At 51.9% G+C, this 114,874-nt stretch overlaps 6 protein-coding genes and 1 long non-coding RNA gene across 20 annotated transcripts; 4 read left to right on the plus strand and 3 right to left on the minus strand.

Annotated features, from left to right (window-relative positions):
* The first annotated feature begins 627 nt into the window (after positions 1 to 627).
* Positions 628 to 8,990, plus strand: LOC308185873. Its single transcript, XR_013943797.1, has 2 exons — positions 628 to 3,837; positions 3,897 to 8,990. It is a non-coding gene; the product is annotated as an uncharacterized lncRNA (long non-coding RNA).
* On the minus strand, positions 7,492 to 35,343 carry POLD3 (DNA polymerase delta 3, accessory subunit). Its single transcript, XM_080574382.1, has 12 exons — positions 35,150 to 35,343; positions 33,783 to 33,838; positions 32,357 to 32,459; positions 29,775 to 29,814; positions 28,022 to 28,154; positions 25,001 to 25,265; positions 23,598 to 23,670; positions 21,016 to 21,178; positions 19,581 to 19,693; positions 13,954 to 14,054; positions 13,135 to 13,216; positions 7,492 to 9,540 (listed from the first exon to the last, which is right to left on the minus strand). The coding sequence occupies exons 1-12, from the start codon at positions 35,207 to 35,209 to the stop codon at positions 9,335 to 9,337; spliced, it is 1,395 nt and encodes a 464-aa protein (XP_080430508.1). The 5' UTR covers positions 35,210 to 35,343; the 3' UTR covers positions 7,492 to 9,334.
* A 1,421-nt stretch (positions 35,344 to 36,764) lies between these two features.
* LOC308185841 (uncharacterized protein) lies at positions 36,765 to 51,604 on the minus strand. Of its 13 annotated transcripts, none has more exons than XM_080574464.1 (6): positions 51,474 to 51,604; positions 47,988 to 48,086; positions 46,517 to 46,711; positions 41,554 to 41,626; positions 39,193 to 39,292; positions 36,765 to 38,066 (listed from the first exon to the last, which is right to left on the minus strand). In XM_080574464.1, exons 2-6 carry the CDS (start codon positions 48,075 to 48,077, stop codon positions 38,051 to 38,053), a joined length of 474 nt encoding a protein of 157 aa, XP_080430590.1. In that variant the 5' UTR covers positions 48,078 to 48,086; positions 51,474 to 51,604; the 3' UTR covers positions 36,765 to 38,050. The 13 variants fall into 13 exon arrangements, 2 of the variants coding, with proteins under 2 accessions (XP_080430590.1, XP_080430589.1); XM_080574463.1 differs by having other exon boundaries at positions 39,187 to 39,292; XR_013943780.1 differs by lacking the exons at positions 36,765 to 38,066; positions 39,193 to 39,292 and adding an exon at positions 39,309 to 40,655 and having other exon boundaries at positions 47,133 to 48,086.
* On the plus strand, positions 51,115 to 54,655 carry LIPT2 (lipoyl(octanoyl) transferase 2). Its single transcript, XM_080574427.1, has 2 exons — positions 51,115 to 51,670; positions 53,930 to 54,655. Exons 1-2 carry the CDS (start codon positions 51,193 to 51,195, stop codon positions 54,160 to 54,162), a joined length of 711 nt encoding a protein of 236 aa, XP_080430553.1. The 5' UTR covers positions 51,115 to 51,192; the 3' UTR covers positions 54,163 to 54,655.
* Positions 54,656 to 54,801: 146 nt separating this feature from the next.
* On the plus strand, positions 54,802 to 57,564 carry KCNE3 (potassium voltage-gated channel subfamily E regulatory subunit 3). 2 transcript variants are annotated; one of them, XM_080574444.1, is made up of 2 exons: positions 54,802 to 55,787; positions 56,782 to 57,564. In XM_080574444.1, the coding sequence occupies exons 1-2, from the start codon at positions 55,496 to 55,498 to the stop codon at positions 57,165 to 57,167; spliced, it is 678 nt and encodes a 225-aa protein (XP_080430570.1). In that variant the 5' UTR covers positions 54,802 to 55,495; the 3' UTR covers positions 57,168 to 57,564. The 2 variants fall into 2 exon arrangements, with proteins under 2 accessions (XP_080430570.1, XP_080430571.1); XM_080574445.1 differs by having other exon boundaries at positions 56,870 to 57,564.
* Positions 57,565 to 65,210: 7,646 nt separating this feature from the next.
* Positions 65,211 to 102,398, plus strand: PGM2L1 (phosphoglucomutase 2 like 1). The gene is made up of 14 exons (XM_080574374.1): positions 65,211 to 65,490; positions 76,172 to 76,339; positions 83,960 to 84,066; positions 86,236 to 86,320; positions 87,214 to 87,297; positions 88,875 to 89,068; positions 90,038 to 90,227; positions 90,441 to 90,538; positions 91,327 to 91,507; positions 93,519 to 93,612; positions 94,691 to 94,820; positions 95,355 to 95,544; positions 95,640 to 95,773; positions 97,862 to 102,398. Exons 1-14 carry the CDS (start codon positions 65,392 to 65,394, stop codon positions 97,962 to 97,964), a joined length of 1,857 nt encoding a protein of 618 aa, XP_080430500.1. The 5' UTR covers positions 65,211 to 65,391; the 3' UTR covers positions 97,965 to 102,398.
* On the minus strand, positions 102,020 to 109,399 carry TPBGL (trophoblast glycoprotein like). Its single transcript, XM_080574400.1, has one exon. It carries the CDS (start codon positions 109,247 to 109,249, stop codon positions 108,179 to 108,181), a length of 1,071 nt encoding a protein of 356 aa, XP_080430526.1. The 5' UTR covers positions 109,250 to 109,399; the 3' UTR covers positions 102,020 to 108,178.
* Between the last annotated feature and the right edge of the window lie 5,475 nt (positions 109,400 to 114,874).

A 114,874-nucleotide genomic window follows, 5' to 3' on the forward strand; every position in this document is an offset into this window, starting at 1 on the left:
TCACGGCTTGCCCCGTGTCCCTTGGTCTTGTCACCAGGCGGGGGACGAGTTGGTGCCGTTCGTGCAGGGAGCCTGGCTGATGCCCGCAGGGGCACTCGTGGGCAGGAGGGCCGTGGTGGATGGCCACTAAGGCCGGGCAGGGACGTGCCTTGTCCTTTTTAGTGACCATTTAGCAACAGGGACGTGTCCTCTGCTTGGTGGCACAAGCCCAGAGACACCCCACCTTCTCCAGCCACCAGCGCGGAGCAAGCAGTGGAACCTGCATCCTCCTCCATCCCGAGGTGCTCACTACTATCCTACCCTACCCAACACGCCGGGGGACATCCAGTGCTCATGGGGACGTGGGTTTTGTCCAGGACGCTTGCTAATTTTTTTGTCCTTGCCTTGGCTGTCACATTCTCCCCCTCCCTGTGACGCCACAGCAGCAGAGACTCCCATGCAATGTGAGCCTGCGGGTATTAATGTGGCTCCCACCGGGATCAGCCTGGAGGATCCCAAGGATACAAGGAGGGGAGGGGGTTAGGGACCTCCCGCCAACCAAATTTATTCCTGATGTCCTTAATGGCAGCCCCATGTTCAACACGAGCGGACACGGTGAGTGCTGATAAAGTGCTGGGGAGATGCGGCCCCTTGGGTGTGCGCACAGCCACGTCGAAAGGGATGAGTACCAAAAAGTGATTCTTATAAGAATTGTCTCATTATTTGAATTTTATTATTTAAAATGGATGGGGGGGGGATGGCTGCCTGAGCAGCAGGCTTTGTGGTGGTGGGCGAGCAGGACTCAGCAGGAGCAGAGATGGAGGATGAAGGTCAGGAGGAGGAAGAGGATGAGGATGATGATGAAGAGGATGAGGACGTGAATGCGAATAAGGACGAGGAGGAGGAGATCAGGTCTGCTCTTGGCTAAAGGGGCCAAAGTCCTCAACACCCCAGCTTTAGGGTGCTCAGGACTTTGGTGAAGCGGGTGCCGTGGCAGATGTGTGGCACAGCACCGTGCCGGGGACCATCAGCATCCGACTGCGTGCCCCTCGGGGCTGTGCCCTGTGCAGCCCCCAGCACCGCAGGCACAACCCCCAAAAAAACCCACGACGTGAACGGGATGTCAGGAAAATGTAATTCCCCGGGGATGGGATGTGGGGCTGGGGGGAACCGATGGGAACCAGACCCAGATGACCCCAAAACACCTGTGCCACGGGGCTCAGCACACGAAGCAGTGGGGACAGGATGGGCAGAGGGGGCCAGGGACCCACCGTGCCTCAGTTTCCCCACTTGGCAACACATGGGGGGGGCTCCAGTGTCGCATCAAAGGGGAGCAAACCGTGGGACACCGGTCCCCATGAGCATCCTTGTCACTGTCACAACACGATGGTCCATCAGCAGCCAGCCCCATCCCTGAGCACCCCCCGAAGCCCCCCCAGAGCCCCCCCAAAGCCACCTCTTGCCGTGGGGGCCGCGGTGGCCCCCGTGCCGAGGTCCTGCCCCCGCTCGCGGCATGGCCGGTAGCCGGGAACCTGCACCGGGACCAGAAGCCCGTTTCATACAGCCAGGGAATATAATAAAATTAAACCTCATTAAGCACTTAGAGAAGGAGTTGCATTGAGGGGGTTGGGGCGGGGGCCAGGGCAGCCGGGGGGGAGCCGTGCAGCTCAATACTGGGCCATTTAGAAGGGAGAATTTAATAACCGGGGGGGGGGGAAGAGAGGGGGGGTTGCGCGGTGGTTTTTATGGCAATAGATTTATTCCACCTGGGCTAAGAAATACATTCCACATCTGCCGAGCCGTGTAACCAGACTCTAATTAAAATCGTATGCCAGCGAGGGCCCGGCTGTAAAACACAAAGCTGGCTTTTAGAGCCGCTGGGAACCGCGGCTCGCGCCCAGCCCCGGGCTCGGGGCCAGGCGGCCGCAGGGCGGCGGAGGGAGGTGGCCCTCGGTGGCCCTCGGTGGCCCTTGGTGGCCGTCAGGACCAGGATAGGGGTGGGCGGCCCCACTGTCACCTCTGCGGCCACTCGGTTCCCCTGAGCAAGGCAGGAGGGGTGCAAGTGCCCGGGGGGGGGTCTCGGTGACGTGGGGGTGTGCGGGGACCCCCAGGTGGCATCAGGGTGGGTGTCGTGAGCACGGGGACAGGGCGGTGTCCGTGTCTTGGGACCACTGGGGACACGGTGACGTGCACGGGGCTGTAGTGACCATAGGGACGAGGTGGCCGCCGTGCATATGTAGTGACCACGGGGACAAAGCGATGTCCCTGCGAGCGCAGGGACCCTGGGGTAGGGCGGTGCCCATGGGTCTGTGGTGACCCTGGGGACAAGGTGACACCTGCGTCTGTGCAGGGACCCCGGGATGGGACGACGTTCTTCTGTGCATAGCGGCCACGGGGACAGGGTGACATCCATGCATCCGTGGTGACCGTGGGATGGGGTGACATCCACGCGCCAGTGACACGGGGACAGGGTCCCTTGATCCCTTGATGCCTTGACCCCTTGATCCTTCTGGTCCCTTCCAACTCAAGATATTCCAGGGTGATATCTCCTTGCGCGCGGGGACCGAGGGGACAAGGTGTGCACATGGCGCTGGGGACACCCACGTGCTCGCAGTGACCATGGGGTGGGCGATGTCCGTGCACGAGCAGTGCCGCGGGGACGGGTGACACCCACCTGCGTGCGGTGGCAGCAGGGATGGCGCGATGTCCCCGTGCCTCCGCAGCGACAGCAGGGAGAGGGCGACATCCACACGGGGACAGGCCGACGGCCACACGTGGACGGGGCGATGGCCACGGGCACGCAGCGACAGCGGGGACACCACTGTAGGGCTGGGGACGCATCGATGGGTGGCGATCTGTCCCCTGAGCCTCCTGCTCCCCCCGACCACGGCGATCCCCAAAACCAAGGAAAAGAAGGAAAAAGGTGTTTTTTTGGGACGAGCCAAGCGGGCAGTAAGGCGGACCTTTGGCCTGCGTTTGAGTGGCACTTTAACGGGGCCGGCGCTGAAAGGCTGCCCTGTGCGCGCCGTATCGGGACACCCGCGCCGCGATTTTACAGTCCCGCGAAGTCAAGGCTAATATTTGCCGAACAAACAGAGGTTCTGTCTCGGGTTTAATAGGCTGGTCCTCCAGACAGCGGCAGAAAGTGCCAGTTCTGAGGGAGAAACTAATGAGACCTTCGAAATAGTTTGTACGGGAGCAGAGAAAAAAAAAATAAAAAATAAAAAAATAACCACCCCAAACGCACTTGATGCCAAGGAAAATACACTTACCTAGTAAAGTATGAGTAATAAGTGGCACTTTTTACAGCGTGAAGATATAACTTTTCATGAAAATACCAAATAAGGCTCCGTGCGAAAGGTGGACGGCCCTTTTATTGATTTTGTTCCCTCTGATTTTTTTTTTTCCCTTCGCCAGCCTGAGCGCCCGTTTTGCGGGAGCCTGTTTACGGGGCCGGGCTCCCACCGCCCCCGGCAGCGCCCAGCCCGGGCTCCTCATCTCGCCGTGAGACGAAATGAGAAGGGAATGGAAAAACAGGAGCCGCCGTTCCGCGAGACTTTCTATTTTTAAAAGGTTAAAAATATCTATTTTCAGACACCAGCCCCAGGAAGCGCTGGGGTGAAGCGACGCGGCGGGACGCGAGGAGTAAACAGGCGCCGGGACGTGCCGGGCGGCGCAGGAGCACGGCTCCGAGGGGGCTCGTGGGGACGGGGACGTCGTGGGCCACCGAGTCCACGGCCATGGCCACCGGGAGATGTGGGGTTGTGGGGCTCAGCACCAGCAGGGAGGCTCAGCGCCAATGGGGAGGCTCAGCCCTAACGGGGACGTGCAGCCCCAAGGGGGATGCTCAGCGCTGAAGTGGGATGCTCAGCATCCGAGTGGGATGCTCAGCACCCAAGGGGGTGCTCAGCACCCAGGGAGGATGCTCAGCACCAAGGAAGCACGCTCAGCACCGCCAAGGGTTGCTCAACCCTGCCGGGGGTGCTCAATGACATGGGAGACGCTCAGCCCCAAGGGGTCCCGGGTGCTCGGCACTGAGGTAGGGGGGTGCTCAGCACCCAGGAGGATGCTCAGCACCAAGGGCACAGTCTGAGCCCCTCAGGGGGTCGCTCGGCACCCAGGCAGAGTGGCTTCTCCCTCCCAGCATCACGGCTCGGTGGGCAGGATGGGATGCTCAGCCATCGGCACCCAGCAAGGTGGGGGGGGGCAGAGGAGCTGTGTGGGTGCCCTGGGTGCTTCTCCGTGGGCGCAGAGGGCAAAAAAGCGAAATGCAGCAATAAACTGAGCTTTCCCCATCGTGCCGCGGGCTCGCCACGGCTGCTCAGGCCGTGCACAGGACCCAAAAGGGAAGCGGTGCCATGGCAGGGGGATGCGGTACCCAGCACGGCACGGGGACACTGAAAAACTGCCTCCAAAATCCCACAGATCCTTTTTCTCCTCCTATTCTGCAGCTTGGCCTCCCCACGCACCCCACCCGACCACTTTTAGGGTCCTGGCGCTGCTCGCCCTGCTGGTGGCCGTGCCCTCGTGCTCACCCCTCGGTCCTTGGTCGCATTCACTGCTCCCTTCCCTTGCAGCCCCGCAGACACCCCGCAGGGCAGAGCCCGCCTTGCAGAACGCCTGGCGGGGGCTTCAGCCCCATTGCTGGGCTTGGCACCGCGGCCAGCTCAGCCTTCAGATTTCTGGGGGCTGCACGGGGCCTCTCGGGGTCTCTGGTCCAACCCCACGGGCTAGCTTCGATGTGAGATCCAGCCCCAAGTCAGAGCTGCGGCTCAGGGCTCTCGTGGGTTGCTTTTGGATATCCCCAAGGATATCCGAAGAGCTCCCCGGCCTCTTTGGGGTGCTCTTGGCCAAGTGACCCACAGCAAAAGGGCAACGGGGAGGTTACCAAACACCACAGCACAGCGCTGGCACCTCGCTCGAACATCCCACCCCGACCCAAAGCAGGTCTCCGGCTCGGACCCACCGGAACGGCTCCATCCCAAGCATCTCCTCGCAGGATGGGTGGACTCGGACAGCTCCCCAGCAAGACCAAGGGCAAGGCAGGGCTTTGTGAGCAGCTTTCCGCTCCTCCCGGCTGCGCCAATGACCCAGGAGGGAAAAAAGAATATAACTGAAAGGCCTTTTGGTAGGTTGGTGCCAGGGTGGCCTCGGCCGACTGGTCCATGGGGAAGCCCGGAGTGGGGGCTTCCATTGCTGACCCTCTCCTCTGAGGCTGCAAATAGGAAACCTCTTAAATCAAGTTGTGAATCGAGGCATCGAGCTCCTGGTAGTTTAGGGGATGAAAATGTCAAATAAGAGCACCAAGAAACCCTGGAAGAAGAGGTGCTGAAACTCAGCATCTCCAAAACTCTGCATCTCGGGCATCCGGATGGCACGAGCCCAGGCAGAACCACCCGCAGCCTTACTTAAATATTCAAGGAGAGGGGACAGGTGGTGGCATCCACCCCAACGACCTGTCTGGAGGGACTTCGCAGGAGGCAGAATGGCGAAGCCCCCACGGGATGGCAAGGAGAGGTGCTGTGGTACCCACAGGGACACCTCGCACCCGCGCTGCGTTTAACCACCCAGCTTTCAACGCTTTTTAAAAGACCCTACTCGAAGTGGGGGCAGGAGGAAGACAGAACCGCAGGCCCACGGCCTGGCTGCGGCTGGGGGCACCACGGGTGAGCTGCTCCCACCCTGCTCCAGCAGGGTGACCCCGAGCAGGGGGCCCAGCCCCACGTCCCGGCGGCTGCCGGAGACCCCGCGGAGGAGCCCCCAGCCCCTCTCCGGGCAGCCTGTGCCAGGGCTCCGGCACCCGCCCGGCACAGCAGCGCTGCCTGGGGCCCAGAGGGCACCTCCCGGCCTCCAGGCTGGGCCCGGGGCCTCTGCTCCTGGCCCTGGGCACACTCCACAGGACGCACGGACACCCCGACAGCCTCCCCCAAACTTCCATGGGGGCGCACAAACAAACACCTCTGGAGCAGACCCCACCATTCGGGGCACCCCACGCCCAGCGCAGCGCCCCGGCCTGGTGCCGCCGCCATCCCCACGGAGCCGCGGGAGGAAGGGACCTTCCACCGGGCAAGGAGCTGACGCACGGCCCGGCGCCGGCAAGCGCCCGCTCTCCCCTCGGCCTCGCCGAGCCGTTTTTTGCTTCCTTTTAAGGCCCTGCTGCTCCATGCACCCCGCTCAGAGCCGCGGCCGTGCTGGCATGGGGCTGGAAGAGCAAAACAACTCCGTGGCACGGCCGGCAGCGGCCCCGCAGGGCTGCTCGCCTTTGCCCCGACGTTTACTTGACTGGGTTAGCGGGCAGCAGCGAGCCCTCAGCTCCGTCTCTTTTCCCTTCATCGTGCAGTTTGTTTAACCAGATAAAGGCCGGCCAGGTCCGGGGTATTTTTCCGAGCAGGCTCTGCCTTCGCTTTGCAGCGTGGGAAGCGGATTTACAGCTCCCCTCGTAAAGGACGGGGATTTTTCAGCCCTAGAAGCAGCGTTTCCAGGCAGGGCACGCGGGGATCTGCTGGGTCAGAGGCACCTTGGCCAAGAGGAGCCTGGGGTATCGGTGGTTTTGCACCTGAGCATTGGATGGTGCAAATTCTTCAGCTTTTCTCCACCCTTGTAAAACAAGGATGAAGCTCTCTCCACTCCCAAAGATCTTCCAGCTAAAAAACAGTCTAAAATTTGCTATTTAGGAAAGAAAATAACATTAACAGACATCCTCTCCCCTTGCCTCTGTTAGGGCTTTGTCCTCCTGAGGGTGCAGGAGCGGTTGGAGGGGAGTATGCAGGGCGAGAGGAGAGGAAATATCTGCAACACCTCCCTATGTGCAGGGAGGGGCTTTGGACCCTGAGCAGCATCGGTATCTCGCCTTGATCTGACTGCAAAGCATCCTGATTAGATAAAACCCATGCAGGAGGGAAGGTACGGGGCTGAGATCAGCCAGATCCCTGCACCCCCGCAGCGGGAATCTTCTCCCTTTAACCAGCAGCGCGTGGACCCAGTCCTGCTCCTCATTTCTGGATCCCACGCAGCACCTGGGGATGCTCCAGCCTCTCCGAGGGGGCATCCAGGGACCCGAGGCCCCTCGGGGGCTGGCAGGCCACGAAGTGCAGGAAGGGGAGCATTAGATCATGATTTTGGAAGTCTGAAGTTCGCCTATGTCCTGCTGCAGACATTAAGTCATTTTCCTGAGGAAGCTGCGTGTGACGTTGCTCTGGTTATACGGGGAGCTGGGGCGGAGTGACGAGCTCCAGCAAGCGGCCCACGGCTCCGCTCTCCCACGCCAGGTGAGGTGCCAGCACGCTGGGACACCACGTCCTTGCAAAAGTCATTAAGAGAAGGAGGACTGGCACCCGAGGAGACATTCAAGCGGTCCGAATTCAATGCAAAGCCTCGGTAGTTGGAGGTGTTTGCCACCTAGGTGACCTAACGCGGTCACTTCAACACTTCCATCCTTGGGTTTGATGGAAGAACCCTTTACCCGCTTCAGCGCAGTGAAATTCTTCCGCGTAGTCAAGCGTCAGAGCAACCTTTGGAAAGCAGGATGTAGCACGTCTTTTAATCAGTAAAAAAAAAAAAAAGACAAATCTGTATTTAATACATTTGGTTACTTATCATTCCCTTTCGAAACACACTCCCACTTCTACCAAGAAAAACCAACACGCTACAGCGCTACAGTTTGGACCAGGCGGTGGTCTTCAGAGAAGTGAAAATAAAGCCCTTCATTACCTTTCCACCACGGCTCTCTGCTGCCCGCGTCACTGAAACACACCTTGAGAACATCAAACCTTTTCCAGCGTGTGCAGCAGGCTCTGGCTGAGGATGGCTGTGGGTGCTGCTGCTAATTCTGCCTGCCCTCCCACATCCTCCCGTTATTTCTCCTGGGAGCTTCCACTTCAAAGCCCGGAGTTACTTGACCTCTTAGCCTGAATGACTGTGTCCATACAATTAGTTGGCCCTTTTACTGCCCACAGGTCACAATGCTTGCAGCTGGGCACCTGAAGACATTCCTTCCTTGCTTCACACTCTTCAGACTTGCTCTACCTTTGTGCCAACCACGAACGCTCTAAATACCACTATGTATGCACATCTCAACACATACGTTGCTCTAACACCACCCAGAAGTGACCACCGGTGACAGCAGTTGCCCACATGAAAGCCCTCACCAGGCCAAGCTTCAGAAGTGCTGAGCATCCCTCCTCTGGAAAAAAAAAAGGGCCTTTTATAAGATAGTCTATAAAATTCAGCACCAAAAAAGCAGAAGGCATCCAAAACGAGAAGTTATTTCTGACCAACAGGACTGCAGTGCTTTATTCACCTCCAATAAATAACTTTTTTTTTTTTTTCTCAGAACCATTTGCTGCAACGCTTCCTCCAGCAGGCAGCTGACTGGATGTCCTAGAAAACAACTCTTGGGGTGTCTGGTTTATGCCTGTTAAAAACAAGCAAAAAAAAACCTGCAGCATGAAACCAAATGAAAAAGCTGTGTGTGGTTCTTCACGGACAAGGACACCTGACTGGGGTTATCGGAAGAGCCCTCTGAACACCGTCCCCTTTGACTCGTTAACTTTCAAGGTTAAAGAGACAGTTGCTTTCCCAATAACAGCAAAGCCTTCCCCCAGTTACACTGGAGCCAATTGTGTGGGAAGCCTAAGATGTTTTTGCAGAGACAGAGCACCAACAGTGCCCTCGTCTATAATTAGGCATCTGAGCAATTTACAGAGGATACGTTCAAGGAAGAAAAGAGTAAGAGAATTTTATATGCGCTGCTTTGTCCAAAAACAGATTATGAAAGGCAGAGCAAGAACTATTTTACCGGTCTTAGGGGGAAAATTAAATTCATTTCATTCAGTTCAAGCTGAAGCAGATGTTCAATATTTGTGTGTGTGTGCCTGAAGACCTGCGACATTGCAGCTTCTAACCAACATGAAGATTTAGATCGATCTGGAGAGCCGGGAGTGTAAAAACAGGGCAAAAAAAAAAAAAAAAGATTCCAGAACTTGACTCCTCATTTAGCCAATCTACCACTCGTGGAACAGGCCTTCAGCACTGAGCTGGTAAAAAGCCCTGTTAAAAAATAAAATTTCATGGAAGTCGGTGAAGAGTCTTTCAGGAGTTCATTCTAGATTTTACATCTAGCTGGTGATTTTCATACAGCTTAGTAAAGAGGACTGAATTATTGCAGTAACAGATAAAACTTTTTTTTTTTTTCAATACAAAATCTAGTCCAGAGGGCTTACTTACACAGTAAGCAAGATATCTTACTTAACATGAGATTGCATGTTGTTCTCCTCCAGTGCAGCAGCTTTCAGTAAGCCACTCAGAAAAGAGCACCACTCCCAAGCTGCCAAAGGGACCAGGGAAAAGACCCAGTTCATTTCTTCTGAAAAAATCCCATGATGGAGACCTGCTTGTTGGCTCTGCCGGCGGTGGCTGCCCCTTTCTTCGCGTTCTTCCTTTCTTCCTTTGGTTCTTTCTTCATCGGCAGCGCAGGCTGTTTGGGCGCAGCTGGTGGCTTGGTCTTGGCGAAGTCGTCCTCGCTATCTGTACAGGATTCGCTCTCGTAAACCTTCTCAGTCACTGATTAAAAGAGAAGAAGAACAGATGGCGATGGTTAAGGCTGCGTATTGAAGAGCAGCGACCTCCTCCTTGCTGCTCTCCCACTGCATTTCTAGGAACAAGAGTTCTGGGTTCGAGGAGTACACGCCAGGTACAAGAGCCAAGCCCAACGCTCGAGGTTACGCGCTAGATCCAGATGACTGGACTGGTTTTCTGTACATTGAGTCAGACCGCATCCCTTCTTTCTTAAGCATAAGAGAGGCTAACGACCTGGGAGTGTTAACATCATCCCGGCTCTTTCAAAATGGCTCAGTGTCCTTACAGATGGTCATTCACGGGCTGTACGTGCGCCTTACACAGCAGCAGCCCAAGGCTCTGCAATGGGAAGAGCTCGAGAGGACAATTCCTGTTCCGAATCTACTCACGTGTTGCCCTCTTCTAGAAACAAGGGCTGACTGTGCTGAAAAAACACGGCTAAAACAGGTCCCTACCAGGGACTGGCCTGCAGCAAAAAAACAATCTGACTTCCCACAGGTTGACAAGCAGCTATCCAAGAGTGATGAACCTGAACGAAATCAAAACCCTTGGTTTGGCATCAGAGGACGGGACGTCTACGTTACAATCAAAACCCATCATTCTGACTCGGTCTGATTTCGGCAGGAGCCCAAGCAATCAGACAGATTGTCCGGATTTTAGGGCAAGGCAACCCAGAGGAGATCTCGTCCTCCCTCACCAGCACTGCGCGCAGATGGTTGGGGAAAAATAAAGCCAACAAGGTGCACCTCTGAGACGAGAAACGGAGCACAACGCTCAGGAGGCAGCTCCTTTCTACGCAGGAGGGCAACATAAGAAATCCCTTAAAAATAAAACCAAACTCATCACCAAAATCAAGGATCATTAATGAATGGGACCGCTGGCTCATTACTGTCAGGGTCCCACAACGGAAAGCTAAGAGACAGAAACCAGCACTCGCTGAACCGAAACTGGAGTCGGCTCCACTGATGAAAGCCATTATTAGATACTAGTAAACGTTGTATCAGCCTTCCCAGCAGTGCTCTGGTATTCTTCTAGTAAACCATTCTTCTTTAGCAACTGTACTCTTTTAAACACATGTCTGAACTTCTCTTCTTCTGGGAAATTAGCTTTCGGTTGTATTAATGCGTCAAATCACGTACGGTTTTCTACGTAATCGGACGGGAAAGAGGAATGGTATGAAATCCTGCTCCTCGGTGTCAGTGGATGCTCGAACTGGGACTATAAATCTAAGCTAAAGCTTCCCTCCAGAGGCAACTGGCTTTTCAGGGAGCAGTTTTAACAGACTGCTGGCCGGTTATTGAGCTTTAAAAAGTTATCGCGTTGTCACCCTGGTGGTAACCGTTGGTAACACGAGGCGTGTGCTTAATCCCCTCCAATTACAAAATAACACAGATTAACTTTCTTTTACTGAGATTGCGACTGAACTTAAAAATTCTGTATCTGCGGCAGCCACAGGCATACAAATGTAAAACAAATTTGCCTACAACGCAGCAGATGAATTTACTCCAGAATAGAAGTCCACGTGGACTTCAGCCTTTAGAAGGTGCAAGGTGGAAATGCTTTAGCTTAAACCTCACTAATTCCCCTCCGCAACAGACTAAGGAGATGCACTCACTTGTATCCCTGCTGATGCATGGCGACGTGCCTTATGTTAAACTCCACGGATACTTTAATTGCTCAATTTCCCTCGGGGCTAATCCCTAAATTAGTTTTGCTTTCTGACACCAATTTCTTACTATTGCAGCTATTGTGAAAACGATCACTTAAAGTCGTGGAGAAATATGAAGTACAGCCTAATCCTAATGTTTAACATTTAATTTACAGTCAAGAGCTCTGTAACCTAGCCCTTGTTTAAAATAAAAAGCACAGCAGGGAGAGGAAAAAAAAATGTATTTCCAAGAAGAACAACAATTTATATTAGCCTGGGAGATTTGCAAGCTATCTAGCCTTCAGATGATTAGGTTTGTGCACGGAAAGGGTGTGTAGAAGAGGGGAGAAACTGGACAATAACCAGACAGCAATTTCTGCCCAACAGACCACTAAGAGGTAAGTTTTCAGTCCGGAAAGCGGCATCTCCTCCCTGCCCAGTCCCCCAGCAGCCCAGCTCCATCCCTCTCACCTTCCCAGGGGTGTCTCCCGGAGGCACAACAGGGGCTTGCGTTTCCCCTTTCAAAAAAATGGGAGTGGATACGAACTGTAAAACCAAAGGTCTGGTGTTCACAAGAGGCTGCTAAATCTCTGGGGGTGGCGGAAGAGAGGGGCAATCCTCCCAAGCTGGGACGTTTGGAGAAGGCTGAGCAGAAAGAAAAGCGCTCTGCTGGAAGCTGAGCCCAGGCCGGTCATTACTGTGAGCTCTGGACGTAGACCTTGTTAAACCCGAGTCCTCTGCTGGTGCTTTGTTGTTCCGGTTTCCTTCCAAGCGTTTTAACGGTTCTAGCAGGGGTGGGAGTGCAAGACACTCGTAACGCAAGCAGCCAGGCCAGGCGGTAACTTTGTGCAGGTTCAGTGCTTTGACAAAAACCCAGTACTTGAGATTTCGGTTACTAGCACAGTGGCTTGCTGAGCGCTAGCTTTGTTTCTTTAAAGAAAATGCATGAAACTAAGAGGAAACTTAAGATACACCTATACAGATAGGTGCAGACAGGCTGGCTCACGCAGCTCCAGATCTGGACCAAGCAGGCTGCATCTCTCTACATTTGTGCACAAGAAACCTGCACAACGGCAACAGATCTTCCAGAACTGGCTGAACTCCCTTGACATTTACTCGGATCATGAAGGCTGGAGAATGTTAAGCATCTCACACAGTTTAGCTGACAACAGTGCTGCAAAAAACACGTTTCATCCTCCTAAATTTTTAAAACCTTTAAAAAGAAGGGGAAAAAAAAAAGATTCTGAACTCCTACAGCTCTACTTCAGTGTCGGGATAGAGAGGAGGAAAGGAGCACGGTGGTGTTACACAGCTTTCTCCAGGTCACACGGGAAAGCAGTGTCCGGTCAGGCTGGAATTTGAAGCCTCTGGCTCTTGGTACTCTTAAGAACTCTCTTCCCTTCAGAGAGCAGAACCATCCTTATCACAAACAGAAACCCTCTTCTAGGATTTAAACCCCAGCTTGTTCCTTGTTTATCTGGGATACTTGAAATTTATATTAACATATTATCAAGCTGTGTTGCACAAGCTTTGTATTTATCCTCAAAAGATAAGTGGAAAAAAAAACCCCACACACTTATCCCAGATAGAATTTATCCCAAAATTTAGACTTCTCTCTGCATCATTTTTAAAAGCTTTTATCTTTGGAAAGGAGAGCAAATGAAGGAGGTGCTCACGCTGGCAGGAGGGAAAGGAGAACTGAAGGAAAAATCTGTGAATAATCAAAAAAGAATAAGGATTCAGCCACAGCTTCATAAACCCCTACCCAGGCCTTCACCAAAACGGTGACTTACTGAAACCGGGATCATGAGGTAGAAGGAAAAAGTGATGCTGTGAACCTCCTCCTCAGCCTGGGAGAGGCTGACCTGCAAAACCCTTCAACACAACTGCAATAAAAATTAGTCCCACTGATGTATATGAGACGGTCTTACCCATGCAGCCTTCTTCTTCATCAACAAACATTTTGGATTTCAGCACGCGCTTCCGTTTCCTCTTCTTCCCTCCAGCTGAAACCTGAAGGGCATTGCAGTACCGTGAGAAATCAAGAGTTAAAGTCCCGTGCACAGACCCAGGTCATAAAAGCGTCAACCCCGAGGGTCTCTCTAACCAAGCTGAGCATGATTTGTAAATTCTGTCCCTTCTCTGGGTATTCCAGTCTACGTTTTGTGAATGCCACAGTTCCCCTCATCCTACCAGGACAAATTTTAGGGAGGCAGAACAACTTAAATCAGATAGCAATCTTTCCTGTCTGCCAGCACAGGGGGCACATTCCTCTTCTGGGCCATGTGTCGTTTTGAAATGCGTTTACTTATGTGAGGAGGTGGCACTGGGGTTGTTTCATCATTCCTCTGAATAATGAGGAAATAACAAGGTGTGCGAGGTATCAGAACACGTGCTGTGACGAACAGCTGCTCTTCCAGTAACGCTACGTGTAACTTTTCAGCTCAGAGGTTGACTTCTTGCCAACCGCAGCCCACCACCCTTACGCAGCAGCTTCTCTGTGATACAAGGTTGAACGCTGAGGTTCTCTGGTTTCATTTCTGGCCCTGTCTTGACTTCTGAGACCAAGATTTGAAAGGAAGGGGGGTTCAAACGTGAGCAACAATTCATAGAACCATTAGCAGGGTAAAAAGAGAAGAAAACTGAGCTATGTCAGCAGAAAAACTAACCTCTATTTAAAGTTCTGTTCCAGAAAATAAACGAAATCACGAACATGACAGATTCTTTCAAGCTGGATAACGTGCTCTTACCTCACTGGACGCAGGCTCCAACTCAGTCTTCAGAGCAGGTGCCGGAGGTGGTGGAGATGGAGCTTTCTCTTCCTCAGGTGCGGGAGACAGTGGGACATTGGCTAAGAAGGACAGAGGAACATCTTGATAGCACACCAGTCCAACATCCCCCTCTGGCTACCACTGCCTCAGATCATCTATCTAACTCCGAGTAGCTGCTTGCAACCTGTATTTAGCTCGAGGTTTACAACTTGTAACTTAAGATTTGTTGAATTCAGGTCAGGACGGTGAGTTCCAAGCCTCCAGCCAGGCAGCTCACCCGGCACAGCGGCGCTTCGTGCTGCGGTTCCTACAGAAAGGATGGCGGAGGGTGGGATGGGATGGGAGAAGGGTGTTTTTGGAAAGCCATGATCGGTCCACTAAGAGAAATGTGAAAAACAGGCACAGAAATTGGAATATTTTAACCATGTATTTCACTAATTCATTAAAAATAGGGACCATTGCTTGTTTAGAAATTAGAAGAGTTTGGGTTAAGACTATGTATTCCCAAATCCCTGGATGACCTTAGTCTCTCCACCTCTCTGCCACTGGGAGAGCAGAGCCATTGCTTCACAAGCAGCGCTACAAATCCCAAATGATCGATGCTAGTAGCTTGAAACTCCCTTTGCTTCTTAATTCTTAATTCTTGATCCAAGAACGAAGTGCGATACTACCCACCCTAAAAGATTTTAAGGGACACCCCAGCCCCCCATTTGAGGAAAAAATAAAAAAACAACAAAAATGAAAAACCACAACCAAACCACCCCCAAAAAAGAAGCCCATTTTCTCATCAGCAGCCATCATCTATGTTCCTTTTCATGCTGCAGATTGATGCAGTGACCGAGACCCTGGCATCCTTCCAACACCCAAACTGACCACAACGGTCGAGGCCCCCTTCACAGGTCCGTACGGAGCAAAGCCAGCTCTGGAAGCTCTCGGGGCAGTGTCAGCAGGGCCTTGGTGAGCCTAGCAGGGTGTAAGAAAGCTGGGGTCGCTCTTCCACGGGGCTGGCAGGGGGACGGAGCTGTGACAGCGAAGCAAACTCGGTGCAGGGCACGGAGGGCGAAGGAGCAGCGCCTTGCACCACGCGGCGGGCACCACGACTGATTTAAGTGATTTTAACAAATCCTCTCCGAAGCCAAGCGCGAAATACTGCCGTGCAGGCCCTCGGCCGTGGGGGAGAGCTAGGAATGCGGGGGAAGAAACTCCTCATCTGACCTATTGCTTAACAATAACAACGCTGCTGCTGGACGGGAGGACAGAGTGCCTGCTTGGCTTCTCCTCCCGCCCTGCTGGCTGTAGCCCCGCATTCACGCTGTCGTCGTAACACGAATTCTGGATCTGTAGCTGTCCCAGCCGATTAGGTCAGTGTTAAAGAGTTATGACTGTGCCAGGCGTGCGGCCAACTGACCTTCATAGGTTAAGAAGGGCTCAAGTGAAACAGTGGTTGGCTGCCAAGGCTAAATAATAAATTACATTCTTCAAACAAGGACTCAGCCTCCTAACTACTTCAGTAAGCGAGGCACAGAAATGCAAACAGAGTGGGATAACATGACTCGGTATTTCACCTTGCTGCGGAGAGCTGGCTCTGGCAGCTCCGCAAAGATAAAACTAAACAAGGGATCTGCTCGAAGGTGCGAACCGCTGGGGCAGCCCGCGAGCGCAGCTGAGGAGCTGTGAGGGAACTCAAAATGCTCAATATTTATCCCAGTCTCACAGCAACTGCAGGCTGAAGCGCCCCGAGACTGCGCAGCACCGGACCCGCTTCGCAGACTACCCAAGCCGGTCACAAACTATTTTTAAGAGCGTACGCTAAGAGGGCTGAAAACCAGGCTGGGAAAAATCCTGCCAGCTCTGCCACGCTCGAGCAGAGCCTCCTGCTAAGGGACCTTCCGTGGGTCAACTCGCCTGTTCTTGCTTGGGGGAAATTTGGTTTTTTGTTCGTTAGTTTGGTTTTTTTTTAGCCTCCTTAGAATGAGTTGCCCCAGCTTTGGCAGGCAGACGGCACCTTCTTCCCACGGCAGCGTGTTTCAGACCGCCATCGAGCTGCGTCTCTATTACTTTATTATCCTCCCCTAGCCAGCACAGCCCTCTGACATGTGATAACTCCTGAGTCAACCCCGAGCTGCTGCCCACAGTTTACTCAACAGCAACAGCTGCGTGAAATGGATACAAGTTGGGCAATTGGATGTACCAAAGATGTAAATCCCGGCTTTGTTTGGTTTGCTCTGACCCTGCCTGGAAAAACTGTGAGAAGCTTTAGTGCTTCTGCCGCAGCTCGCCGAAACTGATAGAGTTTGTAGGTCACAGTGCCACTGAAATCACCCTCCAAAGTGGCCGTAAAACGCTTGTCAACACTACGAAAGTCTGCTTGTGTTGGTATAGCTGGAGCTGCCAAAACCTCCTGTCCTCTGTGGACACACTTGTGTAGTTTATTCTGGCACTGGGAGTAAAACAACCTGCAGTGACTAAGGCACCCTCAAACCAATATAACTTTTTAATGAAAAAAAATCATTTAAATGGAGATGATTGTGCCTTGTGGCCTCTCTCTATTTTCACCTCGGTACAATGCGCTGACACCCGGGTAAGAAGAGCTTACCTGGGGCTAATTTCAGCACATTAATTGCGGGCTAAGATAGAACGACTCAAAAGACTTGCCCTGACATCAGAGAGCTGTGCACCGGTCGCGCAGACCCAGCTTCAAACCCACAAAGTGTCCCTGCGACCAGAGGAGGTCGGCCGGCTCGGCGTGTCAGTGGAGGCGGCAGCTCGGCTCTTAGCCTCTGGTAACTGCCCCGGGGGTTTGGCTGCCCATCTCGCACATTTAAAACTCACCTCTCGATTGTCTGTGGGTGAATTCTGCGGGTGCTGGGTGAACCGTGCCCCGACTGGCAGCGGTTTCCAAAGGCCGTGCAGCACACGGTGCCTTCCACCCCGCAGGGATGGAGCGTGGAACATTGTCCCTCCATTTCGCTCACTGGTGCTGCTGATTTAAACTGCCCCTGCTCTCTGGAGAAACCTCTTTCCAATCCTTCCAAGGGTAAAAGCTCTCAAAGTCCAGCTGCTCTACATTTTTTAAAACTCGTTTTACCCAGCTTACATCTTGACTCTTGATTAGAGGATGTAACATCGCCTACATTATCGATTTGGCTTCAATCTGAGCATTTCAAAGAATCCCGGTCTATCTTCTTTCGTCCAGATGGATTTAGGAGGGCAAGCAACAGAACCGAAGCACTGAACGCAGCCCTAATCAGGGTGGTTTAGATAGTCATTAGCTTAAAAAGAAAGATGGAAACTCTCATTTCTATTCTTTCCCTTTTGAAAGGGGGAACGGTACAAAGCTGATCTGTGTAATATACAAATTCGCAGACACAAACTATAATTTGCATAAATTTACAATTCTAACGTGTAACGCAAAGCCATCTCTTGACATAATGGAAAGAACAAAGAGGACTGTGACGCAGGAGGAGCAAGAGCAGTGACAAGAAAATCCTCCAAATGGAAAGCCAAATTTTCTGCATTCATCTCCAATAGGTTATAAACGAGTAAAACAAGAACCAACCCTCCCCACGGGGTGGGTAGGGAAGCCTTCTTGCACTGTTTTTAATGACTAAAGCTACAGAGAGCGAGGTTAATAAGGTAAGCGGGCCCCCAGCCTGGCCAGATCCCTGGTTTCTATTTGCAAAACCAGTTAACTCACGTCTGAAAGCATAAATGAACCGAAGGAGAATGACTAAGAGCGTTTGGTGCATGCACTGAGGCTAGGAGTAGGCACTAAGATTCTCTGGACCACACCGTGAAATAAATGAAAACACGAGGCATTGACTAGTCGGCGTATGCTAACGTAACACAGGTATTCAACGAGAGACCGGAGAGCTCAAATACTCAACACCAAAGGTGGGTGTGCAGCAAGCAGGAGTTTGGAGGACTCTAGAGAAGGTGCTCCTCTCTTTACGAGGGCTTTATGGCCCTGCCCACAGCCCCACGACACTACAGGAGCTCCAACAGAACGAGAGCAGGAAAACAGACTGGGGGGTCGCCCCTCAGCTCGCTGCGTGTTCAGGGCACCGCTGGGGTTCCCCAGCTCGTGGCAGCAAAAAGAAAGCCAAAGCAACAAGCTCTCACCCTTCAAATAACAGCCTGCCCGCTCGTCCCTACCGCGTGCCTGGAACAAAGGCTTCGTTGCTGCCTGCTCGCTAGCAGGGAACTGATGAGCTGAGAGATTCCAGCGCGGCACGGAGCAGCGCTTCAAGTGGCTACGCGGGCTGATTCCAATCTTCCCTCTTCACAGCAAAACAACGCAGCTCGTCAGTAGGCTGGGCGATGAGTAAACGGAAAGGCCAGATAATAGCTTACAAACGGTTAAAGAAATAAATAGCAGAGAGCGTGGGCATATGTATTTTTTATGGCTAAACAGGGAGCCGCGCACAGGAATGTGATGAAATTAAGACCGATGGTGAAGAACGGCTTCCTGAGAGATTTATCATTCTGTGGAATAGTTCGAGTAGAAGCGATGGATGCCTGATGACACAGATCACTTGAAATTATGCCGGGCAAGAGAGAAACCACGAAAATAGGCCTAAGGTGGCATGGAGACTGCTACGACACCCAACAGTATTCGCATCCCTAATTCGTATTACAGATTCTCCCTGATTTGTATTACAGATTCTCTTCATCTCATGGTTATTTCTCTTGGGCTAGCCATATTTCTCTTGGGCTAGCAAACAGCTTCAGTTCTCCTGTTGGAGTCCCATCTCTTTACTACTGCAACCTATAAGCTGTTTCACCTTTTTTGCTGAAGCTCTCTATACCGTACCGGTGGTTTCAATTATTTGTCCATAATGATCTCCAAATTCTTTTCCCGACCAGCTCGTTGGATGACTGCTCCATTTCGCACGTATTCCCTAGCTCGGCTCCCAACTTATTTTCCAGTTATCTATATTGAACGGCATTTGTCACCTCAATTATCCAAATTCTTCGCAATCTGGCTCTGCTGTTCCTCATTATAAGCCCAAATTTTGCGACGTTCTGGGCACCCTGCTCCTATCACAGCCAACAGCCACTGAGGAGACGCGGAGTCGCATCGGATACGGCTCAACTGCTTGCCTCCAGTTTCTCTATTATCTCTCTTTTTTTTTTTTTTGGAAGTCTTGCTTCCAATGCTGTCGTCTTCCAAGCCATTTCTATAAACAGACAGAATAAAGATACTAAAAATGACCCCGAGAGCGAGAGAGCGAGGAGGTCACTTTGTAAGTGTTTACTCACTAAATAAACTGGTTACGAACAGTCCCACAACTCTGGAAGGCGTAACATCGTTCACAAGAGACTCAAGAACCTCCTTTGCACACGTCAGGGTGACTGGCAGCACACTTGGTGAGGAGACGGCCAGATCTGAGCTAAGCTAAAACAAAGACTGAATGACTGAGGCATCTCAATGGTATGCTGAAGTGCATGCAGCACAAGAAAAACAGAAAACTCGAGCTGCAGCCATTTGCACGGTCTTTAGTGCTCTGAACTCTTCCCTCGGCCACTGACCAGCAGCCTCGGATAGCAACGTTATCGAAATCAGGCCCCTGACCTACGTGTCTGGTTGTTTACACATCTTTTACCTTCCTCATCACTGCTGTCAGACTCAAGTTGTTTGATTCGCTTCCTCTTCTTCTTTTGATTTTCGGGTTCTCTTTCCTCCTCGTTATCTGACTTGTCCAACCTCTTCGTTTTACTGCCACAAAGAAACGAAGTAAAAAAAAAAAAAAAGGGAATGAAAACATGCTACCCCTCGTGTGTGTGTGTGAAAATGTTGCACGCATTTATACAAGTATGTTCCTGATAGAAGTACTGCTAGCAAGGCAATCAAACACCTCCATACCTCTCAGAAACACGTGAGCATCACGTAAGCTGAAGCGTGCTTACCTATACAATCAGACATAGGTGCAAGAGCATTTTCAAGCCTCTCAACCTTACCCCATATCCAGTTCTCCAGAACAAGGAGGACTTCTTTAGCCCCTCTGCAGTTCAGTTTCTGCCCAGCACCTCACCTAGCTTGGCCACAGCAACCTGGCAAGAGCACATTCCTGATCTTGTCTCTCTAGCTCAGGCTCCCAGACACCAGTGTCCCCAACAGCATCGCTCAGAAGCTCTTTTGACAGACTGCTCGCCACTGACTGCCTATGAGGTAGTGTCTCAGAATCCTGGAGCCATTTTTAAAGACTACTGGAAAAATAAAATAGCTTCTTTCTTTTTACTGCTGGCGAGACGCGTCAGACTAACAAGCCTGGAGGCTAAAGGCCCACGTATCCTCACGGAGCTGGTACAGCCCAAGCGGCCTTCCCACCACCCCGCTGCCAACACGCAGTTTCCAGGCCCCTTGCTTTTTGAGTAAGACTATCAATAAGCACTAACTGCGACGGTGGGCTGGGCGGTGCGCTTACCTATTCGGTTAAAAACGGATCGAGACCACCAATTAATTACTCACAGGCCACCAGAGAGCCATCAGAGTGTAATGATTTTTTGTCCCTGTCAGTTTGGGTTGGATTAAACACAAAAGGGCTGAACTTAAAAATTTACTTGGAGTTTCAGCCCAAAGTAAACCCAGCGGCATTGAAAGCAGCAGCACATTAGCTATGGAAATCAACAAGCAGAACTTTGTGTGCTGGGAGCTGTGTACATATAAGCTTGGGAATATACTACCTTCCCTGCAGCACAGGTGCTCCTGCCAGCCCCCCCAGATTGCCTGTGGGGTCCACGCTAAGCCTGCTCGCAGCACGAGGCTGTCTCACGAAACGCCGCCCCCCTCGCACCGAGGAGCACCTGGACCGTGTCCCTCCCCATTTGGGGTGGCACAAATGGCCCTGAGGCACCTACGGCACTACGTGGAAAAGAAGTATTGAGAAAGAATTCTAAGAAAGATAATTTTAGGCACATTTAGTGCAATTTAGTAGCTGAGAACAGGAAGTAAGCCAACATCGTATGACTAGCCAGCTTCATGCAGGCCATCAACAAACAGGTTAAGAGCTTACAGGGACCCCGAACAGTCTGACCCACCTTTTCTTGTCCTTTTGTTGAGTTTTAGCAGGCTCTGTTTTCCTCCCAGGTTTCTCTACTACAGCGTTAGGGGATGACTCTGGTTCTGCTACAGGAACTGAAGTCTTGACTACTTCTTTTTCCTCCTTTGGCTGCTCAGGCACAGAGTTTACTTTGAGTTTATCTGTGAATAAACCATTAAAAAAGAGAACACTGGGCATTCGGTATGAATGACAACTTATAAAGGAGTTGGTGAAACAAAGCAATGCACACCAAGAACACCGACAACGCTGCAGATGATGCGTAAAAGCATTAAGGGATCTGCATTGACCAAGGTATGTCATATATGAAAAAAGGGCACGTTTAAATTTCCAGCTGATTTACTGGTTTGCTTCCGTTGTCCCTGATGGCACAGCCCGAACGCGCCACGAGCCAGGTGTGCTGCAGCAGCTCATAAATTCTGCGAAGAAGGCTAAGAGGCGATGGCAGAAGCCTGCCTGGTCTCCAGGACCTAAGGCACCACACACCACTATCGTGAGCCCACCTTCTACACGTCCCCCTTGGCATACCACCACATCCACCTTTATCGTCAGTTGACCCCTTCCAAATCGGAGTTTTAATCAAGCATGAAAAAGTCCAGAAACGGAAGAATCGGGACTGACGAAAAGCAACGAGAGCTGCTTGCAGCCTCCGTAAGATTAGAGCCCACAATCAGTATTTTTAGTAACGTAGCAGCTCGTCTCTTCCCCAGCTCCAACCTCACCACGAGCCAGCCTCTGTTGCCTACACAGCACCACATGCAAGGACAACTCTGCTGCAAAAGCCTGAATCTAGTAGCAGAAAAGAGACAGCAGGGAGGAGTGGTCAACAAATAATAGATTTATCAACCTGACAGTCTATGCTGTTAGCACAGGCACGTGCACAGGAAGAGACAATTTAAAAAAACTGCATCATCCCAAGCATCAGATGCCTGGGTGAAGCATTTATCAGCGAGACCAACTACACTGTCAACAGGAACAGAGGCTGCCGAGAGGGCTACGAGACTTCTGAGAGGGCTACGAGACTTCTGAGAGGGCTACGAGACTTCTGAGAGGGCTACGAGACTTCATGCCAACACCTTTCTGACACTGCCTGGCAAACAGGCTGGCTGCTTCACCGAGCGAGGGAAAACAGCTCATAAAGAAGAATTTGAATGACAGCTATCATATTTATGATCAATAGCGTAGAGCTGAAGGACCCAATTACCGTTAAACTCAGGACTTTCTGGCAGCGGTGAAATCTTTGAAGCCAGGAGAGACGTATCAACACGTAGGGAATAAATCTTCCTCCTGGAATCACCCTGTATTTTCTATACGCATAATCGTTTCCAGTTCTGCTCAATTTGCTCCCTCCCTGCGGTCACCCCACAAGTTTCAGCTCCCTGACAGGGCTCAGCGGAGGACCCAGCCCCACGGGAAGTCACGGGAAAACATCCAAAGTTTTCTTTTGTTGCCACTGCATTATCTTTACCAGGCAATTTCAATTTCCTGGGTTTTTGGAATATGAACTTCGGTCAAGGGCTCTTCTCAGATTCCCAGATCTTAAGAATTTAACGGAGCTAATTGCAGCGGCTGCCCTTAGACTTGAATCCTGCGCTGAGAGCATCCTCAGTGAGAGTGGTCTCAGCAAAGCGGGAACTCGAAGATGTCCAACAGTGCTGCTCACCGTGTGTTCTCTGACAACTGTATCCCGCAGACTTGACCAGTTGGTTCACACAGAGTGACTTTTGCTGTTTGCTCTCACCTGGTAACTCTTGGAATTCTCCAGTGTTCTTTCCAAGAGCATCTTTGAATAATTTCCATCGTGTATTCAAAAGATTCCGCATCTTTTCCTTAGACTTGGACAATTTCGGTTGGAAGTGGCCTCCAGAGGCCATCTAGTCCAAGCCCTGCGCTGAGTGGAAGCCCACCCCTCACTTTTCTGTGCTGATTACGAGCTCTTCAATGTGCAGTAAAGGAATTAACCCTAAATCTAACTATAGACTCCTCAGTGGTTTGTGATGAAAAGCAAGCATCATTAACATGCTCTGCGTAACAGGTCTTGGCAAACGCTTTACCAATAGCTAATCTTCCAGCCAAAAGTACTCACTTTAAATCAGATTTCTTCTGCACTAAAAATCCTTCCTGGGTTAGTCTGCACAAACACGTCATTTTAATTGATCTCCACCCAGCAAGCTTGTTGTCTGAAAAATTCCACTCACAACTTTTCTCTAATTTTTGCCTTAAGAGCTGCATACAAAAAAAAAAAGAAATTAACCCCTCTGAGTTCAAACAAATGACCTTAAGAAAAGAAGGGATATAAAGGAAATCCAGCAAGCCTCATGTCTTGAAGTTTGGGGGGAACAGAGGGGAAAGAGTTCTAGTCCTTCGTCTCTGTTTATGCCTCCCCATCACAGCTGCATAGCAAGACACCCGATATCACTGATTATTTTTAATTGTTACTTAGTGGAAAAAAAAAATGATTTTCAATGTCCCTCAGGACTTTTTTTTTTTTTTTAAACTACAGAGGACTGGTCCCTGACCACAATGGTTTCTGAAAACTGATGCGCGTTATAAAGCACTTACTCATGGCAGCTTTTCCAAAGAAGTTGTTCATGATGTTGCCCTTTGCCGGCGGTTTGCTGCTTACTGCAGACACCTGGAAGCAAACAGAGGTGTAACCACAGGAATTATTCATGAAACAGAGCCCTCGAAACGCACAGCACTGCTTCTGGACAAACAAAATAAATACGTATAATTAGCTGACTAGTCGGTGTCTTGGATTTCAACATCTGCTTAGGAGAACTTGAAAATGCTAGATAATACGTGGATTGAAAGTTTGAGAGCAAGTTAGTTACCACCCCTTAAGCTAGGCCTTCAAATCTAACCTAGGTCACATTCCCATGTGATGGCTGACAGTGTTACTGAAATAAGTGGTTGGGATTTGGGTCAGTTCCCAGTAAAGAACTGTTCTTTTTACAAAGTATCAGTGCCTCAATTCACAGTAACCGACAGGGGAAAGAACACAGATTGGCCAAACCATGAAGACTTTATCCAGCTACTCTGGCACACACGCTGTTCTGCTGAGCAGTTTGCAAAAAAAAATAAAATAAAATAAAATATCACTGCTCTATTCCATTACTATAGCCACCACCAAAATGAAAAATCACACACAAAAAAGAAAGCCTGAAAGCTTGGCCTCTTAATCCCGTTTATTTTCACGCAAAAAAAAGGCAACCAGACGCTAAACTTTCCAAAGCATTCAGACCAGCACGTTTCGTCAGTTCTCAATTCACTATAAAAATCAGAAAAACGAACCAAAACGTACTCAATTGTTATAAAAAAAAAGCTAAACTGTATACAGAGAACATTACCACTTTAATACCCGTTTACTGGCCAATCTGCTTCAAAAACACTTGTACTGATTAAAATTAAAACACAGCCCTATGCTGGAAAAAAACAGCAGCTGAGAAGATAAACATTTTAGTCTTGCACAGGTCAGGCTCTGAAACCTCCCTCGCAGACCAAGTTTAAACACCTTGATACTTTTAAGACCTGGACTTCTCACATCTCACTTATTGCTCAAAACAAATCCTTTTAAGCACAATAGGGAGCGCGAGATCCTCCACTGCTGTATATATTGGCGTAAGTGAAGACAATGGAACAATTGTCTCAATGATGCAGCTATGCTGGTTTACACTAGCTGGAGATCTGGCTCAAGGAGGAACGTCAAAGTGTCAAAGCCACGGCAAATACACTTCTGCGGGGAGGTCGAGAGCGTGGCACAACGCACTCCCCTCCGATGACGGAAGGCACGACCGTACTATACGGTTAAATGCTTACAAGAGCGCTGCCTGAGCGCTCCCAGGGGACAGCAAGTCCAGCGCTAGAGGCGCTGGATGAGGCCGCGCTACGGCTGGTTGAGGTTAGCGAGGCTGAATAAGCACAAAGCCAGAGGCTGTTAACCCAAAGGGTCTGAGGTAACTTACGCCTGGGGCCTCCTTAGCCTCTGCTTTGGTTTCTTTACTCGTGTCCTGGGGCTTGGAAGCGGCTTTGGCTGCAAACAGCCCCATGATGCCCTTGGGCTGCTGCGAGGTCTGCTTGGTGGCCGAGGGACCGTGGCCGTTGACCGCGGGCACGCTGGCAGCACCCGCGTCACTCGGCGGCTGCGAACCCGCCTGCGCCGACGTTTGCGCTTGAGGAACTTCGGCGGGCGTCCGGGGGACGGCGGCAGCGCAGCGAATGGCGCTAAACCTGTGCGACGGAGTGAGAAATTTAATTAGCCTTTTGACCCCTTAGTTTTCACCTCGGCTTCCTCCGCAGCAGCGCCGCGCTTTTCTGGTTCTGCGTTCTCCTGTTATGGGAAAAAAAAAAAAAAAAAGAGCAATTTGATTTGCGCACGGGACGAGAAAGAGAGGCTGGCATGGAGCGAAAGCGATGGAGACCTCGACTGAAAAGATCAGCTGAACCTGTCAGCAAGAGCCAGGGCATTCAAATGCAAAACAAGCTGTTGGATTTCATGGAGGGGGGGAGCCCATCTCCACACCCAGGGTGGGGATGGAGAGAACTGCATTTTATTCCTAAACTGGTTACGCTCTCCAAAGCTTACAGCGTAAATAGTGCTGCTGTCTGCTGATCTGAAACATTTACAGCTTTCAGATGCTTTGACAGGGTCCGCTCTTGCTGCAGCAAGCGGCTGCGACCTCACCAGCCAGGTAAGTCAACCACAACTGCGACTGAACTACTCGCAGGGCTCAGCAGACATCCACGACATTCAGCGACTTAACTATATAAAGGCATTTTCACGGAGTCACTGGTAGGCAGAGACGCATCTCAGCTTGCAGCAGTCTGAAACGTGATTGTTTGGGAATACCGAGATACAAGAACTAAACGATGTGCTCACAGTTACGAGACAATTCACTGAGAGTCAGGAATAGCTGTACCCAAAAATAACTGAATTCTGCTCCCCACTGTGCGAATCACAGGCAAGGCTTTCCAGATTTCCCACAGAAATGCCACAAAAGAGCACAGACTCACGCCTTCCACGCCGGCGGATTGCATGGCGTAATTTTTATTTGCGTAAGAAATAAATCGGCTTTCTGCCAATTAATCGCCGTGCCTCGGCATTAGCAGCTCACACGCAGCCTACTTGTACGCGGGTCAGAAACCGAAACGGATCAGCAAACAACACCTCTACAGCACTTCTGGGCTGCGGCAGCAATCCCTCAACATCCCAGCCTTTAATGGAAGGAGAGGAGACGCTGAAGGGAAATATTCCTACTTTCCTTTCTACTTTCAGCCTGTTCTCAACACGGTCAGCGCGGCACTCTAGATGGCCCTCGCTCCTACTCCAAACACACTCGTGAGCAACACCAGCAACTCCTCAGAGTACAACTAACGCTTTATTGTCAACGCCTACAGTGACGGTGCAGTGAGCACACACGTAAACCTTCCGCATCCCAAGCCTCTGGGAAGTCACCTTGCCCTGCTGCTGCTGCGCGACTACGGCTTACGGGCTCGATCCAAAATTCGCTAAATAATCGCTGAAAAAACAAGCAGTGTTTGGACCGTGCTCCGCAAGCAAGGAGCCGCTTCCGCTTGGAAAGCTGACGTTAGTGACACGCATTAAAGCCCGCTGTTTATGTGAGTATCTCTCGCCACCTCCTCCGCCTTCACAGCAGAAGAGGTCCCATACAGACATAGAAGAGAATGAAGATCCTTGCCCCGGAGCTTAGGAGATATATGGACTGAGAGGGAAACAGAAGAAGCCAGGAGGTTCCCTTTGCTGTAAACACGCACATCGGCAGACCTCTGTCTTGCGCAGGTACTGCGGGGATCTCGTCCCAGCTGCAAGGGGCGACTCACGTAGCTACCAAGTCCAAGGGAGAGGGAGCGTGGTCAGTTTGAATTTAGTTCAGCCAGGCCACAAACGAAGAAGCTGCCTTCTTCTCAGTTCGCTTGGGAAACGCCGCTCCAAATCCAGCCAGAGAATTAAACGTAGGCTTCGGAAAGAGATTTCAGAATTGTCTAAACCTTCTGGGTGTACGAATCTGGAAGGCAGGCTCCCTCCCCTGAGGCATGAGTATCACCACGCAGGGGTGCCTTAGCACAAAGAGCAAAGAAACTACAGCCAAAGAAACAGCATACATCCTCCCTGAAGCTGGGCTTTCTAGCACTTACCGCGGGATTGACATTCACGTTTGAAATACAGCTTCGAGAACATTATTTTCCCAACCACTCTCTTGTGAAGGCAGCTACGTTTCTACTCTTCTATCCTACACTCTTTCTGTGACACGGCATTCAGGCACCCCGCTTCTAAACCAGGTCGGTCACAGCACCGTACGTACTGAGTACATCAAGACGAAGCCGGCAGGGTGGAAACACACACAAATGAAAAGCCCCAGCAGCCAGGAACCACTCAGGAGGTGAATGTATGTCCTCTGGAGACTGAAGTCCCTCTGAATTCTAAGCAACCTTTCTCTATTTCAACCGCGAAGGACACTTGTGCTGCTTGCTCTGTTTACACTCCAGGCTTACGGAGAGTGGGTTTCTGAAAGTCATCTTTTAGAGGTGGAAGAGACCAGTGGATGAAGGCGCAGTCTCACAAAACAGAAGGCAAGCTCAGGTTAGTGCTTGCCTGAACGCGTCGCTCCTGTCTCTGTATGTCTGTTTCGATTTACTCCCCCTGTGTGACAGAGAACTGGATAAAAACGATCGTGATTCAGTGCGGCCTGGAGATAAGAAAAATATTTCTAGCCATCAGACAAGAAAAGTACTGGAACACTGCTGGAGTAACAGAGCAAGTGAACCGACCGTAAGCTGGAGATAGCTCAGTTTATAAAACAACGATACAATTTATCGTCTAGGGACGGGTCTGGCATGACTTCTTCTAGCTTTCTAAAAATTCAGGCATGTCTCGTAACCGCTGACTTCTGCCGAAGCGCACCGCGTAACAACATCTCAATCTCCAATCACGTAGCGTACAAAGAAAAAAGCAAGACATAACTCACTTGCTGCAGTTGTGCAGGTTTGTTTTGACAATGTCATAGTCGGTGTTGTAGAGCGGCCCGCTGTCTTTGAGCAAGGCTTTCTGGATGCTGTAAACGTGCACGCTTGCAATCGTGGCGAGCTTAGACTTCATTGCTGAGTGGAGAAAAAGAAGAAAAGTCCTGTTAGCACAGCCTTTAGAGAATCAGGGGGCAACTTTAAGTATCGTGCTCTGCCTCCGACGGCAGAAACACCGACAGACAGTCAGTCCCCGTGACGGCAAGGACCTGCAAATTAAAATCTGTAATTGTACCTTCCTCTAATGATCACTAACTGAGAATTCAAGGTAACAGACTCCACGAGCCTGTCGAATGTGTTTTCTACTGTACACATGTGGTTTTTACACAACCGAATTGAGATGATCTCTCAGTGTTTACCTTCAAAACATCCAGTGTCTGGGATTCAGATATCATATACGATTACCCAAGGCTGAGGAAGAATATAGATAGCGATACCTCAACCCTGCTGCAACTGTTCCCTGCCACTGAAGCAGCACCTGCTGTTAGGACTGGTGTTGCAGTGTTTTCTTTCATAAGCTGCTGAAATCAATGTTTTATCTCCTCTATGCTGTTTAGGCTGCAATCCCCTTGAGACAAGAGCTGTTCTCTTCTTCGAAGCTGTTCTTTAGGAACTCTCTGTTCACTGCTCATATCGCTCTTTCCACACGGCCCTGGTTTGAGACAGGGCTTCTAGGCGCTGCAAAAACACACCCGGTAATCGTTTCTTGGGGCCATTCCTAGACTATGCAGCCCTGCTCCCATCACAAACCTCAGCCTCTTCCAAATCTAAGTCATACCCCTGGCCTGTCTTCTAATACAAAAAACCACAACAACCCTTTCCTCCACGGCAAAGCAGAACTTCACACAGCACGCGTAATTCAACGAGCACGACGGGCGGTAGTTGCACTGCTTGACAATCTACTGCCCTGGTGAAGACAACTCAGCTAGAAACCCGCTTCAGGTTTCAAAAAGGAAAATACCACAGGTCTTTCAAAGTCAGTTCATTAATATCGATATTAAAGGTCACAAACGCCACACTACGTTCTCAAATGCCAAAGATGTTACTTGGAAGCGATGAGGAGCCTGCAGATGCGTTTCAGTTGCTACAGGTCGGATCTCATTAGCAGGACCAGACGTGGAAAAAGACAGTAAAGCGACTGAAAAAATACATGGGGACCAGTTTGGGACGCAGCATCACAGTGGTGGGTTTTGATGTTGTTTGCTGCTGGTTTTGTTTTGATTTTTTTGCATACTTTTTCCTGTGAAAACAAATACCTCAGGCAAAAGCGGGAATATTCTCAGGGGATATTAAACTAACATCGAGACCTTGCATTCAATCAATGATAAGAATCATCTCCTTCAGTGTCCTTAGAAGCCTGAGGGCTCCCACTTGGTCTAAAACGCTGTGAGACACTGCTGTGCACTGCTCATTTACTGCTGCCGTGAAGGAGGAGCCGCCTGTCAGCGGCAGGGAGGTGGAAAAGAATCCCTGTCGAGTAAAATGTGCAACCCAGAAATCAGACCCAAATCACAAGTCTGTAAAGTTACGCAGCTGTTGGCTCAGACACTCAAAATTCTGAGAAAAAGCTAGTACAAAAAGTACACACCTGGACCCGACCGCTTGACGAAGCATTTATGTGCAGATGGCAAGTTCTGAGCTTTACTCACTTCGCTGTTCTTTCAAAGAAAAAAAGCACAAGTTTCACGATCTGCTTACCTTCCAGTTTATCCTCTCTCACTACTGCGACCTTGTGGCACTGTAAAAAAAAAAAAAAGAATAAATTGCAATCTTAAAACTTGAAAAGATCTGTTGTAAGACTGGTATTTTCAGTTATCTATTGAATGAGAAAGCCTGCGGACTGTAGGTGCAGCTTCACAGAGCTCCGCCAGCGCCTTTAAACCACCCTCAGCCGTTAGTTTTCCCAGCTGTATCCTCCTGCTTTCCTAGGGCACTGTTTCACAGATAAGCAGAAACGCTCGGTCCTCCGTTCCTGACACCAGGAGATGAGATATGGACGAAACGAGAACAAAACAATTGTGCAGCAAAGCCGAGAAAAGCAAAGGAACGCAGCTGAAGACCAGCTGCTGGAAAGCTGATGCAGTAGCCACATATATTAAGATTGCCTGTAAACTTTAACATAGCGTTATCTAGCACAGGCAGGGCACCAGAGAAGCAGGATGCGATGAAAAAGATAAGCGTTAATTTAACAGCCAGAAACGAACGCTTCCAGAAGCGTGCTCTACAGCCTGTGCTTTTTCCAGTCTTCAAGGACTACACCTGCTCTCTGACATTCGACAGGCTGCAGTTCGTACAGAGAGCATCCAAACAGACAGGCTCGACAAAAATCCATCCATTAATTGTGTGCGTAACTGCTACCAGGCTATCCAGCAGAAGAACGAGAGACAAGAAAACGTAGGCGACCTGAAAAAGTAAAGAAAGATCAGCAGCCTTGGTCCCCCACCGAGGCTGTATAAAGTGGCAAGCACACAGCGTGCAGTGCTCAAGACACGAGGAGAACTCTCTGTGAGGGATTTCTAGTCCCTTCTCCTGACAGGGAGCTCTTGTAGCTGAATGCACAGCCTTGTGGCTACCCCTGCTGACAGCAGACAGCAGTGCAGGGGGACCAGCAGGCACAGGGCTGGATCTGAAGCACTCTCATCCGTTTCCTCCCAGTAACCGACTTGTGCCAGACGTTACCCATCTGCTGCTCCAATGCCTGCACGTCTGCTGGAAGTATTTCCCAGATTTTCCAGCTCTGGATAAGCCTCAGGCACCCAGTCCGGGGAGCACTGAACTCCTTCCGCCGTGTCACTGCTGACCTTTGAATTGTTTTTCTCTGCCCCTACAACCTACTGCTGGAGGTCGTCTTTATTAGAAGTCGCTGGGACTGTAGGGTTCAAAGCCAAGATATTTAAAGATGAGGTGGGGAAAAAGAAAAAAAGTGACCTTGAAGCATTTACCTTAGTAAACTTTTCTTGTTTTAAAAATACTGCTAAGACTGAGTACAAAAAAATAAAAATAAAAAAACAGTATCCTCCGTATCCTATGTCAGAATTCACTTATTGCTATTATTAAGTTTGCCCTAAGGTGTTTAAAACTGTGTGTTTACGAACTTCTCGCTAATTCTAGTGAGCCAGGAGCTGCTACCTCGTTATTTCCAAAAGAAACCAGGGGAAAAAACCTGTTAAACTCAGGTTGTAGGTTGGCCACCACTGATACAGCTCTAAAAAAAATAAAATTCATTGTACAGAGTTTACACAATGAATAATTACCTTCATTTTCAGGCAAATTTGGAGATGCACGGAGTATCCTATGCCTGTGAATCAGTTATTTAGAAGAACTGAAAAGGGTGGTGGCTGTTTCTCTCCCCAGTCTGCTGACAAAAGCCAGGGCACCCTGAGATGTACTAATCCTAAATGAAGACTACGGATCGCATTGTAAAAGATGTTTGGATATCTAGAGGTATGAACAGACACCTGGTGGAATGCTGAAGGCACTTAGTGTTCAGCTTATTAAACTCTTAGGAGAGCAAAGGGGAACAGGCAACCAATTCACTCATTTTCTTAAAAATAAAACCCTCCTGAGGTACCTACCTGAAATTATAAATGACATTTTGGCAAATCTGACAAGCAGTAACAAGAAACAATAAATACATTGACTACAAGTAGTTAATGTATTTATTTGCTTTGCTTAGCAAGTCAGATTATTTTTAAATACAAAATGTGGTTTCTCTTGTACACCACGATAAATAGTTACCTTATTTAACAGGACAACCTTTAACCGAATTCCAAGCTCTCTCCAAACACTACATAGCTCACTTCTACTCCATGGCAGATCCTGGAAAATGGATTAGCTGATCTCACAAGGGCCCCTCCAGACAATTTTCTAAAATCTGTTATCCGGTCGTAACAATAGGATAGAGAGATAGGAGTCCTAAGATTGATAAAGTCTTAATTTGATAAATTAAATTGATAAAATTCTTGATAAATCCATTCTTAAATTGATAAATTCTTAAGATTCTTCAGATCGGTCAATCTTAAGATTTAAATTAGTTAAAACAAAACCCTGGTTCAGCACTGCATTACCAAATCACGACCGACTGATCTTTCCTTCCCATCGTTTGTGTGTTGGGACGGAGACGGTGCCTCCGTTTGTACAGGCCCAGAAGACCCAGCACGTGGTGTCTGTTACTGGAAAACCAGAGCGAGTTCAGCTTCTGACCCAAAGATTACAAAAGGTTAGAAAACAAGGCAAGAGCAAACAGCTCTTAAGACACCTTCGAGAAATAAAGCACTCACAACGTGGCCGTTCTGGATGAGGTTTCCTGCTACTAAGTAGGTGACGTGAAGCTGAGCTCCCGAGTTCTCCTTTCGTTTCCTCTCCACATAATCGTACAGCATCCTGCACAAAAGAAACCAGTGTTAATCACCTAGAAAGGAAAGAGCTCATCACCGCCCCGTCTGCGAGGCTTACGTAAAAAGAGCAGAGCTAATCTGACACAGAAACGTTTTACACGAACACGGTTATTTTAACCGGGATTGAATTAACCTTATTGGGGCACCTTCCTCCCCTGCCACCCTGAAGAATCTCACGGTCCAACAGCAACGTTAACCAAAGGCGAAACGAATTCGAGCTGTCAAAGCTTTAACAGATGGTTGCAGGTCGTCTCAAATCCCCCGGGCAGCTTGTTCTGAAGTTTCCCCTTGAGAAATGCAGTTACAACCCAGCATTAGGAAACGCCCGACAGGAGGTGATCCTTGAATATTAACCAGGTTTCTTGGGCCCTCTGTCCTCCAGGGCTTTGTCTTGTGGTACTCTACCAAGCAGATCCCTGAGGAAGCCAAAGTCTTCTCTCCCAAAGCCCAGGGTAGTGAGCTCGCTGTGCTGTCACCTCGTTGCCCTCAGGATCCTAAAAGGCTCCATGTCATGGTCGCTGCAGCCCAGACTGCCCTTGGGTTTCACATTCCCCACCAGCCCCTACTTGGTGGTGAGAATGAGCATCTCTCCTCGTTGGATCCTCTAACCTTTGGAGTTGTCATCAGCGCATTCCTGGAACCTCCTGGATTGCCTGCGCCCTGCTGGGCTGTCCCTCCAACAGACATTGGGGTGGTTGAAGCCTCCTAATGAGGACCAGAGCTTGTGAACATGAGGCTGTCCATATCTGTCTGTAGAGGGCCTTGTCCCTGCTCAAAACAAAGCCCTGGAGGACAGAGGGCCCAAGAAATCACCTAAGTTGTTCAACACACACACACTGAGGAAAGAGACCAAACAATCTTCCAGCGCATTAGACGCCCAAGCTGATGTTCAAGCAGTTAGGATGAAACAGTTGAAGCTACACCACAAACGTTCCCTTAGGTCCCAGCTCTGGGTGGGGACAAGGAGAAAAAGTATTTATATTACGGGACCTGACGTGCTCACGCAACCTTCAGATCCTTAACTCTGCTTAGCCCTACCTGGCTGCGTAGAAACAACCCCAGAATCCTTGAGAGCTCGTACTTTGTTTTATGGAGTATTTTAAAAGGTTACAGTAATTTCTACTCCTCAAAATATACCCAAAGTTACACATTTAAGCAAAATTTGGAGAAGCAAACAATATTCTGAGGGTACAGCTGATTCCCCATCCTCCAGAGAGATCATTTTCATACGTTAACCACAGACATGAAAACAGTAATGAGCAAGGCTCTGACACAAAAGCAAAGGCTTGCAGGATGCACCAATACCTACTGTTTAGCCTGGTTGACATGAACTCCCAGAGTATAGCTCAGCCATTTGTACGTCACCTGGAAAAGAAAAAAAAGAAGAAAAAAACTTTAAGGAAACCTCACTCTTTTGACTGTTAAACCTCACATCCTCCCGAGGGTAAGTCGAACCCTTTAGGACCCCCCCTCCCCAGGAAACCCACCACAAAAACGTGTCAGAAGTGAGAGCACGTGGACACCCACCCTCCTTCTGTGCTACACTGAATAGATCTAACCCCCGAGACCTGAATAAACTTCCGACTCAAAAAGCTGTGTTTTTATGAATATATTTTAATAGGCGTGTTTCTGTGAATACCTTTTTGAAATGCCACTGCACAAACGAAGCCATTCAGTGCTCAGCTCCACGACAGAGACGAAAATGAAACAGCGCAACACCTGGCCAGGAGAAGCACTCGCCGTTCTCCCAAACCACCGAGGACTTCCCACATTTCCCCGTCACCCTCTCCTGTCACAAGGGACCGGGGATCTCTGGCTGCGCCCCGAGTCCAAGAGCACCACGCGCCAACCCTCCGGAGCCAGCAGCTCTACTGACTGGCTGCAGCGTTCGAACAGGGCACATCCTCATACCTCCTTCTCCTCCCACTCTGCCTTTTTAAAATCTAACCTCAGGCTAGGGCCTCTCCTGCCTCAGGCACGATAGTTAATGAAGTTGTTGTCAGCCTAGCGGTTTATGGAAATAAGTTATAATGTCAGAAGCAGCTCGTGTTAGTACAACTACTTTGACAGCCGCAAGGATGCACCACCTTTACTGGATCGGTTTCCAGGCTAAATTTTTATTTTGAAAGAAAACCAGACACACGTGGTCACTGTGTTTCTGAACCTTCCTAAAAGTAACAAGGGTTCAAGATGCTACAGGTGATAAATAATAACTGCTTTTAGGCTGACCCAGCAGTAGCTGAAATGGTGGGCAGGACCGCCTCAATCCCTTCCTGGTTTCAGGCACTTCTGAGTTTTATTTTTTGAGGTAAAATATCACTGTCACCACAGCGATTTTTGTTTGTTTGTTGAGGAAAAGTAGCTTATGGAGGATAAGGAGTCTGCGTAGAGCTGCTTTTCCTGTGATATGAATAATACCGCCACTGATTCCCTTCAGAGACACTAAACTATTATAGGGGGTTGAAAAATCCTGACATAAAAAGCATTTTTGGTCCCGTGGGAGTGGAAATCAGCACTGACGGCAACCTGTGGAGCTGGGACCCGTGGAAAAACTCCGTCACCACCAACTCCACCAGGCGATATCCAGCTCGTGGAGCTGAAACAGCTCCGGCTGGGGAGCGCGGCCGGGGCTGGCAGGGCGAGGAGGGCCCCCCCGCCGTACACATCGGGACTCACCACGCGGTTCTGGTCGGTGACGAACTCGTCGATGTTCTCCAGGTACAGCTCGTCCTCCATGGCGGCCGGATGGGGGCCGGGCCCCGCGCCCTTCCCGCGCACCTCAGCGCCGAGGCCGCCGGGCCGCCGCCATGGCAACGCGACGGGAGCCGCGCGGGGACACAAACGTGGAGCCGGGCGCGGAGGCGCCGGGAGGGGCTTGGGGCCGTCCCGCCCCGGCGGGTCCCCGCCTCCCGTTCTGATGGTCCCGCGTCCTGTTATGAAGTCACCCCCGTGTCCCGCTCACGTCCCCACAGCCTTGTGCTGTCCCCTCGCATGTCCCCCTGCAGTCCCCTCACGTCCCAGCTGCCTTGTGCCATCCCCCCAGTGTCCCCTTATGGCCCCGTGGCCTTGCACTGTCCCCCGACAGATCCCCACAGTATTCCCTCACATCCCCACAGCCTTGTACTGTCCCCTCACACATCCCCACTGTGTCCCCTCACATTCTCACAGCCTTGTACTGTCCCCTCACACATCCCCATTGTGTCACCTCACGTCCCCACAGCCTTACACTCTCCCCTCACATGTCCCCATGGTGTCCCCTCACATCCCAGCTGCCTTGTGCTGGCCCCTCACATGTCCCTGCTGTGTCCCCTCACGTCCCCACAACCTTGTACTGTCCCCTCACACATCCCCACTGTGTCCCCTCACATTCTCACAGCCTTGTAGTGTCCCCTCAGGCATCCCCATTGTGTCACCTCACGTCCCCACAGCCTTGCACTGTCCCCTCGCACACCCCCACCGTGTCCCCTCACATCCCCACTGTCCCCTCACATGTCCCCACTGCGTCCCGTCACGTCCCAGCTGCCTTGTGCCACCACCACAGTGTCCCCTTATGGCCCTGTGGCCTTGCACTGTCCCCCGACAGATCCCAACAGTATTCCCTCACATCCCCACAGCCTTGCACTGCCCCCTCACATGTCCCCATGGTGTCCCCTTACATCCCAGCTGCCTCGTGTTGTCCCCTCACGCATCCCCACCGAGTCCCCTCACATCCCTACAGCCTTGCACTGTCCCCTGACATATCCCCATGGTGTCTCCCCCCACCCCCACAGACTCAGACTGTCCCCTCACACATCAAAGAATCAGAGAATCCCAGAATCATTAGGGTTGTTAAAGCCCTCCAGGATCACCTGGTCCAACCACCCCCCTACCACCAATGTCCCCCACCAAACCATGTCCCCAAGCACCACGTCCAACGTCTCCTTGAACACCCCCAGGGACAGGGACTCCACCACCTCCCTGGGCAACCCGTCCCAACGCCTGACCGCTCTTGCTGAGCAGAAATGTCTCCTCATTTCCAACCCGAACCTCCCCTGGCGCATCCATCCCCATGACGTCCCCTCATGTCCCCGCAGCCTCACTCTGTCCCCTCACATGTCCCCTCACGTCCCCATGGTGTCCCCTCCTGTCCCCACAGCCTCATGCTCTCCCCTCATGCATCCCCACCATGTCCCCTCGTGTCCCTGCAGCTTTCCTGTCACCCCTCTCCTTGTCACCCAGCAGTCCCGTCCCCACCCCTGCTCTCGGTCAGGTAGGAGACACCCGGGGCAGGGAAAAATGAACCACAAACTTGTTGGAAATTACCAATTTTCCTTTTTTTTTATCAGCCCTGCCTGGGGCCTGCCTGATCCTTGCTGGAATGCCAGAGGGGAACCAAGCGTTGGAGTCCTACCGCTCCCTGGCCCAGGGAAATGTCAGCGCTGAAGGGCAGGGTGAGGCGTTACTTGATGGAGATGCCTCGTGTTGGCGGTTTAAAACTCTTCTTCATCCAGGATAAACCCTCCCCAAGTTTCCACTGGGAAATTTTCTTCTAGCTTTGCGTTGACGTCCAGCACTTCTCATAACACGTGCTAAACATTCCTCTGTGGTTTCTTCTATTTTGTTTTGCAATAAATACCAAATGCAGGAAGACAAGGTGTCCCATCCCGCTGCATTTACACCCCTTTTGTAATACACCTTCACAGGAAGCTAAGGACTTTATCGATACATCGATTCCAGTTTCCAAAGGCTTCTCCATAGCTGATGCAGTTAATTTAAAAACTCATAAAGTCTACAAGGTGGTTTTGAGTTTTTTTTTTCTTTCAATGTGGATTATACTAAATTTTATTTGCTATGTTTCTTATTTGCCTGTCCTGGCTGGGTTATAGCGTGGCCCCACACGTGGATTAGCTGGGTCAGGGAGACTGCTGCTGCAAAGAAAAGGGATATCTGGCTTCTCCCACCCTCCCTGCATCCTATCTGCCTGAATCCCCCTGTCTTTGGTGCCCTTATCAGCCCATTTCAGCTTCCTGAACTGCTTCTTTTCTATATACCATCTACTTAGGTCAGTAAACTGTTACCTGTAAATTGAGTCTATGATTTAATAAGCTATAATGCTTCAAATCACCCTGAACCAACTCCATAGACCTTTTGCTGGGAAAATAAAACCATCCTGGCTGGGACGCACAGAGTCACGACCTGCAAGCTCTGACCCTGCATGCAGGTGGCTTGCTTTCCTTTGTTGTACTGACAGTTAAAAGCAAGACAAAAGAAAGAACTTCTCAGCATCTAACAGTGCTACGACACCTGCTTCTGTGCGAGAGAAGCGATGCATGTTTCCTTCTGCTCCTAGCATTTTCAGGTGGGCCACAGCGCTGAGCTGAAAAATGTGTTTTTAGGGCCAGTGATGGAGGGATCACTGAACTATCACCTTTATGAGCACCGGGTCCTTTTCTGATTTATATTTTGTCTCCAGGGATACTGGCTTCAGAAAACTGAGAGGTCCCAGTGGAGTGCCATGTCTCACAGGACTGAACCATGCAGCAGGAGAATCTCAAATTAAATTTGGGTGTGTGAGATCCGTAACTCGAATGCATTCATTTATTGGTACTGAGAGCTGTAACAGAGAAGAAGAGAGATAGACTTGGCTGCTTTGGAAGGAAAGATTGCAAAATTAGCCTTAACACTCGAGGAATAATCTTCCTTTGGGTGCCCAGGGTGGTGACACCAGCCCTAATATTAATGATGTTGCAAAGTATACATTTAATCAGCAAGAGCTGAGCAAGGACCTTTAACTCCCTGATGTCAGGCATTTTATTTCTTATTTTTAAAAGGAGCAGGAGAAAGGTCAAAATCATTACCCACAAATTGCTCTTTGTTATGGAAAGGCAATGATTTTTTGCAGATTCTGGGACTCGATGAATATTTGTGTCAGTAGTATGAGAGGTCTCCAGGTCTGCCCAAAGCTGGTAAAGAGGCATTTTGCAATTTCATCTTGTGAATCAAATCACTGTGCAAAACGTTCCTATCCAATGGTGCTTGAAACACAGCAGCTGATCAACAATGAAATTAAAACTACAACCTGAAACCAAAGTATGGAACAGTTGAATTTTAATGTCCTTTTACATTTTTCTTAAAGAAAAAAAATAATGAAGATGTGACAGAGCCACTGAAACTCCCAGAGCAGCACTGCAGAGATGGATGCAAGGAGACTTGGAGTAAGCAATGAGATTTCCCTGGGGATGCACATCAGGTCAGTACTGGAAGCAGGAGAAAGACCAAAGTGTGCTGATCTCATTTGTGACTTTATGCCCTGGATGCCACGATTCTCCTACAAACATTGCAGTCAGCAGGGGAGATCAAACAGCCTCGTACTTTAAAGGCAGCCTGCATCACAGCTGCATGCTTGTTGTTCTCATAATCCAGCTGAGCTTACCAAAGACATGAAACCCGGCTTCTTGTTTGTGATCTTGTTGTACTTGGCCCTGGCAAATATTGCCCCTTTTCAGGCTGCACATAGTAGACCCAGAGTGTAAACCAGGGACATGTCCCTAATATCACTGTAGACAGCAGCAATCTCAATTGTAAACTAATTAGGTACCCTCTCGGCCCTGGTGTTTTGGGGAGTCCCAGTTTATCCTCTGAGCATCTGGGTGCTGTTTTTTGTTCGTTTGTTTTATCTTTGTGAAATATCCAGAAGAGCAAAGCTTGAAAGAAACGCAGCAGTGGGCACTCACGCAAACCTTGCACCGCGCTCCTTGGGTCCCAGCAAATTCTCCTGAGTGTGCAGCCATAATCTTGGTAGTACACAAAACCCCCAGTTTTCAGCGCTAGCATCATCACCTGTAAAAGCACAAAATGACTTTTAAAACGTCTCCTTGCAACTTTGGTAACTGTTTCTTTTTTTCTTTTTTTTTCATCATAAATCTACTGAATGCTGCACCGATCTTGGAAACAGCATAAGGACCAGCTGGCAGGGGAGCTGCAGGGATCCTTCTGGTGCACAGCGACTGTTCACACATTAGTTCACACATTACAGTGGAGTTAGTTGCTCTACAAGAGCAGCAGCTCCTACAGACTGGCCCATGAAATTGAACGAGGGGCTGAAGACTCGAACGTACCCTGTCTCCTTGTCCTGGAGAGTAACACTTGTAAATAATATTTAACAGATGAAACACGTAAAATAATTTGAAAAGAAGGGAAAATGGGAGCAAGAGAAATATTCTCATTGTAACGCAGCAAACTGATAGATGTTGAAGGGTATGTTCCTGGGATTCCTGTTGCATAACCGGAGATGTTTGAAGCACTTCTAGGGGGCATTGCTGTGAATCTGTCCAGGACACCTATTTTGGTATTGACCCTGAGAGGAGTCTGTTTTTCTTCAATGCCCAGAAAATGAATCTATTGTAACCGTGTCGGGTTTAGACATCTAAATTTGTGTTTGCTGAAGGCAAGATGCATCAATCCTAATGCAGGATCTGAAAATACTTTGGGAGCATTCCCTTAAAAGACCCGATAATACTCTTTTGTACAGAATTTGCAATGCTCTCATACAAGGCTCTGACAAATATAAGTCAAACGCAAGTTCCTCTTCCAAGGAGCAGATGAGGTTTATCCCCATTTCAAAGATGACGATGCTGAGACACAGAGAGGTTATGTGATCTGTCCAAGAATCTTTCAATACTCCCAGGTGTAAAGCCCGAGTATCCTGACTCTCAAACTTTCTTTCTCAGAGCTCTATAAAAGATTCTTTCAAACATTGCTTGTGTGTAACAAAATGTCTTGTACTTAGAGCTTCCCCCAGCCAAAACCACCAGCACCAGCAGAAACCAAGCCCAAAGGCTCATAATAATGGTTGTTTCACAAATGCTTTCCAAAAAGGCAAAAAAGAATGGGCAGAGTCTCTGGAAATTTATTATATATAGTAGCTGGCAAGCATCTGACTGAGGAGGAGTTTGAGTGAAAGGAGTTCTGTTGAAGTTTTAATTAATATCGTATGAGGGGAAACTTGAACAACCGAGCAACGCTGAAGGGAGAACAGGGACACAGAGACCTTAGAGACACAGAGGAGGGTGTCAAAGCACTGGTAATTGAATCTGTCCAAAATTCATCTAGGTACAGACACCCTTTTTCCTTTCGGAGCTTATCAATTTACTTCTATCAGAGGCTCCTGAAGATCCAGTGTTCGGGTGGAAATGCATCCCATCTGAAGAGAAGCAGAGGACTTCAGTAATAAAATAAAACCTGTAAGACATGCATAAGGAGATACAGAGATTGATCCTCCTCTTTTCTTACACCAAGCTGCCTTAAAATAGCAGGGTAGAATTAATGGGGTCTTTTTGGTAGGAGTCCCGTGCGGTGGGTGAGTTGGATTATAGCCTCCTTCCTTAACCATACGAAATGCATAATCATAACTGGAGGACTTGGGATTAAACACTGTCAGAAAAGCAATCAGAATTAAGTTGTTTGTAGGGTTGCAAGGGACTGAATCAGTACAGGCAAGTCCATAAACTGGAATGAAAATTGCTCTCGTAGGAGATAGCTGCATTTGAGACAGATGCATTTGTCTGCATGGCTTCACAGTCTTTTCTGTGTCTGAGACTGCTGAGACCTAAAAGAAGGTGTAGCTCTGTTGAAAGAAGGAAGCCCAGAAAGGTAGGGACCCTCTGCCAGAGTGACATTTCTGGGTGCTGCTGGATTTGCAATGCAAACTAAGAAAAAAGGATAAAAAGAAATAAATAACAATAATTAAAAAGCTTTTCGCAAAAAGCAAAATGCAGCATGTGTAGTGCAAGAGGATCAAACGCCCCGCCTATTCACAACCAAAAACCTTGAGATGCTCAAAATGCGAGGCGGCGACAACGCCAACAAGGGAGAGGCACCTGAAAAACTCCTGAGATAAGGCTCAGGGGAACGAAGAATACCTACACAGGATTGCATCCCCCCCCTCTGACAAGCAGCAGAGAACCGTAGCGTGACTGCTGACAGTCGGTTGCTGTCTATCTTTGTTAGTCAAATCACTCCTGGCACCGCCAGCAGTGCTGGCTGCTGGCTCCCCCAGTGACACAGAGTTTTAGACACCCAGCAGAAGTGGAGACACCTACATTTAAGCGTCTTCATCTGGAGCTGGTTCCCGGCCCACTCGCATGTTTTATGGCACGTCACAGCATCGCGCATCTTCGGGGGGAGAAACATTTTATGGTTAATGGTACGAACAGATAGATTTCTTTCGCTTTCGTACCTTGCGCAGCCTTTTGTGCCTAGATTTCTTGCACTTTTGCACGAAGAGTTCCTTCCCCAAAAAATACAAATGTAAGATTTAAGCACTGTAGCTGAAAAAAAAAAACAACATGTAGACATCTGGGAATGTGTTGGCAAAAAGAATATAATCTTTCCATCCCCCAAGTACAAGTTGTCACATCTTAAAAAAAAGATGATTTACATGAATGGCTTCGAAAGCATCGGGAGAATTTCCCATATTGAGCCACGCTGGTAGCTGGCGTTTCTCACTTCAGGTTATTGACTAATGCCCACATCTCACTCTGAGTGCGTTCTTGGGGCTGTTTGCATGGGGAGATTGACGGAATGCTTCCCCTGTGGACTCCTGCTGTTGATGTCTTTTATTTCAAGGTAATTAGTGTGCCTCAGCATGGATTATTTGACATTTATTCAATAGCAGGATGGGCACAGAAGGAGCTGCGGCAGAACAGCATGTTTTCTAGCAGCTATGCAGATCGGTTTCCCCAGCAGACAGGCTATTAAAGAAGATAAACAAGAGTAGCAGCGAGGAAATAATGACAATTCTCTGAAGAATAACTACGGATAAAACAGAGATGAGAAAGGGCAGGAAAGCATCTCCCCAAAACCAGCACGGTGCACAGCCGCAGCATGCTGAGACCGAGCAGGGAGGGAGATATGGGGGGAAAAATGTATGCATCAGCTCGGCCACACCACGTTGCGTGTCCAGGGTGGGAAAACTCCTTCCCTCCTCCCTCCTTGGTACCCCAAAGAATGCAACACCAAAGTTTACGCCGTGCCTTTGCGCTGCGAGGTCTGAGCCCTGCGCGTCGGCAGAAGACGGGGTCCCTGGAGGAGGGCTGGCACTTTTACTTAGGTGCTGGCTAGGTTTGACTTTGAAAAAAGGCAGGTGGGTTGATTTGGGGGGAAAACAACCCCAAACGGATTCGGTAAGCGGTAGGAAAACCAAAAATACCAGTTTTGCAGAGGGCACTGCGGCCGTGCGGTGGTTCAGCCCCTGCAGCAGAGCTCGCCAAGGTGCAACCACGGTTGCGGCCAGGGAATGAACGCCTGCCCAGGGGGCACGGGCACCACGTCTGCAAAACCTCCCCTCTTCGTGCAATTCCCAGCCTCGGTCAGCAGGTGCCAGCTCGGCACCACTCCTGCCGGGAAGCCCCGAGGCGTGAAATCCTGCTGCGGGTGCTGGGGCGAGCAGGGGCAGCGGTGCAAGGCAGAGCTTCTGCTGCGGGCAATGCCCCGCTCTTCCCCAGCTTCCCACCGGCCCCAGGAGCTGGGGGAGCGGTGGTCCCAAGCTTCAACCCCGCAGCAGCCCCTGCAAAAGTGGGGCTGGAGTGGGGCCGCTGCCCTTCGTCCCCATGGCATGCTGTCCTTCGTCCCCACGGCACGCTGCCCTTCATCCCCACGGCACGCTGTGCCAGCACCGCCGAAACCCACCGAAACCCACCGCGGTGGCTTGGGGAGCAAAGCGGGCCAGAGACTAGCCCGATACCAACAAAAAAAAATGGGGTTTGGCTGCGCAGGGCTCAGGGAGAGCCTTGCTCAGCTCCATCAGGTGCAGAACCCCAAAGATCCCCCGTTGGGAGGATGCCAGCCCCGTTGAACAGGGGAGCGCCTCGCTCCGGGGCGAAGTCGCCCGCCCCGTGCGAGCTCCAAGCGGATGCAGATCCTCACTCGACTGCGTCAATTTTTCACCTGGCAAAGGTCGGGGAAGGAAATTGCACGCCTTCGATGTGTTAAAATCAGCTCACGTGACGCACGTGGCCCTGCGGCGTGCTGGGGCGTCTCTCCAGCGGCCACAACAATCGCCTTACTCAGCTGGCATCGTGTTTGTTGGGCTGCTGACAAAGCTGCTCGCATCCTCTTCCTCCGGCGGTCCCGTGCACCTTCTCCCACGCCGTTTCTCTCTTTTTATTCATGTCACCGTAGCTATTCTTCTACCGTGACATTTTGCTTTCGGCTCGACATTTCTGTTTGGTTTATGGGAAGGACAGTGCAGGTCTTAATACATTACTCATCATTTTGCTTTAAAAACGTCTCTTTTCATCTTTTGGTTTGGTTTGGTTTGGTTTGGTTTGGTTTTGTTTCCTGCCTTGAGCATTCTGGATGCTTTCCTGACCTCGGCTGAAGGGCCTGGGAACCGTAAAATCACCCTTTTCACCTTCAGAGCACAGTATGTCCTGGTGTCACCGACTGCTCTTAGGGTTAGAACGAGCTTGTTGAAGGTCTTCTAGCTGAGGATTTCTTTTCTTCCTACAAAATTGAGGAACGGGGTCTGGTGCTGCTCTCACTCACGCCTGCTTTCAAGGTAACTAGATGGGCCTAAGCTGAAACAAGAGAGGTTCAGACTGAGACGAGGAGAAGCTTTTTCCTGCAGCGGGCAGGGCTCCAGGCAGGCTGTGTGTCTCCGTTCGTGCAGGTTTTCAAGGCCTGACGGGATAAAGCCCCAAGCAACCCGGCCCAGTCTCAGGGCAGGCCCTGCTTTGGGCAGGAGGTCGGAGCTGAGGCCTCCCGAGGTCCCTTCCAACCTGAACCTTCGTCCCACCAAGTCCCCAGTACCAAAGACGGAGAAGAAAGACGCCTGAAGGTTGGTGCTGTTGAGCTGAAAAAGGCCTCGAAGATACTGAGCACTGCTAAGCATTTTCACCGTGTTAAAGCCCTTTCCATTGAGAATCTCAAAGCCTTTAACAAACAAAGTCTAGCGCAATCGTCCCCACCCCACACGCGATTCAAGGAGGCCCACAAAGCCAAATGACTTTTACCAGTTCTCCCTTTACTCGCCTCCTGCCCAGACCGGGTCCCAAATTCCCACAGCTCCCACCCCTCGTGGCTTATTCTCCTCCCTGTGTGCAGTTTCCTGGTCTCTGAGCCCTGCTTTAGCCCTGGTTTGGGGACCAAGGCAGCGTTTTATCACGCCGATGCGAGCCCCCCTCTCCTTCCAGCGACACTCAGACACGAATAGCGTGGGCAGCATAAACTGAAACCCGCACCTGGAGGGAGCCGAATGCAGCCCCTTTGATATTCTGAAAGAATATTTATTGATTTAAACATAGCTGGAACAGCAGGTGCTGTACATCCACGTGTGCCAGTGAAAACGGAGCGGGTCTGTGCCATGTCTGCTGAAAGAAAAGCTCCTGTCCGGAGACTTACAGGTTCATCTGCCCCGTGTCACAGGAGGCAAAAACACCACGTCTGACCCCAAAGAGTGGGAATTGATGGTGGTTTTTTTGTTGTTTTTTCCATTCCGGTGTCTGAAATAAGACCTTTTAGCAGAACCAGCTGCTTCCATCAGAAATAACTCGCTTCTCCTGGGAGATGAGCCTGTGAAAAACATTCCGAACTGGCAGGTTTTTGGCAGCAGCAGGGAAAGACAGAAGGAAAAGCCATTTTTACCATCCCGACTGTCACTTTTCACATTTTTTTTCCCCCATAAAGCACGAAGAGAACAGTATCTAGTCAACAGTTCCCTGAAATTCATGTCAGATAGAGATGGAAGTGAGCAGAGAATTGGGCGTGAAACCTCTGCGCACCAGGACGGTGACACCGAGCCAGATGCAAGTCCAGGCCCTCTTCTTGGCCCTGGGTTGTTGCAGCAGGATTCTTCTCTGCCTCTCCTTTCCCACTGCTGAAATGGATCCTGATCTCCCAGGTATTTGCAGGTCTGTCAACAGGCAATGCCACGTGCGCTCACCCCACCCTTTTCTTCCTCTGCCGTGCTAAAAGCAACGCGTGAGCGCCAGCTCCCCCTGGGTATGAAAAGCAGAGTCAATAAAACAGGGGTTTTGTAGGTGCTTGAAAAGAGCTGAATCCCTAAAGGGCACACGAGGTTCCTTGTGGCAGGTGAAATTTGGTGGCGACTTCAAATTAGCAGGTCTACGACCGCGTCCCTCGCAGGTGGCACTGCAGCCCCCGAGGGGTGTCCCCAGCGCCCCGTCTGGGGCTGCTGCCCCCAGGGACCTGCCCGCACGCCAGCCTGCTCCCTAACTCGGCTCTTTTAGGGGATTTCTCGTAAAAAGGGTGCCCTGGTGAGTGCTCAGCCTGGCTGGGGTGGTTTCAGCGGGACTGGCTGCACGCAGAGCTGTGCCAGCAGGGGAGCTGGCAAGCAGCTGGGGACAAAGCGGACATGGGGACATCTCCACCAGCATCGACGAGGGCCGGGCGGTGCGTCTGAGCTGCATCTTTCCTTTGTGAGCACAAACATCAGCTGGAGAGCCCGGAGGAGCAACGCAGACCCCGAAACGGGTCAAAGGATGACTGCAGCTGAGGGAAGGCGGACGGACGCAGGGCCTGGCACCGGCTCCGACCCCTCTCCCCAGGCGCGGCGAGGAGCTTCCTTAACTACTTCCTAAATGCACCCCCGGTGCGTGCGGCCCGCAGCACAGCCTCACACGTGCATTTCCTTGTTTTCCTTCCCCTTTGTCACAGCCTCGGGAGCGTTTCTTTGAGTCACTGAATACATAAGGGGGGGAAGGAGCGGTTCTGGCTGTGGGTCACGTCCCCCCGAGGTCCTGCCTGAATGAGCCGGGGACGTCAGCTCGAGTGAGAGGTTTATTACGGAATGAGCCGGAGTGAAAATGTTCGTCCCTCAGACAACTGCAGGGCTGGCTGGCTGTGCTTGCAGCACGGGCGTGATGCCAGGGTCCTGCGCGGGGACCCGGCTGGCCCTTCTGAGCTGCCACATGGGGACCTGCGGGCACACAGCGGGTGTAGGTATGAAGGAAAAATGAACCCGTGGCTCACGGCTTGCCAGAACCACCTCCTTACGCACCAAGCCAGGAGGCCTCTCCGCCTCTGGAGGTCTCTGAGACCCACCTGGATGCCAAGATCGATCCCCCCGGGGTGAGGAGGTGACCTCTGGGCTCCTTCCAGGCCGATGGATGAACAGAGGCACACGGTGACGGGTCCAGAAACAAGCCCAGGATGTTCCGATTTTCCTCGGGGTGGGATTTTCCTTTTGAGCTCGCGCAGCCCCGAGCAGAGCCGGGCTCCAGCCCACGCGCCAAACTCCTGCACGCTTCAAAAAATTCATATCATTATTTAATGCGGACGGTTAGCACCCGTGCTGGCGTGGCCCTCGGCACAAACCTCAGGAAGAGGAGCCAGTTTGGTACAACCTGCCTGAAAAAAACGGGGATTTGCTTGGGGAGGGGTCTCCGTAGCCGGCGGTGTGAGGGGCACCCCAGGCCGGGCACTCGGCTCCTGGCTCTGCCCATGACACCGGCACGGCTCCGTCACCTCTCCGTGACATCCTGGCCTTGCCAAAGTCAACAGGAATTTTGTCACGGGCTCGCCCGGAGCCAAGACGCTGCCCTTTGCATCCGCCCGTGGCTCGCCGCGGGCTGCGCGCAGCCCCCCTCCTGCCAGGCACCTGTCTCACAGCCCCCACCTTCGTCCCCCCCTCCCCTTCCTGCCATTAAATCCTGCTTGCCTTAGCTCCAGAGCTCCCCGAGGGGTAACGTCCTTCAGCCTCGCGCCAGGAGGACGGGCCCTGCCTGCTCCTGCAATCCGAGGAGTCGGGGAGGATTCAAGAAGCTCGGCGGCGGCGAAAGGTGTCCCGGGGAAAAGGCAACGCAGGGCAGCGTCACGAACAAAAAGCCTTTAACAGTGATGTGAGGGTAAAACCTGAGCTACCCGTGGGCTCCTTTCCACGCAAACTTCTCCGTACCCCCCCCGCTCCCAAGGCAGGATGCCGGCAGGGAATGCCCCGCGCTCCTTTCCGTCGTCCTGTTTCCGAGGATGGCGGACCGGTCGCACACCCTTCTCCCCGTCTTACGCAGGCAGCGCCGCTGCCCGCCAGGAAGGAAGAGCGTTCGGCTTTGATGTCCCAGCGGGAGCTCGGAGCTCAGCCGCGCGAAAAGGAAATAGCCGGACCCGCACACAATGTTGGTGCCGAGCGCCAGCCTCGCCTGCCAAGGGCGGGCGCCGGCAGCAGCGGCAGAGCCCCGAGTGGCTCTCCCCGATTCCTGCCCGCAAGGAGCCGGTAGACGAAGGAAACGCGCCCACGAGGCGCTGACACAACGCCCCGGAGGGGTTTTTATGGTGCCGTTTCCCAGCCCGTCCCGGCGTTTTACGAGCCGCTGTGGCGCTCGCTCCTTTGCGTCGAGCGAGCGAGCGAACGGGGGGAGCGCGCCCCGCGACGCCGCCGTCGGCCGCCGGCCAAACTGTCAGGGGCCACAAAGGGCGGCCTCCCAGCCAGGTGCGTTTGTGATAAAAAAAAAAAAAACAACAAAAAAACGGGTTTATCAGCGCAGCCGATTGCTCTGTAAAATCAAAACGCACGCACCGAGACTTTCACATGCTTGATCTCGCCGGCGGCAGGGTTGCTCGGTGGGAGCGGTCGGCGCGGGGGCGCTCCGGCAGGGCCCGCGTTCATTTTCTACGCCTGCCATAAAAAAAAAAAAGAAAATGAAAAGCGAAGGCGGGGAGGTTTTGTCGCTCTCGAAGCCGCGCCGTGATTCATCTCGGCAGGCCGCCTGCGGCCTCCGCTCCCGAGGCTTTATCCCCGAGGCCTGACCTCGCGGTGCCGCCCCGGCGTCCCGGTTTGTCACCAGCGCTCCCAGCAGGGCCGGGGGAGCAAACTGGGGCCGGATCCCCCGCAGGGGCTGGGTACGGCGAGCACGGAGCCGTCTGCTTTATCCGACAAAACAACCGCGAGGAAACGCGTTTAGAATAGGAACTGCGCGTTTCCCCGGGTTCCCCACCCTACAGGTGCTGTACCCCACAGCCCTGGGCCCTACCGGCCACCCCCATGCCCCGTTCCCCGTCCCCGTGCCTTATCCCCCATCCCCGGACCCTTTTCCCGACCCCTGCCCCCTATCTCCTAGGCCCTGTCCCCTGTCTCGGGATTCTCTCCCCCCAGCCCTTGGCCTGTCCCCTGTCCCTATTTCCCTGTCAGCACGGGACCCCAACCCGCCATCCCCCATCCCAAGACCCTGTCCCCGATGCCTGTCCCCTGTCCCGTCCTCTGTCCCCCCTGCCTGCCCCTTACCTCCCCACTCCACCCCTGGGTCTGCCCCTGTCCCCTGTCTCCCACTGCTGACCCTATTCCCCGTACCTTGTCCCACGTCCCGTGTCCCCAGCCCCAACCCACCACCCTCCATCCCCCCAGTTCCTGGCCCCTCTCCTCCACCCCTGTCCCCTCCCCTTGTCCCCGGGCCCTGTCCTTTAACCCCAAGCCCCCGACCCCAGCTCCTATGCCCTGTTTCTGCCCCGTTATCCTCCCTCTCCGTCCCCTAACCCCTGTCCCACGTCCCCAGGCCCTGCCCTCCACCCCTAACCCCATCTGCTATCCCGTCCCTGTCCCCTATCCTCCACCTCCATCCCCTGTCCCCTATTCCTAGGCCCCGTCCCCTGCTCTTGATCCTCTGTCCCCATGCCTGTCCCCTATCTCCCCGTCCTGGTCTCTATCATGTACGGCCCCTGTCCCCCGTCCCTGTCCCTTATCCTCTACCCCCAGGTCCTATCCCCTGTCCCCGTGCCTGGCCCCTAGATCCTATTCTAGGTCCCCTTTCCCCTGTCCCCGTGCCTGTCCCCTGTCCACATATAACTGTCACCTGAGCCCTGTAGCCCTATATCCTATTCCCAGGCCCTGTTCGCTGTCCTTGATCCCCTGTCCCCACGCCTGTCCCTTTTCCCTGGCCCCTTGTCCCCTGTCCCCGTGCCTGTCCCCTACCCACAAACACCTGTCCCTTGTCACCTATCCCCTATTCTCAGGCCCTACTCCCTGTGCCTGTCCCCATGTCCGTCCCCTGTCCCCATATACCTGTCCCCTCTGCCTTATTCTCAGCCCCTACCCCTGGTCCCCTGTCCCCGTGCCTGTCCCCTGTCCCCATGTCCATCCCCTGTCCCCATGTCCGTCCCCTGTCCCCATGTACCTGTCCCCTTTACCCTATCCCCATCCCCTGTTCCTGGTCCCCTGTCCCCATGTCCGTCCCCTGTCCCCATATACCTGTCCCCTCTGCCTTATTCTCAGCCCCTATTCCTGGTCTCCTGTCCCTGTCCCTGTCCCCATGCGTGTCCCCTGACCCCATGTCCATCCCCTGTCCCCATACACCCGTCCCCTCTGCCCTATCCCCAGCCCCTATTCCTGGTTCCCTGTCCCCGTGCCTGTCCCCTGTCCCCATGTCTGTCCCCTATCCCCATATACCTGTCTCTTGTCCTATATACCCGTCCCCTCTTCCTGTCCCCCTGTCCGTCCCCTATCTCCATATACCTGTCCCCTCTGCCCTGTTCCCACCCCCTAATTCCTGGTCCCCTGTCCCCACGTCTGTCCCTTGTCCCCAGGTCTGTCCCCTGTCCCCATATACCCGTCCCCTCTTTATGTCCCCATGTCTGTCTCCTGTCCACATATACCTGTCCCCATATACCTGTCCCCTGTCCCCTACCCTCACCCCCTATTCCTGGTCCCCTGTCCCCATGTCTGTCCCCTGTCCCTGTATAACCGTCCCCTCTTCCTGTCCCCACGTCTGTCCCCTGTCCCCATGTCCATCCCCTGTCCCCATATACACGTCCCCTCTACTCTATCCGCACCCCCTATTCCTGGTCCCCTGTCCCCATGTCTGTCCCCTGTCCCCCTGCCTGTCCCCTGTCCCCACGTCTGTCCCCTGTCCCCATAACCCCTTCCCTCTTCATGTCCCCATGTCTGTCCCCTGTCCCCCTGCCTGTCCCCTGTCCCCATGTCCGTTCCCTGTCCCCATAACCCCTTCCCTCTTCCTGTCCCCATGTCTGTCCCCTGTCCCCAAGTCTGTCCCCTGTCCCCTGTCCCCATGTCCACCCCTTCTCCCCTACCCCCACTCCCCATTCCTGCTCTCCTATCCCCATGTCCGTCCCCTGTCCCCACGTCTGTCCCCTGTCCCTGTGCCTGTCCCCTGTCCCCATGTCTGTCCCCTGTCCCCAGGTCTGTCCCCTGTCCCCTATCTCCATGTCCGTCCCCTGTCCCCACATCTGTCCCCTGTCCCCATGCCTGTCCCCTGTCCCCACATCCGTCCCCCGTCCCCATGCCTGTCCCCCGTCCCCATGTCCATCCCCTGTCCCCACGCCTGTCCCCTGTCCCCATGTCCGTTCCCTGTCCCCTGCCCCCTGTCCCCACGCCCGTCCCCTGTCCCCACGCCTGCCCCCTGCCCCCCGTCCCCTATCCCCACGTCCGTCCCGTCCCCACACACCCTCCCCCCGTCCCCCCGTCCCCCTGTCCCCGTCCCCTTTCCCCCTGCCCCCCCCTTCCCCCGTCCCCCCCCGGTGCCCGCCCCTCGCGGCTCCTCCCAGCGGCCGCGGCCTAACGCGGCCTGCGCACCGGAGCGGAGCCGAGCCGGGCCCAACCCCGAACCGGGCCGAACCCCGAACCGGGCCGAACCGAGCCGGGCCGGGCCCAAACCCGAACCCCGAACCGGGCCGGGCCGGGCCCAACCCCGAACCCCGAACCCCGAACCGGGCCGAGCCGGGCCCAACCCCGAACCCCGAGCCGGGCCGGGCCGGGCCTGCCGGCGGCGGCCATGTCGCGGGGCGCCGTGCGGGTGCTGCGCCTGGGCCCGCTGCCCTACGCCGAGGCGCTGCGGGTCCAGGAGCGCTGCGTGGGGGCGGCTCGGGCCTCGTCCTGCCGCGGCGCCCAGCCCCCCGGCCGCCGTCCCGCGGCGGCGGAGAGCGTGGTGCTGAGCGAACCGGCCGGCCCCGTCTACGCCTGGGGCCTGCGGGGAGCCCCGGCGGCGGAGCTGGCGGCGAGGCTGCGGGAGAAAGGAGCGGGGCTGGCGGCGGTGCGGCGGGGGGGCCACGTTACCTTCCACGGCCCCGGGCAGCTGCTCGCCTTCCCGGTGCTCGACCTCCGGCGCCGGCGCCTGGGGCTGCGGGGCTACGTGGGGAGCTTGGCGGAGGTCGGCGTGAGGCTGTGCCGCCGCCTCGGCCTGCCCGCAGCGCGCGCCCTGCCGCCGCCGCTCACCGGCGTGTGGCTGGGGGACGGCAAGGTGGGCGCCATCGGTGAGCGGGGGGGGCACGGGGGGGTTGGGGGGGGCACGGGGGTGTGTGTAATGGGGGGGGGATGGGGGGCGTGCAAGGGGTGTGTGCAAGGGGGGGGCATGGGGGGGGCATGGGGGGGGCACCGGGTTTGTGTGTAATGGGGGGGGGTGGGGGGGGTGCAAGGGGGGGGGCATGGGGGGGCACCGGGGGTGTGTAATGGGGGGGGGATGGGGGGCGTGCAAGGGGTGTGTGCAAGGGGGGAGCATGGGGGGGGCACCGGGGGTGTGTGTAAGGGGGGGGGTATGGGGGGGGTGGCACCGGGTTTGTGTGTAATGGGGGGGGCATGGGGGGGTGTGCAAGGGGGGGGGCATGGGGGGGCACAGGGGGGTGTGTAATGGGGGGGGGATGGGGGGTGTGCAAGGGGGGGGCACAGGGGTGTGTGTAATGGGGAGGGTGTGGGGGGGTGTGCAAGGGGGGGGGCATGGGGGGGGCACAGGGGTGTGTGTAAGGGGGGGGTATTGGGGGGGAGGCACCAGGGGTGTGTAAGGGGGGTGTGCAAGGGGGGGGCATGGGGGGGGTTGGGGGGGGGCACAGGGGTGTGTGTAATGGGGGGGGGGATGGGGGGTGTGCAAGGGGTGTGTGCAAGGGGGGGGCATGGGGGGGCAGCGGGGGTGTGTGTAAGGGGGGGGTATGGGGTGTGTGCAAGGGGGGGGCATGGGGGTGGGCACCAGGGGTGTGTGTAAGGGGGGGGGGGTATGGGGGGGCACCGGGTTTGTGTGTAAGGGGGGGGTATGGGGGGTGTGCAAGCGGGGTGTGCAAGGTGGGGCACAGGGGTGTGTGTAAGGGGGGGGTATTGGGGGGGAGGCACCAGGGGTGTGTAAGGGGGGTGTGCAAGGGGGGGGTTGGGGGGGGCACAGGGGTGTGTGTAATGGGGGGGGGTGGCACCGGGTTTGTGTGTAATGGGGGGGGCATGGGGGGGTGTGCAAGGGGGGGGGGGCATGGGGGGGCACAGGGGTGTGAAGGGGGGGGTATGGGGGGTGTGCAAGGGGGGGGGTATGGGGGGGGCACTGGGGGTGTGTGTAATAGGGGGGGGTATGGGGTGTGTGCAGGGGGGTGTGTGCAAGGGGGGGGCATGGGGGGGCAGCGGGGGTGTGTGTAATGGGGGGGGTATGGGGGGTGTGCAAGGGGGGGCACAGGGGTGTGTAAGGGGGGTGTGCAAGGGGGGCACTGGGGGTGTGAAAGGGGGGGATATGGGGGGGGCACCGGGTTTGTGTGTAATGGGGGGGGTATGGGGGGCGTGCAAGGGGGGGCTCACTGGGGGTGTGTAATGGGGAGGCACCGGGGGTGTGTGTAATGGGGGGGGCACCGGGGGGGGCACTGGGAGGGGATGCATGGGGGTGTGCAAGGGGGAGGGGGCACCGGGGGGTGTGTGTAATGGGAAGGGGTACGGGGGGGGTGTGCATAATGGGGGGGGGACTGGGGAGCACTGGGGGTGTGCAAGGGGGAGGCACCGGAGGGCACCGGGGGTGGGCACCGGGAGGGGATGCATGGGGGTGTGCAATGGGGGGGCACGGGGGGGGTGTGCAATGGGGGGGGGAAGGGGGGTGTGCAATGGGGGGGGGGCACCGGGGATGACACTGGGAGGGGGATACGTAGGCGTGTGTGCTGGGGGGGCACGGGGAGGGGGTTTCGTAGGGGTGTGTGCAGTGGGGGGGCCCTGGGAGATAGCAGGGGCGTGCAATGGGATTGGGGGGGGGGGCAACGGGGAGGGAGGGGGGGCACCAGCGGGGGGGGTGCTGGGGGGGGGTGCGTGATGGGGGTGGGGGGCACCGAGAGGGGGATGGATGCAGGGGATGGGGGGGCACACACTGGGGGAAGGGGGGGTGAAACCGGGGGGGATGTGCAGCAGGGGATGTGTGCGGGGGGGGGTGCATGGAAGGGGATGCATGCATGGGGGGGGGGGGGCATCACCGGGAGGGGGATTTTTGGGGTGTGTGGTGGGGGGGAGTGCAGCCAAGCACGTGCACTGTGGGGACCCGCAGAGGGGAGCATGAATTTTTTTTTTGGAGGGGGGGGAATGCGGCAGAGGGAGGGGTTGTGCATGGGGGGGGGGCATGCAAGGGGAGGCTGTGTGCTGGGGGGGGGGGGCAGGGTGCACCCTGGCAGAAGCAGGGAGCACCGAGGCGGGGGGGGGTCATACAACACCGAGCAGCACCTTCGGGGTGCTGACAGGTGCCTGGTGTGTGTCCCCCCGTCCGTCCCTGTCCCCCCCCCCCCCAGGGGTGCACTGCGGGCACCACATCACCTCGCACGGGCTGGCGCTGAACTGCTGCACCGACCTGGCCTGGTTCGAGCACATCGTGCCCTGCGGGCTGGAGGGCAAAGGCGTCACCTCGCTGAGCCGCGAGCTGGGCCGCCACGTCCCCGTCGACGACGTCCTCGAGCCCTTCCTCGACTGCTTCCAGGAGGTCTTCGGCTGCGCCTTGGTGTTTTCGGAGGGACCCGAGGATTAGGATGGCGCCCAGGGCCGGGGGGGGGTCCCAGCTGCGAGCTGGGGGCTCGGCGGCGGCGAACGCCGCATCCCGACGGGGCTGCCCCGTGCTTGGTTTTGGGACGGGAGGCCCTGGCTTTTGGGGCTGCCGGACGGCCGAAGTGCTGTGGGGGCTGCTGACCCCGGCCCTATAGCTCCTCGGGGCGCCCGGGGGTGCTGTGAGACCCCCCGTGGTCTCGGGGTACGGCTCCTGCGTGAGACGCTGTGAAAATAACGCTGCTTGGGGTCGGGGCCGGATCCTGCGCGCCTCCCCCAGGGCCGGTAGCGCCGCGGGAAGCGCCCCAGTGACAGCTTTTGTGGTGGCTCTTCCTCTCTTCCCCCAAAAATCCGGAGTTGGGGTGGGTGCCTGCTCACCCCCGGGACAAGAGGGAGAGGCTGGGGTTGCTGAAGTGCCCTTCCTTGCTGCCGCCGCGCCCCAAAACCGGCAGGCTCTGTATAAAGAGAGTGTGTGGGAATGGCTGCTGCTCCTTCTGTGCGCCGTCCCCACGGCGGTGTGGGACCGACCGGGCTGAGAAACCGCTGATGCGGGGGCCGAAGGCCGCCGGGACGGTGCTGACGTGGTGGGGAAGGGCAGCGAGAGGGGACACGGGGCGCCCAGCGGCACCCGCGGCCTTCGTCACCTCCGAAACCGCTGCCCTGCCTGCGGCGTCTGTCCCAGGGCCCCGACGGCCTTGGGGTTGTGGTGGCCTCCTGAGGGACGTGGGGAGGGGGCTGCAGGAGCCGGGGGGGGGGAGGCCCTGCCCCGGGGGAGCTCCCCCGCGGCTGCCGGGGCCTGCGGGGAGCTGCGCAGAGGCCGGAGCCGGGCTCTCGCCGGGGGTGCCCAGGGCCAGGAGCAGAGGCCCCGGGCCCAGCCTGGAGGCCGGGAGGTGCCCTCTGGGCCCCAGGCAGCGCTGCTGTGCCGGGCGGGTGCCGGAGCCCTGGCACAGGCTGCCCGGAGAGGGGCTGGGGGCTCCTCCGCGGGGTCTCCGGCAGCCGCCGGGACGTGGGGCTGGGCCAGCGGCTCCGCGGGGCCCCGCTGGGGCGAGGGGGCGAGCGGCGGCACCCAGGGGTGCCCCCAGTTTGTGACTCGACAGCGTCTCCCCACGAGCCACCCGTGGGCTCACCGCACCACCTCCAAGGGGCACAGCAAGGGTTTTGTGTGGAAAGAAAGACGCAGTGGGGCTGGAAGGGCCCCAGCGTAAGGGCAGCAGGGAGGAAAACGCCATTTCACAGCAGCCGGCCGAGCTCCGGTGGTTGGGGACGGGAGCATCCCGGGCAGGCTCGGTGCCCGCTGCGAGGGCTCGGGGACAGCGGGGATGTCCGGAGGAGGGACAGGAAAGCGTGACCGGCAGCGTGCGGGGAGGGAAGCGCGGGATCCGGCTGGGTGGCTCTCCCGGCCCCATAAAACCTCTTGCATCCGGGCTCGGGGGCCACGGAGGGACCTGAGGGGCTGGGGACAGGCTGGTGGCCCTGTCGGGGCTGGGTGGCTTTGGCAGGTGGCTCTGCCCCGGGAAGGGGAGGAGGCTGCGGCACTCCCAGCCCGGCTGGCGGCCGCGATGCTCCAGTCCCAGCTCAGCCTGGCGGCCGTGCAGGCACCGAGAGCACCCGGTGAGTGCGACCCCCCCTCCCCTTGCTTCCTCCCCCTACACCCCCTGTAATACGGGGACCCCCAGTGCTGCGCCCTTCTGTAGGGCTCTGTGGGTGAGAAACCCTGTTTTTCTGCTCGAAATCCCCCAAATTCAGGCTTCCCCTTGATTTACAGGTGGTTGTAAAGACAGTGGGGTCCAAGGGTGCCCCCCCCCCCATCCCCTTCCACTTCACAGCTGTCCCAGGGGATGCACCCCACATTTGGGGGAGCCTTTTTTAGGGGGGGGGGGCAGCTGCCTGTGCAGGCAGAGGGCGCATGGGGGTGTGGGTTGGGCTGGAAGAGGAGCCCCGTGTCCTGGGGGGGCCGGAGGGGGTCCGGGACCCAGCTTGTGTGTGGGGATGGAAATTCCAGGGGGTTTGGGGCAGCAACCCCTCAGGATGGGTCCACTGGGGGCATGCAGGGATCTGTGCCCCCCTGGCTAGGGCTGGTTGGGGTGATTGGGGTCGGTGTGTGGCAGGATCAGTCCCAAAGCTGTTTTTTCGGGTGGGGGGACCCCAGGCAGGTCCTGGCAGGGGCTGCAGCTGGGGCCAGCGGGACCCCCGGGCATCCCTTGGGCACAAAGGTGACGCCAGCCCAGGGAGGTCCCTGGGGTCGGGACCTATTTCTGCAGGGGAAGTGCCTGGCTGGGTCTCGTCCGTCTGTCTGTCCATCAGAGGATGTCCGACAGGCATCCGCACACGTGCGCCGGGCGCTTAATCCGGATTGCCTTCAAGTGGCTTTGATCAAAAGCATTAAATGCCCTTACGCAGATTTGGGGTGGATTTAAGTCTGAAGGGAGCAGCACCGAATTAATGCTGCTTTCTGTCTTGGGAGGGCACGGGTGGACCCGAGCTGGAGGTGTGCTGGGTGCCCCCAGCTCCCGTGGGTGCCAGCTCTGCCGATGGGGACGGGGCAGGATTTGGGTTTTCTTCCTCCACCAAAATATTCCTGGCCCCCTGCTCCTTGCGCTTCAAGGACCATTTTGGGGCTCATCCCTGGGTCCATCTCCGGCCCCATCCCAGGACATCCCCACCGCGGGGGCTGACAGCTCCCCCTCACGCAGGCTTGGCGAGGAGATGGAGGATGACAACCGGACAGAGCCGTGGCACCGGAGCCTCCAGGCGATGCTGGATGCCTTGAACCAGACGCTGCACGGGGCCATCCTGCGCCCCGCCGCCCCGCGCAACGCCAGCGCCCGCGCCGGCCGGGACGACAACGCCTACATGTACATCCTCTTCGTCATGACGCTCTTCGCCGCCACCGTGGGCAGCCTCATCCTGGGCTACACCCGCTCCCGCAAGGTGGACAAGCGCAGCGACCCGTACCACGTCTACATCAAGAACAGGGTCTCCATGATCTGAGCCTGGCCCCGATGCCGCCTGCAAAGCCCCGTGGTGCCCAAGGGGTGCTGAGCCCCCCCGATGCGGGGCAGGAGCTGGGCTCCTTGTGCCTGGCACGACCCGCAGGCAGGTCCCGGCGTCGCAGAGCCATCCCGGCTGGGGACATGGGGACACGGGGAAGGCAGAGGCGGCTCCTTTCCCACCATTCCCATGCCCTGCTGAGTTTGGCAGGGGCTGTAAAGGAGGAAAAATTGCCACTTCCCCGCTCAGACTGGCCAGCATCACCCTCCAAAGCGTGCCGTGGGGTGCCAGTAGCTTAGTGACGTGGGCTCGCGGGTTTTCCTGGTGCTAAAAGCTGTCATTTTAGAACGGCGTTGGGCCACGCTTCGCCGGCGGGGAATTAAAGGAGATGCCGGTTCCCGAGGGCTTGCGTCTGCTTCTTCTCTGAGCGTGGTGCTCCTCGTGAGGGACAGCCTGCCCCTCGATGGCTCTGCGGCGGCCAAAATTGCTTTGTGATGGGACTTGCGGGGTGATTTGGCACCGCAGCCCGATCCCACACCCAAGACGCTTTCTCCCCGGCCGGCCAGCATTGCTCCAGCCTCGGGCGCACGCTGCGAGCCCGGCCGGAGGCACCCGGCTTCGCGCGCCCCCGAGGGTCCAGCCGGGCTCTGGCCGATGATGCCGGAGCTTTTCCTGCTTCCTTCCTGCGGGGTGCTGCCGGCTGTAGCTTTGGCCTTTTGTACCGCAGCTCCCAAATGTGTTTTCCAAGGGGCAAGCGCGTAGTGGCAAACGGGAAGGGGATGGACTCGGGCCCTCCTGGGCTCCTTGGCTTTGTCCCCGCAGTTGAAGCAGCCGGGTTTGGGGCTGGCCCACGGGGTGGCCGGTGGCCAGGAGGGCGAATGTCCCCGTCCTTCCCAACAGGCTGCCTGCCAGGGCCGGCGTGGGGCAGCAGCAGCCACCCAGCCCCGGCGCCCGGAGCGGTCCCTCGGACATCTTAATCTGCTTATTATGGCTTAATTAACGTCTAATTGCTGCCAGACCGGCTGGCCCGTAGGGCACCTTCCTCCTGCACTCAAACACCGCCGCGGCGCCTGCGCCCACGCCCGCGCCGCCAAACCCTGACCCAAACCACAGCGTTTCGGGGAGGGCCGGCAACCTTGGCACCCGGGAATTTGGGATTTCCCATGCCTTCAGCCCTGCTCTGGGCACGAAACCCGATGCAGGGTTTTGGGGGGTCCCTGGTGGGCTGCGTTTTGGGGGCAGTTGCCGTTTCTGGGCTGGGCACGTGGTGCAGGAAGGGAGCTAAATGCCACTGCTGTCCCTCGGCACCGGGTGCCCGGCCCAGGCAGGAGGGGGCTCGAGAGGCTCCGCCGTGTTTACCTTGTGGTTACAGCGTTGGGAAAGGCAAATAAACCCTTTATCTGCAAATAACTCAGGGGAAGCAGACCGGGCGGGCACAGCCGGGATGAGATCCTCCTCCTCCGGGTGGATTTGTGCTCTGTTTTTCTCCACCTCCACGGTGTTTGTCCTCCCCTAACACCCGGAGCACGCCTTGTGCCAGGGCTGGCATGGGGTCCCCGGGATGGGACAGCCTGGTGGGCACCCCAAAACCCCCCAGGATGTGGCCTTCCCAATGAAGGGAAGACCCTACAAGGGGAAAAACCCTCCTGAAAGAGCAAGCTCCTGCAGAGGTCGTTACCCTCCCGATTTCCCCTCCGTTGGCAGTTCCTCCGCCTGTCCCCGTAATTATATTCGGACCAGGGCCTGTGGAAGGCCAAGGGGGGGCCGTGGGTGCCCCCACCAGCCACCGTCGGGCTGGGTGACAAGGTGCCAGTGCCACCTGGTGGCAATGGCCTTGGGGCCCCGCTGCAGCCGGGCACGTCCCCATGGGACCCACGGCTCGTCCTCCGTGTAGGTTGTGATGGGCTTTGGGGGATGCTCGGAGGGGCACGGGGACGTGGGGATACAGGGGAAGGCTCCCCAGATGGGTTTGTTTCAGCTGCCAGGGGGAGGATTTGGGGGCTAATTAGGGGCTCGTGATTATGGGTAATGCTTACGGGGTTGGACAGCACGGAGGTGCGCTCGCCTGGGCACAGAGCAGAGCTGGGGCAGTGCTGGCCTTGGCGAATCACTAAATCAAACTGCAAATTGCAGCTGACTACGTTGGGGTTTGCAGCCCGAAAGACACGGGGCTCGTGTGAGGCCAATATATTTAGTTGCTTGTTTTTATTTTATTTTATTATTTTATTTTATTTTATTTTATTTTATTTTATTTTATTTTATTTTATTTTATTTTATTTTATTATTTTTTATTTTGTTTTTCTCAGCACGCAGCAATGAACCACAGGTGAGACGACATCGGCAGCAGTCTGCCTGGTCCTCGGGAAAGGTTGTGGAAACATTACGTGCATGGGAAGCCGAGGCTGACCTTGGTTTAAGGCAGCTTGGGGTGCGGCGATAGGGCTGTGGGCGTCGTGTAGGTGAGAATTCGATGAGAATCGCACTGGCGAAACAGGAGGGACCGACAGCGATGGCATCCGATGTCCTCCGGCGAGGTGACTGAGCCCTGCCCAGAGACAGGGGTTTGGCCACAGCCAGCGCTGCCCTACGGAGATTTCTGGGGGGTGGCGAGGTGGTTATTGCGGGAGCGGGGCTCCTGGACTCTTCCCTCAGTGTCCGCAGCATCCATTTCTCCTAAATACATCGGTTTGTCCCAATAAAGGCACAGCCCCTTCCTCCAGCTGGTGGCCCGGTGGCAGCACGGCTGGGGTGACACCCTTGTTCAGAGGGACGAGGGAAACAAAAACGGCCTAAATGAGGGAAACTGACCCATTAGGAAGCTGCACAGGGATCACGACGCAGGATCGGAGCAGCTGAGGGTGAGCCGGGAATCCTCTTGTACCCCCCTGAGGGTGGGCACGGCCGCAGGGCAGTGTCTGGCAGTGACAGTCAGCAAAACGCTGGCTTTGTCCCCCGGGGTCTCCCATCACCGGGGATTTTCAGGAGAAAATTAACCGCACGCCTGTAAGGACGAGCGAAATTCAGCTGAGCTTGCTTCCAGTCCTCCATGGACTTATTTTTACCGTGACCCAGATATGTTGGATATCCATGTGTAGACGTGGGAATCCAAACGTTTCGCCCACCCATCTGAATTTTCTGTGGCTGAGCTGGCCCCCTCCCTTGTGAGGCTGAATTTTCATTTTTAAAACCCGCCCCTGACGTTTCCCTCGTCTCGAAAGCAGACCCCGTGCTTTCGCCTTTTGCTGCTGCAGCATTTTCCGGAGTTGCGGAGCGCTTGACAAGCACTGGGCCCGGCCCAAAGGAGCCATTTTACGAGTTCGTTTTAAATTCCCTGATGGAAAACGCCGCTTTCCACCAGGAAAGCCACCCAAGAACACTTGGTTGCGCTGGGGTGAGTCCCGGCTGGATAATCTGCATGGGCTGGTGATAAGCTGCCGTGAACTTATCGCGAGCCTGGCCATAAAACCAACCGTTGGGACTGCGATCGCGGGGCAGTTCAGCTCAGGTTGCCTACCGTACGGGTACCTGCGGGATCTGCACCACGGGGTGAAAAAAAACAGCATTTCCTAATAAAGCTCAAGGCAGCATTTATTCTTACAGACAGCCGGGAAATCCCAGGCACCTGGGAGCTCGTGTTCTCCCCTTACAGGAAGTTTTCTGTACAAATTTTCTCAGTTCCACGCCATTTATGCCGCAGTTCGGGATTAATCGAAGGGATAAACTAGGGTGAAAAGCCTGACCCACGCTCCTGTTCTTGCTCTCCCATCGGAAGGGACGGGCCCGGCACATCTTTTCCACAGATGGATGTGGCTGAACCGTTCAGCGGAGCACGCATGTGGGCTATTAATACCTAGCGGGGAGGATTAAAAATAACCAGGTCTGGTTTGGAAAGGACAAGCTTTGATATACGAGGGGACTGGAGCCAGCCTCCCTGGGGTGCTGAGACCCGAGCGAGCAGGAGGCGCCGAAATTTCCCCCACGCTCGCCGCGGCTTTCCCACCTCCTTCACCGAGTCTATAAAATGCACTTTATCAGATCGGACGACAGGTTAGGGTGGGGAGAGGAGGTGAGCCCGAATTTCTTTGTGTTTGCTGATCAGACAGGTGCCCGCGGGCAGAACCGGACCTGTCGTGTGTTTTCTGCACCGCGCTGCCCGGTACAAAACGTGTCACACGTGGGGGAGCTGCGGCAGGGACCGTCACCCCAGGATCCCAGCCCTGCTGTTGGGCTGAGAGCAGAGGCTTCCGGCAGCTCTGAGCTGCGCGGTTCTGGTTATTTAGGGCATTTAAGCCTTCAGCAAACCAAAGAGGACGTTGTCCACGCTGGAGGGTGCAGGATCAGGCCCCCGGAGGGCTCACATCGCGAAGCACCAAGCCGCGGACTGGTTCCCAGCCTCGGCGGTTCCTGCCGTGTCCTTCCCTCCTGCCAGCCCGAGCTTCTTCAGGACAAAGACTTCAGCTGCTTGGACCCCGGATCAGGTTAAAAATGGCATTCGGGCCCGGAGAGGCACGTCCCCACGCAGCACCCTATCGACTGGCAGGGGTGTTATCGCTGCCCGGGTTTAGGGTTGCGCTGCCTGCCCGGCAATAGGGTGCTCCGAGCGAGGCAAATAGAAGGATGGGAGTTGCTGCATTATTACCAGGTAACCCAAGAGGCACAGGGTGTTCAGGATACATAAATAATAAAACAAAAGCCGTGCCACAGAGCAAGGGCATGCGGAGCGCCCGCCGGGCGAGCTGGAAGGACGCGCTGGGTTCATCCCGCGTGACTCGTCTCACCGCAGGAACCGGGGGCAGAAAAAACCAGCCTGGAATATCATTGGAAGGAGCCGCGGGCCCTTCGGAGGCTATTTGGAATAAATTACGCGCAGCAAAATTGCCATGGAAACACCGCACCTTCTGGGTTCAGCCCCGAGGCTCTCCGGCGCGGGGCTGGGCAGCTCTGTGTAATCAACAGAGCTAATCCGGGTTGTTGCGGGCGAGGATTTGGTCTGCGGTACCAGGTCATTGAGGATGCTAACACGACCGTACAGACGGTTTTTATTTGTGCTTCGCGGTGACATCACCGTGTGCTCAGCCATTCCTCTGCTGAAAAACACTGAGCGCGTTGGTAGGAGGGAAATACGCGCACCATTGTTCGGGGGTACGCTACTGAGACGCTGCAGACCCAGCCCTGCTGGGCTGACGGGTACATTTAACCGTCTTTACCCCTGCACTGCGTAAATGCAAACCCCAAACAGGAGCTGTGTGTTATCAGCAAGTCTCTTTTAACTTGCATTATTTTGTCTGCGTTAAAAGACGGCTCTCATTTTGGGGGCACGGGCAGTTATCTGCCGTTCCGTAGCTGCAGTTATGCTACATGGGGGCAGTCTGAGTTTCAGAGCAGCACGGGGAGCAATGCCTTTCCCTGAAAACACACACACACCGAGCTGCACATACGCACATGTAGATGTGTGTTTTGGCTAGGATGAAGTCATTCCCTCCAGCTGAGCCCCACCACGGTCCCTGCTGGCGCTGGCAGCTCCCAGCACAGGAGATCCTGCAGAGAAGTTTCAACCCCTCAACAGCGTGGTTATTCCCACAAAAGTAATAACACACAAAGATTCTTATCTTCTATGAGGCTGCTTTATCTTTCTTCAGGGAAATAACCACGGAGGATCACCAATAACTGAAGGACTGATAATTCTCCTATTTAAGTATCAGCGATTAAGGTCAAATCCTGCTTTTAATTGTGGCTAGGAAGCTGGGCACTGATAACGTGGGGTGCGGGCATGGCTGTCACCTGTCACCGTCTTGTGTGAAACTGCTTTATGAGATTCAGGGTGCCATATAAAGAAACAGCCTGCTTGCTCTGATGGCAGAAAACTACTCTTCAGAATAATTTAAAGCTCTCATTAAGCGTATAAGGAAAAAAAAATGTAGCCACGAATGGAAGCATTTGAAATATGAAGTTTAATTTTAACGGTCTCTCTTACTGCCTTTCCAAAGATCTACAGAGTTCTTGTAAGAAACGTTCCTGTTTGGCAGGCTTTAGAGAGGCATTTAACATAGGCATTGTCCTTTTTGTGGGAAAATGAAGTTTTTATAGACTGCAGCTTCTGTTGTGCTGGGCTCTGGCCTTTCCTTGAAAATAAAACACAAAGGAGCAGAGAAGAGCAGCAAAGATACGAAGAGCAGAAGCTGTGCCTCGTGTCGACTATCATGTGCAAATTCCCTGAAGGAGCCACCCTTGTCAGCTATTCTGAGATCTGGAAAAACGTGCCGGCATCTGGCTGCTTGGGACACTGCTTTAACTGGGCTCAGGATCACATCAGAGCTGCTAAGGATGCCATCTCTTTGTGCGGAGACATGCAGAGAGAGAGGAAAGGGAAAAATGAGAAAGGGAGAGGAAATAACATGAAGAAGTGGGTGGCATGGGGTGCATAAGCCTGCAGGGTGATGCCGAAGCTGGTGGGAGGCATGGTGCTGAGCAGTCTGCCCTCAGGTTGGGCTGGCAGGCTCACCTGTGGCTGATCGTGTGGCAGCTCTGGTCGCAGAGCCCTTTCCTACTGCCCCACAGGCTGCCTCCTTCTCCGAGCGTCGGTACCAACAGATGGATTCCCCACATCCCTCCAGGGAAGGACAGCCTCACCCACTGACTGTTGGGTTCATCTGTTATGTGTGATTTCCTCGCTCCGTCTTCTTCTCCTTCTACACCGTAAACAGCCGTAGGACAGCCCTGCAGTGATAACAGGTTGATTTATTTCTGTCTTCTTTATATCTTCTGCTGCCTACCAGCAGCCCCGTGTAACAGAGCAGTTTACAGGTTCACCTCCCCATACCAAGTCCGTCCCCCGGACCAGAGGATTTCTTTGTGTCTGCAGCCAGGAACCAGGTCCCTTCAAGACACACTTGAGAGCTTCAAAAGGGAGGGATATTACCATCAGATTTCTAAGCTTTTATAACGGACTGTTCCCTTCTATAGCTTACGAGAGCTATGCCGTGCTGCTTCAGTACCCCAGGCTGCGTCCCTGCATCTTTTCATCCCTCCATTGCATCCTCCTCACCCATCAGGCTCATTCCACCTCCCCAGGGGCCTGTGCTGCTCCCAGCCTTGAAGCCCCGTTGTTTCACACCTCCCTTCTCTTCCAGCATCCCCTGGGCAGCGGTCCTAATCCCCTACGGACCCCAAAGCCTCGCATCGCGGTCCCATCGCCCTGCGGGCCCCGAAGCCTGGCGTCAGGCCGCAGTGCCTGCGATCACTATGGCAACCTCAGCAGAGCTGCTGGGGATGGCAGCAGGGCCGAGCATACATGGGGACAACCCGATTACAACTGGGGCTGACCAGGAAGGGGGTGAGGGTTGGTATTTCCCTCCTCAAGACAATTTAACTGCTGCTGGAGCCTGTCTGGGAACACCTCAGACTGAGGGGCTCATTGCCCGAGGACGGGCTGATGCCATTTTCCTTCCAGAGAGAGAAGCGAGAAGCTTGGGGGCTGGCTTAGGGCTGACAGAGGCACAACCAAGTAGATTTTTAGGTTTTTAGGTTTTTGCTCCTATGCATCACCCTGGTGGATTAGAGTGCCTCTTCAGTGGGGCGGTACGGCATACCCTAAATACACACATACACACACATTTATTGATATATTTTATTTTATTTGTAAGTGAAATTTATTTATTTTTATTTATTTATTTTTATTTATTTATTTTTATTTATTTATTTTTATATAAGTGGAAACAAGGAACACCCAAGGAGCCTCCCCTGCCCCCGAGGCCCCAGCGCTGTCTGACACCAAGGGACGCCTGGAGGCGAGGCCGGGCCCCTCAGCGGCGCCGCTGCCCCCTCAGGCCGTTCCACCCCCTGAGGCACAAGGCGCCGCGCCGCGAGGGCTGCCGGGACTTGTAGTTCCGCACCTCCCACCAACCCCTCCCCTTTGCTGCGCGCTCCGCGCGGACCGGACTACATTTCCCGACAGGAAGGTGGAGGGCGGGGGAGCATTTCCCCGCCCCTCCAGCGGCAATCCCGTGCTTTGATTGGCGGGCGGGCGGCGCGGGGGCGGGGCCGCGCTGTGGAGAAGCAGCGGTGGGGGGGGCGCCGCGGCGCTGAGGGGAGCGGGCGGCGGCGGGCGGCGGCCGGGGCTGGGCGGCTGCTGTGGCCCCCTCAGGTCCCTGCGGCGCCCTCCCGGCGATGCCCGGTGCCGCGGAGTGAAGCCGCCGCTGCCGCCGCCGCTCTCCCCTTCCCCGAGATGGGCGACGTGAACTCCAACGTGCCGCTGACGGCCGCCCGCAGCACCGGGGACGCGCAGCTGGACCGGGCGGTGTGGCAGTGGCTGAGCTGGGACAAGGTGCGGGACCGGGACCGGGATGGGACCGGGACAGGGCTGTTGAGGGCCGCTGAGAGCCGGGGGCACGATGCTGGCAGCCCCCCGGCACCCCATGGCCGAGCCGAGGCACCCACGGCCCGGCGGCGTGAGGTGCCCCCGGAGCCGGCGTTTTGACCGTTTTCGCCTTTATTTCCCCCAAAACCTCCCGGTTTTAGCCCCCCCTCAGGGGCTACGGGGGGGCCGAGAGCCCACCCGGCGGGCTGCGGGCTGGCTTAGCGCGGTGCGAGCCTCCCCTGAGGAATCGGGTCCCTGATAACGCCTTTTTTTTTGCGTTATTTTCCCCAACCCGCTGCCGAAAGCCTTATTCTTTTTTTTTTCCTTGCTGCTTTGCCAAAACGTCACGGGCTGGGCTTAAAAACATCGCCTGGGGGTGGGGAGGGACGCAAACACCCCCGCACGCTGCTGCGCCTCGCTCCTGGTGGCTTCGTTTTGTTCCTGCCCCAGCCAGCTGCGTGTCACAGGGAATATTTCGGGGCTCTTCTCCTCCCTTGCCAGCTGCCCGTCCTGCAGCCGGAGCCGTGTCCGGGAGCGGCGAGGAGGTGAGGAGCGCAGGAAGGAAATAATATCTGCGGTAACGCACCCGACAAGCCAGGCCGAGCTCCAGCACCGAGGGGTTTTGGAACCTGGCTTTGGGTCGGCGTGGTGAAAGGCTCTTAAACGCCTCAGTATGTGCTGATCCCAAAAGGGTATGAACTAGGAAGATTTACGCCTTTTAAACTTAAGGCTACCAGGGGAAAAAAATACTTTGGTTTAACCCAGCAATGGCAAAATGTTATGGTTTCTACGAACCGAAATTAGCCAGCCAAATAGCAGCTGGAGAGGCACCTGTTTACCCCAGCTTGCCAAGGTGACAGTCGCGACGCTTCCTACAGGGCTCGAGCTTCATTAATTAGAGAGGTTTCGAAGGAGCCCTGTGAATTTTGGGGGCTCCAAACCAGCTGGCGGAGGGCTCAGAGCAGGGCTGCTGCAGCAGGAGGAGGCTGGGCGCGGGCAGCGCGGCGGCACCCGATGTAAACAAAGGAGGGGACGGGGGGGGGACGGGGAAAGCTGCGAGGAGAAACTCCTCGTTTCATCGCGGACCCAGGAGACAAGGCCTCTGGAGGCTTGGTGTTACCAAACAGCGCGACGAGGTCTCTGTCTCACCCCCAGCTTCCTTCGCCCTGGGGACTTTCACTGCCTCCGATCAAAGCAAAACGCGTGTGCTATTTTTCCCCCCCCCGCTGTATTTAGCTGTGGGGAGCTTTTGTCCTCAGACTTAATTGAAAATTGCTCGCGGTAATTAATTAGAGCCGCGCTCCCCGTCCTCCTTGGTTCGGGCATACGTGCTAACCTCCTCTAAAACTGGAACTGTGATTAAGGGCCGGGGCGTGGGTGGAGGAGAGCTGCCTGCGTGACGAGCGCTCTGCTGCTCTCCTGCCTCACCACTGCTGTGCATCTTCCTCAATGCTGCTAGCGACTGGCTCAGAGGAGCCTCACTGACTAAATCTCCCTTCTTTCCCCTTGATCGCTGCCTTTATTTTTTGCTTTGAGACACCAGGCACGTGCTTTTGTTCCCAGGCGTACGAGTGAGGGCTGAACGATTAGTCGTTGTTCTCTATTTTCTCCCTTTAATCCCTCTTCATTCGCGCTCTAACTTTGTTATTGTCTTTCCATAACTGTCTCGAGTCTCCTAAAGGCGTCTGTCTTGTACGGAAAGCTGCGTCAGAGCGGTTGTCTCCAGGAAAACCGCTTCTGTTTAGGGCAGCTTTGGAAATTGGGCCTTGATTGTAGTAATAGGCAGCTTTAAAGCGGCCAGAACGTGCCGCACGTAGAGCGGCACCGAAACGAGGCGAGCTGAGCGTTTGTCGTGCACAGCAGAGGAAGCTTTCGGGGCAAGTCCGAGGGTCGGATCCCGGCTTAGCAGCCGGTGGGGTTTCACGGGGGGGGGCGTGTGATTAAATAGATCAGGCTCTTAATCAAATACCGCGGTCTCAGGCATAGGTTGGCAGCTGTGCCCACACGATCGCACTGACACGCGGAGGCGGAGTGGATAACGGGTGCCCTCGTGCTTTCCCTCGGTCACTCCTCGCGCTGTGAAGACGAAGCTGAAGCTGCTGCCTCCTAAATTCCCTCTGCGGGATCAGCAGGAGCCGTTTGCGTGCCCTGAGTGCGCTCAGCGTCGCTTGGCTTTGCCTACAGGCACTGAAGTCGTGGAGGAATGCTTGTGCAAAACTGTTTGTGGGCTGTGCTGGTCGTGCTGGAGCTGATTTGGGGGAATGGGGATGTTCTGTGGTTATCGCAGCAGGGGGTGTGTAACGGGAATCGGTCCTCTCAGCTCAGTCCTACTTGCTAGCAAGGTGGCTTGCTTAGGGGCTTTTTTTGCAGTGCTCCTGACTGCTGCCACTTAATTTTTGTGGCTTCTGAGATGTTTGAAGAGGAAACGGACTTGGTCATTACAGACCAATGACCTGCTCCCGTCATTCAGCTCGCAGTTTTTAATTTTACAAAGCCTTTACCGCGAATTTCGAAGAATGGAAATTGCGGAGAGTAAAGTCTGGGAAGTGGCCACGAGTGAAAAGAGAAGTTCCTCAAAACTACGTGCGTTCATTGCAAGCTCTAACATTAAAACCTGTAGGGTATAAAACTGCGAGCTATTGGGACAGCTGATTCCGGGTGGATGGGTTTTGTGCCGGCACATTAATTGGGGCGCTTTGGGATGAAGGTGAGGACTCCCCTTCAGCAGCAGTGGGTTATATGGTGCACAGGAACTTATTGTTCGGGTAATGCCCTTCGTAACGTGCTTTAATTTCTGGTTAGCCCTGAAGTGGTCAGGCAGGTGGACTCGATGATCTTCGTAGGTCCCTTGCGACTGAACTATTTTAATATATTTAGAAAGACTCGCGGGAAAGACGTGTAAAGGAGTGCTTCTGGAAGTATTTTTGTTTTTATTTGATGTTGGGCCAGCACAAAAGAGGCAGCTTCCCCGCTGGGCTGTGCAGCTGGCTCCCGGGGAGCCCTGCAGCACCCAGCCCTGGGGCTGCCTGCCTCCGAAGAGGCTAAAAGAGAACAACAACAGCAGGTCCTGTTCCCTTGCCCCTTTTTAGACTTGCCCTGCTGCTTGCTGCTGAGGTTTGTGGGTTTGAAGGCCGGACTCCGGAAGAAAGATGCTCGTGGAGCTGACTGAGGGGGATGTTTCAGCCCTTGGGAATTAAAGGCATGTTCGAAAGGCATGTTCGACCCTGCATCCCCCAGCTGCTGCCACACTGGGGATGGCTTGGTGCGAGCTGCGGGACCCGTGTCTTGCGCTGTTCAGCGGGGAAAAATCCTGGCTGGGTGGCCGCGGATGGCCTTCGGTCCGCTCAGCGGCCGGTCGCCCTGTGGTGTTCCCCAGGGCTCGCTTCTGGGGCCTGTTTTGTTTGGGATTTTCGTCGATGGCATCGATGAGGGGATCGAGCGTGCCCTCAGCAGGCTCACAGCTGACGCCAGGCTGGGTGATGTGCTCGAGGGTGGGAAGGCTTTGTGGACGTGGTGCTCGGGGATGTGGTTTAGCAGTGGGCTTGTGTTAGGTGGGTGGTTGGATTTGATGATCTTACGGGTCTCTTCCACCCCAGGTGAAGCTCTGATTTTGCGGTCTGTCTGTCCCTGATGTGAACCAGAGATTTCGCCAGGAGCTGTCAGGGCCTGTGGCACAAATTACGGATTTCCAGGTTTTAGGGTGCCCTGAAGAGAGGGACTGATGGCTGGGATGCGGCACATCAGCAGCACGGCCTGCCTGTGCTTCCGGCAGCCTGGCGTGGCTGTTTTCAAGCTGCCTGTGCCCTGGTACCCTCCTCTGGGGTGAATCGGCACTATTTACGCTGGGTAGCACTTGTATGAGGTCATGGAATCATTTATCTTGGGGAAAAAAAGCTTCAAGGTCATCAGTCCCACCACCAGCCTGGCCTCCCGAGTCCCATCGCCAAACCAAGGAGCACCTTGGACGTGCTGCTGCCTTCCTTGGGGCCCCCTTGCTTTTGGTAGTTCCAGACCCTGGTGTTGGTGACTTTTTTTTTGTAGTGTAGACACCCAGAGCCTGCGTGCACGGGTTGGGGGAGGTTTGGGGGAGGTATTAGGACCCTCGGGGACAGCATCGGAGGGTTGGGTTTTGGTACCAAGCCTACCAAAAGAAGTCTGCTTGTCCAGAGGGGCTGCAGTTTGTTGTGGGACCAGGATTTAGGAACGAAGCAGAAAAAGGCAAACCAGGGGTGTAAGTGTACCCCGCTGTGCTGGCACAGGCTACCCTGAGCATCAGCTTCTCTGCGGTCACCCAGCTGATTTTCACGTCAAAATGGTGGTGCCATTGCTGGCTGGTAAGCAAACGTTTCCTGCTGAAGGAGAGGGAATGAGAGCCTGAAATTTTTAAGGGAAACTGTAAAGGAGAACTTGCTGCAAGTGCCCTAAGTTACGTCTGTGCGGTGATCGGCTACGCCACAGGCAGCGCAGCGTCTGTGCTGGGAAGGAGTTCCTGCAAAGATGTGCTCCGGTGGGTTTGGGTCTAAGGGGCTGACCCTGATTTCATCTGAAAAAAAAGCTTAAACTGATTGCTGATCGAAAAGCAGAGACTGGCTGGCAGCGCTTGGTGTGCTTCGTTTGTGGCTGTCAACTTTGCTGACCATGAAGCAAATCTGACCTCTTTTTTTTTTATTTTGCCTCTCTTTTTTTTTTTTCCCCTTTTTCCAGGCAAAGAGTGCCTGCAACGCCAAGATTGCTCGGAGGGAGAGCTGTGAACTGCAGCTATTTTGACAGGGCCTTCGCCTTGAAATCCAACCCTGGCAGCAAACACATTATTTACGTGATTGGGAGTGAAATGATCAGGAAGAAATCCTCGGCTAGTGCCCCTGCACCTTAATTCTGCAGCTGTTTCAGGTTGTGTCCCGCCGAGCTACAGAACGGGGGGGCAATTCTCTTTCGGTAGGCAGTTGTGCTGTACAGGAGAACTGAAGATAAAGGAGGATAACGATGAATTCAGCAGATAATATGCTTTTTTTTTTTTTTTAGTAAAACTCCCAGCCTTTCTTAAACGTGACGTTGCAGAGCGTCGACTGCCGTGGGACTTGACCCCAAAAGTTCTGTCGTACGTACGATTCGGGCAGAAAATGTTTGTAGGAAGCAGTTGAAGCTGTACCTCGCATCCCTAACAGGCTCATCCCCTTCCCTCTCAAAATCCACTGCAGCCACTTCCAGTCTTGGCTCCGTGGGACTCGCAGTGGAGGTTATGAGAAGTTCCTGACGTGGAACTAAAGTCAAAAACGGATAACTTGCAAAAAAAACAAAAAACGTTTTATGAGGAAGTAGTCCTGGCTTTCTGGAGATGGCACCTCTGTAGGTTAGTATAATAATTCTGTAGGAAAACATAACGCAGAACTTATTTTTTTCTGATGCTCACGCGAGTGCAGAGCTGTGTTCAGGCCCTTACCGTAGTACGGTCTGTCTGCCTCTGTCCTAAACCCTTCTCGTTTCCACTTCTGTGACCATCTGAAATACCGACAGAGCTCCTGACGGCCCCGTTCCCTTTAGTTTTAGTTTCTCTTTTAGTTTTGCCTGCTGGTAACGCAAAGCCTGCGAGAATGAGATAATTCCCTCAGCGTCCTTGGCGGTCTGCTCGAGATGGGATAAGAAAAGAGCGCCTGTCTCTGCTCGCTCCTCGCTTCCCACGCATCAAATTGCGAGGCTCCGAGCTGCTTACGGATTAAGAACGCTTCACAAATTTACATTTTAGAGGGGCGGATTAGCGCATCTGAGGGCGCTCACGCTGCGGTTTTGGCTGCTGCCGGGGGGCAGGAGGCAGGCTGGGGGGCAGGAGCAGCGGGAAGGTGGCGCGCAGCAAAGTGCAGCTGCGCTTGGGTGCGAGGGAGCCCTTCAAACTGGCACCGAGATGGTCTGGGGGCTGGAGCTCTTGCCCCGCGAACTGGTGCTGTTTCTCCTGCCTGGCCTCTCCACCCCCAACTGTGGCAGGGCGCCTGGTGCCCCTGTGCTTGCCCCTGTGGGGCAAAGGCTGAGAAATACAGGGCAGGAAGGACCAAGGGGGGAGAAGGGGAGGAAAATAAAACACGAAAAAAGGTAAGAGGCACGCTCAGAAACCCAGCTGTAGCCCTGTCAGCAGCCAGAGGCTCCTCTTCCCTTCCCTGGCCCTCTTTCAGTGCATTTTCAGCCTCTTCCTTCTCCGGGGCCCTCCCGGCTGCTCTCCCCTTATCTGCTGCCTCCTTGTGCCACCTTATCTGGTGCTGCTGGGTGCCGAGCACCTGCCCTCTGCCCCTGGCGTGTCCAAAAAGCTGCGGGGGCTTTGGAGATGAATTAAGGGTTGGTTTTTGTGAAACAGCATAGCTTATTTCTGCTTCAAAGGCAGGAGGGGGCTTCAGGCAGTCTGGTGGTGGTGTTACGGGGTTTGGTTTGTTTTTTTTTTTTAAGGATATTTAGAGGAGTCCAAAGGCAGCGTGTGCTGATTGTGAAGGAACTTCTCTGCGCTGGGACTAACGGAGCTCGCAGACACCGATCCAGGCAGCGGCTAAGAGGGGGCACTTCAGGTGTTGAGTTTGTGTTTCTAAAATGATTGAATTTGCTGCCAACGCCGTGCTGCTGCCCGGCTTGGCTTCCGAAGCTCGAGAAAGCCTTTCCTAAGCAGCGGTTTTATTGCAGTTATTTTCACGCACCTCAGCGAACTGCTGAGAGCTGCCGGTAAGCCTCACACTTAGCGTCACATCACGGCGTCCTGGGACTGATGGCGTTTCTGCGACACTTAGAAACGCACCGGGATGCTTGGTTTTAGGCTGATGTGCTCTCCTTGTGCCCTCTGCTTCACGTGGCAGGCGAGTAGTGCTGCTGGGGAGGGTAACCACACGGGGTACCAAGGACTTCCGAAAACAGGCTTCTAAGAAATCTTCTAAGAAATATTAGAAATATTAATATTTCCGTTCTGTATTTCCACGTCACGACAGTTCTGCTTCGAAAAATGAACCTTTGCAGGAGCTGCCGTGAAACTTCCCGATGCCTTGCTTTATTGCATAGCTGTCAAGCAAACCAGCAAAAAAATAAAAAACCAACACTTTTTTTTTTTTTTTTTGAGAATTTGCAGTAGAATTAAACTTCAACCGGGGCACCTTCGGGAAGCAGGAACCGATGGAAAGCCGTCAGGATCCTGCCACGCGGCTGTGATAACGGCTGGCCTGAGGTCACACTGCTGGTGCCGCTGCACACACAGCACGAAGCATGTCATCACCGAGTCTGAATTTACATCAGCTCTTGTAAATTTTTGTCTTCCTGCTGCCCTGGGTGATTCAGGTCCTCTCGTGAAAGCTTTAGGATCTTTTTTCTTTACCCCGTAGCTTTTCCTCCCCCCTTCTTTTCTTTTCTGACTGCAGGAAATTTTCGCTACCTGATGTTCGGGTGCCATTTTTGGCTGACTCGTTTTTGTTCCCTGGAGAATCAACGAGGCAGCTTCCGTCAAAAAAAAAAAAAAAAGGCAGTTAATCTATTTGTAACGTAAACGTTGGTGGTACGGCTTCAGGAAAGCCTGGCCTCAGCCTCGTCAACTCAGGGCTGTGAAACGTGTGGTGTGGTGCACGTGCTTCTCTTCGTGGAGGTGAGCAATACGCTGCATCCTAAAAAGCTATTAAGGATGCTGAATAACCTTATTTTAAGGCAGAACCGTGCGTTGAGTCGTGGTGGCGTGAAATGAGGCTTTCAAGCAGTCTTGCCTCAAACTCTTCCCGTGTTAGTCATTCGTCTTCTGGCTGGCTGCCTCCGAGCAGCTACAAGAGGCTTTCGCTTCTGGGATCTCACAGGAGTTGTGCCCCATTGTTTTTGTTTTATTTTGGGGCCTGCTTTAGCAGCGCTGTGAGTAACGGCTCGCTCTGGTTGCGGAGCCCTCCGAGAGCCCGACCAGCAATGGCTTGCCTCTTATTTTCAGGCACAAATACGTTAAAATCTAACTTAAGCTCACGTGTCTCGTTTTGCTAGGATTCGAGACCTGTTGTCCAGCAGTGGAAATAGTTTTGCGCTTGCGTACCAGCTTCACAGAAGCTTTTCTTCCCCAGAAGAGGTGGTGTGGGGGATACCCGCAGGCTTTTCCCAGCGCTTCCAAACCCTCCCGAAGATCTCCTCTCCGTGAGGAGCAGCGCCGCGGAGGCAGGGTGGGAGCTGCCGCTGGCTGACCTCTGCTTTAAATGTCAGGGGTGTTTCACCCTCGCCTTCCAGATTCCGTTTGCCTTCTTTAACCCTTGTGTAGGGCTCTGCTCGAAGCAGGAGGTTTTAGAGAAGCTCTCGTGCAATCGGAGCTGTCCTGCGACCGCGGCTGTCACAGGAGTTGTTTTATGCTCCGTGTTGATCACTGTGCCCGGGCTGCGTTCTCAGCAAGCCCCTCCCAGGGTTGCAGAGTGCTTACGGGGACTGTGTCCTGGCCAAACTGGGCGCCAGGAGACGGGCCTGAGTTTCTTGATGCCCAAATGAATTCATAGAGCCCTCAAAATCCCCCAAATTCTCCTACTTATTTATTCACTGCTTCAAGACAGCAGCCAATGGGTGAGTTGCTTCCAACAACAAGCAACTTGTAAAAGGATGCTCCAACAGGTACATCTTGTAAAAGGACAGGCACCAGTAAGTACTCTTCTGTCCTTGTTCTCTTCGTCCCAGGGGACTTTCTCCTCTCCCTAGGCATGCCCAGGGCACTGGGATTCGTGTTACTGTGATTGTCTAATTCCTGTGATCGCAGGTAATTAATATTAAAGTTTCCCTCCTTGTCCCCCTGGCCTCGGTGTTAGCTGAGGGCGCAGATTAACTGCGAAGAACAAATAGAGCGTGTGTGTGCGCGCTTTGTGCCCTTGGAAGTTCGTAGCTGTGATAGTGCAAGGTAAGAACAGTCCTGTAGGAACCGAGGGAGATCTCAACAATGGGCATTGTGTGTCCCGCCCTGCCCCGTGACGTACCGGGCGCTGCACGTGGCTGACTTCAAAGCATTTGTAGGGTTGTAGCCTTCCCTACTGTGTGAACCTGAAGGTAAATATTTGAAGTCAGCCTTTCGGAGAAATAGCTGATCTCTCCTTCAGCTGGACTATGAGCAGCAGTAAATGTACTCCCTATACGTGAACCAACAAAAGCTGCCGTTCCTCGTGAATGCAATAAATGTTGAACAATGAGTAGGTGTCAGATCAGAAGAATTGCTTCCTGCTGTTTTATTTAGCCAACCTTTTTCCTTCTTGGGTGCCCATTCCTTTTAGTCTTGGGTTTTAGGTGCTGAAGGCACGGGATGACAACTTTCCCAGTGTTCAGTCCTGGCTCGGGTGGTGTTTGTGTCCCTTTTGTTGGTACAAGAAGCCCTCTTTGCAGGTCAGGAGCTCCCTCCTCAGGAAATAGATCTCCCTCGAATCTTCCTTGAGCTTCCTGCTGTCGTTGTGCCGTCCCTGTGCCTCTCTCCAGGCTCCTCCTGTGTCACGGCCCTTGCAGGTACCCGCAGAGCAGCTGACAAAGCCCCCGTCGCGATGCCCCGTACCGACAGCACGGAGTAGAGGTGAAGTGCTGTGATGCTCAGAGAGCGATGAGAGGAGAGAATTGCTCTCTTCTCTCTGAACCCTGAGGCTGCTTACAGGTTTTTCTACGTGAAACGAACTGATGCACATATTTGGTTTTTAAACTCTTCCTTTGAGCAGGTTAGCAGGTTGTGTGTGTTACTGGTTTTGGACAAATCACAAAGAAATTGCTGTTTTTATGTTATCTAAGATGAAAAAAAGGTTACTTTTCACTGATAGGAGTACTGCTTTGGGGGGTAGAATTGGTTTTTCTTCAGAAAGATGCTAGCTCTTAAACCCCGTGACTTCTCTGCTTAGTGGCTGTATCATGTACTGTGTGCTAGATGTGTTTTTTTCTGAGCTTTTAAGTAATCGTAGAAGTTTGTGGAGTTGTTTTAGTTCTGTTTAACTGACAAAATTGAGACCCTCCTAAATATAGTTGAAAAGCCAAGTTTGTGGAGTAGCAGAAGTCGCTGTTACAGCGATGCATTGGGGCATTTACCTTCTGATGGAGCAGCACTCGGCTTTCTGCAGCCCCATCGAAAATGGCTGGGCTTTTCTGGCAGGGAAAACGCACAACTTTTTAAAGAGTTCGTGACAGGTGGAGGCTTTGACTCTCTTGTGCCTGCCTCACTAAATGTTAATGTAATTGAGAAGACAAGATTTTTTTTTTTTTTTTTTTTTTTACAATGTCAGCTTTATTCTGTTGTGCTTGTTTGCAGACCATTCCTGCAGGTGGGGAGGAAGGAAATAGGGCTTCGAAATTAGGATTTTTGTCTGCCTTCCAGCAGCACAGATTGCTAGTTAACTTGTGCTGCCTGCCTTGGAAAAAGCTGCTCTAAAGTCTGTGCGCCCCACTTAGAGGCTTGATGTAGCTGGAGGGTGTATCGATAACTGAACATCAGCACACCGATGGCTGCATGTTTGATAAACAAGGATGAAATAGAAAAAAAAAAAAGAAATAGAAAACATATGATGGAAATGAGAGTTACAATGTAAGTTCATGCAGACAGGGTTTTTATAGGGTAGGAAGGACTTGTCTAAGAACTCGTTAAAAGCAATACGCGGATAGTTTTGATCCTGACTTCAAGTACTAAACGAAGACCTTTCATCTTCTTTTGCAGAACCAAAAAACAAAAGAACAGATCGAGAACTTGTTACAGAATGGGAAGCATAAAGAGTTACGGGATCGTCTCTGCTGCCGGCTGACCTTTGGGACTGCCGGGCTTCGCTCTGCCATGGGAGCGGGCTTCTGCTACATTAACGACCTTACGGTGATCCAGTCAACGCAGGTAAGTCGGGTAGGTGCACAGCAGGGAACTGAACAAGTTCACAGGAAGCTTTTGGGTTGTGTAATGTTGCCCTGAAACGCAAGCTGGAGCCGAAACACAGCAGCCATAGTGATAGCGTGGAATGTTTTAGGGCTGGAAGGAAATAAAATAGCTGGAACAGGTTTAACTGGACGTCCTAGCAGGCAGAGTGTAATCGCTTCGGCTGGAATTTGGCCAGTAGCTGAAGTCTGTTACGCTGCTCTGAAGGTGGAAATCATTAGCTGTCATGAGAACCTTTAGTATTCTGCAAAAAATACCCCAGCACACAAAAAAAGGGGGAAAAAAACAACCCCAAAAGGATAACCACCCCCAACCAAACAACCCTTTTCTTCTATTTTTAGCCAAATTTGTGATTAAATATGCAAAACCAACAGGCTTTACTAGAGAAAAGAGCAAGAAGTAAGATGAAAAAGCAAATGTAGGCTGACTGAAGAACATGTGTTGTATATTGCTTCTGGGATAGCCTTCTCTTGGCAGTGGTTGGTAGTGTTACTGACAGTGGGTTCGAGTAGCTGTAGAGGAGTATTGTGGTGAAGTGCACCTCCATTTCTGTAGATCACTACAGATCGGTGTAGATTTCTTCTCTTGGAAAATTTTAAAATGGAGAAGTAGGAAATTAATTTGAATCGCAGAATGAACTGAACCTCAAATTGCAAATCTTACGTTACATTCTACTTCAAGGAAGCTGGTGTTTCGTGGTTTATCTATGATCTAATACTTATTTGGATTAGATTTATCATTATAGAATTGTTTGCTAAGAAAACATTGCAAACAGATGTTGATCTTCCAAAGTTTGGAGCAGAGTGTGTTGGGATGGACTTCTTGATATGGGTATCAGGGACAGGGAGATCTTGGAACTCGACTGCCATTTTGATAGGTGTGTGTTGGGTTCAGGGAATGCAGTGCTGTTGGAAAAGGTCTTATAGGACGGACATGTATATGGGGTAAAGTTTTGGCCATGGAGGCTTTAGTCCTAATCTCCTGTTCCTCTGCTAGAGATTAAGCTCAGTAATGGAGCTGGGAGTGCGTTTAGAAGGGCACAAAAGCTGACACGTGGAGTTGAGGAGCTGCCTAGAGGCTGCCATGGAGTTGTGGATGACATGAGTGCTGTGGTGGTGAAGACTGGTGGCAGAGACTCCTCACCTCTAGTGCATCCTGTCCTTGAACCGGTTTTAGGTTGTTTTGCCTAGCAGAAGTACAGGTGTCCAACTTCTAGACTTGTTCCTTCGATGTCTCATACCATTTTTTCTGTGTTGATTTTGGTCTTGCATGCCGGAAGAGGGATGGGTAATGATCAGACTCCTCATTTCCATCCCTGCTTCTCTTTCAAGCAGTGTTTGAGTTGTATGCATTGATTGTCCAAATAAATCAACCTATTGATTGACGTAAGGCTTAACCATCTCTGCCATTCTTTGCAGCACTGTTTTGTCCAAGAGCAGATTAAATATTCTTTCTCAATGAACTTGTTTCCCTGTTGTCTGTCTCCTGAAAGGAACAGCTGATGTTGTTTTAGTTATTGATCAAAAGTGTTGTGCTCCTTTTCCTTACTGCTGTCTCATAGTGACTTTGTTCTTAAATGCGCTCATTGTCCAGTACCAGGACCATTCTCAGCTGGTGTGTTCCCCTGTCAGGTTTTTCCTCCAAACAGGCAGATGAAATATTTAATCTTCACAATAAGCTACATAAATTAATTGAGAAAACATTTCAAATCGATCTGCTGTCGTGCTGATTTCAAGCTTGTATAAGACAAGCCTGAACACTGATTTATCAAGAGCTGTAGTCGTGCTAAATTCCTGGCTTCGACAGTCATACTTTTGCACATTCTTTACGGTGGTAATATTAAATAAAAAGCACTTGGATTCTTAATCTGCAAAACCTCGCTTTCTGGCACCCCACTGAAGGTGCTAGGAGGCAAGGAAAGAGAAGTACCGAATCTACTTGAAAACAAATAACATGAGTCAGAAAATGGATGGTCCGTATTTCCTTTCCTTATGAAAATATAAAACAAAAGTAGGTTTGGGCTGCGTGTATTAAATATGCTTAAATGTTTTAGCTGTCCCAGCCTTAACTCTTGAGTACTGAACGTGAAACGAACTGATGCGTTTGTCACCATTTGTTGTTCTCAGAACATCAGTAACAAGTTTTGTTGCAAGAAGCCTGTTGAAACTTGTCTACTTTGACTGCTTTTTGTAAATGGTGCTTCAGCCGTAGGATAACAGGTATCTTATTACCTGATTTACAGAGGGTTCCTAAATTCTCCCGCTGTAATACTGTGTACTCAAACATTTTCAAATAGTCCTCTCTTTGCAAGCTAATTCTCAGACACGTCCCTCAGCGGCAGACATGACTGAAATCACTTTGTCTGTTGGCTCAGGGCAAAGTGAAAGCGCTTAAAGCTTGGAAAGCTGGGGCTCGCTTGCACATACTGCTGATGTCCCACTTGTGCAGCTGGAGCCTGAACTTTTGTGGGGAAATCAATTCTAATGGCTCATCATACAGGCTTTTATACAGGCTTTTAAAAGCACAGAAGCAGCATGTTGGAGCTTATCTCTAGGGCTCAAAGCCTGACCTTATGTCTGATGGTTTTTCCTTTTCAGTTTCATTTTTCAGTTTCATCTTAGGCTTAGAAAGCTCACTTTAGGTCTCTAAGCTCGAAACGGGACACAGCTTAGGATGGTGCTTCCTTCAATTCTGGCCTCCCGTATGCCCAAGTGGTGAGCTGGAAGTGCTGTAATGGGGTGAGCAGAGCTGTATGGTGGAAATGAGCTGAAGAGGTGAAGAAAATAGTAGTTAAAAACCTAGTAATGTGTTGTCAGTGATGAAAATGGTAAGACTAGTTAAGCTGTTTAAACAGTCCCCTTTTTTTTGGAGCAGGGTAAACACCTAAATAGTGCAGAGGAAGTTAATAAAAGTCACCTTACTTCTTGGCCAGTGCAGCGTGTTGAATTTGGAGTCGGTCATGCTCCAAGCGCCTGAGAATTGCATGCTGCCTTTGTGTTTTGAGCCTCGTGAAAGCGTGACTGAGCTCCGATCGGCTGGCTGATGCACATTGTTGGCAGAAAGTGGAAAGTTTTGTGTTGGTCAGCAGGGAGTCTGTTTGCGAGTCCAATTTCAGGGGCCTTACGCCTTTCTGAAGTCAAGAAACTGGCCAGTAGTCACTTGCTCCCTCTGCTCAGCTTCCATTTTCGGTTATTTATCAAAGCCACGAATCGAGTTAGAAAAAAACATCCCGAGAATCAGATGAAAACTTATTTCTGAAGTAAGTTGCATCATGTTTAGTCTGTTCATCTGAGTACTTCCAGTGGTCTTGCTCCAGAAGCTACTGGCATTAACAGAGGTTTGCTGAACCTTACCCGAAACGGGCAGCCCTCTCTCTCTAAATCCGTCCTTACGTGCTACAGGCTGTTCAAAGGAGACCTCAGTGTAATTCATTCATGACTTCACTTACTTGATTGTATTGGTATCATCAACAGCCAGCTACAAAAGGGCATAGATATCCAGGAGTTTCTTTTGACTCTTCTGAAGGTCATTGGTACGTAACTTGTGCATAAAGCCTACGTTTTCCTGCTCAAATGTTGTTACCATCCTTTCGAACCGATCGCTTTTATTACTCACTGTCACTGACCTCAACAGGGACAAAAATAGTGTCACCTTTGCATCATTGTTCTGAGTTTCCTCCTGCTGTGTAAGAAAAGCTACATATAAGAGCTGAAAGGCTTAAATAGTGGACTTCATAAAGCGGTTACTATGTCGTGAATCATCAACCCCAAATTTTTTCTGTCCTGTTCTTGGTACCATCACTTTTCCCTCGCTTTTTCTGAAATTGGTCCAAGAGAATTGGACAAGCAAGGGGATTATTTAAAGCATGGCAGCGGAAGCAGACTAGACCCATCTTAATAAAAGGGAATCACCTGAAACCGTGTAGCTAGAGAAACATTTGTAATATTGCAGTGCATCCAAAGAGAATTTTTCAGGTCCACAGGGAATGTTATACATTCCTATGCTGATGCTTGCTAATGAGTTATTAATTATCACCAGCTGTGTAATGGCAAGGTGTTGACTCGGATGTCTTTAATTTGGCAGCAGCGGCCATTCAGATAGCCCAGGAGAAGTTAGGTGAGGACACCATCCAAACCTGAGTCTGGTAAAAAGGCGACAGAAATTCTTTAAATTGGGAAACTTGTTAAAGAAAGGGCTTATCCCAAGAGGTGTTGGACTTGCTAATTGTCTCCGAAGAAGGGAGAATCAGACGTGGAAGACAATGTGTGAAGTTGGGTAGAGAGGGAGAGTTTCCAGCAGGACAGCTGGCTGCCCAGTATAACAACTGGTAAGGAGCCACGGTGTGCTGGTAGGTACGGGGAGGTGGGCGCTCACTTGTAAATGACAGTGCCAGGGTGCAGCTATGTGTGGCCAAAGGGGACTCCCTGCTCTGAGAGCCCATAAAGCCCTCGTGTCCCTGTTGGGGTTCTTGGTGTGACGTTGGACTTGTTGTGGGGCTGGCAACCGGAGGCCACAAATGTCCCAAGAGGAGGACACAGGAGTCTGCCTTGTCCAGATGCTGAAGGAGCAGCAGCAGGTTTGTGTGGCCACTAATGTGTGGGCTGAATGCAGAGTGGGGAGGTCCAGGACAGGGTAAAAGTGAAATTCCTGGGGTTCAGACTCTGCATTCACTACTTCTTGCCATCTTTCCCCCCCCATTTATTTATTTGCTGTAATTCTAGCAAGGTATTTGGACAGTAACAAGTCTGGTAGGAGAGCTCAGCCGATACAAAATTTCCCCTGAAGGATCTTTGGCTAAGTGTAAAGTATTTTGCTCTTATTACTGCATGTCATTTAGTGTCTTAATTTTAAGTAAAACTTCTTCATGGAAAAAATGTAAAGACATAAGACATAAAAAAAAAATCTTTGATCTCTGTCAAAACATGAAGCTGGTTGAAGAGGTTCTAGGAAGAATTCTGCCTCACCCCTGAGAGGGGTGGTGTTTAGATTGCAGTGGCACCGGTAGCTACCAGAAATGCCCAGGCAGAAATAGCTGGCTTGAGGCACAGTGGAGAAAGTGCAGAAGATCTAACCCCTAAAAGATCAATAGAGGCCCTTGCTCTGCAATAAAAATAAATCAGCTTCTCCGTTTGAGGAATGAGGGATGTACAACGGGGAGACAAGCACGGGCGCTGGCATTAGAGGCTGCTGTGTACTCAAAAAGCCGAGAGATCTGTGGTGTTGGTCACTCGGAAGGAGAAATTTGATGCGTGGGGTCCTAGAACTGCCAGGAGAGAAGGTTCGGGGGGTGCAGGAGGGAGAGGGAAAGCTGCTGTGGGGGTAAGTATGAAACAGAAACACTATGAGATGGTTTTACGTTTGTAAACAGTGCTTTGTGCTTTGTAGCATCACGCTTTCCTATGCGCATAAAAGTAGCAGTTGTTCTGTCGGCGCTTATCTTGATGAAAAAGTTTACGTGCCCTGTTTGTTTCCTGTTCCTAACCAGCACCGCTTTGTCTAATGTGCTGCTGCTTCGTTTGTAAATCTTGGCTTCGTTGCGCAACTTCCTGGTGCGTGAGGAACTGGTTCAGAATAAACCCTGCGGCGTGCCCTGACCCCAGGATAGATTCCGCTACCCTGAATGAGGATATCTCGATAATAAACGTGCCATTCATCTCCTTAAATGTTACCCGGTCTGTTCACGTCGTGAACAAGTTTTTCCCATTCCTCCGTCTCGTATCAGCTTACAACTGGGAGTGAAAGTTCCTGAAGTTATCAGGGCAGCGTGTTTGATACGCGTGTTTGTGTATCAACGCGTCGGCCTGCTGTGAAGGTGACTTCAGCTGGCGACCGTGCCGTCAGCCAGCTTCTGGTTCCAGCAGCATGCCAAGAATTGAGCCAAGTGTTTCTCCCTCTCCGTGAATCCCTCTATGGAAACACTGCAGCTGTGGCTGAAACGGTTCTCTGAAGAGATACCCGTGTTCCTTGCTGCAAAGGGCTGTTCGTTCATGCTTTTATTTAAAGACTTCAGCCAAGCCGAGTTTCCCAGGTAGGAGTCAGACTGGCTTTCCCATCAAGCGCTTGCTCCTTGGTGAGAATGAGTCAGATCCAGGTAAGGGCGTAGCAAAGAACCCCACTTTGTAGTGGGGAAAAATCCATTTGAGTCTAGTTCGACATCCCCCCCCTTTCTCCCCCATGGAGAGGGAGCTTGTCCTAATAAGAGGTAGCTCTGTCAGGATAAGCTTGGCTAAGACACGCTCACGGCAATGTGTTTGTTTCAGTGAAGGCTGCCCTCTGATTGTAATGAGCTGTAGCTCACGGAAATTCTCGCCGATAACCGGTGATAGGACCAGAGGGAACGGCCTCAAGTTGTGCCAGGGGAGGTTCGGGTTGGAAATGAGGAGACATTTCTTCTCAGCAAGAGCGGTCAGGCGTTGGGACGGGTTGCCCAGGGAGGTGGGGGAGTCCCCGTCCCTGGGGGTGTTCGAGGCAAGGTTGGACGTGGTGCTTGGGGACATGGTTTGGTGGGGGACAGTGGTGGTAGGGGGGTGGTTGGGCCAGGTGATCCTGGAGGGCTTTTCCAACCCTAATGATTCTATGAAACTTTTGCCAACAACAGTACTTCCATCTTCTTGTCTAAAACTGCTGCTCACAGAGGGTTTGGATATCCTCCTTTGTTTCTGTGGTGGAGATTCAAAGTGGGAAGGGAACGAATGTGAAGGTCCCATGGAAGGTGAAGCTGGAACTAATTCAGAGAGCACCCATACCTTCTGGTTCTGGAAAAGGGGGAGCTGCGGGCTGAGAGGCTGTTTGTTTTCCTCCTGTGTATGTTCCAGGGCATATTTCTCCTCACCACCAATTTTAAAAACTTGAAAAATGTTCAACACCCTCAGGTTAAAACAAACAAACTTCCTTCCTTCATCTATTCCCCGTTCTTTTCCCCGCACTGGGGTCTTCTCTGTTATCTTGCCATTGGAAATGTTCTGCTGTGATGTACAGGAGGCAAGACAGCCTGTATTTGTGCTGCACTATCTGCATATAAATGGGCGACTTTAACCTAGTGGAACAGGTCACAAGCCAAAAACTTCCTTTTGAAATCGTTGGTAAGGATGAGACATCCATTTAATGCGATTTTAGAACATGCACTCTAGAATCAGCGCTGAAAGATGCGTGACTTGTATTGTGAACAGAAGGATAAAGGCAAGCGCTGACTAACGCTGTCCTTGTATTGTCTGAGTGGATGGATTTTCAAAAACTGGATTTTTTTTTTTTCTATTGGGTCTTTAAAAAGGTAGTTTGGTTCCAAAAAAAAAAAAAGAGCATGCTACAGAGTGAAAAGTGTGTGCTGTTTGAGGATTTCACTGGCTATTTCTGAGGTTTGGTCACTTACTGCACTGCTTTTATACCCACAACTGTTTCATTGCTTTCTTTGTGTGAACACTTTTTTTTTTGAGGGGGGAGAAATGCGTTGCTTTTGTGACTGCAGTTTTCGCTGAGCCACATTTCGACTACTGACAACGTACATCGTATGTGAAAGACCATCTTTAATGTTTGTGTACGCTGCTCTACAGCTAATTCTTCCCATCTCTCTTCTCTTTCCAGGGGATCTACAAGTATCTCGAGAGGAGTTTTTCAGACTTTAAGCAGAGAGGCTTTGTTGTTGGATATGACACACGAGGTCAGGTGACCAGCAACTGCAGCAGTAAGAAGTATGAGTATTGATTACATTTGCAAGACTAGAAATTAAACTGTGGCTTTGAATGCGTTCCGTTCTATCAGAACGTTTTAATGTCGTGAACTGTGCACGCTTCCCCCTCCCCTAGCCCATGTAAATAGTAAGGAAGAGAGGCATGGACTAAAGCCTTTGTAATACCAGTTGCTGTGCACATGTGGGATGTCAGGCTAGTCGCCTCACCAAAGAATTTATGGTCTAAATGCACAAGAACATTAGGCAGACATAAAGAAGTTGATAAGCCTGAAGAGAAATTTAAATGTGAAGGTAAATTCAGAGTACTAACATCTGGCTTGAAGTCACTAAATGTTAATGCGCTGTTGTTAAAACTGTCTCTCTCTTGCATTACGCATCTGATTTAAACTGGTTTGGGGAAGAAGAGTTCTGTCTTCAGCCTGCTGTAACCCTCTGTTTTGCTGCCCTTTTGCTGCTCTGTGATCTCACTGTTTCCACACTGGGTCTATCTTACACAGGATGATTAAATATAAACTTCTAGTGATGTCCAATTGAGCTGTTTGCAGGGAAAGGGGAGGGATGATGCATAAAAACTGCCTTCTAAATTCAATAAGGAATCATAGTCCCTTGTCATCAGGGCAACAAAGCATGTAATGGCATGGTTCATGAAAGAAAACAACGCTGTAGTTAATTACTATTTAGTTATAGTTTGTTATTGTAGTTCATGTGGTTACTGTGGTTAATTGTTTTAACTATTACAGTTATTTCTGTCCACATTTAATATTCTAGGAATGTAAAAGTTCTTGGTGTAACAGGGCACAGAAACTAGTGACTCTTCAAAGAAGCAGCCATCTTCTACGAGTTTTTCCATTCCCATGAAGCCTGCATCTCCACACCTTTCTGGCTGACATGGAGACATGACATTGGCATTAGGGTTTTCAATTGACTTGCTACCCAATTTGCCTCTATTGTACACAATTTAAAAATGTGGAAGGAAAACGTTCCTTTTCAGCCACACAGAGCTTGGAATTTGGACTTGATGGCGGCACAGCCTTAATGTTTCATGTGTCAAAGGAGCAAATCAATTCTTAGTTATGTTTCCTTTGTCCCCTTGAGCTGTCTCGTAGCTACAATCATTCTAAAATCAAATTAAACCTCCCCAAAAGGGTGTTTTCAAGCCAATCAACGTGCTCATCTGGCGCTATGTGAGCAGTAGCGCACCTTTCTTTGCATCAGTTCCAGTGTTGAGGGGGGTGGCAGGAGTTCCGATGGTATCTTGTAATTAAGTTGATGGATGTTATTGTGTTACAGGAGCAAAAGTTCAGTGGCTTGAACTACACGTTTAGCTCTCAAACTTTTAAATGGTATCAGGTTATTATCGGTGGAATTCTGAGTACCTGAAACAGGCTTACAGTATGCCCATCATGGGAAGATCAGGAAGCAAGTGGTAGTGCTTGTTTGTAAAAAATAAGTGAGCAAAGAAAATGTGTTATTTAACCTCTCGTTGGTTTTGACTCAGAGCAGGACTTCCCATTGTTAATTGTTGAGCTCTGTGTACCTGCCTCGAAAAGAACTGCTTCATATCAAACTCTGCTTCGTGAAAGAGAATGAGTTTCCCTGCTTTTTGAAAGGAAAAGTTTAGTATAAAGGCAAAGCGTAAAAACACGGGTTCGGTTACTTTCTGACTTCCTTGAGTAAGAGCATGCTGGTTTGCAGAATTACGTTTTAGGAACAGGTCTAGTTCATGGACATAACCTGAAAGTGCTGAACAAGGCTGGCAAACCAGCTTTACTGTGTGGGTTACTGAGTTCTTTTCTTCAGAATTTGCTGTTGCTGACATTTGGGAGATTGGTTCAATGGTTCAATCCTTGAATTAAGGAAAAGTGTCACTCCTCCAGTAGGCTCTGTATTTTTTTTGGAGGGGATATCACTGTTTTATTTACATGGTTGACAAAAGTGCCTAGCGCTCTTCAAGCAATAAATAAAAGTGCTCTCTTGGATTCTACAGCCTGAAAACTGTATGCCATTGATTGTACAAACTGTAGGATGCGACTATTTGTGTAAGCAGAGGACAAACAGTAGAGGGTTTCTTAAATAGAAACGAGTGAAATGAAAAATACAATAATGCCCTATAGCTGTTGGTTGTCATGGGGACTTGGGTTGACTGACTATTTTATTTTTATGTTGGTAGGCTTGCAAAGCTCACTGCAGCTGTCCTGCTGGCTAAAGATGTACCTGTATACTTCTTCTCAACATACGTCCCTACGCCTTTTGTGGTGAGTCACCTCCTTCATTTTGTACAACCCTGCAGTTAAGGGAGTATTTAAGTTTACTGAAAACGTGAACTAGCAATTATCCTCTCAAATTCCAGCACTTAAATGGAAAAACAGAGGATGCTCGGTACACTTGGCTCTTCAGGGAGACTGTAAAAAAAAGAAATGTTGCTGAATTCTGAGTGCAGATAGTTGCAGTCGCATCTCACCCTAGGCTGTTATAGGTGAAGCATTCTGCTGTTCTCTTACTCTGTGCTTAAACATCCGAGCGTGGTTAGGGATCAAACATAATATTTGTGTGTGCATGTGACTATATACACATACATAGGGACTGGATGATTAAAAACAAGACTTCCACCGCTTAGAACAGAAGAAATGAACTGCATTCACTGTTAACATCTCAAAAAATGAAGCTTTCTGTTCTAGTCAGAGAAGCTTTTTCTTACAGAGTTCTAAATCTTTTTGTTTTGCAAGCTCTTCTAGTCTGCTGTGGATGCTGTCGATCTAGTTTCTAGCTCCAAATACTTGTTTTTCAGCAAGTTCTTTGGTGAATTCCTTCATTCTATTTCAAACTTCTTTTCTTTCGCAATACTAATGTAATCTAAGCGTAGACTTTCTTCAGTTGGCCGGTTAACAACTGTGTTTATGGAGTTGGGAAATAGAATCACATTGTTGTGCAACAACATAGAAATATTCTGAACGATCTTTCTTTCTGTTGCTAGCTACAGAGAACAGAATGGTGAGCGTTTGTTTATATGCTTTTCAAATAAGCTGGTGAAACATGAGGAGCTGTTTCTCCTGTAGCATCCTTTTGCATAACTCTCCTAACACTACAATGTTTTTGTGCCAGCTGCAGAATTCTTGGGTAAGTCGACATTTCTGGCTGTCTTTTTCAGCCCTATGCTGTTCAGCAGCTGAAAGCGGTTGCTGGTGTGATGATCACAGCATCCCACAACCGTAAGGAGGACAATGGATATAAGGTAAGGCTTAACCCTGAAGTTCGTAGCACATCACACTTAGCTGCTTTCCAGTAGTACCTGTGTGCCTTAGGTGCACTGGGAGGCATTCGGGTTTCTTCTGAAGCACGTGTACTTGTGCATTAAAAGGCAAAACAATTTCAAGTAACTCATCCTTCTCTACTCTTCCGAATTCTGTGCATTTTCTTCTGAGACTAGAGCCAAAGACCACACTGCTTACGTGTCTTGAGCACAGGTGCGTTGTGGCATTGTGTAGAGTCAAGTCAGCAGCTGAGGGAATGCCTGAACAGCTTGTTATCAGTCCCCCTTTCAGGTTTAAAAATGAACTTAAAACTGAGCTAGAACTTAGGTGAAGTAGTTAATGCAGTAGGTAACTATGCTGAAGTTGGGGACAGTTTAATATTTGATTAATTAATAACGCTGTACTAGTTTGTGCTCCCTGCAAGATTGTTTTACTGGGCACTGAGACAGATGGCTTCATTTTGAAAGCTTAGAACAGCATAACAATCATAATAGAAATTCGGCTTATACAGTATTGCAACACGTTATTTCCTTTCTTAACTTCATAAGAATCTAAACTTTAGGATTAGCCTTCTGGGAGCTCAGTAGCCGCTCAGTGAGTAATGACAACGATAGCAAAACCAGTGTTACTGTGCGCAGAGAACTCTCGGAGGTGACTGTACTGCACTTGTCTTCTGCGGAACAAGCTGCAAAACTCAGCCTTTACTTGTGCTTAGTTCTGCCGGTGAATAAGAAAATAAGTCTCACTGCTTTTCTGAGTGGTTAGTATATCAAGAAGCTATTATGTTGCTGTCTTCTGATACGAAGTATTTTATTTTTCAGCAGTGTTTTTTCTAGTCTGTCACAATTTTTTTCTTCCCATGTTTCTCCTGTCAATTCAAGCAACTTCTGAAGGTTTTGGGCAGTTTTTAACCAAACTTGATAAAACAGTTTTGGAGATGCTGAGTACCTATGGGCTTCATGAAAGCCAGTGAACAAGAAGAGAGACAGATTGGTCTGAATAGAAAGTCTACACAGTGAATCCAACCATGTGATGTTGGAAAAACTACAGGAAAACAGTCATCTATACAATTCTTTGACAGAGCCTTTCTTTTAATTCATGGTTTGATAGTGTTTCCAGCTGGAAAGATTACAGTTGCTCAGTTATGGGAAGAAGTACCTTGACACAGTGCTTATCTGTTTTTAGTTTGAAAACAAGCTGTTTTTTCAAAAGGAATGCCAGACTATGCAGAAGATAACATTTGGTTTTCTGTTCCACTCAGTACAACAGTGTTAAATGTAGGCTTCCCAGTTCTGTTTTTCCACATCGTGAAGATTTCAGTCATAATAGCTGAATAACTTCTTTGGAAAATAGGTCATTTGCTTAGAAACGATCGTTACATAAATGCGGTCATAAACTGTGTGATCCAAAATGACTTGAGAATTGGATGAGTCTGATTCTACGCTTTTATCCGTGATTTCAAGACGCATAAAATATGTGGAATGCTATAGATAAGAGAACTTACGAAGTTAATAATATTTGTAAATAAACTGTCTTGTTTTCTTTAAACTCGTACCAGGTTTATTGGGAAAATGGAGCACAGATCACGTCTCCTCATGATAAGGAAATTATAAAATGTATAGAAGAGTGCGTAGAACCATGGAACGGCTCTTGGAATGACAATCTAGTGGATACCAGTCCTCTTAGACAGGATCCTCTGAAGAAAATTTGTGACTGTTACATGGAAGATCTGAAAAAGATCTGTTATCATAGGTATTGTATAAGAATAAAATATACTTAAATTATGTTTTTAAGGAAGCTCTGGATTACCATGTGGAAAATTGAGCGCTGACAGGTACGACTCATACTTAATGATACAGCATGGGCCGCTGCCATGCGTAAACATTTTTTACTGGAGAGATGTGTAGGGCATGGACTGTCTTCCAAAATTTTAATGGTTTTGGACTTGGAAGTAGCAATTGTTATTGTTGTAGATTAGCAGCTTGATTTCTGCCTTTATGGTTCACAGAAATTGGGTGTTGCACTCTGCCACAGACATCACTGCCTGCTTGAGGCCACTGTCCTGCGCTTTTCATGATGGAAAGAATTTTGTTATCTCTGCATTTGTGTCTCACCCAGTCCCTTCTACAATATGTCACTAAATTAGGTGATCATGGTTAGAACAGAATTATGTAAAGCAGCTAGCTTCAGACACGAGTCCGGTCACTGCCTTTGAACACTAGGCTACAGTAATACACTCTCATGTGAGCCATTTTATTTCATGCTCAAAGAATGCTGAAGAAAACACAGTAATTCAGAGTAAAGAAGTGTACGTGTGTGAAATGGAATAAGGTGATTAAGTTTAAAGGTTAGGTGGGACAGAAGATGAGTAAAAGGAGGAGGATGAGTAACCTCGGTGAAGTAGAGCTGGAGTAAGATCTTCAGGATGGTGGAAGGGTTCGTGTTTGATGTAGAAACGAATGGTTCAGCTAGGAGATTTTCAGCCAACTCAGCCCAACTCAGCAGTAGGTAAATATCTAACTTTCCAGGAGGGGGGGAGCTTTGAACCAGCAATTTTTAGAGAAAGTCCAAATGGGCACTTTTTACTGTCTTTAAAATTAATACAGGAATCAGTGGAATAAGATAAAGTGTAATTGTATTTTCTTTTGTTCTTGCTTTCTGACATGAAAGTGGTCTTGTAAAATAACTGCAATCTTACTGAATTTCGTTTTTCCGTACTAGGGAACTAAACATGCAAACAAATTTGAAGTTTGTTCATACCTCGTTTCATGGAGTTGGACATGACTACGTGCAATTGGCTTTTAAGGCCTTTGGCTTTCAACCCCCCATTCCAGTACCTGAACAAAAAGATCCAGATCCAGACTTCTCTACTGTCAAATGCCCAAATCCTGAAGAAGGAGAATCTGTGCTGGTATATCAGTTTCTGCTTCATCATATTGATGTATTTCTGGGGATTTTCTTTCATTTAGATGAAAAACGAATTGGGGAAGGAACAGGGAGTACCTGGCTTTCAGCTGTGTTTACGCACTGGGCAATCTGTATGATTTTCTTTCTTGTGTGTTATGTGTAACTTAACTAAGACTGCATTTATTTCATTTCCTGCCCCCCACCTTTCTCCCACTAGGAGTTGTCACTGAGGCTTGCAGAGAAAGAAAGTGCTAAAGTAGTAGTGGCCACCGACCCAGATGCAGATAGACTAGCAGTGGCAGAACAGCAGGAGAAGTAAGTAATGGGACCTCTTATTTCTCTTAATGAGGTAGTGAACGTTGCAGAATGACCCAATGTGGTAGACACATACCTTAAACCCACCCTTTCCAGTTGTGTGTTAGCTATGTGGGTATTTTTCATGCTAGCTTCATGTTTTAGTAGAACTCTACCTCCAGTAATGTATTTTAAATAAAATCGGTTAATACAGAAAAAAAATTAGATGAAATACTAGTGTTACAGCGGAAAGGCCAAGTAAAACTTAAGTGAAAAGTTGAGTAGTTGCTAAAGATAGAATCCAAACTGGAAAAAGTAGTTTCTGCTTTTTTGTTTCTAGTAGGCGAATAAATGTTACCTTGGGACAGTTAACTGTCTGTTTTTTTTCCTGGCTTCTTTATATTGAATATAAATTATTTTTCTTCCACTAACAGGCCAAAATGCCAACAATTGTGTAAGTAGTAACTGTCTGTAGTGCACAGCTGTGCAGGCATTGCCTGACTGCAGTGCATAGACTGTATAGATTGCTATACTTCCATCCAATAAATTATACGGTGTTTTCAAGTTGACAGTAAGGAAACTTAATTGATATCTTTTGCTTGCAAAATAGAATGTACTGTGCTTGTAAATCATTGAGATGTGATATATGTGGAGTCCTGTTCAGTACGGTGGCTTTGTGTAGAGCAGCTCGTCAGTAGTGCGCTCAGATTCTGGTCGATCCAGTGACTGCAGAAAACATCTTCCCCGGAGTGCATGCTCCTAGGAAACTTGAAACAACACTTCTTTTCTATTTTCTGTTCTGTTTGCAGTGGCTGCTGGAAGGTGTTCACTGGCAACGAGCTAGCAGCTTTGTTTGGGTGGTGGATGTTCTCATGCTGGAAGGAAAACTGCTCCAAAGATGCTGATGTGAAGAATGTTTACATGTTAGCGACCACAGTTTCCTCAAAAATTTTGAGGGCAATTGCACTTAAAGAAGGATTTCACTTTGAAGTACGTGTGGGTTTTACTGATGCCATCTTGCAGAGTAAAATCTGATTGCTGTACTCTCTCTCACCTTTCACTTTCAGTATTATGAAATGAAAAATAGAAAAATAACTTCCAGCCTCTTGGCTGGGAGTGTTTATGCATCCCAATATGCAGAGAATGTTTTTACCTAGACAAGTCTGATTTCAGTATCAGGTAGACTAGCATCTGCAGCTTGTTTCTCAATGCCCCTTACCGTGAATGCAGGCGATGGTATCAACTTCTGCTAATCTGCACGTAGGCTGTAACAGGCAACACAAAACTTTAATTACATATAATGAAATGTTTTTTTCTCTTGGCTCTTGTCCTATACATCTGGACCTATCCAGACCTAATCACCTTGCACTGATTCATAGAATCCCAGAATCATTAGGGTTGGAAAAGCCCTCCAGGACCACCTGGCCCAACCACCCCCCTACCACCAATGTCCCCCACCAAACCATGTCCCCAAGCACCACGTCCAACCTTTCCTTGGACACCCCCAGGGACGGGGACTCCACCACCTCCCTGGGCAACCCGTCCCAACGCCTGACCGCTCTTGCTGAGAAGAAATGTCTCCTCATTTCCAACCCGAACCTCCCCTGGCACAACTTGAGGCCATTCCCTCTGGTCCTATCACTGGTTACCTGTGAGCAGAGGCCGACCCCCAGCTCCCCACCCCTTCCTTTCAGGCAGTTGCAGAGAGCAATAAGGTCTGCCCTGAGCCTCCTCTTCTCCAGCCCAAACCCCCCCAGGTCCCTCAGCCGCTCCTCACAGGACTTGTGTCCCAGGCCCTTCCCCAGCTTCGGAGCCCTTCTCTGGACACGCTCCAGGGCCTCGATGTCCTTCTGGTAGCGAGGGGCCCAAAGCTGAACCCGGCACTCGAGGTGCGGCCTCACCAGAGCAGAGCCCAGGGGGACGAGCACCTCCCTGCTCCTGCTGGCCGCACTACTCCTGACACAAGCTAAAAAAAGATGAGGGCTGCTCCTGCTGAATGACAGTTATTATTTTAGTTCTTGCATTCAAAGTAAGTACTTGTTCTGATTACTGAGGCTGTTGGATGTTAGCCACAAGAGATGCAAATACTCTAAAGCTTAGCACAAACATACTAAGATTCAGGTCTTATTTAATACACTTGTTGAAATTAAACCTGTTAGGAAAAAATGTTTTGCCAAACAATGAGGAATTAAAAACGGTAGCAATGCTGGAAGCTATTTTGTTTGACTTTCCAAATACGATTAATCTGGATGAGTATCACTGCCTTGAAGAGGATTTCATTATCTCACTAAATAATGTTCATACTACTTTTCTAGCAAGGAACAGATTTGTCTGGAAAACAGCTGGGAATTTACAGAACCCCTTGATGTCCTCTGAGAGCTTCCTTTCTATGTACTTCCCTTTTCTTTGAGATCAGTTTCTAAAATTTTCACTGCTTTTGCTTGATTTGAGGAACATAGGTGCTTTTCCCTTCCACTACCCCCAGACTGCTCTAAATTTTCCTTTACGTGGTTGTCTCATATTATAAGATCTTCCTTCCTGTAGCACTTATCAGATCTCAGAGGTAACCGCAGTCTCTTAAGCACGCTTATTCCTTGACTTAGTATTCAGATCCCAGTTGAGTATTTACTAGTGAAATAATGCTATCTGGTGTCACTTTGCCTTAGATTCATAAGCTAGATGGAAGGTCTGACTTGTTTCCTGTCCATATTCTGTTGATCAGTTAATGAGGTTTAAATTCAGGAAAACTATTTCATGAAAGCAGGAAAAATGTCCTTTAGCTTTAGCATATTGACTCAGCAGACTTTCCCGTTGACCCTAAAATTCTGAATGCATCCACTTTTTTTCCCCACTTCTCTGAACTTCCAAGTCTGACACGCAGAATTGCAATTCAAGGGAGTATCTTGGAGGTGAAGGGACCAGTGGTTACACTTTCTTGTTTGACTTGAAACGAAGTAGAGAGTTTGTACGCAGTGCAATCTTTTTTTCCCCTCTGTTTCAGGAAACACTCCCTGGTTTTAAGTGGATTGGAAGTAGAGTAAAAGATCTCCTAGATAATGGAAAAGAAGTTCTCTTTGCCTTTGAAGAGTCTATCGGTATGTGTATGACTATCACTCTAAAACGTCAAGGACTGTGCTGCAGAAATGTAACTAAGAAGGAGTGGTTTTGTTTGTGAAAACAAACACACAAGTACTGCTTGTTGTCTATTCTTCTTGTTGCTAGTATTGGTATTTTGCTCTCATCAGATCAACTTGACAACTATCATAGTAAATGCTGTTAAATACTTATGATCCCATCAGATCTCTGGTCCTGATTACTGTTCTTGTGCAGTTCCCTGACGCAAACCTGTTCTAATGAAGGTCCCAAGAGCCAAACTGCTGCTGCTTCATAGCATTTTAGCCAAGGTTAATTTATTTCCTACTTCAGAAACAGCCTGTAGGAAATCTAGCCGTGGGCAGTAATGGCGTTAGCTGCCTTATGGAGCTGTGTGAATATTCCTGCTGACCTCGCCTTGCTCTATTTTCCTTGGTAAGCTTGCTGACACCACTCGTCAGTACAGAACTGCACCGTGAACGTTTCCGCTGTAGGGATTCTCCGCTTCTTAGGACGAATGGCAGCTTTTTAGGATAGCATATTCACATACAGTAAGTCATTTAAAAAGGAAGCCTTTCCTGAAGAGAGCGTGTATCCTGTATCGGTTTCCTCTAATAGTCATAAAACTCCAGAAGCTTTTAACAACAAGGAGTTAAGATCTTGCTCATGAATCCCTTTGGAAAGAAGGCCGACTGGCACTACTGTGGAGCACTGTTTTTTAGGTTACCAAATCTGTATCAATAGGGATTCCTTTGATTCACATTACTGGCAAGACTGTTTGCAATATTGCTGTGCTTGCACAGAACAAGGAAATTGATATGTTTAGCACTCTGCTCTGAGAGATCCCCTCAGACAACAGATGTTACCAGTCCGGATTCAATTGATTATAGTATGTATCTTTCTATTCCTTTAACCCTAAGTTAACTAGATTTCTTGGAGGAGGGCAACAACATGCAGTAATAAAAAGCTTACATATATTGGCCAATATTCATTTATGTGAAACAGGGTTAAAATTTCACTGAATAAATCAGTATAATAGTATGTCAACTTAGTTTTCCACAATCAGGTTTTTGTTTCTAGGCTTCATGTGTGGCACGTCAGTGTTGGATAAAGACGGTGTAAGTGCAGCTGTGGTGATAGCTGAAATGGCAACCTACCTGGAAAGCAAGAACCTGTCACTGGCACAGAAACTCATTGAGGTATATGAAACGTAAGTTGTGTTTTTCATTAATATGTTTTATCCCGCTATTTTGGACATAGTGGCGTGAGGGGAGGTTCAGACTGGACACTAGGAAAAAATTCTTTACTGTGGTGGTGCTCAAACAGTGGAATGGGCTTCCTGGTGAGGTGGTTGATGCACCATGCTCGTCATTGTTCAAGAGGATGATTTGGATAATGCCCTTCATAGTATGCTCTAACTTATGGTTAGCCCTGAAGTGGTCAGGCACTTGGACTTGATGTTCTTAGTTCAGTTGAAAGGGACCCACAGTTCTGTTCTAAACCGTTGGCTTTTATTTCTTTGTAACTGAAATCTGTACTGGAATTTAAAAATACCTTGAGATGTTTTGAGTAATGCAAAAAATCTGCTTCAGAGGCCAAATATTTCCCTATAAATATCTGTGTTCCCACAGCTGTGAGAGCTGAATTCTTTTTCTGTTGTTTTTCCAAACAGGGACTGACCTTAGATACCAAACGTGCAGGCAACTTCTGAATCTTTTAACTGAAAAAAATCATCTTCTTGTAGGTATGGATATCACATATCAAAGACTTCCTATTTCTTGTGCTATGATCCTCCTACTATCAAAAGGATATTTGAGAAGCTTCGGAACTTTGATGCCCCTCAGTCTTACCCAAAGTTTTGTGGTATTTACAATATATTACACGTGCGAGATATTACCACTGGCTATGATAGCAGCCAGCCGAATAAGAAATCGGTGAGTTACAAAGTATTTTTGCAGGAGAGGTTCTGTGTTTGAAGAGGTTGAAAGTTAAATGCACCCGAAGTAATACAGTTTTGTTGTTTGTGTAGGTGCTGCCGGTGAGTAAAAGCAGTCAGATGATCACTTTTACATTTCAAAATGGTTGTGTTGCCACCCTTCGGACAAGTGGAACAGAACCAAAGATCAAGTACTACGCAGAGATGTGTGCGCTGCCTGAGCAGAGGTCAGTAGCAGGACTGTGTGCACGTGTTTCAAGGTGCCTTCGGGCTGAAAGGACAGCACTGAGGCATCAGTTCCTCTGCAGAGAGGGATTCCTCTGCTGCTGCTTCCTTAGAAGCCTTAGCTGGCCGTTCCAGCCTCTTAACTGGCCAGAGTGATGCACGTTCCTGCTCATAAGAGAGCCCCTCTGTCTATAGTGGATAAGCCAAAAATTGAATTTTAAGCATCTGCTACTGTAGGAGACTTCTTTTATTAACCCAGTTGCTCATTCTCTTGAAATTAAAATGTAATGAAGTTGTGCTGCTGCTGACAAGTATACTTAAACCCAGGTGGATTCCTATTGCATTTGGGAATCTGCTGTGTTGCTTCAAGGTACTAGATAGTAATTAGAGGACTGTCCCCTTTTGATAACCACGTGGCTTTAGCTTCTTTGGTTAAAAAAAATGTTTTTGAAATCATACTTTTTTGAAATGCTGTAAACAGAGGTGCAGATGAGTATCTTAGGTTCTCAGTCTAGCTGAGATGGAGCAGAGAACTTGAAAATAGCACAAAGGAGCCTCTAATTCAGTATTTGTTTCTACTTATGGGCAGGAATTCAGGATGAACGTATTTTTATCACTGCATGTTTTGGTCAGATAGAGGCAGGCAGTGGATAATGGAAGTTTGGCTTTACTTGTAAAAATGTGCATGTGAGTGGATGCACAGGTCCATGCCTAGACAGGTTTCCAGAGGATGCTGAATTATCCTGTAAAAAAAAAAACCTGTTGATTGCTACGTGAAGTGTCTAACACAGCTAGAGCCCATCTTCTGAATCATCTTTTTGAATTGAGTATGGAATAACAGCAGAAGTGGTAGTTCTACACCCCAGTTTTCTGAATGACAGCTCTTACCCAATAAATGCAAGCTTCTGGTAAGAGAGCTTGCTGATCGTCTGCTCTAGCAATGCGCTTTGTTTGTGTGAGTAGGGAGATTCTCAATTCGGTTGGAACATGCTTCCATAAACCTGGAAGCGGGCAAGGTACCATCTGATGTCAGCTGCTGAAGAAAAGGTAAGATATGGTTGAGGCAAACAGCTGCACCAGCAAGGAGGAAATGAAGGCTGGAAATACTGCCCCTAACCTAACAGAGGGCCAGACAAGTAGGAGTAGTGGATAGAGAACCAAAGTACTTGTGATGCTTTGATGCATCTGTTGGGCTTCTGCTGTTAGTTCTGGTAAGTCAGCAAAATACAATGACCTCTAATTCCAGCAGTGCTGCTGGTTAATGGCAATCGTGACCTGGAATGTGGAATTGAAAAGCTTTCAAGCTTCCCTGGTTTGAGGCATAAGATGTTCTTTAGGTGCTTCGAAACGTACTTGTCTCCGTAATTGCTTTGCAAGTATTTCTGGGTTTCTGTTTATCGATTATTCTTAAAAGCTGAGCATCAGGAAAGTCGGTTTTGTTGCAGCATTTGGGGTGTATTTTTAAAAGGAGGTGGTGACCCGGGCATTGATATATTGCAAGCTCTGTACATGAGCAAAGCCCATGTAAATAAAAAGCCTGTTTTGCCTCTTTAAAAACAGGCTGAGTTCCCCTTCCTCCTGTGAGACTTCCAGGGTAGGAAAGGGAGTATACAGCTTTAAATTGGGAAAGTATCAGTGTGTGAGGGTGTTGTATTGTGAGCAGTGACACTTCGCCTGAGTACTCTATCCCCTTAATTTGAATTTCAGTCAAAATACAATCACATACCCGTGAAGGGTAGCTGAACTCTGTGTAGAGAAGAATATAGGGCACCTACCTCTTCTATTAGTAGCTCATTCTGACTTTTTAATCAATGGATAATCAGTGTATTAGCAGTTTTGTGTGGGCTTTGCAGCAGTTAGTTCCTGTGCTCTCTTGGCTGGGAAAATTATCACCCTCTAGTGGCGATTGTCAGAAATCCACCAGATTTACCGAGCTACAGGAAAGAAGCTTGTTAAAGCAAGCAGGTTGGAGTCGTTCCGTGTAGGAAACATAAGAAAACTACTCCGTCACCATCAGATCTTGCTGTATTTTAACTGATATTTTAAATAGATGCTTGGTGTTAACCTCTGACATCTTATTCCCTTTCTAGTGACAGAACCGTGCTGGAAGAAGAACTTCAGAAGCTTATTGGGGCTTTGATTGAGAATTTTCTTGAGCCTGACAAGAACGGACTGATCTGGCGCTCCGCTTAGGTCTCCTGGTTAAAGAAGTGACCGCTTGCACTGCGTTATGTCAGACAAAGGAACCAAGAACAGGACTTGATTGAATACGTGTGCGTGTGTGTGTGTGTGTTTAAACAAGCAGCTACGTTTTTATTCTATAACGAAGAAGCATCCTTTTGTCAGAACTCTGGGCTAGCAAACTAGGATACACGGAGAAAGTGAAAGGGGTGGAATTTATTACCTAGACTTTCCTCTTCTTTTGACCAAAAGACTAATTGACCTGCACCAATGCAAATGAACTGCCACAGCAGCTTTAAAACAGTTGTCTGTAGTTGTCGGGGTCTCGTCTTAAACTAATTTCAGGTATCCAGTACCTCTTGTGCGAAAAGGCTTTAAAATGGAATAGTCGTAGTGTTTGAAGGAAGCGATCACCCCAAGCTGACAAAAAAAAAAAAAGCCTGCTTCTTCCTAGCTGTTCTGCGTGAATGTTGGTGGCGTTTTTACAGGTCTTAATTTCCAAATCTGTTGAAGTAGAACTCAGTGCTTAGCATACCTTGTTTAGACGAGTTGTTCTGATACAACATTTTTCGGCTACCTAAGTATCCTTCTGTTGTTAAAGGTGCTCTTGGTGTGGTGTTTCTTTCCTGTGTGCATCTTAAAATATTTACCAGAGAGTGAAACAATAGTGGCAACACATGCAGTTCCACTTGCAGTCTGTTTTTTGAGTTCCGTGGTGCCTTTCCGAGGCTTCTAAAGGAGTAGAAACTTGGCCGTTTCTTGGTTAAACTGCCTGTTCTAACTACTACAGGCTTTATAGCTGTTTTTTTTTTTTTTGTCCCGTATCTTTGAAGGGACTTAAGACTTTTTGTTTAATAAAGGTTTCAGAAATTCAGTAACTTCATATGAAAATTCCAGTTAGTGACTTTTTTTGGGACTTTTTTGGTTTTGACGGCTTGAAGTCATAATGTCTATATATTTAAAGAAATAAAAGGGGAGGGAGAATGGAGGTGAGACTTTTTTTTTGCTAAATCTTGTTTTTTAAATCTTATTTTTTGTCACATCTTATAAACTACCTTCTGTATTCTTTTAAGGCACAATTTTTACTTCTCACTATTTTCTGTCTTTGCTTGAGCAGAAAGATTCTCTTAATCGCTTTTTTCTAAAAAAAAAAAGATAAAACAGTAAAAAAAAAAGTAATAGATACAGAAGCACGTAGATGTCTACCAATTCAAAATACGAAAGCCATCTTTTGGCATAGGAAAGCTCTTGAAGCTGCTTTAACTGAAACAACACTGAGGAAAAACTGGATATTGATTAACTGAGAACAATACTCATTGACATTTGCTACTAAATTGCTAACAGCCTTCAGAATAAAGTCAGTGATCTTGTGGGCACCTGTCCAGTCTCTTTACAGTAATTAAAGAAAAGAAATAGGTTGAAAACTGAACACTTGAGCTCTGTATTGAAGGTTACTTGAGAAGAACCTAAGATGCACTTAAGGTAAAGCCATTGCTTTGCCCCTGTTAAATATCTAAACTTGTCCTCCATCTTCTTGTCCCTCGCAGCTTGATGCCGTAGGACCGTGCAGAGTGGTTTTGTATGTGTTGCACCTAGATGGCTTTAAAAGAGCACCGAGGTTTCTCCGTCTGTGCGGGTATTGGGTGTTTCATGCTGATAGAAGCTTTGCACTATAACCGTGGATAAGTATTTTTGCTGTATGTGAATGTACATGTACCGCAGAAAGTCTGTGTTGCACAAATTCTTATTTACCACCAATATTTATTTATTTTTTATTTTAAGAGAAAAACGTTTCCAAAATGTTCTGCAATGGAGTGAAATGTATCTAATGCCAAAAACCTCTTTTTTTTTTCCTGATTGTACGCGTGACTGATGTGATGAGGAAAATGGGTGAAAGCATTTACACTTGGAGTATACTTATTGTATTGTACAGCTCTGGGTGGGTATCGGAAGGAGTGAAGGCGTAACTTTGATGCTTTGCCTTCAGTTTTCACAAAAAGGTTCGAACCTGGCTCCTGCTCTGACTGCACTGAATTCGAAGGAGGTCTTGCCATTTCTTCGCCCGGCAGCAGAATCAAAACCTTGGATGGTTTGGATTTTGCTGTTAAATACCCTACTGGTAGCTCAAAGAGAACAAGTCACTTGGAACCACGAGTAAAGGTTAAAGCTGTAAAAAGCATAACGTGTGAGATGAGGCCAGCCGTGTGTGTATTGTAGCAGTTAGCGTTAGGAGTTGTCTTGTGAGTTAACGATTGTGTTCCTACGAAGCGCAGGAATCTGCAATGTCCCAGAGGTCTGCTTTATCAGTAGGCAAGAGTTATAAATGCAGTATGGAAGAGAATTGTGAGTATATTTTCAAATCGTCGCTCTTAGAAGTTGGCTACTGTTCATGATCTAAATATCTTTAGTAAAAAGAACAACACAGGGAGTTAAGGATCTAGGATTCTAAGTTATAGATGTAGTAGTGCTCTTGGAATGACAGCAACAGGCACAACATATTGAATGTATTTTAAGGGTATAGTAACTATTGCTGTTCTTAAACTGCTGCTACCCTTGTTTTCCTACCGTATTTGAACCGTTTGATATATTTATACTGTTCCATTTGAGGAACTATTTTCCCTTATCTCCTCCCGTTTGCCTTGTCTCCCTTACTTTTACTGTGAAGGACTGTAATTCTCTTATTTCGGTGTCCTGTACCTTCCTTGTACAGCGTGTCAGTTTGTTGGGCTTGTGCACAATCTTCTTCAGTTCCTGGCTGTCCTTTCTTACTTTTCAGGCAAGAACAAAAGCTTTTCGAACTTGAGTAGGAAGCAGGTGATAGATCAAATACATTCTGGATGTTGTTTACTAGGTGCTTCCAGTTTAAATGCAGCTCTCTCAAAGTTTGTCTACAGCAAGTCATCAGCCTAAGCTGCAATCATACTGCTGATTGTTTTTTAGCATTTAGGGGGGATTGTTTCTGTGTTTTCTCTTTTTGATGTGACAGGCTTAATCCCTGTCTCACTCAGATGTGTGGTATAATAGTATTTCCAAGGGCCTAGGAGAGGAACTTTATAAGTACTGGGAACTTGCCAGGCAAAGTTGGATGTCCGTGAGCTTCTAGCCAGCTTTTTTATTCTAGTTGTGATATAGTGTGCAGTCTGTGACTTGAATAGCTTCAAGTGGTACTCATGTCTTTCCTTCTGCAACTCTAAAGGATGCTTCCACGGCATGAGTCAAACAGGCTTGTGCAGAAGAGAAGGAAGGAACGTGTTTAACACTGGAGAGTTCAACTGGAAGGTCCACATAAAGCTTGAGGTGGTGTAGCCCCCATTTTGCATTTGCTGTTGATGCAGAGTCCTGTTTAAATGGGGGGCCAGTCTGCTTCGCTTGCCCTCCCCGCAGCCTGGACCCCAGCAGCACGCATCTCGAAGGGAGCCTTGGCTGAACGGGAACTGGCATCTTGCCTGAGGAGGTCCCCTAATGTCCTACATTTTAAATGCCTAACTTTTTTTTTTCCTAAAGAGGGGAAGTACTTAATTTACACTGCAAATGATGCAAATAAGAATTAAAATTCGGTGGCTTTCTATTTCAGACCTAGAGGTGACTTACAACGTGCAGTGCCCGCTGCCTGGAGGCCTTTTACCCACCTTGGGTGGTTGTTGACCGATCTCAAGCAGTTGCAGGGATCCTCCCAACTAAAGATAAGCGAGTTGCAATCTATGGCCTTGCTCCCTGGTGTAGCAGTACTCAGGTAGCGCTTTGCGTCTCCTCTTTGGCTCCTGAGGCATTAGGGAGTTCGGTTTCTGTTTTAAATACCGTGGTGATGCTGAGCTCTGCGCTGAGGCTTTAAACGTGGGCTCCTGTGTCTGAGAAACAGATGAAGCCCTTTGCAAATAATCTGGCGTGCTCAGTCCTGGCTGGAGGACACCTCGGAACCAGGCTTCACTGGGCCGTGAAGGGCTGGGCCCAGTGCCTGCAGAGATGAGATGTTTCCTGCGACCAGTGAGCCCTGGTGAATAAAGTTGAAGACTTAAGCAGATGTTCTCTTTAATCTTAAAATTTTTATTGTTATTTCATCTTTCCCCTCTTTTTCCCATCTGTTCTCCCCCACCTAAGCAAGGGGGGCTGTTCGCATGGTGACGCTTGGATGACTAAAGTCTGTCTTGCCACCAGACTCCTGGTGCACAGGATGCTTGCTCTCCTTCCCCACCCTCTGCGTGCTCAGTAGTAGCTTTGTACGAGGTGGTTGAAGTATCCAGAGTCGCATTGTTCCCTTGTCTAGAGTCCTGGGGGGTTCTGGATCTGTGCTCTTGTTTACCTGGTGTCTGTTCTTCTGTAAAACTAGGGCATATTACAAATAGAGTGAGAATTTGCACTTTTCTGAAGTATTTCTGTGTGTATTGCTATGTGGATTTAGCTGAATGAAGTGTTATAAGTAATAAAATATTCTCTTCGTAGTAGCAATCCTTCCTGTTTCCTCTGTGCTTTTTTAGTCAAACGCTATTGCCCCCAAAACAGCTGGCAGGTAACTGTTCCCACCTTGGAACAGGAACACGGACCGCGTGCCACCTGGAGGACTTGATTTGCGCAATATATTGGTGGGAAATCCTCGCACCCAGCTGCAGGTGGGTCCTGGCCACCCGAAGCCCCGCGGACACCAGCGTTTCCTAAAGCCGTTGGGAGATTTCCCCCCTCCTGACGACGTAGGATCTGGAAACCGCGATGCCATTCCCCCGGGGGCTCAGCACTGAAGGTGCCCCGGGCAGAGCACCGGGGACTGATGCTGCCCCTTACCGCCGACGCCACACGCAGCAGGCAGGAGGAGAACCGAGCTCAGGACCAAGCTGTGGCCGTGCGAGGCAGAGGGTGGCTTAGGGGCAGCCCGAGGACGGGGGAGAGGCTCTGGTGGGTGCCGTTTATATAAACGCGAGGGTTTGGGTTTTTTTTTTCCTCCTTTTTTAGGCAGGAATCAGGAGGAAGAAACAGTGCCCCGTGTCTGCAGCTCCTGATTACTCAGGATAATTTAAGACACTGTCTTCATAAATGCGGGAGAGAAAAAGGCTGGGATATATGACATGAAGAGGAGATCAAGGGGACCATGCTCCAAGAAACGTAAATTGATCAGGTGCAGGTTTAGGACGTTTGGGGCCATAGGGCAGTTGGAGAAGCTGCTGTTTTGGGGTGAGTTTGTTCGAGGAACCTTAACAGCCCAGCAGGGAGCTGGTGAGGGGAGGGAGAGGCTGTTTGTGAGCCTGCAGGCTACAACTACGCATTGTACAAATACAAATCCTGTATTTTAAGGCTTCTGTAAAAAACGAAGGTTGGCATAAAATAGGGGCACAGCATCACACCCAGGAGGGTTCCTGCATCCCTTCGGGGACGGCTGCAGACCTCATCCCCGAGACGTCTGCCCAGGAATTGTTCCTTTTCCCTGCTTCCCAAGGCTGAACCCCCTCCGCTCCCTGCTCTGGCCCCCCCCTCCTCCCCCCAGCTCACCAAAATTAGCCCTGAATCATCTGCCGTGCTGACAGCGCAGCCTTCTAGGGAGAGACTTCAGGACCCCTCTGAGAGCTTCGGGGCTATAAAAAGTGATATGGGGCGCGCAGACAGAGGGGTCAGATGGGCAGGGGAAAGGGGAGCCCCCCTGGCTGTGGGTCGCAGGGCAGGGACCAGGACAGGAGCTGGCAGGATGGGGCTGAGCCTCTGCGGGTTTCCTTCCCTCTTCCCTCCCTCCACCCCTCTGTAGTTGCGGGAGCAGGCGCTGGATGTCCCCAGCAGCCCGTGCCGAGGGACCGGGGCCCCGCTGGGTGCCGCAGCAGGGTGCTGAACCCTCCTCGGGGTGCGGGGACAGCCGGGGCCTGGATGGGGTTTTGGGGTACTGAGGGGCCAGGCACGGTTCAGCAGGGAGGGGAGCAACCCAGGGCCAGGCTCTTCTGCCCTAATTCCCGCTGAATAAGTCCGTTTTTTCCACGAACAGCACCAGCCCCGTGCCCCAGCCCTCACCGCACCGCTTTGCTGGGTGAGGAGATGGAGAGCCTGGAAATTTTGGCACCAGCAGAGCCCCGAGAGGTAAATGCTCCGTGTCCTGCTGCCAGCTCCTGCCTCCTCCTCCAGGTCCGGCTGATGGGGCCCAAACTCCTCCTGGTGTCCTCCCACCCGGGCACAAGGCGCTGCTGAAGCAAGCTCCCCGCTAGGGCTCCGCACCACTCAGGATGTGCACCCTGGAGAGCCCCAGGGTCTTGGGTCAAATCCTGAGCTGGGCCAGGGCAGTGCCCGGAGGGGTGCTGAGCCCCCACCCCTGCCTCCCCCAGCAAGCTGTCCGCTTTGGGTGGCCAAAAGCTTGGTTTAGCTGATGAAATAATCCTCTTCCTGCACCAGCTCCCTTCAAACAGCGGAGGGAAATCTGCTTCGGTGCTGGACGGGTCTCTTCGCAACGGGGTCGGGGTCAGAGCGGGGCTGATCCTGCCCGTGCCCAGCACCATCTCCAAGGCTTTGGGACACAGGGGCTGATCCTGAGAACCTCCCCTGCCTGGAGCGTGCCCCTGGCCCTGTCCCAACCCCGTGAGCAGGGCCCCGTGCTGCCCAAACCCCCTCGAAGCTGCTCTTCCCTCCTCTGCAAGCGGACCGGGGGGAGGCTGGTGGCACGGGGCCACCCGGCAGCCAGGTTATACCCCCTGCATCACCTCCATCCCATCAGCTTCTCCCCACCCCCAGCATCCCACCTGTCCCCCGTGTGCCAAGAACAAGCTCGAGACAACCTAAAAATCAAGTGATTTTTGGAAGGTGAGCCAGGCTGGGGGAGGTTACTGGAAACCCGTCCTTGCACTCAGCCAGGATTAGGTGAAAGCCCCTGGGGTGCACGAGCATCCCGAGGAGCCGATCTCCAGCCGCAGGAGGGACCTGGCTGCACTGAAAGCAAGGGGGTAGGGCAGCCCACCTCTTTTTAGGGTTTTAGGGCTTTTTGTGGGTGAAATGGAGGAAATTTCCATCCTTGGCACTGGTTGGTGTTGGGCATGCAGGGGACAAAGTCCCTGTAACAGCCCCGATCTATCCTCTTCTGCACAGCCCCCCGGGTCCCATCCTGGATCCACGCAGGCAGCTCCAAAAACACTGTTTTTGCCCCATTTCATGGCCCTGCCTTGCAGCCAGACAGCAAGGGAAAACTGACAGTACTGCGTACAAACCAAATGGATCTCGGGGCAGGGTTTCTGCCCAACTATGCAGCCCCGAGCACCGACAACACACCAGGATGTGCAGGGGGAAAAAAAGGGAGGAAAAGCAAATCTGGGAGCCCGTGCTGCGTCTTGGAGCACTGCTGGCTTACAAAGAGCTGGGGCTGGAGCCTTGGGGTGCTGAGAGCCACAGGGAGGTTTCATCAGCCTCGCGGAGCCCTCGGCAGAAAGGCCCCGTGCAGAAACGTCGCGGCAATCCCAGCCCTCTCAGCGCACCTCTGGGTTTATGCAACCAAAAAGCACGTTTTTGAGCCTTGTTTGGCCGACAAGTCTTCATCTCCCTAATCCAGAGATCTGCCAGCAGGCCCCGGCCGTGGGTTAATCCTCCCGGATTGTCACCCGTGGGCTATGAGCTGTGCAGAACAACGTTCGTGTTAACAAGCCACGAGAATTACGCTCCTCCAGCTGGTTAATTACCCGAGCGCTTGCACCCCGTGTTCGCCCACCTGCCTCCCTGAGCTTAAGGGGCTCTGCCTCTCCGGGGGGCATTGCATGCACCCCAAGGGCTCTGCACGCTCAGGGATGGGGGGCACAGTGCTCCGGACAGCCTTTGCCAAAGGGTTTTGGGGCCAGGAGTCACCCCCCTCGTGAGACATCCCCGTGCCCTCTCCACGGAGCCAAGCCGGGACATGGGCACCGCGCGCACGGTCCGAGGGTTGTTCAGGCACCTGCATCGCCTCCCCCGTGTCCCCAGCAGTAAAAGCAGTTGAAGTTCCCCCCCGTGCCCTGCTGTGCAAAAGCAGGGGGGGGGGGAACCAGGTCATTGCTGCCCTGGAGGGTCTGCAGCCAGGTGTGCAAATCCATCCTCCTGCCCCTCTCATTGCTCGGGCACCGTTTTTTGGTTGCACGGGGGATTTGCTGGGGTGGGAAAACAGGGGATGAGGTGGGAAAGAGGACAAGGAACGGGGACTGGGATTTCTCCTCTCCAAATCTCCCCGGTAATTCATTGCGTGGGGTGGTGGGACGGGGCCAGAGTCCACAGGGTCCTGGGATAGAAAGAAATCTCCTCCGGAAAGGTCCCTGAGAAGTGACAGGTTTCTGCAGGAGCAACTCATCTCGGATGGGCTGAGCTGCGCAGGCACCAAACTGGGGTTTTCCTCGGGATCAGCGCAGAGCCAGGACCCTCTGCAGAGCCCCGGCTCTAGTGTGGGACCAGCTCCTGCTCTGCAGGACCAGCCCAAAGCCCCCAGGAAGCTCGGTTTGACCTGCAGCGCCTTTTCCTTGCATGAATGCAGCCAGAACACCCGGCTCGGCACGCATCCACCCCTCTGCACCGGCTCCCCTGTCCCTACCGGCTCCCCTGCCTCAGCACCGGGCTTGCAAAAGGGGAAAATACAAGGGGAGAAAATGCAAAGGGAGGAAATGCAAAGCACCGTGCACCAGATCCTGTCCTTCCCGGGGCTCTGGGCACAGAGATTGTGCTGCCGCTTTTGGCAGAGTTCTGCTGGACGAACCGCCCGGCGCAGGAGCCGAGTACACACACACACACGCACACACGCACGCTCAGGGGTCCAGAAAGCCCCCAAAACACCCCAGCTGCTTCCTTTTCTTATTTACAAGCCCGACGCGCTGCGTACCTGCTGCTCCCTGCAAAACCAGCAGCGGTGCCCAGCACCCCGAAGCAGCCGGCAGTACGGGCACTGCTCCCGGCTCCCAGCGTGGCACCGAGGATGTCCCCAGCCCTCCGAGGATGCTGAGCCTCCGGGCGCAGCATTTTTAAGGAGCCACTTTGCACGAGCCACAGCTTCATTTGGAAACCCTGCGAGCCGCAGCCCCGCGCCGGTTCTCCCTGCAGCTCTAGGTGCTCAGCAGACCCGGGTGGCTCATGAATTATGGAACAAATACTCCAGAGCGCAAAATTGCTTTGGAGAGCTGCTGTCTGGATGATTTAGCAAGCCCCTGCCTCCCTAACCAGCAAGGGCAGAGACTGAGCTCCGTGCACAAACCCCACAAAAGCGCTCTGCCGCCCCGAAGCAGCCCAGGAAAAGAAGTTTGCGAGCACCAGCAAAACTCTGTGCTTCCAGGGAGCCCGCGGCTGCCTGCCTGCCTCTGGAGAACCAACCGCAATAACCAGCGGATATCCGGAACCCCCTGCAAGAAGCTTTAGAGAGAATAGACGATACGAGGGATGCAGCTTTCAATATATTTGCTGTAGGATATAGTAACAGGCACGGTTCTAAAGCAAACACGGGCAGGTGCACTAGAGCTGGAGCTTTTGCTTCGCTCGTTTTAAATTACGAAGTGCTGAGACAGCCTAGTCTAGGAGATAGGTTAGAGTCCGAAAAGAGCTGCCCCCCGCGTGCCCCGGGGAACATGCACGCAGCCCGCGGAGGCGATTCCCGCACGGCTGCATCGTTTTGTGCCTGGAAAGAAATGGAAGTGGTGTCAAACAAAGGAAAATCGGTCAATGGGCTGGGAAAAGCACGTTGTTACTCAGGGGAGGGCAGCTGGCTCGTGCTTTTTCCTCCAGGTGTGGAGCAAGAAACAAAAAGGAGGGGAAAAAAAAGGAGCAATCAAGCCAAGTTTCGCCTTAGTCAAATACAAATCTAATAGGAAAGAGCTGTACATGGTCAAAGTCAAGTCCGGGCTCCGGGAACGTCCAGGACAGTTTCAGGTACGGCCCGCAGCTCCCCGGGACGTGCCCAACACTCACGTGTGCGCTGCGAGTCCAACGCGGGGCCCGGCGTGGGGAGGACGTGCGGGGAGCGGCTCCTAATCCACGGTGCCACCGGGGCTCTGTCCCAGCCCTCACTTTGCCCGCACGCGCATGGGGACAGGGGAGAGGATCTGTCCCGTTGGGATGGGATGGAGCAGGGCGTGGGGGCGAGCCAGTCCGGAGCCCTCCGAGGGGCGATGCTGCCCGCTTGGACGCATCCCAGCGCGGGCACACGCGGCATCCCCAGGGGTGGCTCTGCCTCCGGAGCGCTGCCACGGCACCGGGATGGGGGTCGGGGAGGATGCCGGGGATGGAGGCGTCGAGGGGCAGCGTGATGGGTGGGTTTTGGGGTGCCGTCAGAGGCCGGGGGTGCCGGCGGCGCTGGCGCGGCGTGGATCGGCGTCCTGCTCGTAGCGGTAGTGGTAGCCCTCCATCTGGTCGCGGCAGGCTTCCCGCAGGTTGTGCAGCCAGCGCTTGATGCCGCGGCGGTTCAGGTAGAGCACCATGAGGAAGACGATGCCGATGAGGGCCAGCACGATGCCGAAGAAGACGTAGGAGGCCGTCTCCAGCCTCCCGGCCTCGCCGCCCTCGGAGGCCGCGCAGCCCAACCCTTCGAGCCGCAGGCGCACCAGCGAGGCCCCGCGCAGCGGAGGAGGCCCGGCGCAGCGCAGGCTTCGAGCGTCGGGCACGCGGGCGGCGGCGGATTGCAGCCAAGCCAGCAGCGGGCGCAGGGCGCAGTCGCAGCGCAGCGGGTTGGCTCCCAGGGACACCCGCAGCCCCCGCAGCCCCGGCGCCTCCAAGCTACGCAGCTCGGCGGCCGCCAGCCGCTGCAGCGAGTTGTTGCGGAGGTCCAGCTCCTCCAGGCCGGCGGGCAGCAGGGTGGTTGGCAGCGCCCGCAGCTCGTTGCCCGCCAGCTCCAGGCGCCGCAGGCTGAGGTTGCGCAGCGCCGAGGCGAGCTGCTCCTCCAGCGGGGCGGCCAGCAGCGCCTGGTTGAGCTGCAGCGTGCGCAGCAGCGGGGCGCCCGCGAAGGCGCCCGAAGCCACCGAGAGCAACGGGTTGTGGCTCAGGTCGAGGGTCCGCAAGGCCGGCAGCCCCTGCAGGGCCATGTCCTCGATGGCCTGGATGTTGTCGTGGCGCAGGCGGAGCAGGCGGAGGTCGGGCAGCGGGCGGGCGGCGAAGGCGGCTCTGCGCAGCACGCTCAGGTTGCTGCCGGCGATGCTCAGGTTGTGCACGGAGGCCGGCAGCTCCCTCGGCGGCTCGTCCAGCCGCTCGTAGCGGCACTGCACCAGCTCGGGGGTGGCCACGCAGTAGCAGGGGGACGGGCAGCCCCCGGGGGCGGCGGCGGGGGGCAAGGCCAGGGGCAGCAGGGCGAGCCCCAGCCAGGGCAGCCAGCGCCCGCCCGCCGCCCGCGCCTGCCTGCGGGCCATGCTCGGCACCCGGGCATGCAGGGGTTGGGGGGGTTGGGGGGGGGGGTCCGGGCCGGGCCGGGGTGGGGGGTGGGGGGCCGCCGAGCTGCCTCCCTTCCTGCCCCCCCGGGGCCGAGCAGGCTCCGCAGCTCGCTGCCCGCAGCCGGCGGCTCTGCTGGAAGCGCCGGGCGAGCCGCTGCCCAAATCGGGCTGGGGGCGGGAGGAGGAGGAGGAGGAGGAGGAGGGGAGGAGGGGGAGGAGAAGAGGAGGAGGAGGAGGAGGAGGGGGAGGACGGGGGGGCTGCCGGAGCGCTGCGGGCTGGGCGGAGGCGAGCGGCGGGCGGCTGCCGTCGGGGGTGCGGTGCCGCTGGTGCCCGGCTCGGCTCAGCCCGGTTCCGTTCAGCCCGACTCAGTTCAGCGTGGCTTGGTTCAGCTCGGCTCGGCTCAGCCCGGCTCGGTTCAACATGTCTCGGTTCAGCCCGGCTCGGTTCATCATGTCTCGGTTCAGCCCGGGTCGGCTCAGCCCGGTTCGGCTCAGCCCGGCTCAGTTCAGCCCGGCTCGGTTCAACCCGGTTCGGTTCAGCCCGGCTCGGTTCAACATGTCTCGGCTCAGCCTGGCTCGGCTCAGCCCGGCTCGGTTCAACCCGGTTCGGTTCAGCCCGGCTCGGTTCAACATGTCTCGGCTCAGCCTGGCTCGATTCAGCCCGGCTCGGTTCATCCCGGCTCGGTTCAGCGTGTCTCGGCTCAGCCCGGCTCGGCTCGGTAAAGGGGCTGCTCGCAGATCCCTCCCGGCTCGGGGAGCGTCCCGGGGCTGTCCCGGTCCCTTTCCACCGCGGGCAGGGTCGGGGCTGTCCCGGCTTTTCGCAGCCCAGGGAATTGCAGGGGGCTGTCCCGGCCCCCTTCAAGCCGGGGGAGGGGGGGGTTCGGGGCCATCCCGGTCCCCTCCGTCCCGGGGGTGTCCCCGCAGCATCCCCGAGCCCGGAGAGCGGCGGCTGCTACCGGGCACTCAAAACAAAACAGCTGGCATTGGGCTCCGTTATCTCCTCCCGGCTTTTTATTATTTATTTTATTTTATTTTATTTTATTTTATTTTATTTTATTTTATTTTATTTTATTTTATTTTATTTTATTTTATTTTATTTTATTTATTTATTTTATTTATTTTATTTTATCTTATTTTATTTTATTTTATTTATTTTTATTTTATTTATTTTTATTTTATTTATTTTATTTTATTTTATCTTATTTTATCTTATCTTATTTTATTTATTTATTTTCCCCTTCCTTGTCGTATCAGCTGGTCTAATAAGAGCTCCTACCTGCAAAGCCTGCCACGGTCTTGCCAGGGCCGGGGGCTGCTGAGGCTGAGGAAGGGGGACACGAGCCACTGGCCATGGGGCACGGCTCTGGGATCGACACTGGGTATTTCGGGTGCGGAGCCAGGAGCTGGCTGCTCACCGAGCATCCCAGGGGGCAGGGGGTGGGTGCTGGACCCCTTTGGGTGCCTACAAACCTCCAGGGACCCAAGCTGGGGTCACATTAATAACCCCCACTTTGGGCAGATTCGGATTTTTCTCTCACGTCTTGGCTTTTCTGCTCTTCCCTGCCCTGATCTCACACCCTGTGCTTTTTAATTCTTTTTCCCCGTAGGATTTTTTCCCCATCGGGATTTCCTCTCCCTGGATGTCCCCTGGATTCTGCGGGGGCCGGGTGCATTTTGGATGCTGGTGTGAGCGGGTGGCTTGCGCCTGCCCCAGCTGCTCCCGGCCACCCGATATCGGGCTGTCAGGACGGACAAATCCTATATTTAAAGTGACAGCAAACAACGGCAGCCAGAGAAAGCCAGTGAGCTCGCGGGAGGGGTGGCAGGGGAGGAATAGGTTCAGGAATACATCAAATAATTTTTTATGCTGTGAATTATTTAAGCACGAGGATGTCTGCTCTCGCACTGAAGGACGGGGAGCCCGACGTGTGCAGCCAGCGCCCTCTGCTCCGTGCTCCCGCCTGGTCCAGCCCCAACCCATCTCAGGACGCAGCTGCGGGTGTGGAATTCACCTTTTCCCCTTTCCTTTTGCAGCTGCTGTTCCCTGGCCTCCCTCCAGCTGGGCCGTAGCTTTCCCGAGGTGCAAAGCCCGAAGCTGAGCCTCCGGCACCCCGAGGACACCCCCGTCTTCCTCCATCCCCCAGGGGGATGGGGCGCTTTGGGGTGGATGATCTGCCTAGCCATCCCGTTGGCCCCACATGTGTACTGTCATCTCCTTTTTCACAGCATCCCCGTGTCCTTGCGATGAGATTTAGGTTGGGGTTGATGCAAGGTGCTCCCAACAAATCGATCTGGACCATCACATTCTCTTCCCAAGGCTTCCAAAAAGAATTGAAGGCTCGTGCCGCCGGCTCTGTGGCATTGCCTCCCCTTCCCCACCTTGACAAAGCCCATGGTATTTTGTGGGCTGCATCCCAGGGATGTGGGTCCAGCCCTGGAGCCCTCTGACACCCATTTTTTGCCACCACTGTTGCCTTTTTCTTGTTTTTTTTAGCAACGCTCGCAGCGAGGGCATCGCTCACCGCCCCATGTGCCCGCTTGAGGCTCGGCGTCCCCCTCTTTCCCTGCCTGCTGCTGCCGCCAAACGAGGCTGAAGGCTCTCCTCCTCCTCCCCACATGCCCCAGGCCTCCAGCTCTAACTTTCCACGGGGTTTTCTTGCATTTTCCTCGTGGTTTGTGGGCAGCGCTTTTGGGCTGAGGTTTCTATGACCGGAGGTGTCGTAGAAATGCTTTCAGTGCCGGCCGGCCTCAAACAGGCCATCAGCAACGTACGTTGCCCCTTGTCTCTTACAGGGGAAGATCCAAAGACATAAAAGGTGATTTAAAAAAAAAAAAATCATCTTATGGCCTCTGCGCTGCTCCTGGGCACGTTTTCAAGTCTGTGCATTTTCAAGTGAGTGCAATGAGGAAATTGTTTTTGCACGGGGAAAGTGCAGAGCCTCGTGCAAGGCTTGGGAGGTGGAGAAGAGCTGATGTGACAGTTGCGATAGCGGTGTGAGCTGGGTCATTTTAATGCCACTGAAATTCACACCCGTGACACTGGAATTGCTCCTTTCCCTGCAGAAGGCTCCTTAAAAGAATGCTGGAAAATGAGGAGTGAGAAAAATGCTGGAAAATGAGTGTTTTGCTGTGACTTTTGCAGGTGAAGCCATTGCTAACAACCCACCTTTCACTTTGAAAAAACCCTTCCCCCTGTGTTTGCAAAGGGCTGGCACTGAAATGAAAATTTTGTTCCAGGTTTGGCTTCATCCTAGCTGACTTCCCTTCCTTTCTTGCTTGGAGCACAAAAACTTTTGTAAAATTCTGCTTTTAGCCCAGCTCGGGAGGCAGGAGAAGAACCTGGGGGAAGGTTTTGAGGCTTTGTGCTTTGCTCTGGCGTGGTGCAGGGACCCGATGGGGCTGGCTCCGACCCTGGGCCATGCCCATGGCCAAGCGTTGTCCCTGAGGAGCCTTCCCCTGGCTCAGCGGGCGCAGATAAGAAGCGGGGAACAAAAGGCAGCGGGGATGGGGAGACAAAACACGTGGCCAGCGTGTCCCGGTGGCTGATCTCCACTTATCACTGCAGGCACGAGCTCGTCCCGGGCACGGCGGTCACCCGGGACCTCCTCGCATCGCCAGCAGCACCAGCATCCCTTCGCCACTGGGTTTGAGGAGGGTGAGGGTCGTTTTGGGGGCACGGCCACTGCCCGTCCCCTCTGGGTATCGCTCCCAGCCCATGGTGCTTCTGCTCTTTGATTCATCAGCGCCCGGGTGGGGTTGGATGTGTTGTGCTAAGGGGTGCGTATTTTAGGATGGTATCAAAGATTTTGCGTGTAAATATTCTGGGCTTGCAGAACCACCTGTGGGTGGGCAGGAGGGCTGGGGCAGTCCCATGCAGTCCGTTTGCAGGGCTGGGGAGACGGAGAGGTGCCGAGGGCAGAGGCACTGGAGCAACTTGGGAGCAACTTGGGAGCAACTCGGGACCTGCAAACTGCACGGAGCAGCTGGGTGCGGGCCCTGGGAGCACCACCGTGGCTTTTCATGCCGAATAAATGAAATCCTGGTACTGCCCGTGACGTTTTGCTGTGCTGCAGCCCCTGCTTGGAGAACAAGGCTGTGGCTCGATGGGTGCCGGGAGCGGGCGCTTTGGGTGCCCGCAGCCAGGCTTGGCTTTGGTGCGTGTCCTGGACGTCGCATGCATGTTTTTGCTGCAGCAAGCCAGCAGCAAAAAGGCACCTCTGGAAATGTCACAAAGCCCAGGAGGGAGAGGAGGCGCCTCCATCTCAGGGCAAAAGCAGCAGGGCTTTGGTACAAAGGCAACGGGTCAGCAGAGCCGGGGCTTTGTTTAACCGCGCCGTTTGTGCCGCGAGAGCCGAGGGAGGGGGGACCTTTCCCCCAGATGTCTGCAAAGCACCGTGCGTGCTAGTAATGCTCTATAAATACATTAGCAATAAATAATGAATTACCTGCATGGGCATTAAAGTGTAAACAGGAGGTGAAGGGCTCTCTCCCATTACCGGTCCCCCGGGACCCGCGCTGCCCTCTTTCCAACTCCTGTTTGATGTGATTCCAACTGCAGAGCCCTTAGTCACAGCAGCGACAATATCATAGATCAGTGGCTCCATAGTTAAGAAAAACAAGCCAAAAATAGTCCGGAGGGCACAGTCTTCCTCCCAACGGTGCGCTGGATTTACTTGCATCAGCGTTTTTCCCTGCTGACCCTCCCAAGGAGTCGCAGTCCTCTCCGTCGTGCCCTCCATCGCCGGAGCCGCGCGATTTGGGAGGTTTCATTCCCCTCGGGCACAGGGGCAATGGGAATCTGTCATGTGTCACCCACCCCATGGCTCCAGGGTGGCCCCAGTGCTGTGGGGACGTGGCCCCAGAGGGATGGGGTCGAACGGGGCTGGTCCCACAGGCAGTCCCAGGGATGGCAGGGATGGATGGGGAGAGCTGGGAACAGCACAGACACCCACCCGAGGGGCCGAGAGGGAAGAGATGGTTTCATTGTGGGTGCTGCAGGGGATCATTCATGGGGGGGGACCCTATTACTGAGCATGGGGGGGACACTCCATCACTGTGGTTACAGGATAATTGTGGGCTGGGGCCGGTCAGAGCTCTGCAGCCTGGGTCTGCACGTTGGGGGCTTGCCTTGCACTAAAAGGAGCAGTGTGATCCCAAAGAAAAGCCAATGGCGCTCTGCTGGTGCTGGGCACAGGACGTTGGCCACCTGCAAACAGCTCGGAAGTCGATCTGCTTCTGCAGGGAGGACGGGGAGGATGGCATCATCCATCTGGCTTTAATGGGATCTGCGCACTGAGGCACGGGGATGGGATTTGGGAGGCTTGCAGGGTCGGGTACCCGCAAACCCAACGCAGTAACAGTAGCCATGGGGTAATCGTGTGGTTTTGCCCCTTGCAAAGAGGTGATGCTCAAGGTCTGACCAGTGCCTGGACATGCAGATGTGACGCATCTCAGGACATCCCCTAAATTCTCCGCTGAGCTGTAGGAAGCTGGAGGGTTGGTGCAGGGCGTTGGGTTGGAGCTGTGGGGGACCACAGGGCAGTGTGTCCCAGTGTGAAATAGTTTTGGTAGCACTTCTGCTGCCCAGTTGTTGTCTTTGCCTCT

The sequence above is a fragment of the Anser brachyrhynchus genome (genome assembly GCF_964034855.1).
Source record: "Anser brachyrhynchus genome assembly, chromosome: 1".
Lineage (NCBI taxonomy): Eukaryota > Metazoa > Chordata > Aves > Anseriformes > Anatidae > Anser > Anser brachyrhynchus.

Coding starts and splice junctions, on each gene's coding strand:
- POLD3 (XM_080574382.1), bottom strand. CDS start 35,209: ATGGAGGACGAGCTGTACCTGGAGAACATCGACGAGTTCGTCACCGAC. Junction 29,815..32,356: donor TCATCCAGAACGGCCACGTT/GTGAGTGCTTTA, acceptor TTTTTTTTACAG/TGCCACAAGGTCGCAGTAGT. Junction 28,155..29,774: donor GAGAGAGGATAAACTGGAAG/GTAAGCAGATCG, acceptor TTCTCCACTCAG/CAATGAAGTCTAAGCTCGCC.
- LOC308185841 (XM_080574463.1), bottom strand. CDS start 48,077: ATGAACGCGGGCCCTGCCGGAGCGCCCCCGCGCCGACCGCTCCCACCG. Junction 46,712..47,987: donor TCAAGCATGTGAAAGTCTCG/GTGCGTGCGTTT, acceptor TGAAGCGTGCAG/GAGTTTGGCGCGTGGGCTGG. Junction 41,627..46,516: donor GGATCGATCTTGGCATCCAG/GTGGGTCTCAGA, acceptor CTCCCCCCGAAG/ATGCGCGATGCTGTGACGTG.
- LIPT2 (XM_080574427.1), top strand. CDS start 51,193: ATGTCGCGGGGCGCCGTGCGGGTGCTGCGCCTGGGCCCGCTGCCCTAC. Junction 51,671..53,929: donor CGGCAAGGTGGGCGCCATCG/GTGAGCGGGGGG, acceptor CCCCCCCCCCAG/GGGTGCACTGCGGGCACCAC.
- KCNE3 (XM_080574444.1), top strand. CDS start 55,496: ATGTCCGGAGGAGGGACAGGAAAGCGTGACCGGCAGCGTGCGGGGAGG. Junction 55,788..56,781: donor GCAGGCACCGAGAGCACCCG/GTGAGTGCGACC, acceptor TTGCGCTTCAAG/GACCATTTTGGGGCTCATCC.
- PGM2L1 (XM_080574374.1), top strand. CDS start 65,392: ATGGGCGACGTGAACTCCAACGTGCCGCTGACGGCCGCCCGCAGCACC. Junction 90,539..91,326: donor GTGGCAGAACAGCAGGAGAA/GTAAGTAATGGG, acceptor TTCTGTTTGCAG/TGGCTGCTGGAAGGTGTTCA. Junction 93,613..94,690: donor TGCCTTTGAAGAGTCTATCG/GTATGTGTATGA, acceptor TTTTGTTTCTAG/GCTTCATGTGTGGCACGTCA.
- TPBGL (XM_080574400.1), bottom strand. CDS start 109,249: ATGGCCCGCAGGCAGGCGCGGGCGGCGGGCGGGCGCTGGCTGCCCTGG.